Source organism: Tachypleus tridentatus, chromosome 7 (genome assembly GCF_004210375.1).
Source record: "Tachypleus tridentatus isolate NWPU-2018 chromosome 7, ASM421037v1, whole genome shotgun sequence".
Lineage (NCBI taxonomy): Eukaryota > Metazoa > Arthropoda > Merostomata > Xiphosura > Limulidae > Tachypleus > Tachypleus tridentatus.
Genome location: NC_134831.1, coordinates 19,211,736 through 19,355,914, shown reverse-complemented (window position 1 = coordinate 19,355,914; position 144,179 = coordinate 19,211,736). Strand labels below are relative to the sequence as shown.

The following is a 144,179-nucleotide window of genomic DNA, read 5'->3' as shown; positions in this document are numbered from 1 at the left end:
CAAATTTTGATTTCAATTTGTAAATACCTTATGAAGCTGTTTATTTAAAAAGAAACGATAATTTTTGTGTTTTTTAAGAACAATTAATGTGAGGATTATTTTATTTATTTTAAGCGGTCCAAATATAAACCCCAAATAAATGGTTAATGAATACACTTATGATAAAGTTTTGGAATTGAAAGTAATTTGTAATTATCAGAGTATTTTATATACATATACTACAAAATTTCTCTAATTTTAGGTACGAATAAATAATTGTAATGTTATTATCTATCATTATTACTTTATAAGTAAACGAAAATGCTGTTAAAATTTATATCAATCCTATGTTCGTCATCGAGTTTTGGTTACCACCTGAAAATAGTTTGAATGAAGAACTACATGATGCTTACCTGAAGCACAATTAGATACACCTTTTTAAACACGCATGCTCGATCACATGCGTCACATAATAAGTTTTAATATTTGCATTTATTGAAACTACGAATAGATAGACAATGTCTTGTCGATTTCTCTTGATGTGTGTTTATTGAATGTATATCTCTATTTTGAAACTAAAAGGCATATTTGAGACTTTTAATACATTTTGATATTTAATAATTAATAAAAACTAGGGTTTTTCCTGAAATTTATATAAAGTTTGCACGCAAGCTAAAACGAGCTCTTCAGCCGTTGTTTAAAAGGTAAAAATCGTAAGTGCCGTTGTATAGTCACTATTAGAGGTATATCTAACTGCACTTCAACCTGTTTAAAAAGAAAGAAACAAGTCAAAGTCATCAGAAGTCAAAGTATGATATAATGTTTTAATGTTTTAGATATGAGTCTGTGAAACTAGAAATGCGTAAATAAATACTATGAACAATGGCTTCCTTTCTTTTTTTAATCAATTGTTAATTTTGTTAGTTATCACCATTAGAATTCATCTTGGAACATAGGGCCGCAATCTCTTGCGGATTCTTCAACAAGAATTTAAGTGAGTAGATTGTCAGTCCACTGCCCCGAGCCGTCCTTAATTTACCAGTGTAAGACTAGAGGGAAGAGAGTTAGTCATCATCACCCACCGCTACTCTTTGGCTACTCTTGTAGTGGGATTGACCGTCATATTATAACGCCCCCACGGCTGGGAAGGCGAGAATGTTTTGCTCGACGCAGGCTCGAGCCCGCGACCCTCGGATTACGAGTCGCACGCCTTACGCGCTAGGCTATGCCAGGCCCGATTGTTAATAAGATAGATACAAATTCTTGAAACTGCAGTTGATATAGAGAATGTAAAACGAAGAGAAAAAGGAGTTAGACGGATACACCATACAAAAAACATGACTAGACAAGAAGATTAGGTAATAATATGGTTAAGCAGTTTAAAAGAACAGTTTAAAATATGCTTAAACAGAAAAAAAAATTTAATAGGTTGGGAAGAGAAGTGTGTACTACTCAGAAATAGAAGTCAATGAACACAATAAAACAGATATTAAACAGCTAACAAGTTGAAACAGTATAATCCAACAAAAATATGTCTTAAACAGAAAGCTATAGCAGCTAAACATGTTTAATTAGTTAAAACAGTATGGTCAGACAAATATAAAGTAAAGTAGGAAGATATAACAACAAAACATGTTTGTTTACATTCATAAGTTAGAGAAAATAATCAGTGGAATGCCATGAATAATGGAGAATAATTATAGGTACTCTGTGAAAGACCAAAATTTTCAGGTTGTACAGATTGGACAAGTAGATTTTAAATAGTCTGTAAAATCAGAGAAGACACGAAAAGGAGAAATAGATAAACGAACAATGAGGATCACACTAACATTGGTGGCCCGGAATGGCCAGGTGGTTAAGACATTCGACTCGTAATCTGAGAGTTGCGGACTCAAATCCCCGTCACACCAAACACGCTCACTCTTTCAGCCGTAGGAGCGTTAAAATGTAACCGTCAATCCCATTATTCATTGGTAAAGAAGCCCAAGAATTGACGATAGGTGGTCATGACTAGCTGCCTTCCCTCTAGTCTTACACTGCTAAATTAGTGACAGCTAGCCCAGTTAGCCCTCATGTCACTTTGCGCGAAATTCAAAACAACCCACAAAAAAAAAATGGTTTGTCCTTCTCGTACTGTAACCTTCGTAAAACCACACGACGTGATGTCGATAAGGTTACTGATATAATCCAGCGTAATTTCATCCTAACTTGTCACTAGAAAGTACAAAACTCGGCTATGATAGGGCGTTTAGGATCGTCGATCGTAATTTGTCGGTCCATTTTGGCCCAATGTTTCTAAATGAGATAAAACTCTGAAGCCTTTGCTGGCCATGATAATATTATAATATCCTCCTTATCGAAATAATCTTGTATAATATACACCATTATCAATGGCATTGATAATGTTTCTCAATGGGATAAAACTCTGAAGACTTTGCTGGCCATGATAATATTATAATATCCTCCTTATCGAAATAATTTTACATAATATACACACCATTATCATTGGTATTGTCTTCCTGGAAAACAAATTTAATGCCAAACCATTCCCTGGCATATGAAAAATATATTTTTTCCATGAGATACGAGTAGGAGGTGTCGTTGACGTTTCCTAGAAGATATGAAGAACACTTATAAATAGATAAATATTTGCCACCATGATAAATAGCTGCACGAAAATGTACTGCACCACCCCAGTGTGTTTCATGTGGGAGAAAATGTCTTTCCACATATGTTCTCCAAGCAAATGACGAACACAAATCCTACCACCGGCTTTAACAAGCCAGAGTCAGGATTCATCTGTAATGATGACATGTCACTAGTATACTAACTGCAAGTTGACCTGCTGCGTAAACCAATTTTCGCGGTGACAGAAATCAATTCTTGATAATATTAGTTTGCAAGTAATTCTTCTTGAAAAATAGCTTCGTTTGACAAGTTTCCTATTTACCGCTTTTCTGGATACCTGTCGTAGGATATTGCAAAAGTTATTTTGACTTTGACCTGTTAATCTGATCAAAACACGGTCGTCTCCTGCAGCAGTTTTGCAATGTTTACCAGCAGACTTTCCTGGAACAAAATTTCCTGTTGTATGATGACATTTCAGAATTATATATATAGTAAAATATAAGGTATCCTGGTGTTCTGACAACAATTTCTTGCTCAATGCTATTTCTGGACAGTCGAGCAGTTTAATACCCTATAACTCCTAACATGTGACGATGCATGATTTTACCTCAAGTGCAGATAACTGTCTCAGCAAAAGATTGATCTGGTTCGAGAAATATAAAACCAAGAGTACACTTTTATAAAAACAGGTGTATATATGCGTTTTAACGAACAAATGCTCAAATAACTTATAAATCCCATGTTTTAACAACTCTGACATATTTGTCCGATCATAAGATGCCTTCTCTGTCACTGTTTGGACATCTAACCAATAACTACTCCATGATTCTGGTAAATTATATAAATATAAAATAGTATGCAAACATTTTGTATATTTATACCATTAGCTCTATGAAGAGTCTGTAACTAATGATTTAGAGTGATAACTGAACTATGTTGGAATGGTGCATGGAGTGGATTTTGTAACCGATAGAGATTTATACTTACGATGCATGTTCACCAACATATACATTCCCACACAGGCAGATTTTCAGTTTTTTAAGTTGTAAAGCCGTATATACAGATGGCGATGTGTTTTATAAATGTATAAATTTTTTTCAATACAAATATTATACAATAGTGTGTCCAAATATAATATATACGTACAAGTAAACATTTTTAATATTCCTTATAGTTGTTATGTTTCCATTTATCCTACTTTTCTCCGCTGGCCACAGTAAGGACGATTACACGTTTGACGTAACTGGTCAAGTTTCCCCATAGCATGACACACTTTACACTCTACTACTTAAAAAACCCGTTAATTAACAATTATGAATTTGTTATACGAAAATCTTCACCCTTCCATTTCTAACGGGTTTGTGTTGTTACATTCTACGAGGCTCTTTTCTTGTGACGATTCTAAATTCAGTTTGGCTATCAGGTATCTCAAACTAAATATGTTCTAATTAATATTCGTAGCTACAAAATGTCTACTTCATTTCTTCCTAAAATCGCTATCATTATCGTCATCTCTTGTTTGCACAATTCTTGCAACTTTCTCAGAGTCGGCTTCAAGGATGGCTTCTCTTTCTGCAGTATCTATAAAACTCGTAACCATGCAGTGTTGACTATAATTCGACATTTACCATCGGCTAGCATTACCGAGGTTGTCTATCTAACGCTCGAAACTGAGCCTGGTGCTGCCTTTTAAACTATGGTTTAAAGATTTATGTTGTGAGAGACAGCCTAAACCTTTGTAGAAACATTTCATTGTTTTGGTAAGCTGTTAAATATTATTTTCTTCTTTGTCATGTGCCCCTCAGTGGCACAGTGGTATGTGTGTGGACTTACACGCTAAAAACCGGGTTTCGATACCCGTGGTGTGCAGAGTACAGATAGCCCATTGTGTAGCTTTGTGCTTAATTCAAAACAATCAATCTTCGTGTCGCCTTTACGCATTTCGTTGGGAAATGTTTCTTCAAGTGTATCGTCATTTAAATTTTCAAATTTAATTGTTTGTGTTACAAACTTGCGATATTTAATTATTTTGTTTATTTCTTTTTTCTTGCTGGAAATAAACTTTCGTTTCTGCTAATTTATATTTTGTTTTTTACTCGGAAAATTCCATTTAATTTAATATAATGTCGAGTCTCGGAGGTTACCCGTAAAACATCTATTTATCCTTTCAATACTTTCTATAAAACTGGACTAACATGACACATTATATATCTCTGTATCAAGGTTACAGAAAACATTCCACTTCATTTTACGTTTCAACTGTAAATCTGAAGGCTTATAATGCTGAAAATCTGGTTCTGATATCTGTGGTGGGCACATAAAATAGCCATTGCGTAGCCTTGCGCCTAAACAACAAAAAGAAAGTCGCCATAAACCTGGCAGCTTGCCTGAATGTTTATGCCATAGAAGAACAGGTTTTGGTTTAACATACTGTTGCGTAACTTATTCTGAACTACCGAAAACCTAAATGATTCACAAGTACATGTACGACTGAAAACTAACAATCTTTACTTTAAATAATTACATTCTTTTGTTATTATTAAGCACAGAGATGCACAATGGGCTATCTATCATCACGACTGTCAAATGCCGGTTTCTCGTAGGACAACTTCGCAGACATATCGCTGTCCATTTCTCCAAGATGTAACAAAAGCGAAATGAAAATGAAAATAAAAGATATAATCGAGTCTCTTTGAGCCACACATTAAAACAAAGCAAAATATTGTCAAAGTAGCTGTGCACTATATATATGAAAACGACTTTGTGTGCCGGGCTATCTGCTGCGACCACCGAGAAGAATCGAGCCATTGAGCTTAAGATTGTAAATCCGAAGACTTACTGCTGTTCAACCTATACAAAGAAAACTGTGCTAAGGTTGTTTGTTGTTGTTGTTGTTTTTTTACCGAGTTATATGAAGGAAACGCTGAAACTTTGTTCTGAGGTGATAGAAGGGAATCAGCTTGTCAACACCAACCATCGCCAACTCTTGGACTACTCTAATTGAATATTGGGACTTGGCTGTCACTTTTATAAAACACTCACGAATGGAATACGAATTCAGGTCTCTCGGATACAGAGTGCAGCAGGTTAAATCCTAGGCTAGGGACGGTTAGCGCAGATATCCCTGAAGTAGCTTTGCGTGAAATTGAAAACAAACAAACCATGCAAAGTACATAACTTTAACCCAAATCATAACAAACTGTAACCTTATTATGTATTTGTTCTCAAAGCAGAGGTTTTATTCATGTTATTGTGTTAATTATTTCTATTAATTTGAGTGCGACAGAAACTAGAATTTGTTTCTGTGTAAGAAAATTAAGAATTTCCAGAAAGGTTTTAAAAGATATCGTGAAGGTAACTGATGCTAATTAAACTCTTTAATTTAGTTACATTCTTCCACCTAAACCTATGATTTAAGCGAAGTTGACTGCGTAAGTTTATCTTCCATAGCACGATGCCCAGTCCTTTTATTGTTTTTGAAGATACGACGTTTAGCACGGTAGCATTAAATTCTGGTACTATATATAAATGCAACCTTTGATTGTCGTTATAGTCTAGTCAAGTGGACGAGTTCGCATATCGAACAAATATCTAAGTTTGTCCTAGTTTTATGCCTTATAAATTATTTGGCGCGACATGACCAGGTGGTTAAGGCACTCGACTCGTAATCTGAGGGTCGCAAGTTTGAATCCCCATCATACCAAACATGCTTACCCTTTCAGCCGTGCGGACGTTATAATGTGACGGTCAATCCAACAATTTCGACACTGTGTTGGTTTTATTCATTTTAGTAATATTTCAAAAACACTTTATTCCTACCTTTTACTAATATTTCAAAAAACACTTTATTTCTACCTATGCACACCACAAATATATGGCAACCCCAAACTTCATAAACCAGGTTGTTCACTATGACCAATAATCGTATGAATTGTTTAATTACAATCTTAGTAAATACAGAGCACAGGCATTCTCCAAATAAGTAATATCAGCCAGCTTATTCATCAAAGACTCTTTTAATTTCAAATTCAACCTTAATCAACTTAATCATAAAGCTTTAATGGCCAGTTTCGATGGCATGTCCTTCTTTACAGAAGTCCCAACCGCTGAAGCCTGCATGATAGCCCTAGAACTTTATATCCGAGACCCTAACCCATCAATAGACATTCCCAACAACCAATTAGCAACCCTGATATAATTCACCACGGTGAAGACAAACTTCATGTTCAACAACCACAACTATATACAAACAAATGGCCTAAGCATGAGCAATCCAGTGTCACAAGTTCCAGCCAATATTTTTGTGACACAAGTTGAATCACAAGCAATTAACACAGGTTTACATCCACCAATATACTGGTACAGATATGTAGACAACACGATTGCGGGATTCACATCTACAGAACACACTCTTAATTTTTTCAATCACATTAACTTTATGCATCCCAACATTAACTTCAAATGTGAACAGGAAGAAAGCAATCAAATATTATTTCTTAACGTCATAATTATAAGAACCGATACGCAATTTAAAACAGAAATCCACCGAAAGATAACTCATACTCAACATCAAAAAGATTCCTCCACAAACCGTAGAAAACACTATACACACATACCTAGACAAAAAGCAAAATCAACTAACAAAAGTAAATATATCAAACGAATTAAAAAAAAATCACTAAACCATATACTGCTGCAAACCATATATTCTTGACATCAGCAGAAAAATAACCAACATTTGGCAAAAACTAGTAACAAAATATGATATTCCAGTTAATACCAAATTTATTCAAAAACCAGACACAAAACTAAGGTCTACACCATGTAAAAATTACACTGACAAACACCAAGATTATTTATAAAATACAATGTGAAAACTGCCACGACTTCTATGTTAGAGAAGCAAGTAGAAAAATGAAAGCCAGATTTATAGAACACAAAAAGTCACCTTCACACGTTTTCGAACACTGCAAGTGAAATAAACACAACATAACCACAGAAAACACCCAAATACTAAATAAAGAAACAAACATAAACAAACGCAAAATTAAAGAAGCCTTACTTATACAATAACTCAAGCCCAAAATAAACCAACACAAAGCAACACCTTACTTATACAACAACTCAAGCCCAAATTAAACCAATACAAAGGAACACCTTTATAACTAACTGAATGAATACAATCAAACATCTAAGTACGCCCTCTACATTCCTAAACTGAATTACACAACCCCCTTCAAACATGTGGTCAGCTATCGGTCACTTACCTCTTTCTTTGTGAGCCTGACGATGACCGAAGAAGGTCGAAACGTTGTTTGCTCCTCTTTTGGAGTTTTCACCTCCATATCAGCCGTTTTTACATATATATTTTTCAAAACAAACCAATCTAAATCATTTACTATAACTAATTTCACACGAACACAAATCTTTATTTTTCAGTGCGTTCACTGATTATTTTTCTTTCCTAAGGCTTGTTAAACAAACAAACAAACGAGGATGTAAAATTTTAGCACTAACTTGTTTGATGTACTAGTTTTGGTTTAAACATTAATTACCTTTCAGACATCTCTAGAGTTAATCACGTGAAATCGAAATGCGCCTACTGATTCTATTATTTTGCTAACTAAAAGACAACATTTCAAATTTTGATTTCAATTTGTAAATACCTTATGAAGCTGTTTATTTAAAAGAAACGATAATTTTGTGTTTTTAAGAACAATTAATGTGAGGATTATTTTATTTATTTTAAGCGGTCCAAATATAAACCCCAAATAAATGGTTAATGAATACACTTATGATAAAGTTTTGGAATTGAAAGTAATTTGTAATTATCAGAGTGTTTTTATATACTTATACTACAAAATTTCTCTAATTTTAGGTAAGAATAAATAATTGTAATGTTATTATCTATCGTTATTACTTTATAAGTAAAGGAAAATGCTGTTAAAAGTTATGTGAATCTTATGTTCGTCATCGAGTTTTTTTTACCACCTGAAAATAGTTTGAATGAAGAACGACATGACACTTACCTAAAGCACAATTAGATACACCTTTTTAAACACGCATGATCGTTCACAAGTTTCACACAATAATAGTTTTAATATTTGCTTTTATTGTAACTACGAATAGATAGACAATGTCTTGTCGATTTGTCTTGATGTGTGTTTATTGAATGTATATCTGTATTTTGAAACAAAAAGGCATATTTGAGACTTTTAATACATTTTGATATTTAATAATTAATAAAAACTAGGGTTTTTCCTGCAATTTATATAAAGTTTGCACGCAAGCTAAAACGAGCTCTTCAGCCGTTGTTTAAAAGGTAAAAATCGTAAGTGCCGTTGTATAGTCACTATTAGAGGTATATCTAACTGCACTTCAACCTGTTTAAAAAGAAAGAAACAAGTCAAAGTCATCAGAAGTCAAAGTATGATATAATGTTTTAATGTTTTAGATATGAGTCTGTGAAACTAGAAATGCGTAAATAAATACTATGAACAATGGCTTCCTTTCTTTTTTTAATCAATTGTTAATTTTGTTAGCTATCACCATTAGAATTCATCTTGGAACATAGGGCCGCAATCTCTTGCGGATTCTTCAACAAGAATTTAAGTGAGTAGATTGTCAGTCCACTGCCCCGAGCCGTCCTTAATTTACCAGTGTAAGACTAGAGGGAAGAGAGTTAGTCATCATCACCCACCGCTACTCTTTGGCTACTCTTGTAGTGGGATTGACCGTCATATTATAACGCCCCCCACGGCTGGGAAGGCGAGAATGTTTTGCTCGACGCAGGCTCGAGCCCGCTACCCTCGGATTACGAGTCGCACGCCTTACGCGCTAGGCTATGCCAGGCCCGATTGTTAATAAGATAGATACAAATTCTTGAAACTGCAGTTGATATAGAGAATGTAAAACGAAGAGAAAAAGGAGTTAGACGGATACACCATACAAAAACATGACTAGACAAGAAGATTAGGTAATAATATGGTTAAGCAGTTTAAAAGAACAGTTTAAAATATGCTTAAACAGAAAAAAAAATTTAATAGGTTGGGAACAGAAGTGTGTACTACTCAGAAATAGAACTCAATGAAGACAATAAAACAGATATTAAACAGCTAACAAGTTGAAACAGTATAATCCAACAAAAATATGTGTTAAACAGAAAGCTATAGCAGCTAAACATGTTTAATTTGTTAAAACAGTATGGTCAAACAAATATAAAGTAAAGTAGGAAGATATAACAACAAAACATGTTTGTTTACATTGATAAGTTAGAGAAAATAATCAGTGGAATGCCATGAATAATGGAGAATAATTATAGGTACTCTGTGAAAGACCAAAATTTTCAGGTTGTACAGATTGGACAAGTAGATTTTAAATAGTCTGTAAAAATCAGAGAAGACACGAAAAGGAGAAATAGATAAACGAACAATGAGGATCACACTAACATTGGTGGCCCGGAATGGCCAGGTGGTTAAGACATTCGACTCGTAATCTGAGAGTTGCGGACTCAAATCCCCGTCACACCAAACACGCTCACTCTTTCAGCCGTAGGAGCGTTAAAATGTAACCGTCAATCCCATTATTCATTGGTAAAAGAGAAGCCCAAGAATTGACGATAGGTGGTCATGACTAGCTGCCTTCCCTCTAGTCTTACACTGCTAAATTAGTGACAGCTAGCCCAGTTAGCCCTCATGTCACTTTGCGCGAAATTCAAAACAACCCACAAAAATAAAAAAAAGAAGTTAGTAGGAAACTGAATATTTTTTGTTTTGTTCCTTAGCAATGCTACACAATAGGATATATGTTCTGTGCCTATGGCTTCACTGGCGCGGGATCAGACCAAAACTCATAGTGTTATAACTTTATAGCGACAACCACTCGGCTAAACTGGGGACAACATTTTTTAGACTATGACAGAGACACAACCGTGTATTGTATATGCAGGTATCCATAAACCAATTTTTTTATTTTTGTTAAATTTTCAGCTAATTTCCAGTACCAGATTTTAGATCCAGGGTCTTTCAACACCTTGGACATTCTTATATCAAAAATCGTATGGGTAAGGAGCAGTCCTCTTTGTGTCCACGGTAGGGATTCGAACACAGAACCTTTCTCTTATAAATCCACATCATAGCCTTTTGTCGAAACTAATATTTTGCACAGTACATGTAATACTTATCCCTATTATTCATCCTTATCAGTAGTAGTAGTTATTGTTTTGTATCAGACAATATACGGACAGCTGGTTTTCATCTGGCATACATTTTTTACTAGTAATTGTATTTAACTCTTTCTAAAAAGCCACTTTATGACTTTGGCTAGGTCTGCGAATCACTACAAAATGATATAGCAAACAATAACTTAAGTCTGTTATTGCAACTTTGTGTGTTATGCGACGTGTAACATGATTTTCAGGTTGTTATTCTTATAATTTCGTTCCTATTCACAGATTTTCAAAGATAAGAGGAAATCTTTTTCAATTTGTTTAATAGGTTTTAACAGTAATATTTGTTTACAGATGTGTGTTTGTTTTGAATTTCGCGCAAAGCTACTCGAGGGCTATCTGCGCTAGCCGTCCCTAATTTAGCAGAGTAAGACTAGAGGGAAGGCAGCTAGTCATCACCACCCAACGCTAACTCTTGGGCTACTCTTTTATCAACGAATACTTGGATTTACCGCCACATTATAACGTCCCCACAGCTGAAAGGGCGAGCATGTTTGGCGTGACCGGGATTCGACCCCGCGACCCTCGGATCACATTTGTGTCCGCATTTTCTTTCTGTGTATACTTGTGGCTCTTCCTTTTTTTTCACAAGAATTTGTTGGTAATTAAAAATTCCCCCAAAACAGTAATTCTTTGTAATTTTACCATCTGTTTAATATATTCTAGATATCATAAACTTTTTATCGGTACTAATATTTACGCGTAATCAATGCCTTGGCTTGCTATTTAATTAAACTTCTAATTTCCCCGAGAGAGGGTCAGATACCGCTTGAAGAGGTCACCTGTTTTACCCACTTGCTTTAGAATCAAATTACTAAATAGATCCAACGCTGTTTTCAGAGTAGTAGTACCATTATGAGAATTTATTGAACACTTAGGTCAACCCACCATGGAAATTCATTCCCAACAGTTGAACATTTACTTACCTTATATATGATGTTTCCTCCACCTGACGATTTGAATATAACATTACACCAACGGATAGTTTACTAATTCATATTAATCATTCACGATATTCCTTTGGCTTATGATTGTTTTTATTTATCGGCCATGTTCTTTCACCTTCTTCCCTTACTCACATTAATTTAGTTTTTTTCATGTATGCATATTCAGATAAAACATTGAAAAATGAAGACATATGGATCAACTTAGGGCCCCAGGACTTCTCAGAAAGAGACCTGCAACAAGTCATATTCCAGCTTTATTAAGCGCAGTGTGAGAATGCACGAACGCAAACATATGTGGCAAAACGCGTCGAAGTGCCTCAGACAATAGTACACGACATAATAAAAAAAGATTGTTGCTTGGGAAAAACAATGCAATCACTCGTGTATAAACTCCTTACTAAACATATTCATTCATTTGTGGCATACCTCAAGCAGCTGAAGAATAACACAAATATTCACGCTATTGCATACGAGGACATACCAGTCAGGATGCCATACTAATTGCTTATGAACTTCTTTTTTACCATACTGTTGACGCAGGCACTGGGAGACCATCGTCCTCGTATATTATATGACTTTGGAGTTTTCGTATGACGCAAATTTACGATGAAACCTTCAACTGAGAGTATGTTGCATGACAATTGCCACAATGTACGCTGGTTGGATAGAGCATGAACAGATGTAGCGACATGAATTGTAAAGAAGTTGTGAAACTCCAAAATTATTTCTATATATATATAATACTTTGATTGTCACGTTATATAAATTATGCTTTCAACTTCACGGAATGTTAATAGATATCAACTACTGCACTGAATGGTGTTAACTATCATATATTATTGTCAAATGATCAGATAAGGGATTAATTTTTCAATTTAAGACAACTGGTTTTTAGATATTAAACCATGCATTTTGTTTTATTTCATATTTTATTGTAAGTTCTCATATAATAGATTTCTTTTTCCTACTTATCATAAATTATTGTTAATTATCAAATCGTATATTTTGTTTTATTTAATATTTTTATCTCGTAAGATTATTTACCGGTAATAACGTATTTAATTGCGTTTATGTTTCTAATACGCTATTAAGTTCAACATAATTTAAAGTGTTTTGCTCCTGATTTTCGTTTGTATCCAATGTCCGGTGCATCCCGTTGCAATGTCCAATAGTAGTCAGCAAGCATTTACGGATTCGAGTTGCCCTGATATCGTTTGTGCATTGTAAGAATGTCCTGATGAAACTTTTCATCGTGTTCGTCACTGACAGCACCGAGATTTGCGGGAAAAAAGTCCAAGTGGGAGTGGAGGAAATGAATCTTGAGTGACATGCTGCACTTCATTGTTTTGTATGCTTTGAGAAGTTTGTCTACCAGCTGAATGTTTGTAAGGCTTTCTAATTGCCAAGAAAATTGTCGACAACGTCTTTGAACGCTTTCCAGGCAATCTTTTCCGACCCAACTAACATATCCTCGAGCTGCTTGTCACTCGTAACATGTCTGATCTGAGGGCCAACAAAAATGCCATCTTTGATCTTAGCCTCAGTTATTCTTGGGAGCATCTCTCTTAAATAAAGAAAACTTTCACTTTCTGTGTTCGTTGCTTTCACGAGATTCTTCATAAGTCCCAATTTTATGTGAAGAGAAGGCTAAAAAATATTTGCCGGGTCGACAAACGGTTCATGCTCCACATTTTTCTGTCCTGGAACTAACTTTTTACGGAGTGTCCAGCTCTGGCTAGAATTATATGACTCTTTGGCACGACTGTCCCATTCACAGATGAAACAACATTACGTTGTATAGTCAATCTGCAGTCCCAGTAACAGAGCAACGACTTTCAGATCTTTATGATATTCCAGTTGTACTTGCTGTACTGGATGTGCTTCAGCAACATTTCTATGTTCTCGTAGGTTTCTTTCATGTGTGATGTATAGCCAACAGGTATTGAAAGGTGAACATTGTCATTGTGTAACAGAACAGCTTTGAGTCTTAACATTGATGAATCAATGAAGAGATGCCATTCTTGCAGGTCATGGTCACAACCCAAAGCAAAGAACAATCCCTCAATGTCAACAAAAAAACAGAGACTGCCAACTTGTGCAAAGAATTTTGTTATATCATCTTGGCGGCTTCGAAAAAAAACAGAAATTTTCGTACCTGATGACAGCAAACGCCATTCCTGCAGTCTCGCACCCAGCAATTCGGCTTTTTTTTTGACAGACCCAAATCTCTGACCAGATCGTTTAATTCTGACTGTATTATGAGATGTGGATCGCCTGAGGGGCACGGTTCAAAATCCGGATCAATGTCACTTACAGTTCCCTGCATTGCAGTTTCTTTAACTGGTTCGTCTAAGGTCCATTCCTCTGGTGGTTTCGGAATTGGAAGACTGTCGTCATGTGGCATGAGTCTCATTGCTGAAAGCAGATCAGGGTATTCAACTGACTTCTCGTTTTTGGCAGAGAAACCAGACACATCAGTCAAACAGAAATAACAGTCCGTCACATGGTTTTTCTGTTCTCGCCATATCATCGGGACAGCAAACGGTATTGTCTTTCGAGTGCCTCTGAGCCTAGCTCTCAGACAGATAGCACATGTCGCACAACAAATGTGAGGTGCCCATTCCTGGTCTTGATCACCAATTTTAGAGCCGAAGTACAAATGATATGGTTTCTTCACAAGAGCAGTGATTGAGCGTCTCTGATGAACAAGCGTATACTCGCCACAAATATAGCAGAATGTATCGCGGCTGTGACGGCATTGACCGACACCAATCGTCCTGTAAAACGTTTATAACATCTAACTTACTGGTTGCAGTGCTACTGAGGCAATGGTATATTCTAAAACAATACGTACACACTATAAGGTCTATATTAACCCAATGAGCAGTATCTGTGAATGCAAGCCACTTTTTATAGCCTCCTGAGACAGTATGAAGCTGGCTCCGGGTGCCAAGGCAAGCCCGGGCTGCAGACTTCCACTGAACAGTTTCCAACCTGGCCTGATTTCATGTCTGCACATGCCCAGACTGCACAAAATATTGTTCATAGGTCTCTTACAGAGACGAAAATTGTTGGACACAAATATAAGAAAAAATATGACAAAACTGAAGATTTCGATGAAACGGTACGTGATGGGCAAATTTGGATGTGATTTTTGTGATCAACAGCCAAAAATTTATAAGAAACATCCTACAGTGTTCAAGAAGTGAAAACTTTGTTGTGCAGGGTAGTTCTCATTTGGCTTTGCGCGAATATTTAAAACAAAGAAATATATACGAATCCTAATAATCGACCGAGTGATTCAATTATTGTAAAATATCTTCACATTTAACAAAAAAAATCAAAATAAATAAATACTTCCTAATTGCCATAATAATAATAATAATGATAATAACACTTCTGATAATATGCTTATTTCCCTGCTGCTTCAAGTCTTGTATTCACAAATTATTGACTAGATTCTTAAGTATTCTCGAACCCTTGACCATAACGGTTACAGATGATAAAAAGAGAATATTGCTGCTGAATTTATTCCGGTGTCCTAGTCACTTAGAAAACAATTTCTTCCAAATTTTCAAGAGATTTATTGACAAAAAAAGATCATGTTTTCACAACGAAGTCTTAATCTGTCACATTAACGACAGATCATTACTGTTTCATTTAAAGTTTTCTTTATTATATATTTGTGTTGTTAATATTTTTCAAATATGTTACAAGTAGCTAATGGGCGCCACCTCTTGGACAAAAAACAGGCCACCAAATGTTTCGAAGGTGTGTTGCAAGTAACAACAGAAAGTGGTTGTACCTTATTTCCTGGCTGCTTTTATATTTTTTAGTTGTATTTAAAACCTGGAGAATCAGGTGGTATCTTGACCTCTTCCCTCAGTAGCTGTATCAAAGACCTGTACGAAGTCTCTATAAAATTATTGCTGCATTCCAGTGGTTTAATAATAAGTCAAAAGGCTTAAGCGACTAGATATGTGGTTTAAATACTCGCAGATGGAACAACACAGAGGGCCTATTCCTTAGTTTTATACTAAACACCAAACAAGGAGTCAGACTTTCGACCTATCGTTATTACTTTTTTGGAAACAAGTGATATCACGTGGTTCAAGTAACAAGAGTCAGATTTATAAAAAAGACAAAACATTCTAATGTGATAGAGTACTATTTTTAGTGTGTGTTTTTCTTATAGTAACTCCATCGAGCTATTCACTAAGCCCACAGTCGAGAATCGAACCGCTGATTTTAGCTGTACAAGCGGGGGGCTAATATTTTAAATTATTTGTGATGGTGTAAACATATAAATTGCGTGCTTTGTGAGTTGAACATTGATTATTTTGTAAATCTGCATGCACGTTTTTTCTGACCAGGATACACAGCTGGATCAACTTATTTCAACGTTAATTATATTGTAATTGTGCATGCACCTTTCTTCTGACTGAGGTACACAGGTAGATTGATTGATTTGAACGTTCATTATTTTCTAATTGTGCATGCGTGTTTGTTCTGACTGATATACACAGCTAGGTCGACTGATTTGAACGTTGATTATGATGTAATAGTGCATGCACGCTTGTCCTGACTAAGATACACAGCTAGGTCGATTGATTTGAACGTTGATTATTTTGTAATTGTGCATGTGCGTTTGTTATGACTGAGGTACCCAGCTACGTTGACTGATTTGAGCGTTGATTATTTTGTAGTTATGCATGCGCGCTTGTTCTGATTGAGACAGATGTTGATATTTACATTACCATGTGCACCTGCTACATCAACACAGGTTTTCTTAATTGCAAGGTACAGCCATATATTCCAAACCCTCTTAGATGTTTCCAATGTTAGCGGTTCGGTCACTAGAAGACATCATTCGTGGTTCTTTGACGAGTACTCATTGCAATAACAAGGACCTTGATGCCTGTGAGTGTGAAACAGATCCTCATTGTGTTAAATTTAACGGCTCTCATCCATCCTTATTTCGTTCTTGCCCTACGTGGTTGGAAGAAAAAGAGGTACAGCATTTGAAAATGATTAAAAACATTATTTATCCTGAGACTCAAAAGTTACTGTCCACCACTTCACCTAGGACTTATGCTGCTGCACTTCATTCCACTACTACTGTGGGAGTGCACACGGATCTTCTCGTGCCTTCGAAAGAATTGTTCTCAAACCATATGAAAAATCTTTGGATGTCTGTGATTAAGAAAGTTATATTTCAGAGATTCCAATTAGATCTCAGAGAATCATTAAACTTTGCTTCAATTTGTAATATGGAGGAGGAGGATCCTTCACTGGCTAAAATATGAATTTTTACATATTTGTCCTGTAGCATTTCAGTATCGTAGAACTATGAATGAATTTAACATATTACTAGTGAAATAATATAGCTGTATACTTGTAACATTTCACAGTTATTTAAGTGTTTGAATGTGCTGTGCTTTTATAGGAAGCAGTAAACAAGAACAGTTGGAGTTGGTCATGTTGAAGTATACAAGATTATCTGATTAGTTAGATATTATGCGTTTGTATGAAGCAAGAAACAAGAAAACAACAATAATAAATTATTGAATTTTACAAGATTGTGTGAGAGACCAATAGGATAAAGGCCTCTGATTTTTCTACGTTATATTCTGAAAACGAGAGGACAGAAGTTTAGATAAAGACAGGGTAGACTTAATGTGAATTAATTTCCTTTCAGGGAGATTGTTTTCTGGAAATAGTTGCCGTTGACAGTTGTGAAGGACAGTATTTTACAACAGTTGAAGAGGGAAATCTGTGATTTCGTGAAATACAAAAAACGTTTACATTTTTATTTTTCAGAAGAGTGATTTGCAAGAACAACCATACAGAAACGAATAATCACTTGTTGTTCATGAACTCTTATAAGCGATTAAACTAATCCATTAAAAACTAAGCTATTTGTAAATAGTCTGTCAGTGGTAGTACTCTTGAAGACAAATTACTAAGTATAAATAGCTCTTTGAAAATCTACGTGGGGTTTAACTCATTCCATGAGCCTTCTTGGTGTCAGATTCTAGACAAGTATAATGCCTTATATTATGGAATTCCGTACCTAGTTTAGTAGATGAGTCAGTTCTTTTTTTCTCTTACACCAAAGAGAAAGGGGACAATTTCAACTTTCTGTTGCTTTAACTCATTGAGATGCGGATAAGTCAGTAAACGTTAACTTGGATGTAATATTTTATTATTTCTTGTACTTTAACTCCTTCTATATTGATGTGTTTATAAGTGAAGAAGTAGGTAAAATTATGTATTATTTCCTCAGAGTTTTCAAAGCATTTAATAGATCACATCGTCTAAAGTTCCTCTTCGATTTTTCTTATTTCTGGTGTTGAGTTCCAGTAGATATCCGGTTGTATCCTATTTCCTCCTACTTGTGCTTTCATTATCAACATATATGATTTTCATATATTTTATTTCATACATATATACACTGCTGGCAAAATTCTTAAGGCCAATGAACATCAAGAAAATCTATGCATTTTGCGTTGTTAGACTCAACCATTTATTTGAGTGGAACTTCGAAAGTGGAAAATAAGAAAAGAGATAATAAAAATATTTTTTTTAGCATTTAATAGGGAAAATGTGAACACGATGAAATTAGTCTAAATACCAGCTGGTCAAAAGTTTAAGACCATACTGAAACGAAGCGTTAAAAAACAAGTACTATTAATGAGGATGACAAAGGAATAAAAAAAGTAAAATGAAATGACTTAATGACTTCCAATCTGAGCTGACATGAAACAACATGGAAGCTGAAGAACCATACCATACAGCGTCTTGAACATTGAACTGGTCCGATGGTCATAAAGAGATATTTTTCTAGCTTGGTTATATGTACACTGAATGAAACCAAAACATAAATGATTTTTTTATTTGCCTTTGTCGTCATATTGTGTGATTTTGATTATATATTTACTTTTATTACGATAATGTTGTAGCTTAACACTGTTATATTAAGCTAACTTTTCTTGCTTAATAAAGTAGATTCACTTCTCTAACCTAAACTACCGTTTGTTAAAACAAGCAGTTTTAGATAATGTTATAAAAGTTCCTACTTTCTTCGTTGGTTTTTAATTTTGCGCAAAGCTATAAAAAATATTTAATTTATCACTGAAAGACAAGAAAAAAAGGGCTCTCCCGTGGCACAGCGCTATGTCTACGAGCTCACAACGCTAGAAACCGATTTTCGATAATCGATAAACACGTAACGAAATAAAAACGTTTTTTATTTTTATTTTCCCTTTTCTTAGTTTCTTCTTTCGAAGCTCTATTCAAATAAGTGGTTGAGTCTAACAACGCAAAATATATGTATCGTCTTTATGTTCATTGGCCTTAAGATTTTGGCCAGCAGTGTATTGCAAGGTTTTTGTACACATCTCGTATCTTTTAAATATCTAAGCAACAACCAAATTGTCAGTTGTTTACGAGAATTCCAAGGCAAATTGGACTTTTTGTGATCTACACGAAGACAACAGTAGGGATCCCTTAGTTGCTTTTCTATTGCTATGTTAATAGAACTGATCAAGGTTATATAATGTCATACTGGGATTCCAAAACTCTGTCAGTAAATAGTAACATACATATAAACAGAGGCAGGGATCACTATTTACTTTATATAGGCTGTACCTATTAGAGATAGGGTTTTTAATTTTAACTATGCTTGTACCCCATCTTTAGTGGGGAATATTTCTTTTTAACTATTTTATTGACTTTTATTATTGAAATGATACTTTGTTTTATATTTGAGATGTCATGTGAACCCACGTTTGGTGAAACTTTCTAAATCCCACCTTTGTTTTATATTTGAGATGTCATGTGAACCCACGTTTGGTGAAACTTTCTAAATCCCACCTTTGTTTTATATTTGAGATGTCATGTGAACCCACGTTTGGTGAAACTTTCTAAATCCCACCTTTGTTTCACAAGATGAGTTGCATTTACCTGCAGCGACTAACACTACCACGTGACTGATCATTTTCATTCAAACATTGAAATATCACTCGTATTATAGGACACTGTTTCTGACATTATTTCGCAATATACGCAATATATGGTAAAAACAAGTACTATTAATGAGGATGACAAAGGAATAAAAAAGTAAAATGAAATGACTTAATGACTTCCAATCTGAGCTGAGATGAAACAACATGGAAGCTGAAGAACCACACCATACAGCGTCTTGAACATTGAACTGGTCCGATGGTCATAAAGAGATATTTTTCTAGCTTGGTTATATGTACACTGAATGAAACCAAAACATAAATGATTTTTTATTTGCCTTTGTCGTCATATTGTGTGATTTTGATTATATATTTACTTTTCTTACGATAATGTTGTAGCTTAACACTGTTATTTTAAGCTAACTTTTCTTGCTTGATAAAGTAGATTCACTTCTCTAACCTAAATTAGCGTTTGTTAAAACAAGCAGTTTTAGATAATGTTATAAAAGTTCCCACTTTCTTCGTTGGTTTTTAATTTTGCGCAAAGCTATAAAAAATCTTTAATTTATCACTGAAAGACAAGAAAAAAAGGGCTCTCCCGTGGCACAGCGCTATGTCTACGAGCTCACAACGCTAGAAACCGATTTTCGATATTCCTGGTGGTAAGAGCATCGATAGCCCCTTGTGCTTTACTTCAAACAAACAAACTTGAGAAATGTTAATTATTAATCATCACCTTTTTCTAATTCTTAGGACACTCTTTTACCAGCTTCATAATGGCTGAAAGGGTGAGCAAATTTGGTTCAATTGGATGTGAACCCACGACCCTCAGAATATGTGTCAAGTGTTCTAACTACCTGGACATGCCAGGAATATTTTTTTTTAAAGATAAATATTTAACAGTTCACCTGTTCACTAACTTTGGAAAATATCATGAAATTGCATCTGTAATCACTGTAAATAAATAAAACGTACTTCGCAAAGCATAAGTGTACAAGAATGACTGTAATCCATTCGGATGTTTACAACATAAGTTACCTATATGAATAAATGTTTGTTTGTTATATTTTGATATTATGCACAAGGGAATATCTGTGTTCTGCCCACCACGAGTATCGAAACCCAGTTTCTAGCAGTATAAGTTCACTAACCACTGTGCCACTATGGGTGGCTTTACGAATAAATATTCCATTCTTCGGGAATACAATAGAGGAAATCAATCAAACAACATTAAAATAAATAATTAACAAAAATTTTAATAATGATTATCGATCTTTGATTTTTTTGAAAAAATGCATCAATTAATTTTAAATGAGATTTGTCAGTCACATACAGTTTGAGATATGGGTATTTCGTATAATGTTGTAAACATAGAGATATCACTTCTCAATTTTTTCAACAGAAATAATTTATTTTACATAAAGTGGTATCTTTATCAGGCCACACGTTTGAAACGAAGTTGAACCACTGGACTCGGCATGTCTTGCTGAGTTATCTCATACGTCGAGTATTATGGTTCGCATTTGCTAATTGATTGTTTTGAATTAAACACAAAGTTACACAACTGGCTATCTGTGCTCTTCCCACCATGGGTGTTGAAACCCAATTTCTAGCGGTGTGAGTCCGCAGATATGCCGCGGTGCTACTGGGGCAGTTATGGTTTGCACTTGATTCAAAGATGCTGACAGAAGGTCCATTGTGGCCGCGGTGCTACTGGAGAGCAGTTATGGTTTGAACGTGATTCAAAGATGCTGACAGAAGGTCCATTGTGGCTCAAAAGTAGATCGTTTGACTTATAGCGATAAAAATCGGGTTTCAATAAGCGTAGTGCACACAACACAAATAGTCCATTTTCTAACTTTGTGCTCAACAGTAAACCCACCAAGCAGTGGCAGAAGATTATCACGGTAAATACTACGTTTTAACTCATTTTAAAAATGTAGACTTAGATTGACCAAAACATAGCTGTAATTATTGTCATGTTATTTTAACCAGTTCTGGATAGTACGGAGACGTTGAATCATCGTCTTACAAAAATCCTTGCTCATGAGCATGCGAACAAGACGTGATTAACAGAGGATCCAATCACTTCCAAAAGAATATTTCCGACACATTACACATCTCCAATACCCTATGTTTTTAGAATAGCACTGACAAATTGAAGCGTTCAGTGTAACTTTCTTCACGTTTCTATTCAATTTTCAGTCCAGAAAAAGGTGTAATATAACAATATAGCTAGCTGAAGATTTTAATAAAATGGCCAATTCGTGATGACGAGAATAGTTTGGTTTGTTTTAAATTTCGCGCAAAGCTACACGAGGGCTATCTGCGCTAGCCGTCCTTAATTTAGCAGTGTAAGATTAGAAGGAAGCCAGCTAGTCATCGCCACCCACTGCCAACAGTTTGGGCTACTCCTTTTCCAACGAATACTGAGATTATAAAGTTCCCACGGCTGAATTGTACGGGATGCTTGGTGTTTGGAGGATTCGAGAATGTTACCCTCAGATTGCGAGTCGAAGGCCCTAACTACCAGGCCATTCCGAGCGACGAATTAAGTTAAAATGAAATGGATAAAAAACATCAGATTCTGAAGCTGTAACTTTAAGCAAATACCAATTTTCTCGAAAGTCAAGGTCTACAACAAACCAAAATATGATAAAATAGTTTACTATAATTAAGTATCAAAGTAAAAAATAAATAAAGTTATAATTTATCAATTTTTCTTAAAAGCTCTCGAAATGGAGTCTAAAAGGTGTAAGAAATCTTCTAAACTCTTACGTTCTTGCAAAATATATTTAAATAAGGAAACACTGAGACAACGCTAAGTGTCACTTTCTAGATGTCTCGCTTGCATTCACTCAATAACCATGAAAACAATTGTCTCTCAAAACACTACAAGTTATCTTTCTTGTAAGAAAATATAAATTACACCATGCACATTAAAGAAGGGGAAGGTTGAATAGCTTTTAAGTACCACACTGTGTCCAGACTGAGAATGATGAAAATAATATGAAACGTTACCTGTTAACTAGGAAAATGAGGTAACTTTTACAACACCATCAAAGACTCATTGCAGAACTGTTCCATTCATAATTTAGTGAGTTATAGTTTACAAAAGCTAGTATATATCATTTTTAGTAGTAGTTGATGGGTCTTTAGTTTAAACACCCACAAAATATGTCTTCATAATTTGGTTATGCCTAATTGTTTAGAATTTTCCAGTACAAAACGTACAATAAATAATTGATAGTTTTATATAAAATTAAGTTTTTTGCTGTCGTTCTAGTTCCAGTTGCAGTGGAGAACCTAAATACGTTATTAAATGTAAGTTTCTAGAATGAAAAGTGTAATTCAATGTGTATGTTTTTGTCTTTCTTATGAGAATAAAAAAATCCAGGATTTAAGTAAGTTAGATAGTAAGTGAAGTTGAAGTGTTTGAAGTTCACTAATTAGAAAGTGTGTTTTGTTTATTGTATTTTCATTCAACTTAATTTGCAGAACATTGTTACTTCCTTCATGCTACTTTCGATTACAGGAAGGTTATTAGTTATTTAAACTGGAAAGAGTTTTTAAAATTTTTCTATAACCTCTCTCACTCAGTCACACTCACATATTTTGATTACTTACACTGCTATTTATTTCTCTGTACATTTTGATAGGTGTATAAAATAAATTTCACTTTTCGCGTACTGAAGGATATACAACTTTGGTGGTGACAAACTTCTGGCTACTATTATTTGGTCATTGCATAGGTTAGCAGATCCAGTAAAATCAACTTATGGTTCTGGGACTTTTACCACTTTTACAAAGGCTCCTTATGACGCCTACCACTCGCAAATGAAAAGAATGATGTCCGGTAGGTTGGTGGGGCCAACATATGAGCTGGAAATAATCACTGAGCACCTTGCAGTTGATTATAGTTTCTAAAACGGAATTGCTTTATCTGTGAGATGATTGGCGAGATGATGCAATAAATAAAGTATTAGTAGATCAAACATGAATTTATACATAGAGTGGTATTTATTCTAATTGAGAGTTGACAATATGGGCTGCCAACACTCATTAACTCTTCAATAAGTAAGATAGTAAAACCTAGGTAAAGTCGAGGAGAATCATTTAAGAAGTATGAATCATTTCTGAGAACAGAAGCACAGGGATGTCAAGCCACAAGCTAGTACTGGGAGGCCATTAACTAGCAACGATTGTCAGTGACTTCTAGATCTTCAACAGGCGACTCAGAAAACTTTCCCCATAGGTAACAGCCATTGGTGAAACAAATAAAAAATGTCTTCAAGTAAAAAGATGCAACTGATGACTAACTTCCAATTAAATAATCTTTATTGACGTCTGTTTCACAATGAGTGCCTCTCTTTTAGAAAATGAAAAACTATTACCAGGTGAAAGGATAACTAAGAGAAAAGGTACTGTGAGTGGATGAAATCAACCTTTGCAATCTGCTATACCATTTTGCAATCAGGAAATATATCCTCCATATGAAAATAAAGAGTGAAACTGATGAAATCATTTCTGAGAAAATATGCGAGTTTCCAAGGTTACTGATGACTGTAAAGTGGTCGGAAGATTTTAGCAAAACCTCCTGATGCGATGCTGTCCATGCATTACCGGTCAGAAACCTCTAGGTCCCTGAAAGTAAACCTCCCTAACAACAAAATCATAGTGTCCCTCACATACATACCAGGAAGCAATGTTTGAAACAACCTATTAGGCAACTCACAAGAGATCCGTTCAAACCAAGACCTTATGTCTACAAGATTGGCATTAAGCCATTTCTATTCTCATGTTGAAGAGAAAAATGAAAGAGAATCTGAATCTCTTTCACTGAATGTTTCAGTAAGTCATTTCATAGAACCGCTAGCCATAGGAAAGAGTAGTGGAATGCCGGTTACTTTGTCTGGATGTTCTGATACTCAGCGCTGGCAATAATCTACTGCAGAAATAGCAGGAATACTTGGATAGATACAGTTGTGAGCAAGTTGTGCCGATTCTAGAGGCATACTGAAGGTAGAAGGAGAGGCATATCACCAAGTATATCTAGACTTTGTGAACAGCGATTCATTTACATATATCTAACGAGAAGAACCATAGTATCCCAGAACATGCAAATGGTTTGAGTTGTTTACTGCAAACCCAATTGAGTAGCTTCTGAAGTAGTAAATGAGATCCGCCGTGTTCTGTCTTGCAAGGAGACATCTACAGTACAGGTGGTGATTTGCCTGCAATGAAATGATGTCCTTATATTACTTTACAATTATAGCCCTTCAGCAATTCAGCTTTACCCTGAAATAATCATTGGCATAGCAAGCAACGTAGAGGTATCCAACACTAGTTCTGATGCAAAAGTCACTTCTGTTACCTCATGTATTAAAAGGAATATTCTGAAGCTCACTTAAGATCGCTAGTTCACGAATATAGCAGCACTACGAATTTACCTCAACTCCAATGCTTTAGCGACACGTCGGCAAAAACCAAGAGAAGTAATTTATTTGTCCTTGTTGTCATTGATTACTTTCCAAAGTGAGCCAAAATGTATTTGTTGATCAATATGTTAGCAAAATCCATCAATAGGGTGTTCTCTTAATTATGAAAAGTAAAAATTTGTTGTGAGACTGCAAATTCGATTTTGTTGTTGATGTTATAGCTTTGTTTATCGTTCATTGATTATGTATTCTATCGTTTAATTTATTTATTAATTTTTAGTTACATCAAAATGCTAGTTCACCTTCTCACTAATCATTTATTATTTTCTTGTTTAAATATAAAATATTTATCTTTTTGAACCAGATTTATGTATCGTGGATGACACTCATTATATCATATAACTTCTTGACCCAAAAAATTTTGGTTATCTGAATCAAACGTTACGATTGTTTAGCAAAAGTAAATATATTTTTAGTAAGGACCCGGCCTGGCCAGGTGGGTTAAGGCGTTCGATTCGTAATCTGAGGATCGCGGGTTCGAATCCCAAAACATGCTCACCCCTTCACCATAGGTGCCTTATAATGTGACGTTGGGAAAAAAAAAAAAAGAGTAGCCCAAGAGTTGGTGGTGACGACTAACTGCCCTCCCTCTAGTCCTACACTGTTAAATTAGAGACGGTTAGCGCAGATAGCCCCTTGTGTAGCTTTGCGCAACGTTCAAAAATCAAACAAAACCTTTAGTCAGTTTGTTTAAAATTTCATACAAGTTCACTAAATATTTCCACTTTCAAAAGAAAAAGAAACACAAATGGGTATCTGACATTTCTCCTATTTCGAAAGTATTAATTAATCGGAAAAATATAAGCTTTCGAAAGCAATGATTTTAATATCATAGTTACGGTGATACGAAAATCGGCGCTGAAACATTCATTTTTAACCATAAACAACGAATTATAATGTAAATGAATCATATTATTTTTTACTATTAGTTACTTTGTTATGAAGTAGTCTTGTATTTCTCAATAAAGACATCATCATCATCTGCCCATCGATTCCTTAAGGAACATAGGGCCGCTATTAATGCGGTTTCCGAAACCGGTTTTTAAGTGAGTAGGTTGTTAGCCCACTGCACCTAGCTGTCCCTAATTTAGTTGTGTAAGACTAGAGGGAAGGCAGCTAAGCTAGTCATCACCATCCAGCGCCAACTCTTGGGCTCCTCTTTTACCAAAAAATAGTGGGATTGACCGAAACTTTATAACGCCCCCACGGCTAGGAGTACCAGCATGTTTGGCGCGACGCGGGCGCGAACACGCGACCCTTAGATTACGAGTCGCACACCTTAACGCACTTAGCCATGCCGAGTCCTCTCAATAAAGTAGTGCGTAGTAATCAGTCATTTGTGGGAATGACTGAAAGTTCCTGTCATTGCTTTAGGATTACAGATGTCCACCTAGTTTAACGATGAAGATGCGAATTACTACGACATAAAACGAAGGACCCATTGATTTCAAGTATTACATTTTCTAATAAATGAGAAGCTTTTAGAAAATAAAGTAAAACCACCGAACTGGTTGATAAAAATATTTTATTGTAAAACTTTATTTTGCAACGGAGTAGACGTTTTTTTAATCGAGTTAACATAAAAGACTGTTTCTAGTGTCCACAGGGGCAGCCGCAGCACTGATAGAAATCTTCACAGTAGAAGTTTTGAGTCTCCAAATCAAAAGACAGCAAACGAACAGGCTGCCTGTTTTGGGTACAAACATTTCCTCCCAATCCACATTCCTGTGGTCCATAACTTAAGGAAGAAAACAAAGTTTAAAATGTGACTTTCATAATGGCAAAGCTTACAACTTATTTTACGTCTTTTATCCACATTTTACGATAGTAAATAAGTATTAAAAAAACAACAACCTACAATTAGTTTCTTTCAGTGTCGATAAAACTTTAAATTTATATTATCTTAAACAAAAACAGTAAAAGTAATATAACACTCTTTGTTATAGCGATTGACAATCTCATTGAACGACGGTGCGTTTGTTTTCACATACGAAAACTCTATCGGGCGACGTGCTGTGCAAACAAAGAGGAGACGAGCCCCTGATTCTTTAGCGTTGAAATTCCGAAGATGTCCACCGTTGTCCCACCTGACGATTACTTAATTTGATATTGATTTAATTATTCTGCTGATAGGATATCTTGTTGATATCCTTCTCATAAAGAGTTAATATCAACGAATCACGCTAACACCTATATCGCTGAATAAGTTATGTGGTGTGCCATTTTCAGTCGTGTACTCAAATACATTTCTCAGGTATATTTCTTTGAATTTTTTTTTTTTACCATTTAAACCATCTTAACAATGAATTCTTCAATCTGTGGTCATATTTTTCTTGTGTAGAAGTGAATACTACCAGAATCTTATACTTCACGTGAAGTATAATAGGTTATTACACAAACTGAAATCTTAAAAGGAAATAGCCCATAGCTTATGAAGTGATTAAATGAATTCGATTTATAAATCCAATGTCCAGCTCTTTAGAATTTTTTCTATAACAAAAGAAAATTAAGAACGACAGAAAGGGAGTCATACATATTTTCTTCCCCAAATGAAGAATAAATTCAGATTTCCACTCGTGTTTTTAAGACGAATAAGAATAACATATGCATTTCATACATTGAAGCTAAAAACAATTCTTTTACCTTTTCATTTGCTTTAACTTTGTTTTCAGATTATATCAGTATTTTTGTCTATAGTATTGGTTTTGATTTTCATATCATACACTTATATAGAACATAATACCTTGCAATATAGTATATGTAAGCAAAACCTACCGACACTTGTATTGCCACAAACACTGAGTAAAACCTGCAATCGGAGCCTGAACAATAATTTTCAGATTTCCATGAGTATTATAAGCGAACCTTGGAGTACATTTTTTAACAGTCACGTCGCAGTCGTTTATGAACCTAGACATAAAAGTGCAAATTGAAAATAAGATTATTATATCTTCAGAAATTTAAAATTTAGCATTTCGAATGACCTACATTTTACAATCTAGGTTTTACCAATTAAAATATGCAAATAAATAGCTATAACAAATGAACAAATTCCTAAACTTTACTTTCAAACATTAAAATTTGTTTGACGTTTTTGTTTTCAAAAAAATCTCAGTTCCGATTTGTTTTAATTTCTGCACTTCTTTCCACTAACATTGCAAGAAATATTAGAGATCAAAAATATTATTTAAATGCATAAATAAAAGGTTAAATCTTGTCGTTCTGAAACACGTGCACCTGACTTACCACAAACATGTTTTGTAAGTGATATTACATGTTACAGTATCATCACGTACCTTTTTACGAATATCACATTTATAACTTGAAATTACTTTGAGAGTTCATTTTCAGTTGCTCAGTAAAGCTTTTCTATAATTCCATTTAAATTCAGAGAATTTAAATAGTATATTGAATAAAAACAGCCATATCATAGGAGTTATGATAATTATAATAATTGAAAAAAAAGATCTTTAATATATATCTACGTTTTGGTTTGAGAGTAATGACAATTTAAGTTAAGCATAGCACTATTAACAACTGTTTATTGCGAGTATAAAAAAAAGATATTAAAATATACAAAAACATTAATCTGTAAGTAATATAGGTTTTATTATTTTTAATATTGTATAAAACGAAGACTGAATAAGATAAATGTTTGATATGTTTTTAATCATCAAGTGTTGTAGTATAGTTAAAACTAAGATATGCTTACGGAGGTAAGTAGTCACAGCGATGGATGTTTGATCTGAAACGTAACAAAATCAGTTCATGAGCATCAGAATACTTTGTACAAATACCAGCATCTCTGTGCAAGATGTAACAATAAAAACCAAAATAACAGTTTGTTGTTCATTTACAAACAAATAAACATAGCTAACGTCAAATTAAAATACCTAAACATTCATTGGGTTTGAGATTATTCAATTAACAACACTAATCCGCGCCTATTGGAAACTTTTTACCCATTTATTTTTCAACTTCGTAACAGTTTTCTCAGATGGAGTTTTATTTTCAGACACCTCGTTAGTTTGAATCTTTTGGTTGTAACCATTTCTTGGTGTTCAGCGACTTTAAGTAGGATGTGAATATTTTAAAATGAATGTTGGTTTAAAAGATGTTTAATATTGTTTCCGTTAACAATCTTAAAAGCTGTTAGACATTTAGTGTTATTTCCTGTTTGTTCAGTTACAACAATTAACCATGTAAGTGTATTAATAAAGTAACTAGTGTACCAAATGATTAATATCTGCAGCGAGAACACGAAAATAAGTTTCTAACTCTCGCATATGACAAATAAATTGTCTACTCATAAAATTTACGAATTTCGGTGATAACTGTCGTTCTTGGTAATTTAATATTCACTATGTATTACGGGCAAAATATGATTAATGTGAAATACTTGATGTACAAAATGACTTATTATTAAGCATAGAAGCGCATAACTATTTGTATAAACCTTACCCGAATCGGCAGGTATGAGTGCCACAGGCATTCGAAAGTTGAAGTATACGCCACAGACGTGAATTTCCTCTTCCAGATATACTAGCTTCATCCTGTTCGGTGCCGTTCAACTTAAGTGCTTGTTCAAGGTCGTTTTCAATTTTGCTGCAAAATAAATGTATTTGATTAGCTTGTTATGATTTGCTTCTTAAATTTCGCGCAGATGCACTTTAGGGATCTATACAAGCCATTTCTAATTTAGAAGTGATATACTAGAGTGAAGGTAGCTAGCTAGTCATTACCATTCACAGTTAATTCTTGCGTTATCCTAAGGAAACACTGACTCAACGGGTGAAAAGGGTCGTATGTTCAATGATGCGACCTTAAGTAGGGAATCGAGAGCCCTATTCACCAAGTGCCAGATTTATTACAGCTTTTGACCCACCAGTTGCGAGACATTTCTCTTTATGACTAATACCCTTTTAGTTCTAAAGGTAATAATTAAAATTTTGGCTGTAAAAGTCATTATATGGTTACAACTTGTTTAATGAGACAATAGTAATTATGTATATTAACAAAGTCCAAGACGTACCATAAAATTAAGTTCAATACATAGAGAAATCCATTAACGTTCTTCCGAGTTTAAAAGTCTGTTTCTATTAATGGAAGGCTTAATATTTTTATAAAATAAAAAAAAACGATGTATTTATATACTCGCCGATTTGAGAATAACGAAAGAGTGCGAGATTTTACGACTACAATTTGATTATAAATTAATAAATTCTTTCAAGTGACTTAGTTTAGACCTAACTAAAATGTTTAACTTATGCTAATCCAATCTCTGGAATGTCTTCTATTAGTTTTAATGATAATAAAGTATGAACACATCCATTAAATTGGAAAAGCTTAAAAAGAAATTACATAACCTGAACATTTGTGTTAGAGCTTACACACGAAAGAATAATGTTTTTATAAAATACTTACGCTTGAACTTCCGATGAAACTTCCTGTTTTCTCCCAATAATTCCAATATTTTCCGGTTCATCGCATAGACATATCGGTGCATTAATATCACCGGATGAAGCAACCATCAGCATCCCAAAGAGGATAAAAATACAAATCTGGAGAAGGAAAAGGAATTGAAAGATGTGTGGTGGACCCATTTAATGAAATACGATATTTTAATATTGTTCACGGTCTATAAATGTGTCCTTCTATGTAAAGGATAGATGTCATAGGGTATGCAGTCTTTGTTCTACACATGCAGCATCTTATTTAAAAGAGAATTTGGAGTGAGAAATATCAAATACAAAATATTAATAACCGATTAATCAAAGTACACATAAACTTAATAAAAGGGTAAAATACATAAACAAACGATTACTTCTAGACATCTGTTTCATTGTGCTCCGCGACTTGAAAAAAATGTGCAAGGAATCTATAAATTAAGGGGAGGGTCTACGTTTTGGAAAGTGCTTGGTATGTCATTAGTGTATAACTACCATAATATTTTAGAAAACGCTGTTCCAGGTATTGTTGCTTAGTATAGCACGTTCATCGTTATTAAGCACAATGCTAGGCAAAGGGCTACGATTGCTCTGCCCGCCACGGGTATTAAAACCCGGTTTATAACATTATAAGTCCGCAGACATATCGCTCTGCCATGTGGAGAAGATATAGCATGTCACAAAAGTTATGGATTGAACACATGACTATACTTTATTAAATATCAACAATAAATATTTCCTCACCTTTTCCATGATATGATATTCAATTGCTCCTTTCTCTACAGCACTGTAAGCGCGTTTTACTTCAGAACTTGTTTGGTCCACCTATATATACATAGATACGTGAACATGTATGTGTGTGTGTGTGTGCGCGCGCGCGTAACTTGTTTGGACAATGAATAATGAATAATAATTTCCTTCGAAGAAAAACTTGTATCTAAGATTATAAGTTTATTCGCTCTTCTACTGAGACTTCTTGTCTTTGCTGTTCTCAGAAATTTATTCGTAACTAGCTGAACTTTCCTCTGGCGCTATGTTCCCCCCCCCCTCCGGGTTAGTTAAGATTGGGCATTCCCCAAGGTTTTCAAGTATCAGTGTCGAAACTTCTGAGAACGTGCTAGATCTTGTCATTTCAAATTTTAAAGGTATGTTTAGTGAAATATACTGCCGATTTCTAGTATAGTGACAAACACTACATATCTTGTTCCATTTTTATCTTCTGTGCAATTTATTTCTCAGTTTAATGACATATCAACTAAATTATATTTCTATTTAATGATTATCATGAATTTCTGAATAACTAATTCAGACTTCAGTTTATTTTAATTAGGTGGCGCAACAATACAATTAAGTATGATAACGAGATTGTCATGTGCATGAGCTTGGTGGGAATTCCCATGATGTTTATCTTATTAAAAATTACACTAAACAACTTTTTAGGAGCGTTATCATTAGTTACGTTTCAAAGTAGTTCATATGTTATAAGGTGAGTTATAAAACAAAAACTATTTACAAAGGTTAAATTTCATTGTTTCACCGAAACATTTTGTAATCAATTATGAATCATTTTTACGAGGTTTTAGTGAAATGAAACAAAATATACAATTCACAACGTTCGACGCCTAAATATATGTAGTAAATTCCCCACAATTTTTTATTATAGGAATAATATTGTTAGATTGCTTGTTTGTTATATAAATTTCACCCAAAGCTACACAAGGGCTATCTTTGCTAGCCGTCCCTATTTTAGGAGTGTAAGACTAGAGGGAAGGCAGGTAGTTATCACCAACCACCGCAAACTCTTGAACAACTCTTTTACGAACGAATAGTGGGATTGACCGTCACGTTATAACGCTCCCACGGCTGAAATGACGAGCATGTTTGGTATGAAAGGGACTCGAACCTGATAAACGTTAGAAATAACTCGTATTGCAGTTAAAGCTGTTGTTGTCGGAAAGCAACTCAATCGGCTATATACACTACTCTCTCTCTGGTACTGCGGTAGGTCTACGAATTTACAACACTGAAATAAGGGGTTTGATTCTCCTCGATGGACTCAGCAGATATCCTGATGTAACTTTGCTATAATAAAACACAAACAGTGCGGGAATTTGAACATTTTACGTTTGTTAACGTACCATTGACAAACTATTAAGAATTTCTATACGTTTATCAAGATATGATATTCTAAACCATCGTGTATTTATAGCATTTTGTGAATTCAAGTGTTAACCCTAATTTCTAGTTAAATTAAGGCACAAGTTACATAATATAAGGAGTTTTATACATTTGTAATAACAGATGGCAATCATCTGAGTGTATTGTTATTTTAGGGTTACTCTAATTGAATATTGGGACTTGGCTGTCACTTTTATAAAGCACTCATAAAGTGCCTTTCTGTAGCAATGGCACACGAATTCAGGATTCATGGATTCAAAGTGTAGCACCTAAACTATAGAATACACCCAACCCTTTTTCAAAATTAATTCAACATTTTTATAAGGTTATAGTCTTTCAAAATTGTTTCAGATTTTAATCTTGCATGTCAACACTGCGTCTTTAACCTTAAGATTGTTTGTTTAGATTTTGCGATCCCTGTTTTTTAAAGTAACAATTTTTAATAACCTTTTCTTTAGTTGTTATGTCCATAATGGACATAAATCCGAAAAAGTGCAGTGCTGTTCTATTTGAAACAGTTCAGTTCAGTGAAATACGTAGCTAATGTATGATGGTCTTTGAGACCTTTGAAAGGGTTTCATGGAAGCTGTATGAATATCACTTCCACAATGTTATCATTAATAGTGCTGCTGTATGTATGATGACTATGCTTCATGGTGATCAGTATACCACATATTATGTATATGTTTTAATATGTGTATAATTATTACAATATTGATCAAATATTCGCATTTCTTGTTATAAATAAGGTCATTATTAATAAGATATAATACAAATACAGTTAACGCTATCTAACAGAGATATGGATGTTTTATTAAACACCTGCATATATAGTTTGAATAACGAGACACGTTCTATGTACATCGTAAACAATTTATTAGACCAGTAAATAATTTTATCAGACACGTATAGAAAGATGTGTAATTAGTATTTCATCTATCACAACAAACATTTCCAAAACATACGTATTGACAAAGAATAACATTATATTATTATATATAGCGTCTGTGACCTTACATTAGTTACTATTAAATATTTAGTGCTTGTTTTGTCCTACTCGTACTGTAACCTTCGTAAAACCACACGGCGTGATGTCGATAAGGTTACTAATATAATCCAGCGTAATTTCATCCTAACTTGTCACTAGAAAGTGCTGAAACTCAGCTATGACAGGGCGTTTAGAATCGTCGTTAGTAATTTGTCGGTCCAGTTCGGTACAATGTTTCTCAATGGAATAAACCTCTGAACACTTTGCTGGCCATGATAATATTATAATATCCTCCTTATCGAAATAATCTTGTATGATATACACACCATTATCAATGGCATTGCTTTCCTGGAAAACAAAATTAATGCTAAACCTTTCCCTGGCATATGATACGAGTAGGAGGTGTCGTTGACGTTTCCCTGAAAGATGTGAAGAGCACTTTTTCCACCATGATAAATTGCTGCCCAAAAATGTACTGCACCACCCCCTGTGTGTTTCATGTGGGAGAGAATGTCTTTCCTCATCTGTTCTCCAAGTAAACGACGAACACAAATCCTACCACCAGCTTTAACAAGCCAGAGTCAGGATTCATCTGTAATGATGACATGTCACTAGTATACTAACTGCAAGTTGACCTGCTGCGTAAACCAATTATCGCGGTGACAGAAATCAATTCTTGATAATATTGGTTTGCAGGTAATTTTTCTAGAAAAATAGCTTTGTTTGGCCAGTTTCCTATTTACCGCTCTTCTGGATACCTGTCGTAAGATATTGCAATAGTTATTTTGACTTTGACCTGTTAATCTGATTAAAACACGGTCATCTCCTGCAGCAATTTTGCAATGATTACCAGCAGACTTTCCTGAAACAAAATTTCCTGTTGTATGATGACATTTCAGAATTATATATATAGTAAAATAAAAGGTATCCTGGTGTTCTGACAACAATTTCTTGCTCAATGCTATTTCTGGACAGTCGAGCAGTTTAATGCCCTATAACTCCGAACATGTGACGATGCATGATTTTACCTCAAGTGCACATAACTGTCTCAGCAAAAGATTGATCTGTTTCGAGAAATATTATACCAAGAGTACACCTTTATACAAAACAGGTGTATATATGTGTTTTAACGAAGAAATGCTCAAACAACTTATATATTCAATGTTTGTCCGATCAAAAGATGCCTTCTTTTTTGGACATCTAACCAATAACTACTCCATGGTTCTAGTAAATAACATAAATATTAAATAGTATGCAAACATTTTGTATATTTATACAATTACCTCTATGGAGAGTCTGTAACTAATGATTTGGAGTGATAACTGAATTATGTTGGAATGGTGCATGGAGTGGATTTTGTAACCGCATGAGATTTATACTAACCATGCATGTTCACCAAGATATACATACACATACAGGCAGCTTTTCAGTTTTTTAAGTTGTAAAGCCGTATATACAGATGGCGATATCTTTCATAAATGTATAAATATATATTCAATGCAAAAATTATACAATATTGTGTCAAAATATAATATATACGTACAAGTAAACATTTTTAATATTCCTTATAGTTGTTATGTTTCCGTTTATCCTACTCTTTTCCGCCGGGCCATAGTAAGGACGATTACACTTTTGACGTAGCTGGTAAGGTTTCCCCATAGCATGACACATTTTACACTCTACTACTTACAAAACCCGTTAATTAACAATTATGAATTTATTATACGAAAATCTTCACCCTTCCATTTCTAACGGAGTTTGTGTTGTTACATTCTTCGACCCTCTTTTCTTGTGACGATTCTAAAATCAGGTTGGCTATCACTTCTGCATAATGTATCTGAAACTAAATATGTTCTAGTTAATATTCGTAGCTACTAAAATTTTTACTTTATTTCTTCCTAAAATCGCTATCATTTTCGTCATCTCATGTTTGCACAATTCTTGCAACTTTCTCAGAGTCGGCTTCAAGGATGGCTTCTCTTTCTGCAGTATCTATAAAACTCGTAACCATGCAGTGTTGACTATAATTCGACATTTACCATCGGCTAGCATTACCGAGGTTGTCTATCTAACGCTCGAAACTGAGCCTGGTGCTACCTTTTAAACTATGGTTTAAAGATTTATGTTGTGAGAGACAGCCTAAACCTTTGTACAAACATTTAGTAGTAGAAAATATTCACATCTTGTCAGAAGCGTCGTTTGGGAAAGGGTAGAAACCCTATACAAAAACAAATGATACGTAGCATTTGTACTGTAACCCTATACATAAACAAATGATACGTAGTATCTGTACGGTAACCCTATACATAAACAAATGATACGTAGCATCTGTACGGTAACCCTTTACATAAATAAATAGTACGTGACATCAGCGCAGTTACAACAATAAGTTAATAACCGGTATCGTACATGTGACACTCCATATAAATATATATACATGTCCATGTAAATGTTAAATTGCATCCACAGCTTGAACACAGATAAAATATATATATATGGATGTATATGAGGCTCCATATTAACAACAGACTAAAACTATGGAGTATGAAAGGTTATACAACGTTGTTATTTTATAGGTAGTAAAATATGCTTTAGAACCGCCCTACCGTGGTTCATCGTATCTTATTTTGCTTAATTATAAAAGAAAGTGACACGGTATAAAAAGAAATACGAGAGATTCAAACTCATATAGAGATTCATGTAATGATGCAAAGCATTACTTCAACACATTTGCAATTCAGAAACGTTTGTTGCTATCACATAACAAATATTCTATTAGTTGCTGAAATGTGCATGTTCCAATGGTTAGTGGCCCGGAATGGCCAAGCCTGTTAAGGCGTTCGACTCGTAATCCGAGGGTCGTGGGCAGCATGTTAGGTAAACATGATAAAAATTTTGCTCGTCTGATCAGATGTGGAGGCGTTATAATGTTACGGTCAATCCCACTTTTTGTTGGTTACAATAAAAATGCATTTTTCATATATAATCGCATGGAATAAAACTCAGGTACTAATATCCTGAAACTGCTTTTTTTTTCTTTTTTGTAAAATACAAATTTTGTCTCTTTCTTCCAGTGGCGCTATAATTTTATTTTTGCTATGCATTATTTATAAACCAGTGATTAAAAATGCTGTTCACCATGAAATCCAGCTTATATTGTGTGTGTGTTCTTTTTTATAGGAAAACCACATCGGGCTATCTGCCGAGTCCACCGAGGGAATTGAGCCCCTGATTTTAGCCTTGTAAAACCGTAAACTTACTGCTCTACCAGCGGGGGATGCTTATATTGTTATTACTGACATGAAGAATTTCAGGGCAAGTCTACTGTTTTTGTGCCTGTAGATCAAGTCAGCTTATTTTAAGATTACTTGTGTAGCTCTGCTGTTATTTTAGGGTTTCAATAAATTCGTTCGGCTACATAATTTTATTTGTTTGCTATGTATCCTTTCGATATTTGGTTTTATTTATTTATCTTGGCACCATTTTCCGGTTCATATCTTCGGAGCTTTCGAAACAATCAGGAGTGCTCAGAAACTACTCAGTACTGCTTAAGAACCCATATTCTTGTTTCACTTGACTTCGCAACTTTGTCAGTGCTAAACTACTGCCCAATGCAAAAGCTTAGAAAAGGAGAAAACAAATCAACCCGTCGTCCGTAGTAAGAACAAGCCTTGTGCGTAATGTCTGTTCTATTAAATTCTCAGAAGATATTTAGTAATGAAAGTTACAACTGAACGTGTTACTTGTTCTTTGTAAACGATTAATTAGTTATTACCGATGTTGAGAGGCTCGGCATGGCCATGTGGTTAAGGCGTTCGACTCATAATCTTAGGGTCACGGGTTCGAATCCCCATCACACCAAACATGTTCGCCCTTTCAGCAGTAGGGGCGTTATAATGTTATGATCAATCCCTCTATTCGTTGGTAAAATAGTAGCTCAAGAGTTGAGGTGGGTGGTCATGACTAGCTGTCTTCCCTCTAGTCTTACACTGTTCAATTAGAAACGTCCAAAACATATAGCTTTTGTGTAGCTTTTTGCGAAATTCAAAACAAAGAAACAACACAAGATTAGTTTTACCTCTTCTTACCACAAGATCGACCACTAAGAAAACAAATAAACCTTTCAGAATTCTGATATTTTTCCGTTCACCGCTTCGACCGAATCAAAGAAACGAACCTCAGACTTTCATATGAGCTCTTTGTTTCATCTACAGTGTCACATTGTGGTCTTCATCTCTCAACAGGACTAGTTGTTTATGGCTTTTAATTAATGATGTCATTATTGGTCAGCGAACAAATATCACAACAACATAGTTTCAAAATTAAAATGAAGTTTATTTAGAGCTGGTTACTCTTGTTTAACCTGAACTTCATTTTGAAGGGTTAAAAGAATCTCTTTCATACATAATAGCATAAACCCGTTTTCAGTTTTACTAATTACTTTCAACGTACTGGAGGATGGAATCGCTTCACGTTCATTAAGTTGTTCGGTATGCATTATGTAAAAGAACTTCTTCAAAAACTATAAGACCTCAACCTTAAGAAAAGTAAAAATACCAAAAATATTCTTCATCTTCGACTAATATACCACTCATTGTTTAGGTTTGTTTGTTTTTCACGTATACAAAGGGTTTTCTGAAGTCCATGGCACTATGAGTTTAAAAAATTAAAAAGTCCAACATTCGCAGGCGATTCAAATGGTGTGAATTCGAACACCAGGAAAATCATGAAAACACACAAACAAATAACGAAAAAGTAAACTAAAACTCTTTATGTATTTGCTTGGGACCTACAATCTTTATGTCAAATCTCATGTTTGATGATTGACACATACATATAAATAATTAACGAAACACCCCAAATTGTGCTTTATTTGCTGAAAAATTGAGTAAAAAAAAAAACTTCCAAAATATATCTTTGTTTGAAACTTGTAAGAAAAATGTATTTGTACCAAATCCCATGTAAATTCATGGAAGTAGAGCAGATTAATTCTCATAAAAAACTAATGTCATGCTTTTTACGGCATCCTTACCAGTTTAATGACTAAAAAATAACTCTAATTGGACAAAATACGCCCTAGTAATTGACCAAAACACACAAAATTGTGCTTTTTTGTGAGCTCTGACCCCTCTATAAAAGAACTCAAATGCTTAAATCCAACTCTTTTTGTGTATGCCAAAGACTTGAGGGGCGTGGAGATTTATATTTGTGCCCAAAATATATATTTTGAGATTGTTTTACCGTTGTCTTAGTAAAATCCTTTTTTTGGCCTAAATTTAAAAAAAACAACCGTCTAGACATATTGAATCTGCCAAATTTCAAGTAGTGTTTGTTTGTTTTTGAATTTTGCACAAAGCTACACGAGGGCTATCTGCGCCAGCCGTCCCCAATTTAGCAGTGTAAGACTAAAGCCAAGGCAGCTAGTCATAATCGCCTATTGCCAACTTTTGGGCTACTCTTTTACTAACGAATAATTGGAATGACCGTAACTTGATAACGCTCTTACGGCTGAAAGGGCGAACGTGTTTTGGTGTGACGGGGATTCGAATCCGCGTCTCTCATATTACGAGTAGAGCGCTCTAACCACCTGGCGATGTCGGGCAGTTTCATTTGAATTCACTGAGAAATAAAGGAATGGAAGTCGATTAAAAAGTTGTTGTTTTTTTCGGAAAAAGAAGTAGAAAAAAGAGATAATGAAACAAATGATGAAAACGATTTACGTCAAATTATTCAACTTAGATAAAAATTATAACTGCTGGAGTTGTGTTAATTGTCATTTCTATGTACGGTTTCAGTCATTAAATATTGACACAAACTCCATTATAACCGCTTAATTAATAGTTTAAAATAGTATTGATCTGTCCGTAAGTTGTTTTTGCTAAGCTGTGAAATATTATTTTCTTGTTCGTTACATGCGCCCTAGTGGCACAGTGGTATGTCTGTGGACTTACACACTAAAAACCGTGTTTCGATACCCGTGGTGTGCAGAGTATAGATAGCCCATTGTGTAGCTTTGTGCTTAATTCAAAACAATCAATCTTCGTCTCGCCTTTACGCATTTTCAAATTTCCCATCTTACACATTATGTTGGGAAATGTTTCTTCTAGTGTATCGTCATTTAAATTTTCATTTTCAAATTTAATTGTTTGTGTTACAAACTTGCAATATTTAATTATTTTTGTTTATTTCTTTTTTCTTGCTGGAAATAAACTTTCGTTTCTGCTAATTTATATTTTGTTTTTTACTCGGAAAATTCCATTTAATTTAATATAATGTCGAGACTCGGGAGGTTACCTGTAAAAAGTTATATTTATCTTTTTAATACTTTCTATAAAACTGCACTCACACGACACATTATATATCTCTGTACCAAGGTTACAGAAAACACCCTACCCCATTTTTTGTCTCAGCTTTTAATCTGTAGGCGTATAATGCTGAGAATCTGGTTCTGATATCTGTGGTGGGCACATAAAAATAGCCATTGCGCATCTTTGCGCCTAAACAACAAAAAAAAGAAAGTCGTCATAAACCTGGCAGTTTGCCTAAATGTTTACGCCATACAAGAACAGGTTTTGGTTTGACCTACTGTTGCGTAACTTATTCTGAACTACCGAAAACCTAAATGATTCACAAGTACATGTACGACTGAAAACTAACGATCTTTACTTTAAAGAATGTAAGAGCTGTAAACGTTTTCTTGGTAAGTTAGCATAATTTTATGCAAAAGAAAAAACAAATAAAACACGAACATCTAAATACACGACAAATGTGTTTCAAAAATATTATTTCGCGTTTTATTGTATGCACAAAAGAAAACGAACTAAATGAACACAATGAAAATTACTTTCTTTTTGTTATTATTAAGCACAGAGATGCACAATGCGCTATCTATCATCACGACTATCAAATGCCGGTTTCTACTTTGCAGACACATCGCTGTGCATTTCTCCAAGATGCAACAAAAGCGAAATGAAAATGAAAATAAAAAGATATCTTCGAGCCACACATTAAGAAGAAAGTAAAAATATTGTCAAAGTAGCTGTGCAATATATATATGAAAACGACTTTGTGTTCCGGGCTATCTGCTGCGTCCACCGAGGAGAATCGAGCCCTTGAGCTTAAGATTGTTAATTCGAAGACTTACTGCTGTCCAACCTATACAAAGAAAACTGTGCTAAGGTTGTTTTTTGTTGTTCTTGTTATTTTACCGAGTTATATAAAGGAAACGCTGAAACTTTGTTCTGAGGTGATAGAAGGGAATCAGCTAGTCAACACCACCCAACGCCAACTCTTGGACAACTCTAATTGAATACTGGGACTTGGCTTTCACTTTTATAAAACACTCACGAATGAGGCACGATTTCAGGTCTGTCGGATTCAGTGTGCAGCAGGTTAAACCCCAGGCTACACCTGACCCTTGTTCAAAACAAATTTAACATTTGTCTTTCAAAATTGTTTAAGGTTTTCACTTTGCATCGATGTTTTCGTGAAGTCCGTATAAAGTTGTTGTTATTAAACACAAAACTACCTAATGGGCTAGTTCTTCTCTGCCCACCAAGACTATCGTAACCCAGTTTCTAGCAGCATAAGTTCGCAGATATACTGCTGTGCCTGCCACTGGGAAGTGGGGACGTATAAAATAATAGTGGATGCTGTTAACTAACTGCATTCCGTCCAGTCTTTTATTTAAGTTAGGGACGGTTAGCGCAGATAGCCCTGAAGTAGCTTTGCGTGAAATTGAAAACAAACAAACCATGCAAAGTACATAACTTTAACCCAAATCACAACAAACTGTAACCTTATTATGTATTTGTTCTCAAAGCAGAGGTTTTATTCATGTTATTGTGTTAATTATTTCTATTAATTTGAGTGTGACAAAATCTAGAATTTGTTTGTGTGTAAAAAAATTAAGAATCTCCTGAAAGGTTTTAAAAGATATCGTGAAGGTAACTGATGCTAATTAAACTCTTTAATTTAGTTACATTCTTCAACCTAAACCTATGATTTAAGCCAAGTTGACTGCGTTAGTTTATCTTCCATAGCACTATGCCCAGTCCTTTTATTGTTTTTGAAGATACGACGTTTAGCACGGTAGCATTAAATTCTGGTACTATATATAAATGCAACCTTTTGACTGTCGTTATAGTCTAGTGAAGTGGACGAGTTCGCATATCGAACAAATATCTAAGTTTGTCCTAGTTTTATGCCTTATAAATTATTTGGCCCGACATGACCAGGTGGTTGAGACATTCGACTCGTAATCTGAGGGTCGCAAGTTTGAATCCCCATCATACCAAACACGCTTACCCTTTCAGCCGTGGGGACGTTATAATGTGACCGTCAGACTGTACATTCTCTGGGACTCAGCACATGAAACAAAACAGAAACCCAACATACTAAGAAATCAAATAAACACAGCCATAAAACTATGCTCGCCATATAAAATTAACGATGAATTAAATAAAATAAAACAATACTTCATCAATATCAAAACGTTTCCTCCACAAACCGTAGAAAACATTATACACACATACCTAGACATAAAGCAAAATCAACTAACAAAAGTAAATATATCCCAGATTTAAAAAACACAAAAAGTCACCTTCACACATTTTCGACCACTATAAATGAAATAAACACAACATAACCAAAGAAAACACCCAAATACTAAATAAAGAAACAAACATAAACAAACGCAAAATTAAAGAAGCCTTATTTATACAACAACTGAAGCCCAAAATAAACCAATACAAAGGATCACCTTTATACGTATATTAATAAATATAATCAAACATCTAAGCACGCCCTCCACATTCCTAAACTGAATTACACAAACCCCTTCAAACATGTGGTCAGCTATCGGTCACTTACCTCTTTCTTTGTGAGCCTGACGATGACCGAAGAAGGTCGAAACGTTGTTTGCTCCTCTTTTGGAGTTTTCACCTCCATATCAGCCGTTTTTACATATATATTTTTCAAAACAAACCAATCTAAATCATTTACTATAACTAATTTCACACGAACACAAATCTTTATTTTTCAGTGCGTTCACTGATTATTTTTTCTTTCCTAAGGCTTGTTAAACAAACAAACAAACGAGGATGTAAAATTTTAGCACTAACTTGTTTGATGTACTAGTTTTGGTTTAAGCCTTAATTACTTTTCGAATATCTCTAGAGTTAATCACGTGAAAACGAAATGCGCCTACTGATTCTATTATTTTGCTAACTAAAAAGACAATATTTCAAATTTTATTTCACTTTGTAAATACCTTATGAAGCTGTTTATTTAAAGAGAAACGCGCTGGATAACTTTTGTGTTCTTAAGAACAATTAATGTGAGGATTATTTTATTTATTTTAAGCGGTCCAAATGTAAACCCCAAATAAATGGTTAATGAATACACTTATGGAATTGAAAGTTATTTGTGATTAACAGCGTGTTTTTATATACTTATACTACAAAAAGGGCGAGCATGTTTGGCGCGACTGGAATGCGAACACGCGACCCTCGGATTACGAGTCGCACGCCTTAACACGCTTCGCCATGCCGGACACGCTGGTTGGATGGAGCATGAACAGATGTAGCGACATGAACTGTAAAGAAGTTGTGAAACTCCAAAATTATTTATATATATATATATATATAATACTTTCATTGTCACGTTATATAAATCATTCTTTCAACTTTTCAACAAGTCATATTTCAGCTTTATTGAGCGGAGTGTGAGAATGTACGAACGCAAACATCAGTGGCAAAACTCGTCCAAGTGCCTCAGACAATAGTACACAACATAATAAAAAAGATTGTTGCCTGGGAAAAACAATGCCAATCACTCGTGTATAAACATCTTACCAAACATATTCATTCATTTATGGCATACCTCAAGCAGCTGAAGAATAACACAAATATTCACGCTATTGCATACGAGGACATACCAGTCAGGATGCCATACAAATTGCCTATGAACATCTTTTTGACCATACTGTTGATGCAGGCACTGGGAGACCATCGTCCTCGTATATTGTGTGACTTTGGAGTTTTCGTATGACGCAAATTTACGATGAAACCTTCAACTGAGAGTATGTTGCAGGACTATTGCCACAATGTACGCTGGTTGGATAGAGCATGAACAGATGTAGCGACATGAACTGTAAAGAAGTTGTGAAACTCCAAAATTATTTCTATATATATAATATTTTGATTTTCACGTTATATAAATTATTCTTTCAACTTAATGGGATGTTAATAGATATCAACTACTGCACGAAGTGGTGTTACCGCTTTTACAGCGGTATGTCTCCAGATTTACATCGCTAGAATCAGGGGTTCGATTCTCCTCGGTGGGCTGAGCAGATAGCCCTTTGTGACTTTGCTATAAGAAAAAAAAACACACACACACTACTGTACTGAATGGTGTTAACTATCATATTTTATTGTCAAATGATCAAATAAGGGATTTATTTTTCAACTTAAGACAACTGGTTTTTAGGTATTAAACCGTGCAGTTTGTTTCATTTCATATTTTATTGTAAGTTCTCATATAATAGATTTCTTTTTTTCTACTTATCATAAATTATTGTTAATTATCAAATCGTATATTTTGTTTTTTTTAATATTTTTATCTCGTAAGATAAAAAGTATTTTTTTTCAAAATATTAAAAGAAATTGTTGGATATCAAACAGACAGTTTTAATCTGATTAATATGATGTTTTCCGATTTATGAATCAATATAAAGATTATTCACCGCATTGTACATGTAAATATTGGATAACATTTTCAACTTGAGTACAAATTTATATTGGATATTATATTGTTTTTTGCTTTACATAACTAGAGCTTTCCTCACTAGTAGAGCAGTAACTCTATGGATTTACATCACTAAAATCAGGGGATCTATTCCCCTCGGTGGACTCAGCAGATAGCCCGATGTTAGCTTTGGTGTAAGAAAATACATACAAACATAACTAGATAAGTAAGTCATGAACCTTAATCTCTGAAATATTATGAGTTATAGCTTATTGTATATATTCATTTCTCTATATTCTTTCACATCACATTTAGTATTTACCATTTCAGCCAATAACAAATAAATGAACTTAAAATTGTTTAATTTCGAAATTCAAGGGAGGTCCAGTCCCATCTATACTTTGATCAACGAGTGTTCTTCTGTTATACTAGCTTCGGAGAATTCCACTCCTCCTCAGTAACCCTGAACACAAGTTAAACAAACAGGGATAAGTTGGCGTTATTAGTGGCCAATGAACCGTTTTTCTTCACTTCACCTATCCAGCGTATAGGTATCCTGATATTGGATACTAAGCACGTTCACACCACCAACATTTTTTATCTCAAACTGGCTATATAAAAAAATGACTGATGTTCCTAGAACTGTTGTTATTGAATATATAATAAAGGAGTCAAGTTGTTTATTTCAAATGTTTCTAATTATTTTTATTATGAAAAAATGCAGATGCTCCCCCAGTGGCACAGCGGAATGTCTGTGAATTTACACCGCTAGAAACTGGGTTTTGATACCCGCGGCGGGCAAAGCACAGATAGTCCCTTGTGTAGCTTTGTGCTATTCAAACCAATCAGTAAACCTAACGCATCTAACTGATTATGAAGTAGAAAAATGTAATAACCTTAACATGCATTCTGCAGGCGACAGTTTCTGTTAACCTGAAGATGATCTAGGAAGGTCGAAACGTTGTTCTGCACTTTATTTTAATAAAGTTTCAATCCCCATGCCACCCGTCTTGAGAACACATTTTTATTAATAAATATATCCAATATCTTAGCACGCCCTCTACATTCCTACACTCAATTACATAACCACCTTCAAACATGTGATCAGCTATCGTCATTAACCCTTTCTTACGATGACCGAAGAAAGTCGAAACGTTCTTCGCTCATCTACATAGTGCATTCATAACGCATGCCAGCCGTTTTTACACATATAATTTTCTATTGGGTTTTTCAGTCATCACAGAATGCATTTTTACTTTAACGAACTTTCTGGTTGTCAGAAATTTAACAATTTATTCGCATTTCATTTCAAACAGTGGATTAGCAATTTCAGGTACATGTGCTACTCCAAACAAACAAAACGTTTGTTATTTTGTTATCGTACTAACACGGGATTAGAGGCTGTATGACATCTTTTGAATATATTGTTGAAAACTTATTCACGAATTTTATCTTTCTCAAAAAGAGAGATATTTAATGTTTTATGTCATAAAATAACAATTAGCAACCTAATTCAAGTCTGAATTTCAGTGAATCTCTTTGAGGAGAAAGAGACAAGACCCTGGGTCAGGCATGACCAAGTGGTTACGGCGCATGACTCATAATCTGAGGATCACGTAGGAACTCTGAGAAATAGACAATTAACTGTTTGCCGGTAATAACGCATTTAATTGCGTTTATGTTTCTAACACGCTATTAAGTTTAACATAATTAAAAGTGTTTTGCTCCTGATTTTCGTTTGTATCCAATGTTTGGTGCATCCCGTTGCAGTGTCCAGTAGTAGTCATCAAGCATTGACGGATTCGAGTTGCCCTGACATCGTTTTTCCATTGTAACAATGTCCTGGTGAAACCTTTCACCGTGTTCGTCACTTTCAGCACAGAGATTTGTGGGGAAAAAGTCCAAATGTGAATGGAGGAAATGAATTTTGAGTGACATGTTGCACTTCATTGTTTTGTATGCTTTGAGATGTAATGTGGGGCTCTGTAATTGCCAAGAAAATTGTCAACAACGTCTCTGAAGGCTTTCCAGGCAATTTTTTCTGGCCCAACTAATAGATCTTCGAACCGCTTGTCACTCATAACATATCTGATCTGAAGGCCAACAAAAATGCCCTCTTTGATCTTGGCCTCAGATATTCTTGGGATCATCGTTCTTAAATAACAAAAACCTTCGTCGTCTTTGTTCATTGCTTTCACGAAATTCTTCATAAGTCCCAATTTTATGTGAAGAGAAGGCTAAACAATATTTGCCGGGTCGACAAACGGTTCATGTGCCATATTTTGTTTTACTGGAACTAACGTTTTACGGAGTGGCCAGCTCTGTCTTTGGCACGACTGTCCCATTCACAGATGAAACAACAGTACGTTGTATAGCCGAGCTGCAGTCCCAGTAACAGAGCAACGACTTTCAGATCTCTACAGATATTCCAGTTGTACTTGCTGTACTGGATGTGCTTCAGCAACATTTCCATGTTCTCGTAAGTTTCTTTCATGTGTGCTGCACAGCCAATAGGTATTAAAAGGTGCACGTTTTAATTGTGTAACAGAACAGCTTTGAGGCTTAACATTGATGAATCAATAAAGAGATGCCACTCTTGCAGGTCATGGTCACAACCCAAAGTAGAGAACAATCCTTCGATGTCAACACAGAAACAGAGACTGTCAACTTGTGCAAAGAATTTTGTTATATCATCTTGGCGGCTTCGAAAAAACAGAAATTTTCGTACCTAATGACAGCGAACGCCATTCCTGCAGTCTCGCACCCAACAATTCCGCTTTTCTTTTGACAGACCCAAATCTCTGATTAGATCGTTTAATTCTGACTGTGTTATGAGATGTGGATCGCCTGGGGAGAACGGTTCAAAATCTGGATCAATGTCACTGCCAGTTCCCTGCATTGCAGTTTCTTTATTTACTTCGTCTAAGGTCCATTCCTCTGGTTGTTTCGGAATTGAAAGACTGTTGTCATGTTGCATGAGTCTCATTGCTGTAAGCAGATCAGGGTATTCAACTGACTTCTTGTTTTTCGCAAAGAAACCAGACACATTAGTCAAACAGAAGTAACAGTCCGTCACATGGTCTTTCTGTTCTCGCCATATCATCTGGACAGCAAACGGAAAGATGAAACATGTTGCACAACAAATGGGAGGTGCCCATTCCTGGTCTTGAGCACCAATTTTAGAGCCGAAGTACAAATGATATGGTTTCTTCAAAGGAGCAGTGATTGAGCGTCTCTGATGAACAAGCGTATACTCGCCACAAATATAGCAGAATGTATCGCGGCTGTGACGACATTGACCGACACCAATCGTCCTGTAAAACGTTTATAACATCTAACTTACTTGTTACAGTGCTACTGAGGCAATGTTATATTCTGAAACAATACGTACACACTATAAGGTCTATATTAATCCAATGAGCAGTATCTGTGTATGCAAGCCACTTTTATAGCCTCCTGAGACAGTGTGAAGCTGGCTCCGGGTGCCAAGACATTCCCGAGCTGCATACTTTCACAGAATAGCTTCCAACCTGGCCTGATTTCATGCCTGGACATGCCCAGACTGCACAAAATATTGTTCATAGGTCTCTTACACAGACGAAAATTGTTGGACACAAATACAAGAAAAAATATGACAAAACTGAAGATTTTTGAAGAAACGGTACGTGATGGGCAAATTTTGATGTGATTTTCGTGATCAACAGCCAAAAATCTATAAGGAACACCCAACAGTGTTCAAGAAGCAAAAACTTTGTTGTGCAGTGTAGTTCTCATATAACTTTGCGCGAATATTTAAAACAAAGAAACATGTACGAAACCTAATAATAAATAGAAAAATATCTTCACATTTAACAAAAAAAATCAAAATAAATAAAGCTTTCCTAATTGCCATAATAATAATGATAACAACACTTCTGATAATTTATTTCCCTGCTGCTTCAGGTCTTGTGTTTACAAATTATTGACCAGATTTTTAAGTATTCTCGAACCCTTGACCATAACGATTACAGATGATAGAAAGAGAATATTGTTGCTGAATTTATTCCGGTGTTCTAATCACTCAAATAACATTTTATTCCAAATTGTCAACAGATTTTTTGACAAAAAAAGAACATGTTTTCACAACGTAGTCTTAATCTGTCACATTAACGACAGATCGTTACTGTTTCATTTAAAGTTTTCTATATTATATATTTGTGTTGTTAATATTTTTCAAATATGTTACAAGTAGATTATGGGGCGCCACCTCGCGGGACGATACTCGCCCTCCCAGCCGTGGGGTGTATAATGTGACGGTCAATCCCACTATTCGTTGGTAAAAGAGTAGCCCAAAACAGAGCGCCAAATGTTTCGAAGGTGTGTTGCAAGTAACAACAGAAAGTGGTTGTACCTTATTTCCTGGCTGCTTTTATATTTTTTAGTTGTATTTAAAACCTGGGAGAATCAGGTGCTATCTTGACCTCTTCCCTCAGTAGCTATATCGAAGTCCTGTACGAAGTTTCTATAAAATTAGTGCTGCATCCTAGTGGTTTAGTAATAAGTCAAAATACTTAAGCCACTAGATATGTGGTTTACATACTCGCAAATGAAACAGCAAAGAGAGCCTGTTGTTTAGTTTTAAATTAAACACTAAACAAGAAGTCAGACCTTCGACCTATTGTTATTACTTTTTTGGAAAGAAGTGATATCACATGGTTCTAGTAACAAGAGTCAGATTTATAAAAAAGACAAAACATTCTGATGTGATAGACTACTATTTTCAGTGTGTGTTTTTCTCATAGTAACTCCATCGAACTATTCACTAAGCCCACAGTCGAGAATCGAACCGCTGATTTTAGCGTTGAAAATCGGAAGACTTACGGCTGTACAAGCGGGGAACTAATATTTTAAATTATTTGTGATGGTGTAATCATATATATTGCGTGCCTTGTGAGTTGAGCATTGATTATTTTGTAATTGTGCATGCACGTTTCTTCTGACTGAGGTACACAGGTAGATTGACTGATTTGTACGTTCATTATTTTCTAATTGTGCATGCGTGTTTGTTCTGACTGATATACACAGCTAGGTCGACTGATTTGAACGTTGATTATGATGTAATTGTGCATGCACGCTTGTCCTGACTAAGATACACAGCTAGGTCGACTGATTTGAACGTTGGTTATTTTCTGTTTGTGCATGCGCGCTTCTTATGAATGAGACACACAACTTGATCTATGAAAATAAATCTTTTCTGTCGTCTTCGAACAAGAAATTGATGGGGCGTTCACAGGTACAGAAAAAAAACTTCTCAAGAGAACACTAAGGGCACATGAAATGTCAAAGAGATTTTGGATTTAGACATATACTACCATTGTTTTAAGAAGTGTTTTCTGATGTGAAAATGAGATGTTTGTCACATTCTTTAAAATCCAATAATGCTGGGGAAAATAGCATCTACATGCTGTTGAAGAGATTGATATAATCGGATATAATTATTCTTAAGAAATCGTTTTTCTTAACATTGTTGCTAGTTTACCATATTCTTTAGAAAAAGATATCTAAATCGCTCTTTCTCTCTTAGGTTTGGATATGATATGTACCCTTGAGGGTCAGGAGCTCTTTGACCTCTTTCTCCTTCCTTTACTTGTGTAGTTATGCAGTGCTTGATGGTGTTAGTTACTGTGTTTTGGGTCAGAGTGGGCTGAATCACTCCAACCCTTTTCGGGGCATATATAGATATTCTTTTTCCCTATCAGTTAGATGTCTAGTTTGTTGGTGTCCCTTATATATATATATATATATATATTTGTTTATTAATTTTTATTTGTTTTTCTATTATATATATATATATATATTTCATGAATTTATTTTATGTTTAAAATACAGCCATGTGAAAAAGTTAGGACACCCTATGAAAGCCTGAGTATTTTTGTAACATTTTCGGATATATAGATATTTAATCTCAATTTTAACAATACCGAGAGATTATAGGAACATAACTAAACAATTAAAACTGAAGAAAAGACTTTTCAAGATCTTCTGTAAATGTAATTCTACAAAAATGCATATTATAACTGAGAAAAAAGATAGGCCACTTCCACATTTATTCCCACTTAAAATGGCTCAACTCACATACAGGTGCATCACACCATGTGCACATGATTAGAAGATCGTTTCTCAGCATTTTGAATGAGGCTTGCCCTATTTAAACCTCAGACATTTAGTTTGGTGTGCTCCTGATTGTTGAATTAAAAGTGAACAGCATGGTGAGATCAAAAAAACTATCTGAGACCTTCAGAAAGAAAATTGTAGCAGCTTATGAGTCTGGTAAGGAATTTAAAAAGATCCCAAAAGATTTTGAAATCAGCCATTCTACTGTCCGGAAAATAGTCAACAAGTGGAGGGCTTTCAAAACAACTGCCAACATGCCTAGGCACTTTTCCAGACTGCCACATCATTAGCGCACTGTGAGGAGAATCCATGATTAGGATCCTTCAATAACATATTGTTTACATACATGATGAAGAGTATAGGGCTAATAACCCCTCCCTGAGGGACACCAGCTTGTGGAGTAAAGTACTCAGAAAACGTACCCTCTACATTTACTCTACATATTCTATTTTCCAAAAAGTTAGATAACCAGAGAATAATTCCACGTGGTAGTCCCATTTCATTCATACGGAACCTTAGACCATTGTACCATACAGTGTCAAATGTGTTTTTTAATGTCAAGAAAGCAGGCGGCAGTGCATTGTTTTTTGTTAAAGCTATCTATCATTTCTTCTAGTAGAGTGACTAATTGGTCAGTTGTTTGTATAAATTTCCTGAATCCATTTTGTTCTTCTGGTAATTTTGATGTTATCTGCAAGAATGTGAAGAGTCTCTTATTGATTATTCTCTCAAAAATTTTGCTTACACATCAGGTCAGCTATTGGTCAGTAGCTATAATGTTTATTTGCTGGCTTTTCTTCGTTATGAAATATTAATATATTAGCAAGCTTCCCAGAAGCTGGTATGTATCCTGAGGATAGAGATAAGTTAAAAAGTGCTTTTAGGTGGTCAAACACTTTCGGAGTGCCCTTTTTTAGAAAAATGGCCTGTATTTCATCTTCACCCGAAGATTTGTTTTGTGTTTTTTTATTGTTTCAAGAAGTTCATGTATGAATATTTCTTTCGTTAGGATCGTGTCTTCTTAGTTTGTGATGTGTCTTGTGTTTGTCTCAGATACACTTGTTGGGAAAATTGGTTCAAGTTGTTCTTTATTGTTTAGAATATAGTTTGTGACTTTGTTGTAAAAATAAGTATTCATATCTGGATCAGTATATGTTTTAAATGTATTCTGTAATTGGTCTTTGAAAGTTTCGGCTTTTCCTTTATTTGTGTGTGCTATTGTATTATTGTATATAAGTGCAGGATATTTCTTTATGGCTGAATTGTCGTTGGTGAGTCGTTTAAGGTGGGTCCAGAACTTTCTCGGGTCAGTTTTGAGCACAAATTATTCCATTTATCTTGTCTTCGTAATTTTTTATGCTCTGATATGATTTATTATCTTGTTTATTTGTGTTTTAGTTTTTCTGTCTCTTGTTATCATGAACTGTCTTATTAATTGGCTTCGTTTTTTTATTAGGGCTACTATTTGGGTATTTGGTTTCCATGCGTTATTTGTTGTTTTATGGTGTTGTTTTGGTATTGTTTTATTGGCAGCTTTTTGAAAGCACTCCGTTATTGTTTGACAGTAGTTATCCAATTCAATATGGTTTTTTTACTTCTTCTATAACGTTAGTAGGAAATTGATTGTCTAATTCCTGTTTATAGTTTTACCAATTTGTTTTACTATAATCAAAATTTTCTTTTCTGTAGGTTTTATATTTATTTGGGGACGAGATCGAAGACACAATATATTGGTAAATGGCCATTATCAACATCTTTTCCCACCTGAAATTTTATTAGCTTTTGGTTCATATTGTATGTGCTGAGACACAGATCTAGTATGTCACTGGTGTTAGTGGCATATGTTGTGTGTGTAGAGATGGCATCATTTAGTAGGGCTATACTGTTATCATCTATAAACTGTAAGAGACTTCTTCCATTGTTGTTTGTGTACTTGCTTCTAAAGTTAACATTTTTAATGTGTCAGATCTCTAATAACTACAGAGCTATGATTGTGGGAAGAGATGTTGTTGAGTAATGCTATGTCTAGTTGCTTATGTGGGAGCAGTATATTCCTGCTATTGTCACTTTTGTTTTATTTATATCCATTTTATATCATTTTTGTTTAATCTGTATTTCTTTATTGTTATGTAATTTGGTGTCTTAAATCTATTGTTGTTGTATATTAAAGTTTCGCTTACTATTATAATGTGGGGGTTAGTTTCTTATATAAGGTCTTCAATCCCATGTTTCTTGGAAGCTATTGCATCCTAAATGTTTATATATACCACTATGAACATTATGTTGTTAGCATGTATCCTCTGAGTGGTGTTATTATATGTGGTATATGAGGAGTAATGTGTTTTTTCAGGATGTTAACTGTGATATCAATACAGTTGGTTGTTTGATTTGGTTTGTGTATTCTAGTATAAATTATGTGATTATATTTTTGTTATGTTGGTCATTAGGCTTGTTTTATCAGGTGTGTTTGCTTTTGTTTTTGGGATTGTGGTTTTGTTTTCTTGTAATTTTTGTGTTTGAGTTGAAGTGTTATTTTCTTATGTAATATTATTTCGTTCTTGCTGTTTTTTGTGGTTTGTTATCTTTTAACATTTGTGCATCGTAGTTTTAGTTGTTTTGTTAACTTCTGTTATGTCTGTTTCTTGTTGCGTATTTGTATTAGGTTGTTCCTGTTCTGACGTTGTTGTTCTTATCTAATGTATACGTTGTTTTATTTGTTTGTATTTGTCACATCCTTTGTAATTTACTGTGTGAGTTTGTCTACAGTTGCAACAATTAGGTTTTCTTGTTTCTTTTTGCATTGAGAAATATGGTGTTCTTTGCCACCGCCGCAGCACCTCGGTGTTGCTAGACATGCCGCAGACATGTACACATATCTTTGACAAATGTAGCATTGGGTTACTACAATTACCGGAGTTTTTAACTGTTCCACTTGGTATCTGTAATACCAAAGCATTATTCCATTCTTAACAAGTTTTAATATGTTATAGGTATCATCATTGTCAGTTCGTATTAAGTTAGTAGGTGCTTGTGTATTTTTGGAAATTATCCATTGTATATTTGTATGTAATATATTTTGTTCGACTAATGCTTGCGTAATGGTGTCAAGGTTATAGTTTGATGTACCTTTCTTACGACTGTAGCTTTAGGCTCCGGCTTACTACCTGGCAGGTGGATTTTGACTTTACGAGGTTTAAACGCGTCGTCCGGCCACTCTTTCAATAGCCTATTTACGTCAGCAGCCTCTTGCCCTGAACAACGACACCGCCTCTGGGCAGACGCTTGATACTGGCAATAGAAGCTTAAGATTTCCATCGTTTGTCCTTTGTCGCAAGTAGGGGTTGATTGTAGTGACCTTGTATGCCTTCTATTATTACTCAATATAGTGATGGCTTAGATTTTTACGAAATATTACTACTTACTGTTTTACTATGATGACTTATGTTTATTCTTTTAGATGTAACTGTCGTAAAGTGTTCTTCTTTATCTGTTTCTGGCTCACTGTCCGTAGGATTTAGAGAAGCATTTTTTTAATGTTTTCAGTTGTATTATCAACATTGTTTCATGTTTCTGCTGTTACATTTATTTTATTATTCGAATGAGAAGCTTCTCTATACCCCAGTCTTAGTTGTAGGAGAAGCTTCCTCTACCGTACTATTAGTTGTAGGAGAAGCTTCCCTCTGCCCCAGTATTAGTTGTAGGAGAACCTTTCTCTACTATACTGTTAGTTGTAAGAGAAACTTCCTCTAAACAGTATTAGTTGTAGGAGAAGCTTTTTCTACTGCATTATAAATTGTAGGAGAAGCTTCTCTCTTCCGCAATATTAGTTTTAGGAGATGCTTCCTCTACCCCACTATTAGTTGTAGAAAAAGCTTTCTTTACCACACTATTAGTTGTAGGAGAAGCTTCCTCTACCGTACTATTAGTTTTAAGAGAAGCTACCTCTACCGCAGTATTAGTTGTAGGAGAAGCTTTTTCTACCGCATTATTAATTATAGGAGAAACTTTCTCTACCAAAGTCTTCGTTGTAGGAGAAGCTTCCTCTACCGCACTATTAATTGTAGGAGAGGCTTCCTCTACCACACTATTAGTTCTAGGAGAAGCTTCCTCTACCGCACTATTAGTTGCAGAAGAAGCTTTCTCTACCAAAGTCTTCGTTGTAGGAGAAGCTTCCTCTACCTCAGTATTATTTGTAGGAGAAGCTTCTTCTACCAAACTATTAGTTGTAGGAGAAGTTTTCTCTACCGCATTGTTAATTACTTTTCCTTCATTTTCCCCATTTTCATAATTTTCCGTCGAATTTGTGAGTTTTATTATTTTTATTCTGACTTTATGTCTTTTTCTTCCATTATTACCTTTATCTACTGTGTTTAATTCTTTCTTTGCTTCAGTGCATAGAGCTAGCAAAGGGGAGCTTTATCTTTGTTTAATATTTGGCTACCAACAAAACTAGACTTGTTTGTTGTGTTCCGTGATGATGAGAAAACCCACTTGTAGAGAAAAATATATGTGTAAAAACGGCTGGTATGGATAAAGAAAATTGTATGCAGAGGAGCGAACAACGTTTCGACCTTCTTCGGTCATCGTCAGGCTCACAAAGAAAGAAAGAGGTAACTGACCGATAGCTGACCACATATTTGAAGGGAGTCGTTTAATTTAGTGTAGGAATATAGAAGGCGTTTAGATGTTTGATTATATTTATTAATATAGCTTAATAATGTAGGCCTTTCAGTTTTCTGGTCACGCCGGGCCTGATTGCTCTGTTATAAACAAATAGTGAGCTCAACAGTACCATTATAAAGCCCTGACAGCTGAAAGGAGGAGCATGTATGGTGTGATGGGGATTTGATCCCGCGACCCTCATAATGATATGTAAGAGCTATGCTTTTCAGTGGTTGGCGTTTGTCTTCAACTACACACATATTTGTTTTTCAAGACATTATTTGACATTATCTTTCTTCAAGGTTTAGGTTTTCATTGGATTAATTTTTAAGTGACAGATTACTTAAAGACCTGGCCCGGCATATCCATGTCTATGGATAGTTTACAGTTAAATATTCAATTCTGTTGCGGAATGACAGGTTCCAGGGAATGAAAACCACGTGAAAAATCAGTTCGTCAGAACGGATACATATTTAAGTTTTATTCAAAGTAATTTGCTCCTTCAGATAACGTATAGCATATAAAATCTCCAGTGGAATGCAAATAACTCTTTTTTTTTTTAGGACCCCTACAGAATCTGCCTTATGGACGAGTCAGTATATATCTGTGATCGGAATTGTATCGACAAGTAACTGTCAATATAGATCTCGGATCATCTGTAGTACATCGGCGAAAGACTGCCAGCATATATCTTGAATAGATCTGTTTGTTTGTTTTGTTATTGAGCACCAAGAGCTATCTGTGTTCTGTCAACCACGGGTATCGAAACACGATTTTTAGCTGTATAAGTTCGCAGACAAACCTCTGTGGGGCTCAGGATAGGTTTTTGTTTGTTTTGAATTTCGCACAATTCTACACGAGGGCTATATGCGCTAGCCATCCCTAATTTAGCAGTGTAAGACTACAGAGAAGACAGCTAGTCATCATCACCACCCACCACCAACTGTTGGGCTACTCATTTACTAACGAATAGTTGCATTGACAGTGATATCATAATGTCCCCACGGCTGAAAGGTTGAGCATGCTTGGTTTGACAGAAATGCGAACACGCGGCCCTCAGATTACGAGTCGGGTGCCTTAACCACCTGGCCATGCCGGGTTCCTCAGAACAGGTATTACATCTGTAAGTTAATTTTTGTTTGGCAACATTAAATTTAAGTGCATCTTGTCAAAATAGCTAAAGAAGAATTTCAGGGAACGGATTGGAAAAATCTTAAAGGGCGCAGAAAGGGATTTAGTTTACCTTACTAAATCATTGTCTGTAGATATGTTGAAGAAACGAACGCAATGATATTCAGAAAATAATTTAAAAATATAAAAAGTAAAATATCAGGTTGAAATTACTTTATAGACAAAAACCGAATGAGGAATATCTGGAAACCATTTTTTAACATAACTCTTTTTCATTTTCAGGAAGCTTTTTTTCCTGTTTGGCCCCCTAGTGGCACAGCGGCATATCTGCGGACTTGCAACGCTAGAATCCAGGTTTACATACCCCTGATGGACAGAGCGCAGATAGCCCATTGTGTAGCTTTGTGCTTAACTACAAACAAACAATTTTTTCCTGTTCCAGTTATTCAGTATAAAAACATAAATATGCCATTACTCTGAACATATAGCAAGTAAATATTTTCTAAATATTAAACCAAAACTATTTAACCTAAACTTGTTCCTTGTTTTTGATATGACAGAAACTGTCAAAAAATCATGTTAGAATGTTATAAACTTGTAAAAGCTTTACGATTTTCAAAATATATCTGTCCCTACGCCCCAGATAAGTGCGTCCCAGTGACTGACATGCACTATGAAACTTTTGTGCGTTATAAAAGTAACGGTCAAATCCCACTATTCGAGGGAATTGAAATGTGTTGACTATCTGCCTTACCTTGGTCGTCATTCCAAAATAGCACGAAATTAAACAAACGCCAAATATTTTCTCTCCCCATCCGGTTCAGCGTTCAGAAAGTATGTGGGCATATATCGTTAAGATCGGGTATTGATAAAGGTGGCGGTAGTATAGATAATCCATTTGTAGTCAACAACACACAAATAAATATCTCTTTTTCTTAACATACGATTTATAAGGTTTTCTTTTTTTCTGATTTTAGAATACCTCATGTTTTATGAAACTTGTAATGTACTGAGTACAAATATCGGGCTATAAATTAACAGTTATATTGATATTATTTTATTTTTCATTGTGTTTTTTTTCTAAAATGTAGTCAATTAAGCCTTTTGAAATTATTATATGTGTGATTTATTTGTGTGAGGTGTTTTTTTAGGTGTTTCTTTTTACTGTTTTATTTTTGCAAGTAGCGAAAGTATCCGGTTTTGCACGGGTTATTAGGTTGATGTATTCTAGTTCACTGTGTCTGCGTCATAGTGTATTATGAACCACTTTTGACATAAAATTATAACCTATATACTTTTGTTGCTAAAACTCATTTTTAGAATGCATAACTACCTATATGCACTGGCTTTTCTGTACATTGGAAACTGTTATATTATTAACAACATTCTTTTCTATGTTGTTTCTCGTTACCTTGCGTTAAAAAGATGCGCATGCACGCACGCGAGTGGATAAGATAAGTAGTAATATCCAGGTGCACACCCTCAAGGTCCACTACGTATTTGTGCAAAATTTCAAAAATCTAAGTTCTTTCTTTTTGGAGCTATAGCAGACACACAAACGGTCTCATAGATTCATAGACACACCTTTTTCTCATTATAGATATAAACAGCTCAATAAATGTTTTGAAAAGCAAGATTTTAAAATTCAATTCAGTACAAAACATCTCATTTTAAAAACAACTTTCAAAATATTATCAAATCTAGAAATATTTTTAAAAAGTAAGCACGCCTTCCTTCTGAAGATGCTTTTAAGACGTGAGTGTATGTTCCATCTGGTGATCATTTTAAGAAGTAGGCATGCATTCCACATGGAGATCTTTTTTACGTGTTCAGGTTTGTTTCGAATTTCGCTCAATGTTACACGAGGGCTATCTGCGCTAGCCGTACTTAATTTTGCACCATCCACCGCCAACTATTCACTATTATTGCTACTCCTTTACCAACGAATAGTGAAATTGACCGTTACGTTATAACGCCCCCATTGCTGAAAGAGCGAGTATGTTCGGTGTGACGAAATTTCGAACCCACAACCCTCAGATTACGAGTTTACGTGTTCATACTCACTTTAAGGAGTGAATATGTGTTTCACTAAGGACACACGTATGGAAAGAAATAAATTATTGAAAAATCATGGCTGAAAATCCAACAACTTGTCGGCTATACATAATAATTTTATAATGTAATTTTTTTTAAAGGGCAAGAACTATAATTGAATTAATTTTCGAGCAGCAATTTTATATCGATAGGAAAGCTATACATAGAGTCGAAAAATATGTTTGATATCATAAGTTAAAATTTAATTAAATGATTTAACAATCAATGTGTTGGACCGCAGTAGCAGTTTTCATTTTCTTGATTCTGGTTAAGATACATGAACAGACCACGAGATACTGAAAACAAAAATTCTCATTCAGTTAAAATCTGGTATGTTTCAACAATGATACTTGCCAATAGATACTGTCCACTCCTTGCATAACTATTAGGAACTACAGCTTGTCTACTTTAGATAACCTTCTGTAAATTATAGCATGAAGGTTTCGTACCTGAATGATGCCGGAGCGAATATGGTTGGCCGTTCTTAGACCTATGTTGCTGCCATCTAGTAATCATATTATTTACTGTTATACTACAATTCCATGCAAGGATACAAGAACTATTGCGAAAAAGTAATATAGTGCTATTTTTATATTTCATTTATAATTGATCTTAAATTTTATAATAAAAATAGTTTAAGCTCCATATGAGGTGTAAACAAATATACCTAGAATTTTACTTGGACAAGAAGCCTCGAATCACAACGAGAAAGTTGCCCCAAGCTTTTTTTTCCTTTTTACTGAGCTTCTTGGGGAATTTTGTGCATTTCAGGATCTTCTTTATTTGTGGTCCAACGACTACAACAGCTTTGACCTTTGCCTCAGACAGCTTAGGGAAGAAGTCTTGAAGGTACTTGAAGACTGCAGACTCGTTATCAAGAGCTGTGACAAATTGTTTTATAAGACATAATTTTATGTGCAATGGTGGGAATAACACCTTCTGGAGGTTCACTCGTAGCTCGCACTTGACATTGTGCCTCCCCACAGAGAACTTTTTCAAGTGTGGTCAGTGATTCCTGTTGTAATGCACTGCGGTGTTCCTACTGTCCCAAAAGCAAAGATAACAGGGAAACTTGGTAAAGCCTACTTGTATAGGGCTATGTGTTCACTTAGGCAACTAGACCTAAACTGAAGTGATGAGTGGTGATCCCCTGTATACAATGCTGGCCAAAATCTTAAGTCTAATAAACATAAAGACAAAATATGCATTTTGCGTTGTTAGACTCAACCACTTATTTGAGTAGAGCTTCGAAAGATAAAAATAAGAAAATAAAAAATAAAAACCTTTTTTAGCATTTAATAGGGAAAATATGAAGACTGTGAAATTAGCCTAAATACTAGCTGGTCAAAAGTTTAAGACTTTACTGAAACGGAGGGTTAATCGGTAAATACGTAACGAAATTAAGTCATTTGTGTTCAAGCATTAGCGTTGTCAACATCTCCAACTGACATCTCCTGTGTTAAATTGGGTATAAACATGGCAAAGGCTGAAACGTTGACAGAGTTTCAACGTGGCAGAATTGTCGAGCTGCAAAAGCAAGGTCTCTCTCAACGTGCCATCGCTGGTAAGATTGGTCGTAGTAAAACTGCTGTTGCAAATTTTTTAGAAGACCCTGAGGGATATGGAACGAGAATTTCAAGTGGTCGGCCCAACAAAATTTCGCCGGCGTTGAGCAGGAGGATTTGACAGGTTGTCCGGCAAGACACCAGCCGATCGTCGAACCAGATTAAGATCCTTACGGTCGCAGAATGCAGCTCAAGATCAATAAGACGGCGTCTACAAGAGAAAGGCTTTAAAACCCGTAAACGTCTTCAAAAGTCACGCCTCCTTCCACATCACAAAACAGTTCGGTTATACTTTGCTGAGAAGCACAAAACATGAGACTTTGTTTCTCTGATGAGAAGCAATTTAACCTAGATGGTCCAGATTGCTTCCAACGTTACTGGCACGATAAAAATATCCCACCGGAGACATTCTCTACACGACACAGTGGAGGAGGTTCCATCATGATCTGGGGTGCTTTCTTCTTCCATGGAACAATGGAGCTTCAGGTTGTACAGGGGCGTCAAACAGCGACTGGCTGCATTCGCATGTTGAAGAGAGCATTTTAATTGGCTGAAGGCTCTTACTTGTGTGGAAATGACTGGATATTTCAGCAGAGAAACGCTGCCCGCGGACAAAGGAGTTTTTCATGGCGAATAACGTGTTCGCCCGAACGGAACCCCATTTAAATGGATGGATGGATGGATGGATGGATGGATGGATGGCAAGGGAAGTCTAAAGAAATGGACGTCAATTCCAAAAAGTACATGATCTTCGTGAAGTTATCTTTACCACTTGGAATAACATTCCAGCCAGCCTTCTGCAAACGCTTATATCGACCATACCAAAGCGAATGTTTGCAATTATTCTCAATGACGGCCGTGCAACTCACTGCTGAGACCTCTAGTTGGGCATTTCCTACCCTGTTTAGGACTTTTTTTGGTACCGTCTTAAACTTTTGACCAGCTAGTATTTAGTCTAATTTCATTATGTTTACATTTTCTCTATTAAATGCTAAAAAGTTTTTTATTTTTATTTTTCCTTTTTTTATTTTCATCTTTCAAAGCTCTACTCAAATAAGTGGTTGAGTCTAACAACGCAAAATGCATATTTTGTCTTTATATTCATTGGCCTTAAGATTTTGGCGAGAAGTGTATATATTGCTATAAAAAGTTCTAGAAAATTCTAAAAGGTTCTTGAAAATTATCGTAAGTTCTACAACATTCTACAAAGTTCTTGAAAATTCTTGTAAGTTCGAGAAAATTCTCCATCAGCGACTCAGCACTGAATCTACCTGGAATGTTCTGGAAAACGGGTAAATTTGAAAATTTCATTACCCAGGGCACAAAAGCAAAGTTTGAAGAGAATAATAGGTCTTTTCCATTTACTTTAGGCAAAAGCAATTGGGAAATAACACTTTCTTGCCCAGGAAAAAAAAAACGTAAAAAATTTGTTACATAGTGTTATCACACGTACTCACTATCCCAACGTACGGAGCACATTTTTTGTGGTATCTAGATACGCGAGAGCCCGGCATGGCCAAGTGGTTAAGACGCTCTACTCGTAATCCGAGGATCGCGGGTTCGAATCCCCGTCACACCAAATATTCTCGCTCTTGAGGGCGTTCTCATGTGTTGGTAAATCCCACTATTCATTGGTAAAAAAGTAGCCCAAGAGTTAGCGGTTGGTGGTGATGACTAGTTGCCTTCCATCTAGTCTTTGCTCGAAATTCAAAACAAACAAACTTATAGAGATATTGAAGTAAATGAATTATTGGAATGATAAAACACTTCTTTGATTTAACAACATTACTAAAGTACAGGTATCTACAACTCGGTCATAATTTTACACTTGATTAGCTGACACGAACCATGAAACATAAAATATGTTACTGAGCTTACACCACGTGATTCACAAACGTAAATAAACGCCTTAGTACACTAGTTACACTTATAAACAAACAGGGCAAATATCTATTCATTGCCCTAAGAAAGCAGAAAATGTAAACAAAGAATAAAGAGGTGAAGGGTAGGGGTCTGGAAACAAGAGCAACAATCAAGGAAACTGGTTTTGGATCCCATACTTTCCATAAGTTATTTAACAACGAAAGCAGGTTTGCCACATCTAACCCTAAAAGTTCATGGTGTGAAAATTGTAGGTAGGGTAGAAATTAGGTCAGATTATTTAGTAATAAACAGAAATATATGACATCAAATCACGAGAAATGATTTTACACTCCAATTAAAACTTAGAGTGAAGGTAACACGTGTCTTGCAGATAAAATGACTAACTATCGAGTGCTAGTAATGTTAGTGATAAATAGCATTATAGACCAATGTTTTGTCATCTTTATTGATCTGGCAGTATTCTATCTCAACAAATTAAACTATACCAAGCAAAATGCGCTTGAATTAAATATGTCATATGTTAGGCGTCACTCCAAGGCTGAATAGGTACTAATGGAAGGAAAATACTATGAACAGTGCTGAGAACATGTGTTGAAATATTCTGTTAGTTTTAACAATAATCCAGGCCTCACAGGTTTGTCTGAACATAGTATTGTAGTCCCTAACGAAAGGTTAGTGTTTGTTAATCTTTATCATTTAGTAAATTACAATATGATCAAATGGATGAAATGCTTCATGACTGGTTAACTGAGCCCTTTTCTTTTTCCTGAACTTCTTCAGTAGTTATTTTCAACAACATAACTAGTGATTTTAGGTTCTGTATTGACTACATGAAGTTAAATAAAGTCTCAGAATCAAACCACTATCTACTGTCTCATATTTAACTATTATGACATTTTAAGTGCTTTATCACGTGCGACCTGTATCAGTACGTTTGGCTCATCAAGTGGGCATTTGTAAATGCCTGTGAAAAATGGAAATTAGGCATCAATTTGTCTCTGTAATAGAGAGTTGACTTTATCAGTTTAAAGTGATAGCTTATGATTTCAAACCTTTCAAAGAGTCATGGATAAGGCTTATAACAGGAGCAACTTTCAAGAGGCATAATAATATTATAGTGTTTTCATCCACATGTGAACAGCACCTCAAAGATATGGAATTGGTTTTATACAGGCTGCGTACAACTAATTTTACTGATAAAACTTCGAAAAGTAAATTTTGCTACCCAAAAGTATCATATTTGGGGTTTAAATTCACTTGTGAGGGAGTAGACACAAACGACGACAAACTGAGAGCTACGAGAAATTTTCCAACTCCAAAGAAGTTAATCGCATTCTTGGATATTTGTGCATGTTCTAATCAACTCATTCTACAGTTTGACACAATTGCTGAACCTTTATATCAGTTATGAAGAAGGCGTATCAGATGGAGATGATACCACCCAAGTACTAAAACACATCTCTGAACATAAAACGAGTTTTATTTAAATCCCTTGTCCTACAACTTCCATAAAAATAGTGAACCTCAAATACTGGTTTTAGACCAGTTACGTGTCCAGCGGGATGTCGCAGTATATGTTAGTAAAACACTAAACTCAGCAGAAATAATCTATACTACTGCTGACTTGGAATGTCTATTCGTAGTTCAAGCTGTAGAAAAATTTACAGTTTAATCAACGACCATGCTGCTGTGTCGTGGTTACACGCACCTCAGAAATAGACCAGTTGACTGATGCATTGGTCATCAAAGTTACAGAATTTAACGTTTAAAATACTTCACAAAAAGGGAAAAGGAAAACAGTTACTTGATGTCATGTCTAGGTATCCTAGAAATCCCCCAGAAAAAAATACAGATTTGGATGTTGTTAAACTATTACATAAACCTTTTGTCATTGCTATTGTAATTGTAAGCACTCGAGAATATTTAGTTACTGATCAGTCAAAGATAATGAAGTACAAACTACTTTCTGGAATACAGGACAGTTGTTAAATGATTCTAACATAATTATAGAGACTATAAGTAATTACAAACATTACGTTTTTAATGACAGTGTTCAGGTTTCCAGAAATGGTGAGTATAGACCACTTATTCTCAAAACACTGAGACTGGCAATGTTAATAGAATCGCATGATCATCCAAAAGCAAATCAACTAGGTACTAGAAAATTAGGTGTACATAAATAAGCCACAATCAGGCAGAGTATCATGTTCAAATTTCAAGGCAATTGGTATCTTTTCCCTCATCCAATAAAACTGCAATCTTTTTCTCTCACTTCCACGGCCCCGGCATGGCCAGGTACTTAGAGCGCTCGACTCACAATCTAGAGATTGCAGGTTTGAATCCCCGTCGCACCAAACATGCTCCCCCTTTCGGCCGTGGGGGCGTTATAATGTGACGGTCAATCCCACTAGTCGTTGGTAAAAGAGTAGCCCAAGAGTTGGCGGTGGGTGGTGATGACTAGCTGCCTTCCGTCTACTCTTACACTGCTAAATTAGAGACGGCTAGCACAGATAGCCTTTGTGTAGCTTGGCGCGAAATTCCAAAACAAACAAACAAACTGACAGAATATGCTTCATCTGCTGATGATAATTTTAATGAAAAATCTTCTTTCAGTTATATTAAGATATTAAATGGTGTTTCACACAACTATTCACCATATTTAATCCTTGATTTGTGCGTCTTTTCTTAGAAATAAAGTCCACAACTTATTCAGCATTAATTGTTCAAAGTATGGTTCTTCTCAGCGTCTAATTATTTTAAATTAGTTTCTTTATATTGAATAACCACGCTAAACAGCCACATTTGGACTTAGACTTGAGAATCCTAACATCATATCGTATCTTAATAATTTAACATTAATTACTCAGAGTAATATGTGCAAACAATTTCCACGATATCTCGCAATTATTTTTTCTGTACGTCTGCATGAAATCACCTTTATCTTTTTGGATAGAGAAAGTGGTTTAAAACCTTATGTCCTTTTCAACTGTTCTTCAATGTAGATTATCATGGATTTTGGATCTCACTGACAGGACTGTCATATTCTCACTCCCTGTTTCGTGTGTTGTTGATCTCACTGACACGGCTGTAATATTCTTACTCTGTTTCATGTGTTGTTGATTTCACTGACAGGACTGTCATATTCTCACTCTCTGTTTCATGTGTTGTGTATCTTATTGACAGGACTTACATATTAACTGCTTTGGTGTCACAGGTTTAGTATAAGACAAATAATCAAATCTCACTATAAGATCACACAAAATAGGTCCAAGAGCTGGTGGTAGTAAATGTTTCCTTCCTTCTGGTTCCCTCAGTTTAAAATTAGAAATAACTACACAGATATTATTCTTGTGTAAGTTTATATAAAAGATATGAGACAAACGCAAATAAGATCTAAAATAATTTTTCCTTGTAGTATAACCACGCATCTAACAGGTGAATAAAAATTTCTTTGATATGTCATTATTTACAAAACAAAATCAAACTGGATTTTCTTTTACAACTTCTCAATTTCATCAAGCTCTTCTTTGGAGTCTCCCATGATAGTGAAACATAGTTTCAATACACCTATCTCACAGGAAGAACGTGTCCAATATCTAGATGTGATGAGAATGATGCAGATTGTGAGAAAGCATTATGTTTTCGTTGTCATATTTACCTGTTTTCTTTCTGCTAAAACATTTACTTTTCTATGCACCTAACCAGTAAAAGTTTTAAATATCACACAAGAGTTTGTATTTATTCACCTATTGAACCTAGAACCTTTCTATCCATAACAAAACGTATAGAGCTCTTTGTAATATGTGGTCATGTCATGCATTTTCTAGTTCCTTACTTTCTAGACAATTTTTCTAATGTTTGGTGTGTTTCGAGGTTTAGTTTTAGAATAAAACATAATTAATAAAGGAGACTATAAGTTTTTCTCGTTTTATTTATTCAAAGGACTCGATTCGATGAGTCACCTAGGATGTCACTTGTGTTTACCATCAGGAAGGGTTACTTAAACATGAGACACTCTATTGGTAGCAGCAGTGATCGTCTATTGTGCTAAACAGGGTCGTGTCCTAAAGGCTTGAAACTTCCTTGTTGACATCATCATGACCCTCAGTCACGTGGATGGTGGAGGAAAGAAAAACTGTATGTATTATGATATTTACGTTTGTTTGAGACAACATATATTAAATTATGAGATATTGGGTATTATGGGCCCGATGAATTAAAAAGCTGAAATTGATCTAAATTTTTAATAAAATGGTCATCAAAACAAATCAGATCTAATCTAATAGTGTTTATAGACGTGTATTTTTTATGAACTGGTACAAAACGATTTTATTTTATATAAAAGCAGAAAAATAATATGTGATTAATATGCCTAGATTTTTTTCTGAGATTAACCGCTGTTCCTAATCAAGGTAACATACAATAATCCCCAAGAAACAGTACATTTACGCCTAGAATTTTGATCAACCTTACGTTTAATCAATGAATTGGTAAAACTAAATGTTTTTTTCTAAACATTCCAGAGAAACTGGCAAAATTCAATTCATAACTGAACAGAATTGTCCCAGAAAATGAGAGATAAAAACTGTATGTCGGTGATTCTCTGTTTGGCTGGGTATGCAATTACGGAGTAGTTCACCTGAAAGGAAAGGACTTGTTAGTTCTCGTTAAGAAAACAAACGCATCAGAAATGTCGATGACAAGTCTGAAAGAAACATTAGATCAAATACAAAGAATTTGCTGTTGTTTTTATGGAATTGCACATTGTAAGTACAAATTGAGATTACATTGCACTAGTTAATGACCGAATTTGAGACACGGCTGAAACACTTTGGAAATATAACTATTTCGAGAAAGTTACTTACTTTTACAAAGCATTGTCAAGACTATAATATGGATGGTCAAAATTTCGAGTTTGTTCCACCACCCCGCTGATTTTATTTCCTAAATGTCAGCTTAAAGAGTAATTTCTCTTGAGTAAAATAAGGTATACTTGCGCTCTGTAAAACTGTTTTGTTTTGTTTTGTTTTTTTGCACGTTTTTCACTTATCAAAGCATGCACCTCTCATTTTGTAAAGATGCTCAATATTAAACTATTTGCTAATCACAGACACATAAAAGAAGACGGGATAAAGCGTAATTTATATTTAGCTGTATATGTACAGTGATATAAATATACGGGACCATCACATAATTAATCTAAGGCGATATTTGTGCAGAGATTTAGTTCATTACCTCCCATCCTTTCCCAGAAGAAAGAGTTTGTTTGTTTGTTTGTTTGTTTGGAAATTTCGCACAAAGCTACTCGAGGGCTATCTGTGCTAGCCGTCCCTAATTTAGCAGTGTAAGACTAGAGGGAAGGCAACTAGTCATCACCACCCACCGCCAACTCTTGGGCTACTCTTTACCAACGAATAGTGGGATTGACCGTCACATTATACACCCCCACGGCTGGGAGGGCGAGCATGTTTAGCGCGACGCGGGCGCGAACCCGCGACCCTCGGATTACGAGTCGCACACCTTACGCGCTAGGCCATGCCGGGCCCAGAAGAAAGAGAGTCGAGGGTGTTATATTTTGGTTTCATTTATATATATATATCTGCGTGCATATCTCTAGAAACAATGGACCTTATTAAACGAAATTTTCGCACAGTATGAGGGGTAGTCATGATAGAATCTTCTCCAAATTTAATCTCGTTCATTATTTCTATTTGAAATCTGGATCACATTGAGTGATTAATAAATATTGAAGATAAGATATATTTTCGGTTTTGCACAGAAACTCTGTCAAAATTAATCACACTTTGTTCACATTTTATCGACATATTATGAACGCGCTACCGTTCCTAATTTAGCAATGTAAGACTAGAAGGAAGGCAATTTGTCATTACCACCCACCGCCAAATCTTTGGCTACTCTTTTTACAAAAGAATAGTGGAATTGACCATCACGTCATACGCCCCGCAGCTGAAAGGGCTAGCATGTTTGGTGTGACGAGAATAGAACCCGCGACTCCCAGATTACTTTACAAAGTGAGGATAGTACATACCAATACAGTACAAATTGACATGTTAACTAAATGAGACAAAATAAACTACATACGCATAGTTTATCAACCATGAAGGGACCACGATGCTCCCACACTAAAGTATAAATTATACCCTAAAAGCATGGTAAATATAAAAAATTAAAGAATGTCCATTCAATACACTTAGAGTTGAACAACGACAAATTGATAATGAAAAGCAAGTCTATAAACTTGGAATCAAAATCTAACCTAATTTGGCCTAGTTCTATGTGATCGAATTAGCACACATGATATACCTTGTATGTAAACAGAAAAACATAAACAGATATTTACCGGAAAAATAAAATGAGAGCAAAAGTGTGTTGTTCCAGAAATGTCACTTATGCATGTTAAACGTTCTCAAAATAATGTTTCGTGACATGGAACCCGGAATTTTTGGGCGTCTATCTAAGGAATAGAAGTAAACTTATAGAATTAATAGAATGTCTTTTCTTACATAAAGCAGTGATGGAAAGGCCATTGAATAAGCATATATTTATCGGTATACTTAATATTACATTTAAAATTTCTTCGTGTTGTGTAGATATCTAGAATAAAAAATGTTTATAACGTTTATTACGATCATATAAATTCTCAATTCGTGTTCTATTCCTTTATAATCATTGCTCCTCAAACAGAAAATTATCGAGTGTGATGCCCAAATCACTGTAATTAAATTAAACATTTTGAGGCATAAACGATATAAATATCACTGTGGACTAATCGTGCATTAGTTCTTTTGTATTTACCACCTTACTTACATAACAAGGCCTGGCGTGACCAGGTGGTTATGGCGTTCGAATCGTAATCCGAAAGTCGCTGGTTCGAATCCCCGTCGCACCAAACTTGATTCCCCTTTCAGCCGTGGGGGCGTTATAATGTGACGGTAAATCCCACTATTCGTTGGCAAAAGAGTAGCTCAAGAGTTGGGGGTGGGTGGTGATGACTAGCTGCCTTCCTTATAGTCTTACTCGGCTAAATTAGGGACAGCTAGCGCAAATAGCCCTCGAGTTGCTTTGCGCGAAATTCAAAAACAAACAAACATACATAACAATATATTAACTATGCCTCACGCAGCTTATTTAATGTGAATTAAGGCGTTTGACTCGTAATCTGAGGTTCGCGGGCTTCAATCCCCATCACGTGAAACATGCTAGCCTATTCAGCCTTTAGGGCGTTATAATGTTACCGTCAATCCTATTATTCGTCTGTAAAAGAGTAGCCCAAGAGTTGGTGACAAGTGGTGATGACTAGCTGCCTTTCCTCTAGTCTTACATTGCTAAATTATGGACGGCTAGCGCAGATAACCCTCGTGTACTTTGCGCAAAATTCAAAACACAAGCAAATCTAGATACGCGTACCAAGATTCTCCTGATGGACATTTTAGGTCAAAATTTTGGCAGTGCGCAATGAACAATTTTATTTCAGTAGCTGTGGAGTGAAAACTGTTGAATAATTTATTGATTTAAAAGAAACGGTTTTATTCTTTCACACCAGACAAGAAACAGTACGATATGATAAATGTTTCGATTTTCGGAATTTTTAAAAATTTCAAATAGCAAAGTCGAAATCTAGCGATATTACATATATGGGGACAAATGAAACTAGGATACAAGAAAAAGACTTCCAGTGGTTTAGCATATTCTGTATGAAGAGGCGTGTCAAAATTAGTACTACCTTTTATCTCTTAGTAAGCCTAGCCTCATTTGTGGAATGAAATTGAATATTAAAAGTTGGAAACAGATACGAATTTCATATTTCAGAAATGGCTGCAAATTTTGGAGAAGCATTAATTTCACGGTTCAGGGATGATTAACAAATTTTGGAGAAATATTAGTTTCACAATTCAGGAATGGCTGCAAATTTTGGGAGAAGTAATACTTTCATATTTCAATGATGGCTATATCTTTTGAAACAGATATGAGTTTCACAGTTCAGAAATTTCTAGAGATTCTGAGCGGCTGTTATTATCCACAACATGTCGAATATTGAAGAATTCAGTGATTGGTGTTATTACAAACATACTTCATTTTTGTGGCTTAGAACGACGCGAAGATAATATGTGGGTGACTACAGAAAAGTTAGAAATTAACTGTTTAGAAATATACTCACAAACAAATAAGGAAAAATGAAATTTGTTTAATTTCTATGTTATCAATTGTTATCAAACGTAGAATCCTTATCGTGAAGAATTACACTAATCCTGCCTAGAATTTGTAAGTTTTATGCACTAATGATTCATTAACTAATGAGCCTTCATGAAAGATGATCCAATTTCTGCAAAGTAAAAATCTAAATTTGATTCACTTAGAAGTGTTTTTCTGATAAGATGATACTAGGTTTAGGGACGTTTTTGCTGGTATTAACGTTTTCACAGAGTATGCAACCTGTTAAAAACCATTTAACTGATATTGAAGTTTTCAGAGCCATCATGCTGCTTCAAAATGGCCGCACCCAGATTAAGGTGATACGTGTCCTGGGGTGTTACAATCTGTGATCATTAGATTGTGCTACGGAAACCAAACAACGAGAGAATAGACGAGGAGGCCAGAGAAGAAGGGCTACTATTACAGGAAGTGACTAATACCTGTGGAACTAAGCCCTCAAAAACTACACTAGCAGCGTTATGGACGCCAGGTATTAGCTTCGGCAACCCATTGAAGTGCTTGTATTATGCCCAATGGTTAAGAACAAGCTCAATTAGGCTAATCTCAGGACCAGAAAACCAATTACAATCCTTATACTAATCCCAAAGCACTGAATAACTCGATTGGAATTCGCTCAGAAGTATGTCACTTGAACCTCCAGCACCAGAATGTCTTCTCTGTTCAGAGAAGAGAGAACGTTCTGTGTATCTTCAAGTGATCGATATTTGAGGGTCTAGAAACGTGAAGTAAAGCGATATTGGACTTGTATCGTTATCTACTGTGGCGTGTTTGAAGGATGGCTTAGTAATCGTCTGGGTAGCATTCGCTTGCAGGGACGTAGAGACCTCTGTGTAGTGAATGGAAGATCCCTGAAAAGAAGACGTTACGTGGAAGAGATCCTGCTACCCATTACTTGCCATTTTGCTGATGCTGTCGGAGATGGATCCGTAAATAGTAGAATAATACCTGTCCTCATACCACCAGGGTCATACAAAAATGTGTTTAGGATGAAGGAATAGAAGTATAATACAGGCCTGCTACGTTACCAGACCTAAACACAATTGAGCATGTGTGGAACTTGAGATAGAAACTTCTGTTTTGTTAACGGTTGTGTTTATCATTCATTTATTATTTACTTAGATCATTTAGTTTATCTCCGCATTTTTAGTTGCATTAAAACGCTAACTCTCTGTTTATTTAATTATTTGTAGTTCGAGTAAATATGCATATATGATGAAACTAACACCGGCTTCCCTAGCGATGACTTACAGATTCTATTAATGTAGTAGAGATTATGTAAATTTGTTATCACATGAGATGTACTCTCGTCACCTACTCAGTGAATAAATAACCTATCAGAAGCTTCCCTAAGAAAACGATTCACGAGATAGTAAATGAATTATTGTTTGTCATTACTCGATATTGTTATTAATATTAAAAGGTATATTTATATCACTATATATGCTTGAAACAGGGTTGTGTTACTTTCTGGCACTTTCTCTTGAAACTAAAACTTCACCCACAAGAAAAATGGTCCCTTTGACGTCTCCACCCTCATACTTTAATGAATTCTCCTGTTGACTTGCTAATGTCTTCTTTTTTTTTTAAAAAAAAAAGGTCACCACATCTCAGAATTAGTTATCGTACTCAGCTGGTTCTCACAGTTTTAAACTTTCGGTAAGCCAAACCAGAACCGGAGATGCCATTATAAAAAGAAAGTTAGATCAAGGAGTGTGTGTTTTCTCATACAAAGCCACATCGACCTATCTGTTGAGTCCACCGAGGGGAATCGAACTCCTGATTTTAGCATCGTAAATCCGTAAACTTACCGCTGTTAGTTTAAGGATATGAAAATTAGGATATTTTATACGAAATGACTGTTTATTGTTTAAGGGGAGAAGGAGTGTAAGATAACTTTTATTTTTGTCAATGATTGTGTTTATTTTTCATTTATTATTTCTTTCTATCATTTAGTTTATCTATGAATCACTTGTATTTTGAGTAAATATGGATGTGGTTTGGTTTGTTATGAATTTCGCACAAAGCGACACGAGGACTATCTGCGCTAGCCGTTCCTAATATAACAGTCTAAGACTAGAGGAAAGGCAACTAGTCATCACCAGCCATAATCAATACTTGGGCTACTCTTTTATCGACGAATAATGAGATTGGCCGTAACATTATAATGCCCACACGGATGAAAGTGCGAGCATATTTGGTGTGACGGGGATTCGAACCCGCGACCTTTGGATTACGCCTCAAATGCCTCAACCAACTAGTCATGCCGAGCATAAATATGCATGTGTAAGATGAAATTGACACCAGCTTCCCTAGCGATGACGTACAAATGCTATTAATGAAGCAGAATATTATGTAAATATATTAAAACATGGAATGTTCTAACCTACTCATTGAATCAATACCCTGCCATAAACTTCACTAAAAGAAGAGGGAGTCCCGAAATAGAAAATGATACACTTAGTAAATTATTGTTGTTGTTTAACCCTGATTGTAGCGGCGTGTTTATTTTAGGCTGTTACATACTTGCTACAGTGAGTAGTTATAAACAGACAACTTGCTCCTACGACTGATTAAGGTGCTCAACTCATAAACCAAGGGTCACGGGTTTGAATCCCTGTCACACCAGACATGCTCGCCCTTTCAGCCGTGGGGAAGTTAAAAAGTTACGGCCAATCCCACTATTCGTTACTAAAAGAGTAGCCCAAGAGTTGGCGGTGGGTGGTGATGACTAGTTGCCTTACCTCTAATCTTGCACTGCTAAATTAGGCTTTGTAGCTTTGCGCGAGATTTAGAAACAAACAAACAAACAAATCTGCGAATGTACAGAGACTCGGAGCTACCTTCAACCAGGATTAGACTCTAATGCCCCGAAACGTCATTCACAATGTTATCAATAATACGGGGAATAGATACAAAGAACACAACAACAATAGAAGAGGTCCTACCAGATAATTGAACTCGCCTCAAGTTTGCTCATCTAAATAAGTTATATTTTTCTTTGATATCTGACTTTTTTCGTTAATTTTACTTTTCCATTGCTTGTGAGTTTTTCGACTTTCCTTGTTGTTGGTTGTCTAAAATATTTGTAATGAACAAGTTTCGTCAATAATAAAACTTTCAATATTTATTTTCTACAAATTAAAAAAATAGAGCTTACGAAATCATAATTATACTTTAATTTTTTGTGGGTAGTGTATCCATATACATTTCAGGTTCAGATTTTGATCGCGTTTAAAGGGTATAGAAATTTTTAAGTTATAGTTAACTAATATGTACTTTAACACAGCAGAAAGAACAGTTAGAAGGCTAAAGCACATTTTGTTTCTGTTTGTTTTTAATTTTGAGCAAAGCTACACGAGAGCTATTTCCGCTAGCCATCCATAATTTAGCAGTGTAAAACTAGAGGGAAGGCAGCTAGTCATCACCACTCACCGCCAGATCTTGAGCTACTCTTTTACCAACGAATAGTGGCATTGATCGTGACATTATAATGTTTACCCAGCTGAAAGGTCGAGCCTGTTTGGTGTGAAGGGGATTTAAACCCGTAACCCTTATACTGCGAGTCGAGTGCCCTAACCACCAGGGGGCCATGCCAGGCCTCGTGCACCTTTCGACAGAATGTTAATGCTGTTCAACTCTGTTGAGAGTTTGATTGCTCTTCGGCGGGTATAGAAACCGAATATTAACGTTATAGCTCCTCAGGCTCACCACTGAACCATCGAAAAAACAATTCAAGAGACAGTCCTTAAAGATTTTGTTTTTAATTTACTTATTTGAATGTGAAACCTGTGCGACTTCTATGTAGTCGATAAAGCTACATGCAATATCATGGTCTGTTTCTACTGGAATAAAACAGCCTGAACTGCGTATTTATATGATCCTCTTTTTATTTTGTATTTAAATTTATTAACTTGAAACACTCACTGGTCATTGGGTAAAAATACATTCAGAATAGTTAAAACATCATAACTTAAGACACTGTTACATGAAGTAGTTTAAACAACAGTAATTAAGATCCTAAGAACAGTGTAAGTCATTCATTTGTAAACTATAGAAGTGATAATTTTAGGGTGCGTGTATTGTTGAAATAATGCACCTTTATAAACAAGGTAAGTAAAACCGTGCATGGTGAAGGGTATTTATAACACTGTGATTCAAATAAATTATGCGACAAAATATTACAAGTTAACATGGTAAAATAATTCATAATTTTTCTACAAGCAAGGCACGTACATGAACCAAGAAATATCCCAGAATAACTATTAATTATACTAATATATACATTTTGTAGTTGATATCGACGAATCACCTAAGACAATACTAAGGATGTTTTGTAGATACTTTATTATTTCTGGGGTATGTTATGTAATTGTTTGTTTGTTTTGTTTTTTTGGAATTTCGCACAAAGCTACACGAGGGATATCTGTGCTAGCCCTCCCTAATTTAGCAGTGTAAGACTAGAGGGAAGGCAGCTAGTCTTCACCACCCACCGCCAACTCTTGGGCTACTCTTTTACCAACGAATAGTGGGATTGACCGTCACATTATACACCCCCACGGCTGGGAGGGCGAGCATGTTTAGCGCGACTCGGGCGCGAACCCGCGACCCTTGGATTACGAGTCGCACGCCTTACGTGCTTGGCCATGCCAGGCCCGATTGTTAATCTGATAGACACAAATTCTTGAAACTGCAGTTGATATAGAGAATGTAAAACGAAGAGAAAAAGGAGTTAGATGAATACACCATACAAAAACATGACTATACAAGAAAATTAGGTAATAATATGGTTAAGCAGTTTAAAAGAACAGTTTAAAATATGCTTAAACAGAAAAAAAAAATTAATAGGTTGGGAAGAGAAGTGTGTACTACTCAGAAATAGAAGTCAATGAACACAATAAAACAGATATTAAACAGCTAACAAGTTGAAACAGTATAATCCAACAAAAATATGTGTTAAACAGAAAGCTATAGCAGCTAAACATGTTTAATTTGTTAAAACAGTATGGTCAGACAAATATAAAGTAAAGTAGGAAGATATAACAACAAAACATGTTTGTTTACATTGATAAGTCAGAGAAAATAATCAGTGAAATGTCATGAATAAAGGAAAATAATTATAGGTACTCTGTGAAAGACCAAAATTTTCAGGTTGTACAGATTGGACAAGTAGTTTTTAAATAGTCTGTGGAAATCAGAGAAGACACGAAAAAGGAGAAATAGATAAACGAACAATAAGGATCACACTAACACTGGTGACCCGGAATGGCCAGGTGGTTAAGACATTCGACTCGTAATCTGTGGGACGCTGGCTCAAATCCCCGTCACACCAAACACGCTCACTCTTTCAGCCGTAGGGACGTTATAATGTGACCGTCAATCCCGTTATTCGTTGGTAAAAGAGTAGCCCAAGAATTGACGGTAGGTGGTGATGACTAGCTTCTTTCCCTCTAGTCTTACACTGCTAAATTAGAGACAGCTAGCCCAGTTAGCCCTCGTGTCACTTTGCGCAAAATTCAAAATAACCCACAAAATAAAAAAAGAAGTTAGTAGGAAACTGAATATTTTTTGTTTTGTTCCTCAGCAATGCTACACAATGGTATATTTTTTCTGTGCCTATGGCTTCACTGGCGCGAGATCAGACCAAAAGTCATAGTGTTATAACTTTATAACGACAACCACTCGGCTAAACCGGGGACAACATTTTTTAGACTATGACAGAGACACAACCGTGTATTGTATATGCAGGTATCCATAAACCAAATTTTTATTTTTGTTAAATTTTCATGTAATTTTCAGTCCCAGATTTTAGATCCAGGGTCTTTCAACACCTTGGACATTCTAATATCAAAACTCGTATGGGTAAGGAGCAGTCCTCTTTGTGTCCACGGTAGGGATTCGAACACAGAACCTATCTCTTATAAATCCACATCATAGCCTTTTCTCGAAACTAATATTTTGCACAATACAAGTAATACTTATCCCTATTATTCATCCTTTCAGTAGTAGTAGTTATTGTTTTGTATCAGACAATATACGTACAGCTGGTTTTTATCTGACATACATTTTTTACCAGTAATTGAATTTAACTCTTTGTAAAAAGCAACTTTATTACTTTGGCTAGGTCTACGAATCATTACAAAAATGATATAGCAAACAATAACTTAAGTCTGTTATTGCAACTTTGTGTGTTATGCGACGTGTAACATGATTTTCACGTTGTTATTCTTATAATTTCGTTCCTATTCACAGATTTTTGAAGATGAGAGGAAATCTTTTTCAAGTTGTTTAATAGGTTTTAACAGTAATATTTGTTTACAGATGTTTGTTTGTTTTGATTTTCGAGCAAAGCTACTCGAGGGTTATCTGCGCTAGCCGTCCCTAATTTCGCAATGTAAGACTAGAGGGAAGGCAGCTAATCATCACCACCCACCGCCAACTCTTGGGCTACTCTTTTACCAACGAATAGTGGGAGTTACCGTCACATTATAACGCTCCCACGTCTGAAAGGGCGAGCATGTTTGGCGCGACCGGGATTCAAACCCGCGACCCTCGAATCACAGGTCGAACTCCTTAACACGTTTGGCCATGCCGGACCATTTACAGATATAAACAGCTCAAGGTTGGAAAATATTCACAGAACTCCTAAAAGTATAGAAATGTGTCGGTTAAGTATAATGTAAAAGTAAGTTGCGTTGGCTGAAAACATTCACTGAAAACACAAGTTATTCTCAAGTCCAAATGTGCTTATAATGAAAAACAAAATCACGCAAATATTTCATGGCCTGAATTTCTTATTGATTGTGATAATTTTAGAGACATATCAAAGTCACTTTTTAGCGTTTAAGTCAATATGGATTGGGAGATGCTCTTAAAAATGACACATCAACCGTCATGGGACAATAACTCTTCATATATAAGTTTAATGAGCAATAATCACTACACAAGATCTCTATGCTGAGTCCAATAACTCTTTTTGCATGAGTTAAACGATCAATAGTCATTATAAAAGATCCCTATGGCATGATATTCCTTTATAAAAAATAAAAGTTTAACATACTTGGAATGCGTTTGTTGTTGTTATTGCTTTTCTTTGGTTGCTTCTGTGGCTTGGTATGGCCAAATGGTTAGTGAGCTCGACTCGTAACCTGATGGTCACGAATTCGAATCCCCGTCACACCAAACAGGCTCGCCCTTTTAACCGTGGAGACGTTATAAGAATACTTTGTCAGGTAATATGCGGTAATGATAAAACAATACTCTTATCTTATCAATCAATTTTCTTAGAAACTAAAACAAACAAAATTTGTAAAAATAATAAGATTTCAATGCTTTTATTTTTCAAAATACAATAACAAAATTTTAGGACAAAAGTTTATTTTATAGAAGAATACATTTATTATAACTGTCCATTGGTCTATGCGAACATCAGTTTTTGAAATATCTTGTAGTGAGGCGGTAGTGATCAGGTTAGGAAGGTTTTGCCTGCGATGTCAAGGAAACCCTCAAATTTGGAAGAGGATGCGGGAACACTCAGAAAGCTTTTGGGCAGTAGAAATAGGATAGGAATTTTTAATGGATTTTTCAATAACCTAGAGGATTGCTTTTATCAGGAATGCATGGACCATCGAGTTAGGTGTTGATCTCTTTGTCCTCCGAAGATGAGGTGGCTGGTTTTCTTGGAGGCAGCAAATAAACTAAAGATCTTAATCATTTTAATTTCTGAGTTACATTATGTTGTTGTTACCGACTGAAGTCTGACATCTTCCTCGAGAAAATCGCTTGCTTTTGTTTTCAAAGATAGGACACGGTTACAGATGCTTTGGAAATTATTTTCAACAGTGGTCTGGATTTCTTCCTGCCATCCATGACCACATACTGCAGCGTTTATGTTGTAAAAGCAGGGCTCATGTTCAGAAATAAATTTGGATGAAATGTCTGTTAATTTACATCAATCCAAAAGTTCATCTTCTGAGTCACTATCTGTAGATGAGCTATGATCTTCTCTCATACTTTGTGATTAGAACTCGCTACCCTCGGATTACGAATCGAACGCCTTAACACGCTTGGCCATGCCGGGCCTAAACTCCTATGTTCTGCAGAAAACACCCAGATATGAATCGGTCTTCGTTGAACTACACTAAACACGTACTGGAGTACGTGAAACAAATAGTCTTACATATATTTATTCTGCAAGAAACCTAACTGAATGTATATTCTAAAGCTGTCATTAAGAGAGAAAGTTATTGTTTAAATATCGATATTTATTATTGTACAATGAGTACTTTGTGTACACTCGTAACATGCAATACACTACATGATAATTTGATAATTTCAAATGCATGTATTTAGCATTGCAACAATATATACATAAATTAAAAAAAAAAACATTTCTTATCTAAGGGTTCCTGTGTATTTGTTCATAACTATAAAGTCAGTGACGGATACGATGTGTCGTGCTGCACATGTATATCCACCAGGTAGAGGATCTAATATTTCAAAAAATAAAAATTTTAGTAATTGGAATTATCAATGCTCATTTCTTAATATGTCTTCCATGGTTGTTGATTTAAAAATTTCATTTTAAATATGTAAATATCCATTATCAAAAATTTAATTTTGAATATTTGAATTCCCATTACGTTCACACCTGTAAACGCAGAACCTTTGTTCCTGTTTAATGCCCAAAGACTAAGGCTGTGTGTAATCTTATAACACTATATTTCGGGCCCGAATCCCTGATGACGACAGATAGTCTCTTCCTTTGTTGTGATTTCTTTTTTATTCGAATGACCATTACCTAGAATTTGGGTTATAGATATTCGAAAGTCCAATGTCCAAAATTTGAAGTTTTAGATATTTCAATGTCCAATGTTCAGTCTCTCACTAAATTCATGTTGTTAAACGATAATTTAAAGACCAGATAGGCTGACTAACCGCAATAAAAACTGTTCACTCTTTGAAGCTTGAAACCAGATTGTGAAAATATAACAAAATATAAAAACAAGCAAAGGGCCTTAGAACGAATAGGTGACATACTACAAAGTTCCCAGAACAAAACACATAAAAACTAGAATCAAAGCACGAAAGCAGTTGTGAAACATTTGCAATCATAAAAAAAAAGACAACAATACAGAGAAAAAGTTGAAAGCAGATTACACAAAAACTGGGATTAATATACGGGAAGAAAGAAATAACTGAAATTATATGGATATATGTATAATGACACAATATAAAAAAATAGAAAGAATTTTTGAAAACTAATGGAATCAATCTCTGATGATCGGTAAAAATAATTGGCATAATACAAGTAAACGAATAGATTAACAGGAAGTAAATAACAGAGTTCATAGAGAGAAAAAAGTATCGGATGAAAGTTTTGAAAGCAGAGAAAGAATTTAACAAATTCAGAAATATCAGAAAATACTGGATCAAGCAACATTGTACACTATATCTGTAACTCGATGGTTTTATTATCTGTTTCCTGGTAGAAGAACTGTATATTCACGAACTTACAAAACTAAAATCAGAAGTTCAATTTCCATCTTTGGACACAGCGGAAGGTTTTCTGATATGGTTTTGATATTAAAACAAAATAAGCAAACACGTCCGCTTGATGTGTATTGATAATATGTGAAATATTTTAAACTTATTGTATAAAGATAACCATATGTCGGGCTAACATTCATATTTAATTTAGTTTCTTTGTTTTGTAATTAAATATTCCTTTCATGGTTCATTACCATGAGGTAATGGTTAAAACGTTATATTTTTGTGTGATGTTAACAGAGAAAAGAATTTGGGACAACATGAGATTTTTTTTAACTGTTGTTACTGATGACGTTTTCAGCCTAAGCCACACGATGGACCATATGTTCTCTGTCTATAATTTCGCCTTTGTTTGATCATGTGTCCTGGGAGGGTCACACCCTGTATCGTAGAAGTGTAGGTACTTAAACTTACTCACTGAAAAATGTCTTCTGTTAAACGAGGAAATAAACTACTTATAGTTTTGTATTTTTTCTTAAATTAAACATAAAGATGAGTGTAAGTTGTTCAAACGAAAAAAATTCAATACAACAGCAACAGAAAAAAAAACTTTAGAACATTCCAAATAATATGAAGTGGTTTATACCAACAAACAGGGCGAAGGAAAAACCTGTGAGTTTACTGAAGCGATTCGCTTTCCTTTTCTTCTTAACTTACACATTTGTGTCCGCATTTTCTTTCTGCGTATGCTTGTGGCTCTTCATTTTTTTTACAAGAACTTGTTGGTAATTAAAAATTCCCCCAAAACAGTGATTCTCTGTAATTTTACAATCTGTTTAATATATTGTAGATATCATAAACGTTTTATCGGTACTAATATTTACGCGTAATCAATGCCTTTAATTTAATTAAACTTCTAATTTCCCCGAGAGAAGGTCAAATACCGCTTGAAGAGGTCACCTGTTTTACCCACTTGCTTTAGAACCAAATTACTATTCCGCCTGTTACTATTTATCTTAAGGGTCTTTGTACTAAATAGATCCAACGCTGTTTTCAGAGTAGTAGTACCATTATGAAAGATAATTGAACACCCAGGTCAATCCACCATGGAAATTCATTCCCAACAGTTGAACATTTACTTACCTTATATATGATGTTTCCTCCACCTGACGATTTGAATATAACATTACACCAACGATAGTTTACTAATTCATATCAATCAATCACGATATTCCCTTGGCTTATGATTGTTTTTATTTATCGGCCATATTCTTTCACCTTCTTTCCTTACTAACATTAATTTAGTTTTTTCATGTATGCATATTCAGATAATAACATTGAAAAATGAAAACATATGGATCAACTTAAGGTCCCAGGACTGCTCAGGAAGAGACCTGCAACAAGTCATATTCCAGCTTTATTAAGCGGAATGTGAGAATGCTCGAACGAAAACATCAGTGACAAAACTTGTCGAAGTGCCTCAGACAATAGTACACAACATAATAAAAAGGATTGTTGCCTGGGAAAAACAATGCCAATCACTCGTGTATAAACTCTTTACCAAACATATTCATTCATTTGTGGCATACCTCAAGCAGCTGAAGAATAAGACAAATATCCATCTATTGCATACGAGGACATACCAGTCGGGATGCCATACAAATTGCCTATGAACTTTTTTTTTACCATACTGTTGACGCAGGCACTTTGAGACCATCGTCTTCGTATATTATATGAATTTGGAGTTTTCGTATGACGCAAATTTATGATGAAACCTTCCTCAACTGAGAGTATGTTGCAGGTTTATTGCCACAATGTACGCTGGTTGGATAGAGCATTAACAGATGTAGCGACATAAACTGTAAAGAAGTTGTGAAACTCCAAAATTATTTCTATATATATAATATTTTGATTGTCACGTTATATAAATCATTCTTTCAACTTGATGAAATGTTAATAGATATTAACTACTGCACTAAATGGTGTTAACTATCATATTTTATTGTCAAATGATCAGATATGGGAATTATCTACTTGTTACAGAGCTACTGAGGCAATGTTATATTCTAAAACAATACGTACACACTAAAAGGTCTATATTAATCCAATGAGCAGTATTTGTGAATGCAAGCCACTTTTATAGCCTCCTGAGACAGTGTCAAGCTGGCTTCGGGTGCCAAGGCATGCCCGGGCTGCAGACTTCCACAGAACAGCTTCCAACCTGGCCTGATTTCATGTCTGCACATGCCCAGACTGCACAAAATATTGTTCATAGGTCTCTTACAGAGACGAAAATTGTTGGACACAAATATATAAAAAAAAATATGACAAAACTAAAGATTTCGATGAAACGGTACGTGATGGGCAAATTTGGATGTGATTTTTGTGATTAAAGACAAAAATCTATAAGGAACACTCAACAGTGTTCAACAAGTAAAAACTTTGTTGTGCAGTGTAGTTTTCATTTGGCTTTGCGCGAATATTTAAAACAAAGAAATATATACGAATCCTAATAATCGACCGAGTCATTCAATTATTGTAAAATATCTTCACATTTAACAAAAAATCAAAATAAATAAATCCTTCCTAATTGCCATAATAATAATAATAATGATAATAACACTTCTGATAATTTGTTTATTCCCCTGCTGCTTCATGTCTTGTATTTACAAATTATTGACTAGATTCTTAAGTATTCTCAAACCCTTGACCATAACCAATATTCTTTCAGAGAATATTGCTGCTGAATTTATCCCGGTGTTCTAGTCACTCAAAAAACAATTTCTTCCAAATTGTCAACAGATTTTTTGACAAAAAAAGAACATGTTTTCACAACGTAGTCTTAATCTGTCACATTAACGACAGATCGTTAACATTTCATTTAAAGTTTTCTTTATTATATATTTGTGTTGTTAATATTTTTCACATATGTTACAAGTAGCTAATGGGGCGCCTCCTCTTGGACATAAACAGGCCACCAAACGTTTCGAAGATGTGTTGCAAGTAACAACAGAAAGTGGTTGTACCTTATTTCCTGGCTGCTTTTATAGTTTTTAGTTGTATTTAAAACCTGGGAGAATCAGGTGCTATCTTTACCTCTTCCGTCAGTAGCTGTATGGAAGTCCTGTACGAAGTCTCTGTAAAATTAGTGCTGCACCCTAGTGGTTTAAGAATAAGTCAAGAGGCTTAAGCCACTAGATATGTGGTTTAAATACTCGCAAATGGAACAGCACAGAGAGCCTATTGTTTAGTTTTATATTAAACACCAAACAAGGAGTCAGATTTCGACCTATCGTTATTACTTTTTTGGAAACAAGTGATATCACATGGTTCAAGTAACAAGAGTCAGATTTATAAAAAAGACAAAACATTGTAATGTGATAGAGTACTATTTTTAGTGTGTGTTTTTCTTATATTAACGCCATCGGGCTATTCACTAAGCCTACAGTGGGGAATCGAACCGCTGATTGTAGAGTTGGAAATCGGAAGACTTACGGCTGTACTAGCGGGGGTCTAATACTTCAAATTATTTGTGATGATGTAACCATACACATTGCGTGCTTTGTGAGTTGAGCATTGATTATTTTGTAATTCTGCATGCACTTTTGTTCTGACTAGGATACACAGCTGGATCAATTTATTTGAATGTTAATTATTTTGTAATTGTGCATGTGCGTTTGTTCTGACTGAGATACCCAGCTACGTCGACTGATTTGAGCGTTGATTATTTTGTAGTTGTGCATGCGCGCTTGTTCTGATTGAGACAGATGTTAATATTTACATTACCTTGTGCACCTGCTACCATCAAGACAGGTTTTCTTAATTGCAAGGTACAGCCATATATTCCAAACCCTCTCAGATGTTTCCAATGTCAGCGGTTCGGTCACTAGAAGACATCATTCGTGGTTCCTTGCAATAACAAGGACCACGATGCCTGTGAGTGTGAGATCCTCATTGTGTTGAATGTAACGGCTCTCACCCATCCTACTTTCGTTCTTGCCCTACGTGGTTGGAAGAAAAAGAGGTACAGCATTTGAAAATGATTAAAAACATTATTTATCCTGAGACTCAAAAGTTACTGTCCACCACTTCACCTAGGACTTATGCTGCTGCACTTCATTCCACTACTACTGTGGGAGTGCACACGGATCTTCTCGTGCCTTCGAAAGAATTGTTCTCAAACCATATGAAAAATCTTTGGATGTCTGTGGTTAAGAAAGTTGATGAAACAACGTCAACATCCATCTCTGTTCCTAACACTCATTCCAGCAAACTCCCAAATCTACTTCCTTTAGTTCTAGGTGCAGGCATTTCCTCGGATGCATCTTCTTCAGTGACTGACTGTATTATACAGGCAGCAACTCAATGTATTCCTAAAACCTGGACACATTTTCCAAAGTATCCTTGTCCATGGTGGAATTCTACCTGTCACATGGTACAGAAGGCTCAAAAACGGGCCTGGGATACTTTCGTTGGTATCTCACACTCTCAAACCACAATGCTTTACAGTGGGCCCATGCACATACTTGGTAGGTAAGATGTAAAAGCCAGAAGGAATCTTGGATTAAATTCACAACGAATCTCTCCTATACCACCAGTTCCAAAGTCATGTGGGACAAGATTCGAAAGCTCAGTGCGCAGTATAATTCTGTCCCCTCTTTTGATCTTCCTCTCTTATGGTCAGGAAGTAGCTGATGTCCAGAGCATGACCGATACTCTCAGTGAAAGCTTTTGCCAGGTATCTAGCACTTCTGCTTCATCCTCCACCTTCTTAGCCATCAGGTCTCAGGCAGGGCAATCACCTCTTTCCTTTCAGGCTGATGGTTTCTATGACTATAATCGTGAACATGACGATGACCAAAGGAGGTCGAAACGTTGTTCTCCCCTCTACGTAAAATATTTTCTCAACTCAAACGAGCCATTTATATATATATATCAGTCGCACCTAATAATTTACACTACAAGATGCTACTCTTTCTATCTCCTGCTTCTCTTGCTATTCTCTTGATTGTTTTTAACCAGATACAGCTGGAGAATCTTTTTCTTGATGCATGGCTCTAGGCTATTGTCCTACCTTTCTCTAAGCCTGAGAAGAATTTCAAGATTCCTTAAAACTATTGTCCAGTTGCTTTGATGAGCTGCATCTTGAATTAAACAACCACCACTCACTCACTCAGTGTGGGTTCTGATGACAGTACTGCACTGTGGATCACCTGATTCAACATCAAACTTCAATCAGAGAAGCCTATCTCAAACAACAACATCTTGTATCAATATTCTTTGACCTTGAGAAGGCTTATGATACTATGTGGAGGTATGACATATTGTGAGACTTCCACTTATATGGGTTACATAGCCATTTGCCCTTTTTTATTAAAGAATTTTTAATGGACAGGTGATTTCAAGTTCATGTGGGTTCGACACTTTCCCATTCTTTCCTGCAGAGACTTGGAGTCCTTCAGGGTTGTGTTTTGAGTGTCACACTTTTCACTATAAAGATTACTGCCATCACTTAACAACTCCCTTTTACTGTTGCAAACATTCACATCTCATGTCACTTATCAAACATGAGGTTTATTGAGCATGAGCTACATATTGCCCTCAATCATTTACTGAAGTGGACCACAGCAAACAGTTTTAACTTCGCTCTGCATGCAGTTTTGGTTCCAACAAAGTATTCATCCCAATCCTGAACTCTATGTAGGTGACGTTGTGCTTCCCGTGATCCCTGAAACAAAGTTCTTGGGGCTTATCTTTGACTCTAAGCTGACCTTTATACTTCACATCAAGCAGCTATAAATCATATGTACAAGAGCACTGAACATCCTGCATGTCCTCTCTTCCACCACTTGGGTAGCAGATCGATGTTCCATGCTATAGATATGTGGTTCTGTTAATTGATCAAAATTAGACTATGGATCTCTAGTCTGTGGCTCTGCCAGGACCTCAGCCTTGAAAATTCTAGACCCCGTTCATCATCAGGGACTTTGGCTCCATACCAGAGCTTTCTGTACTTCCCTTGTCCGGAGCTTGTACACAGAAACTCATAAACCATTTTTTATTTGATGAGCATATTTCGAACTATCCCTCCATTTCCATTTATACGGATAGTTTGAAATTAGGTGACTCTGTGGGCTTTGTCATGGTTTGTTGCGGTTTGATGGTTGCACATAGAATCCCCTCTACAAACTGTATGCCATTTCTCTTGCCCTGTATCTTGTAGAAGCTACGCAGTACTCAAATTGTATTATTTTTACTGACTCACTTAGCGCTCTACTGGCCCTGGAATTGCTTGACGTTAGTTCTCACCCTGTTCTCACTGACATTCAAAACCAACTGGCCCATTTCTCTTTAACATCTTCTATCCAGTTCTTCTGGACGCCAGGTTATATTGGTATTCACAGGAACAAGCTTGCCGACACCACAGCTAACTCTCTCTGCTCTGTCACTGCTATGTCTGTTCCATATGTGGGTTATGGTCCTGTATTTATAGCTCGGCTCTGTGCCAGTTGGCAATTGACTTGGAATGAGCAATGTGAAAACACGTTTTTCCCACATAAAACCCTTTCTTGGACTTTGACCATCTTGTTTCTTTAAAGAGAAAGTTGTCCTAACTAGACTACACGTTGGTCATACTTTTCTAACTCATTTTCTTTTATCTGGGAATGATGCATCAATGTGTGGTCTGTGTGACACTCAGGTCACAATAGCCCACATTTCGCTGTCATGTCGTCGTTACGAATTTCAACAATGGCACCATTTTCAACATGTTTTGTCCCAAGGTTTATTTCTTACGTTGGATAGTGTTATTGGAGATGGTGTCACTGTCCACCTTAGAAATGCTTTTAGTTTTTTTAAAGGCCATTGGCCTTTCTAATGCTATTTAAGTTTTTAATTCGTAAATTAGACTTTGTTTTTTAACATGATTCCTTTTTTAAAAATTTAAGTAAAATTAGTTTCATACAAAATTTGAAAATTGCCACGATGTCAAGTAACTTGAAGCCAAGACTGGAAAGGCCAACTTCAGGTGACTGGCGTTTATGTTTCAACTTACCCATTAGTCATCCTGGCGACTTATAATAATTAAAATTATACTACAAAAGGTCTTTTGAAACTCGTATTACTTTACTTTCTCTTTCATGGCTGTAAAGTAGATTTACTGTAAATTGAATTTAATGTTATTTAAGTTTTTAATTAAGAAATTACACTTCATTTTGTGTTACCTCGATTTCTTTTAACAAATTTTAACAATTTTACTTTTACGTTTTTTTCCAGTAGTTTGGCACAGATAACCTAGTTGCTTTGCACTGTAAAATGCCAAACAACCAACCAACTTATTCTTTTTCTACTCCTTAATATATATTTACAGTTCTAGGACTGGTGACGCTGCCTGGTCTTAAACATCAAGGAATTCTTCAAAACTACATTCGTCAAATAGCACAGCAGCTGAAAAACATTGTTGGTCAGAAGCTAAAGAAGAAGTAAATTGAATATCATTGAAAACCTCAACCTTCTTGTAGTTGATAGTTGTATTACAACATGTTAGATATTATTGATTTGTCACCAGTGTAATATGCTGTCAGTTTCTTTGTGCCAAGTTTCTTATTGCTCAAAGCACTAGTCAATATTTATATTTGAATTAAGATTTAAAATTGAACGTTTATTGCAAGCTTCTGTCTTTCAACATTCACCTGTTATGTAACATAGAGGATACTTCGTACTTTTCAAAAGCTAATGCACTTTTTAAAGGCTTGAGAAATGTGATGAAATGTCATGTTGTACTGTAGATATTTTTTCTCATATTTGTTTTAGGTAAATGTTCTGTAGCATAGAGAATTATTTATTCTTTTTAAAAGCTTGAGAAATGTGATAAAATGTCATGTTAGACTGCAGGTATATTTCTCATGTTTTCTCATGTTAAATGTTTTATAGCATAGAGAATATTTCATACATTTGAAAGCTAATGCACCTTTAAAAGGCTTGAGAAATAAGTTCTAGACTAAATATGAATTTGTTTTATAGTCACACTATGTTTATCTTGATCTCTGTTTGTCTTTCACTGCAGCTTATCTGTTTTATCTTATGTGCTTTTGATATCGATAATTCTGTATAGAACCTCAAACTTGCTGAGAAAAATGATATAAGTTCTTCTAATTCAGTAACTTTATTTTTACCTCATACTTTTCTAAATACTGATGGTAAAAATTTCACACAAGTTACTGAAAGTCATAAATGTAACTTTAAAGTTATATGCAGGTTACACCCTTAACATTTCAGAAATTAAATAAAGGACTCTTGAAACATTAGTGGACAAAAATATATTGCAAAAATTTCTGGACTAATTGAAACAAATTTACATCATGCATTAATTTATTTTTTTTGTAAACTTCTAGAAAATAGTTTGGTAAAAAAACAGTTTGTGAATTTGTTATTGAAGCAGTCACAGGAGTTGGTGGTTCAGTAATAAAGTCATTTAGTTCTGTTCTCTTATTACTTTGGCACTGTATGGAGGCTGGATATTCTACAGTGATTCTCCATCAGCGTCAGAAAGAAATTATTTTCAAGCATATCACCTTAGTAGTTTGAATGGAGGTAAAAGGGGTGACATAATTAGGTAATACAGGAAACATTCTACATGTATGTACATTATTATTATTTTCTAGCAAACATTTTGAACTTTATTTAATGAGGTTGGGGAACTTGAAATAGGACAAAAATAAATGTAATGACATATAAGTGCAAAACATATTAGTAGCAAATATTGCATAGTTTTCTATAAGAAATCTTCAGGATAGCATTTCACAAAGTGTTAAAAGATAAATGGTGAAGCATTGTAGTTTTAGGCTTAGTAAGCTAATGTAAGGACTGCAAAGAATAAATAACAGACCTTTAGGTTCTTAAAAATTATTTACTTAATTGTTCTTAATGTCATTTTTAAGTCTTGTTTTGATTTGTTATTTAAAAGTTGTTATGTTAATGAGTTTTACAAAGAGTACCTCTTGCATATTTGTGAATTGTGAATATAAGTCTCACCTATTGTCCTTTTGTTTTATATACAGACCTTACTTCAAAACAATATGTCCTTGGTAAAGAATAATTCTCTTAAACTTATGTTGTGTCATATAAAAATCCCACTCAGACTATATAGTTCTTCAAAAAAGTGTCAATATTAATTCCTGAAAGTTTTAAATACAAACGTAAGTACTTCAGCCTTACGAAATTTGTTATTGTAAATTGAGACTAAAATTTCTATTTCCTACGAAAAATAATCATTTTAAAAATTTCATTAAAATAATTAATTGTAAAATATATTTTGGTTGATTTGTTAACTACACATGAAGTGATGGCTTACGTATTTCACATAGTAGTATAACTGATACTAACAGATCTACTATTACATATATTAACAAATTTCTGTATATGACAGTAGACTAGTATGTTCATTATTTTCTGTATTTTGACTTAAGCTTCCTCTTGATCATTGTGTTAGCTCATTACAATAAAAAAAATATGTATTTATAGATAAAACTTTTAGCATCCAGTTTATAAATAAACTATGCTACAGCAGTAAGTTTAATGACATTATGGTAGATTTCAATTACTGACATCAAAATATGCAAACTCGTTTTATGCAATGCAGAATGTTATGTTTTGATCCTTTTTGTTCATATTGAAAATTTCACTTGAACGTACTGCTCCTGCCTGTTTCTAGAGTAGAATATTTTGGCTTCTTTAATGAAGCCTTCTTTTGGTCAAAGTTCAAGTTGTTAACAATGTAAAGTTTGTTGTTTTTGTTAACTCACCTTGGGATAAGAGTTCCTTCCCTAGTGTTTGTTTCTCCAAGTAAGTAGGCGTACCTGAAAGTGTTGTGTGACATCATTGTTTGCTGTTAAATTCATGTTTTTTTAAAGTTGTTATTTATGCAGTATACAGCTTAATTATGTTTTAATCTTTTAAATTTTTATATCTTTACAAAACGCTTTTTGACCTATTAAAGAAACGTATTTTGAAACGAAAATTTGTAAAGTAGCATGACAATGTTATTCTATTTATGTTGACACAATCTTAAAAATTGCATCAAATATCTATACCAAGAAATTTAATGCAACTTTCTGCACTGCATTTTTTCTTCGTGTCATAATATTTCTTGCTTTTATTTTAACTGTGTACTGCTAGAGGATCGTATTCATATTTATACTGACATGTTGACCCCTGTGATGTTGTATAAAAGTGGATTGTAGTGTTTTTTGCTGAGAATGTTTAATCGGCGTTTTCACGCATTAAGATCGTATAATTGTTAGGTTATTACTGGGGCCATATCACACTGCATCTCTAAAAGTCTTATTCATATCAGTATTATTGTTTCACAATATTATTTAGGAAATGGTGAGGTAGTTAAGGCACTCGACTCGTAATCTGAGGGTCGCGGTTAGAATCCCTGTCACACCAAACATGCTCGCTCTTTTAGACGTTGGGGCGTTATAATGTTATGGTCAATCCCACTATTTTTAACCTTTTCAATCGCAGCCAGGTGGCGAGAAACAACTGCGCTAAAAACTTCTAAGTCTGCTACATGTACCCAAACTTTGGTTTGTGGGTAACTTTGCAATGTCTCTTAATCTTTTATCATTCACAATAGAGTGATGCCTTCCTCGGAGCTCATTCTCGAGGTTGATATTACCAAAACAAAATTTCTGAAACCAACTCTGAATAGTTCGTAAAGAAATAATTTATTGTCCAAACGCCAAATTGGTCTCATACAAAAAGGTCTCAATTATTTTGAAGACATCTTGTATAGGGTTCCAAAGAAACACTAAAACAATTATAATACAACTTGGCATCACAGACAAATGAAAAGTACAGCACTCTCGTCAATACTGAATAGCATACAGTCAAATTACTGTGTCCAACTTATTGTAATTGCAGTTACTTTTTAACTAACGAAAGTCGGCCATTTCAAATGAAAAGACCTAATATATTTTGTTGTGTTATTCATTGTAAGTAGAAAAGTTACGTTGCAATACACAAGCTTAATAAGTTGTTTGTATTGTTCTTGATTCACACCAAAAAGTACAAAAATTATGTAAATGTTACTTGGTCATTGTAAGGTGCATTGTCTTGTGTTTATGAACGAAGAAGGCCTGTAACCCCCTTGTTATTTTTATATAAGTGCAAGTAAGCCTAATGAGAAGATTAATATTTCGTAAAGCATCAAATATTTTTAATATTCATGCTTTTCTGTTTGATATGAAGTGTAATTCAAAATATTAATAGAGGTAGTAAATTTGCACAAATCAAATTTGATAATTTTAAATTAAAATTAATTAGCAAAAAATGCACTGTCGTTCACATTTGTGCGAAAATATGTTATAACTTACAATATTGTGAATAAGTATGAAAAACTATGGGTGATACAATAAACATAGGAGTGACAGAAAAAAATGAGTGCGTTCAATTAAATATTCCATTTGTCATCATTACGAGCAGCTCGAGACATGGCCAATCATGTCCATTCCATTTGTCATCATTACAAGCAGCTCGAGGCATGGCCACTCATGTTTCATCTTTCTTTTTCAACTTCTGTATATCACTTTGGTACTGGAAGATAAACTCTTGTCCAACAACTCTTACCCTTGAAGTATTGAATAAAAACATGTTTGTTAAAAGTCCAGGTGCCATCAGTTTCTTATAGAGTCCTAACACCTTTTGGTTGATGCAATTATTACTTCTGTTGGTGGTTTTCCAACAAGATTTGTTCAGATTTTGTAAAATCACTGTGAAACCTTTTTCCTGAAAGTATACCCTCTTTCAGCACTGCTTAACACAGTGTTTGGATTCTGGTGCCCATTTCTTCTCTTACATTAGTCACCTCTCCTGAACAGTTATTTATCCACTGGGTACATTTCGTGTGTCACATATACTGCTGTTCTGGAAGTAATATTAATACTTGTTGCCAGATCATTAGCGAAATCACTATTACATCTTCCTTTATTTCTTTTGAGCTTCAAATATCCATCTCATCCACTTCTATTCTCATTAGTATTAGCTTCACCTACTCTCTTCAGAGATTCCATATAGATCTCAGAGAAACATTAAACTTTGCTTCAATTTGTAATATGGGAAAGGAGGATCCTTCACTGGATAAAATATGATTTTTTACATATTTGTCCTGTAGCATTTCAGTATCGTAGAACTATGAATGAATTTAACATATTACTAGTGAAATAATATAGCTGTATACTTGTAACATTTCACAGTTATTTAAGTGTTTGGATGTGCTGTGCTTTTATAAGAAGCAATAAACAAGAACAGTAGGAGCTGGTCATGTTGAAGTATACAAGATTATCTGATTAGTTAGATATTATGCGTTTGTATGAAGCAAGAAACAAGAAAACAACAATAATAAATTATTGAATTTTACAAGATTGTGTGAGAGAGCAATAGGATAAAGGCCTCTGATTTTTCTACGTTATATTCTGAAAACGAGAGGGCAGAAGTTTAAATAAAGACAGGGTAGACTTAATGTGAATTGAATTATTTTCCTATCAGGGCGATTGTTTTCTGGAAATAGTTGCCGTTGACAGTTATGAAGGAAAGTGCTTTACAACAGTTTAAGAGGGAAATCTGTGATTTGGTGAAATATAAAAAGCGTTTACATTTTTATTTTTCAGAAGAGTGATTTGCAAGGACAACCATACAGAAACGAATAATCACTTGTTGTTCATGAGCTCTTATAAGCGATTATAATAATCCATTAAAAACTAAGCTATTTGTAAATAGTCTGTCAGTTGTTGTAGTAATCTTGAAGACAAACTACTAAGTGTAAATAGCTCTTTGAGGATCTACCTGGGATTTAACTCTTTCCATGAGCCTTCTTGGTGTCAGATTCTAGACAAGTATAATGCCTAATATTATGGTACCTTGTTTAGTAGATGAGTCAGTTCTTTCTTTTTCTTACACCAAAGAGAAAGGGGACAATTTCAACTTTTTGTTCCTTTAACTCATTAAGATGCGGATAAGACAGTAAACGTTAACTTGGATGTAATGTTTTATTATTTCTTGTACTTTAACTTCTACTATATTGATATGTTTATAAGTGCAGAAATAGGTATAAATTATGTATTATTTTCTCAGAGTTTTCAAAGCATTTAATAGATCACATCGTCTAAATTTCCTCTTCGATTTTTCTTATTTCTGGTGTTGAGTTCCAGTAGATATCCGGTTGTATCCTCTTTCCTCCTACTTGTGCTTTCATTATCAACATATATGATTTTCATATACTTTATTTCATACATATATACACTGCTGGCAAAATTCTTAAGGTCAATGAACATAAAGAAAAACTATGCTTTTTGCGTTGTTAGACTCGACCACTTATTTGAGTAGAACTTCGAAAGTGGAAAATAAGAAAAGAGAAAGTAAAATTTTTTTTCGCATTTAATAGTGAAAATGTGAACACGATGAAATTAGTCTAAATACTCGCTGGTCAAAACTTTAATACCATACTGAAACAAAGCATTAATCGGTAAACACGTAACGAAATAAAAACGTTTTTTAATTTTATTTTCCCTTTTCTTAGTTTCTTCTTTCGAAGCTCTATTCAAATAAGTGGTTGAGTCTAACAACGCAAAATATATATTTCGTCTTTATGTTCATTGGCCTTAAGATTTTGGCCAGCAGTGTATTGCAAGGTTTTTGTACGCATCTCGTATCTTTTAAATATCTAAGCAACAACCAAATTGTCAGTTGTTTACGAGAATTCCAAGGCAAATTGGACTTTTTGTGATCTACACGAAGACATCAGTAGGGATCCCTTAGTTGCTTTTCTATTGCTATGTTAATAGAACTGATCAAGGTTATGTAATGTCATACTGGGATTCCAAAACTCTGTCAGTAAATAGTAACATACATATAAACAGAGGCAGAGATCACTATTTACTTTATATAGGCTGTACCTATTAGAGATAGGGTTTTTAATTTTAACTATGCTTGTACCCCATCTTTAGTGGGGAATATTTCTTTTTAACTATTTTATTGACTTTTATTATTGAAATGATACTTTGTTTTATATTTGAGATGTCATGTGAACCCACGTTTGGTGAAACTTTCTAAATCCCACCTTTGTTTCACAAGATGAGTTGCATTTACCTGCAGCGACTAACACTACCACGTGACTGATCATTTTCATTCAAACATTGAAATATCACTCGTATTATAGGACACTGTTTCTGACATTATTTCGCAATATACGCAATATATGGTAAAAACAAGTACTATTAATGAGGATGACAAAGGAATAAAAAAAGTAAAATGAAATGACTTCCAATCTGAGCTGACATGAAACAACATGGAAGCTGAAGAACCACACCATACAGCGTCTTGAACATTGAACTGGTCCGATGGTCATAAAGAGATATTTTTCTAGCTTGGTTATATGTACACTGAATGAAACCAAAACATAAATGATTTTTTTATTTGCCTTTGTCGTCATATTGTGTGATTTTGATTATATATTTACTTTTATTACGATAATGTTGTAGCTTAACACTGTTATATTAAGCTAACTTTTCTTGCTTAATAAAGTAGATTCACTTCTCTAACCTAAATTACCGTTTGTTAAAACAAGCAGTTTTAGATAATGTTATAAAAGTTCCTACTTTCTTCGTTGGTTTTTAATTTTGCGCAAAGCTATAAAAAATCTTTAATTTATCACTGAAAGATAAGAAAAAAAGGTCTCTCCCGTGGCACAGCGCTATGTCTACGAGCTCACAACGCTAGAAACCGATTTTCGATATTCCTGGTGGTAAGAGCATCGATAGCCCCTTGTGCTTAACTTCAAACAAACAAACTTGGAAAAAGTTAATTATTAATCATCACCTTTTTCTAATTCTTAGGACACTCTTTTACCAACTTCATAATGGCTGAAAGGGTGAGCAAGTTTGATTGAATTGAATGTGAACCCACGACCCTCAGAATGTGTGTCAAGCGTTCTAACAACCTGGCCATGCCAGGAATGTTTGTTTTAAAAAGATAGATATTTAACAGTTCACCTGTTCACTAACTTTGGAAAATATCATGAAATTGCATCTGTAATCACTGTAAATAAATAAAACGTACTTCGCAAAGCATAAGTGTACAAGAATGACTATAATCCATTCGGATGTTTACAACATAAGTTACCTTTATGAATAAATGTTTGTTTGTTATATTTTGATATTATGCACAAAGGAATATCTGTGTTCTGCCCACCACGAGTATCGAAACCCAGTTTCTAGCAGTATAAGTTCACTAACCACTGTGCCACTGTGGGTGGCTTTACGAATAAATATTCCATTCTTCGGGAATACAATAGAGGAAATCAATCAAACAACATTAAAATAAATAATTAACAAAAAATTTAATAATGATTATCGATCTTTGATTTTTTTGAAAAAATGCATCAATTAATTTTAAATGAGATTTGTCAGTCACATACAGTTTGAGATATGGGTATTTGGCATAATTTTGTAAACATAGAGATATCACTTCTTAATTTTATCAACAGAAATAATTTATTTTACATAAAGTGGTATCTTTATCAGGCCACACGTTTGAAACGAAGTTGAACCTCTGGACTCGGCATGTCTTGCTGAGTTATCTCATACGTCGAGTATTATGGTTCGCATTTGCTAATTGATTGTTTTGAATTAAACACAAAGTTACACAACTGGCTATCTGTGCTCTTCCCACCATGGGTGTTGAAACCCAATTTCTAGCGGTGTGAGTCCACAGATATGCCGCTGTGCTACTGGAGGGCAGTTATGGTTTGCACTTGATTTAAAGATGCTGACAGAAGGCCCATTGTGGCTCAATAGTACATATTTTGACTTATAGCAATAAAAATCGGGTTTCAATAAGCGTAGTGGACACAACACAAATAGTCCATTTTCTAACTTTGTGCTCAACAGTAAACCCACCAAGCAGTGGCAGAAGATTATCACGGTAAATACTACGTTTTAACTCATTTTGAAAATGTAGACTTGGATTGACAAAAACATAGCTGTAATCATTCTCATGTTATTTTAACCAGTTCTGGATAGTACGGAGACGTTGGATCATCGTCTTACAAAAATCCTTGCTCATGAAAATGTGAACAAGACGTGATTAACAGAGGATCCAATCACTTCCAAAAGAATATTTCTGACACATTACACAACTCCAATACCCTATGTTTGTAGAATAGCACTGACAAATTGAAGCGTTCTGTGTAACTTTCTTCACGTTTCTATTCAATTTTCAATCCAGAAAAAGGTGTAATATAACTATATAGCTAGCTGAAGATTTTAATAAAATGGCCAATTCGTGATGACGAGAATAGTTTGGTTTGTTTTAAATTTCGCGCAAAGCTACACTAGGACTATCTGCGCTAGCCGTCCCTAATTTAGCAATGTAGGACTAGAGGGAAGCCAGCTAGTCATCGCCACCCACTGCCAACAGTTTGGGCTACTCCTTTTCCAACAAATACTGAGATTATAAAGTTCCCACGGCTGAATTGTACGGGATGCTTGGTGTTTGGAGGATTCGAGAATGTTACCCTCAGATTGCGAGTCGAAGGCCCTAACTACCAGGCCATTCCGAGCGACGAATTAAGTTAAAATGAAATGGATAAAAAACATCAGATTCTGAAGCTGTAACTTTAAGCAAATACTAATTTTTTCGTAAGTCAAGGTCTACTACAAACCAAAATATGATAAAATAGTTTACTATAATTAAGTATCAAAGTAATAAATAAATAAAGTTATAATTTATCAATTTTTCTTAAAAGCTCTCGAAATGGAGTCTAAAAGCTGTAAGAAATCTTCTAAACTCTTACGTTCTTGCAAAATATATTTAAATAAGGAAACACTGAGACAACGCTAAGTGTCACTTTCTAGATGTCTCGCTTGCATTCACTCAATAACCATGAAAACAACTTCTCTCACAACACTACAAGTTATCTTTCTTGTAAGAAAATATAAATTACACCATGCACACTAAAGAAGGGGAAGGTTGAATAGCTTTTAAGCACCACACTGTGTCCAGACTGAGAATGATGAAAATAATATGAAACGTTACCTGTTAATTAGGAAAATGAGGTAACTTTTACAACACCATCAAAGACTCATTGCAGAACAGTTCCATTCATAATTTAGTGAGTTATAGTTTACAAAAGCTAGTATATATCACTATTAGTAGTAGTTGATGGGTCTCTAGTTTAAACACCCACAAAATATCTCTTCATAATTTGGTTATGTCTAATTGTTTAGAATTTTCCAGTACAAAAACGTACTATAAATAATTGATAGTTTTATATAAAATTAAGTTTTTTGCTGTCGTTCTAGTTCCAGTTGCAGTGGAGAACCTAAATACGTTATTGAATGTAAGTTTCTAGAATAAAAAGCGTAATTCAATGTGTAAATTGTATGTTTTTGTTTTTCTTATGAGAATAACAAATCCAGAATTTAAGTAAGTTAGATAGTAAGTGAAGTTGAACAAGTTTTTTGGAGTTCACTAATTATAATTATATACGAGATCTGCCGTGTTCCGTCTTGCAAGGAGACATCTACAGTACAGGTGGTGATTTGCCTGCAATAAAATGATGTCCTTATATTACTTTACAATTATAGCCCATCAGCAATTCAGCTTTTCCCTGAAATAATCATTGGCATAGCAAGCAACGTAGAGGTATCCAACACTAGTTCTGATGCAAAAGTCACTTCTGTTACCTCATGAATTAAAAGGAATATTCTGAAGCCCACTTAAGATCGCTAGTTCACGAATATAGCAGCACTACGAATTTAACTCAACTCCAATGTTTTAGCGACACGTCGGCAAAAACCAAGAGAAGTAATTTATTTGTCCTTGTTGTCATTGATTACTTTCCAAAGTGAGCCAAAATGTATTTGTTGGTCAATATATTAGTAAAATTCATCAATAGGGTGTTGGTGGAATAGTGGACAGGATGTTTTGGTACATCTGAAGATATTCCTACATATCAATTAAATAATTTCAACAGTCTCGTGTTCTCTGAATTATGAAAAGTAAAAATTTGTTGCGAGACTGCAAATTCGATTTTGTTGTTTATCGTTCATCGATTATTTATTCTATCGTTTAATTTATCTATTAATTTTTAGTTACATCAAAATGCTAATTCACTTTCTCGCTATTGACGTTATTAATTATTTTCTTGTTTAAATATAGAATATTGATCTTTTTTGAACTAGGTTGACGTATTTTTCGTGGATAACATGACACTCATATTATATAAAACTTCATAACCAAAAATATTGGTTATCTGAATCAAACGATTAAATTGTTTAGTAAAAGTAAATATATTTTTAGTTGAAACCCGGCCTAGCCAGGTGGGTTAAAGCGTTCGATTCGTAATTTGAGGGTCGCGGGTTCGAATCCCCAAAACATGCTCACCCCTTCAGCCATAAGGGCCTTATAATATGACGTTCGTAAAAAGAGTAGCCCAAGAGTTGGCGGTGACGACTAACTGCCCTCCCTCTTGTCCTACACTGTTAAATTAGGGACGGCTAGCGCAGATAGCCGTCGAGCAGCTTTCCCGAAAGTTCAAAAATCAAACAAAACCTTTCGTAAGTTTGTTTAAAATTTCATTCAAGTTGACTACATATTTCCACTGTTAAAAGAAACACAAATGCGTATCTGACATTTCTTCGATTTTGGAAGTATTAATTAATCGGAAAAATAAGACCTTTCGAAAACAGTGATTTTAATAGCATAGTTAGGGTGATACAAAATCGGCGCTGAAACATTCATTTTTTAACCATAAACAACGAAGTATAATGTAAATGAATCACATTATTTGTTACTATTAGTTACTTTGTTATGAAGTAGTCTTGTATTTCTCAATAAAGTTGTGAGTAGTAATCAGTCATTTATGGGAATTGGAAGTTCCAGTCATTGTTTTAGGATTACAGATGTCCACCTAATTTAACGATGAAGATGCGAATTACTACGACATAAAACGAAGGACCCATTGATTTCAAGTATTACATTTTCTAATAAATGAGAAGCTTTTAGAAAATAAAATAAAACCACCGAACTAGTTGATAAAAATATTTTATTGTAAAATTTTATTTTGCAACGGAGTAGACGTTTTTTTTATCGACGTACCATAAAAGACCGTTTCTATCGTCCGCAAGAGCAGCCGCAGCACTGATAGAAATCTTCACAGTAGAAGTTTTGAGTCTCCAAATCAAAAGACAGCAAACGAACAGGCTGCCTGTTTTGGTTACAAAATTTCCTCAATCCACATTCCTGTGGTCCATAACTTAAAGAAGAAAAAGTTTAAAATGTGACTTTCATAATGGCAAAGCTTACAACTTATTTTACGTCTTTTACCAACATTATACGATAATTAATTAGTATTTTAAAAAATAAACCTACAATTAGTTTCTTTCAGTGTCGATTACACAAGTATAATAAAACTTTAAATTTATATTATCTTAAAGAAAAACAGTAAAACTCATATAACACTCTTTGTTAGCGATTAACAATCTCATTGAACGACTGTACGTTTGTTTTCACATACAAAAGCTCTATCGGGCTATGTGTTGTGCCAACAAAGAGGAATCGAGCCCCTGAGTTTTTTAGCGTTGAAAGTCCGAAGATATCCACCGTTGTCCCACCTAAGGATTACTTAATTTGATATTGATTTAATTATTCTGCTGATATGATATCTTGTTGATATCCTTTTCATAAAGAGTTAATATCAACGAATCACGCTAACACCTATATCGCTAAATAAGTTATGTGGTGTGCCATTTTCAGTCGTGTACTCAAATACATTTCTCAGGTATATTTCTTTGCATGTTTTTTTTTTTACCATCTAAACCATCTTAACAATGAATTCTTCAATCTGTTGGTTATATTTTTCTTGTGTAGAAGTGAACACTACCAGAATCTTATACTTCACGTGAAGTATAATAGGTTATTACACAAACTGAAATCTTAAAAGGAAATAACCCATAGCTTATGAAGTGATTAAATGAATTCGATTTATAAATCCAATGTCTAGCTCTTTAGAATTTTTTCTATAACGAAAAGAAAATTAATAACGGTAGAAAGGGGGGCATACATATTTTTCTTCCCCAAATGAAAAATAAATTCAGATTTTCACTCGTGTTTTTAAGACGAATAAGAATAACATATGCATTTCATACATTGAAGCTAAAAAGAACTTTCTTTTACCTTTTCATTTGCTTTAAATTTGTTTTACGATTATATCAGTATTTTTGTCTATAGTATTGGTTTTGATTTTCATATCATACACTTATACAAAACATAATACCTTGCAATATAGTATATGTAAGCAAAACCTACCGACACTTGTATTGCCACAAACACTGAGTAAAACCTGCAATCGGAGCCTGAACAACGATTTTCAGATTTCCATGAGTATTATAAGCGAACCTTGGAGTACATTTTTTAACAGTCACGTCGCAGTCGTTTATGAACCTAGACATAAGTTGCAAATTGAAAATAAGATTATTATATCTTCAGAAATTTCGTCTTTGGCATTTTGAATGACACATTTTACAATCTAGGTTTTACCAATTAAAATATGCAAATAAATAGCCATAACAAATGAAGAAATTCCCGAAACTTTTATTTCAAAAATTAAAATTTGTTTGAAGGTTTTGTTTTCAAAAATATAAATTTTTGATTTATTTTAATTTCTGCACTTGTATTCAACTAACATTACAAGAAATGTTAGAGATCAAAAATATTCCTTAAATGCATAAATAACAAGGTTAAATCTAGTTGTTCTGAAACACGTGCACCTGACTTATCACAAACATGTTTTGTAAGTGATATTACATGTTACAGTACCACCAAGTACCTTTTTACGAATATCACCTTTATAACTTGAAATTACTTTCAGAGTTTATTTTCAGTTGCTCAGTAGAGCTTTTCTATAATTCCATTTAAATTTAGAGAATTTAAATAGTATATTGAATAAAAACAGCCATATCATAGGAGTTATAATAATGATAATAATTAAAAAAATAGATGTTTAATATATATCTACGTTTTGATTTGAGATTAATGACAATTTTAGTTAAGCATAGCATTATTAACAACCGTTTATTTCGAGTATAAAAAAGATATTAAAATTTGTAAAAACATTAATCTCCAAGTATTATAGGTTTTATTATTGTATTATTTTTAATATTGTACAAAATGCAGACTGAATAAAATAAATGTTTTATACATTTTTAATCTTCAAGTGTTGTAGTATAGTTAAAACTAAGATATGCTTACTGAGGTAAGTAGTCACAGCGATAAATGTCTGATCTGAAACGTAAAACATCAGTTCAAGAGCATTAGAATACTTTGTACAAATACCAGCATCTTGTTGCAAGATGTAACAAAAAAAAACACTTTGTTGTTCATTTACAAACAAACAAACATAGCTAACGTTAAAGTAAAATACGTAAACATTCAGTGGGTTTGAGATTATTCAATTAACAACTATGATCCGCGTATATTGAAATATTTTTACCCATTTATTTTTCAACTTCGTAACAGTTTTCTCAAATGGAGTTTGGTTTTCAGACATCTTGTCAGTTGGAATCTTACTTTAGAAATCCTCTCATATGTTAGAGTTTGATTTCTGGACACCTTGTTAGTTCGAATCTTTTGGTTGTAACTATTTCTTGTTCTTCAGTGACTTTAAGTAGGATGTGAATCTTTTTAAATGAATGTTGGTTTAAAAGAGGTTTTTTAATTATGTTTCCGTTAACAATCTTAAAAGCTGTTAGACATTTAGTGTTATTTCCTGTTTGTTCAGTTACAACAATTAACCTGTTAATGTATTAAGAAAGTCACTAGTGTATCGAGTGATTAATATCTGCAGCGAGAACACGAAAATAAGTTTCTAACTCATGCATATGACAAATAAGTTGTCTCGTCATAAAATTTATGAATTTCGGCGATAACTGTCGTTCTTGGTAACTTAATATTCACTATATATTACGGGCAAAATATGATTAATGTGAAGCACTTAATCTACAAAATGACTTATTATTAAGCATAGAAGCGCATTACTATTTGTATAAACCTTACCCGAATCGGCAGGTATGAGTGCCACAGTCATTCGAAAGTTGTAGTATACGCCACAGACGTGAATTTCCTCTTCCAGAAATACTAGCTTCATCCTGTTTGGTGCCGTTCAACTTAAGTGCTTGTTCAAGGTCGTTTTCAATTTTGCTGCAAAATAAATGTATTTGATTAGCTTATGTTATGATTTGTTTCTTAAATTTCGCGCAGATGCACTTGAGGGATCTGTACAAGCCATTTCTAATATAGAAGTGATATACTAAAGTGAAGGTAGCTAGCTAGTCATTACCATTCACAGTTAATTCTTGCGTTATCCTAAGGAAACGCCGACTCAACGGGTGAAAACGATCGTATGTTCGGTGATGAGACCTTAAGTAGGGAATCGAAAGCCCTATTCACTGAGTGACAGATTTATTACAGCTTTTGACCCACCAGTTGCGAGACATTTCTCTTTATGACTAATACCCTTTTAGTTCTAAAGGTAATAATTAAAATTTTGGCTGTAAAAGTCATTACATGGTTACAACTTGTTTAATGAGACAATAGTAATTATGTATATTAACAAAGTCTAAGACATAGCATAAAATTAAGTTCAATTCATAGAGAAATCCATTAACGTTCTTCCGAGTTTAAAAGTCTGTTTCTAATAATGGAAGGCTTAACATTTTTATAAAATAAAAACACAACAATGAAATTCTGGAAAAAATGTTAACGAGATGTATTTATTTACTCGCCAATTTGAGATTAACGAAAGTGTGCGAGATTTTACTACTACAATTTGATTATAAATTAATAAATTCTTTCAAGTGACTTAGTTTAGACCTAACTAAAATGTTTAACTTATGCTAGTCCAATCTTTGGAATGTCTTCCATTAGTTTTAATGATAATAAAGTATGAACACATCCATTAAATTGGAACCGTTTTAAAAAAAATTACATAACCTGAACATTTGTGTTAAGAGCTTACACACGAATGTAGAGAGAAAGAATATTGTCCTTATAAAATACTTACGCTTGAACTTCCGATGAAACTCCCTGTCTTCTCCCAATAGTCCCAATATTTTCTGGTTCATCGCACAGACGTACAGGTGCATTAATATCACTAGTTGAAGCAACCATCAGCACCCCCAAGAGGGCAAAAATACAAATCTGAATCTAGAGACGGAAAAGGAATTGAAAGATGTGTGGTGGACCCATTTAATGAAATACGATATTTTAATATTGTTGACGGTCTATAAATGTGTCCTTCTATGTAAAGGATAGATGTCATAGGGTATGCAGTTAACTGAATCTATAGTTAAATAGGTTTTACGAAGGTTAATACAAATTGACGTAAAAGTTAGAGAGAAATTGAAATAAAATACCTTTTGTTTACCTAGGCCAGTAGTTCTCAAACGTTTTCCTTCTCGAACCCATTTGGCGGAGTTAAAGGGCCTTGTGAGCCACCTACCGGTCCTATCCGCATTAATTATATTATAAAATAAAGAGAAAAAAAAAAGCAGAAAAAAACATTCACCTTGCTTAAAACTAAGCCTTTGTTCTCAATGATCGTAGTTAAAATATTAATTTTCTCAGTTGCTCGTATATTTATTAGTGGCGTGGGAAACGGGGTACACCTTAACCCCCCTTTTCAATAGGTCCCAGTAAAAATCTGTTAAAGTTGGTAAAGTTCAATCAGGAAAAGCAGAAGGATGCATAAAATTATATCCAGAATCCAAGAGCTTCAAAAAATTCAAATTTTGAATTTCGCTCAAAGCTACTCGAGCGCTATCTTTGCTAGCCGTCCCTACTTTGGGAGTGTAAGACTAGAGGGAAGGCACCTAGTCATCACCAACCACCGCAAACTTTTGGATTACTCTTTCCACCAAAGAATAGTGGGATTTACCGTCACATTTTAACGCTCCCAATGCTGAAATGACGAGCATGTTTGGTATGAATGGGACTCGAACCTGATAAACGTTAGAATGAACTCGTATTGCAGTTAAAGCTGTTGTTGTCGGAAAGCAATTCAATCGGCTATATACACTCCTCTCTCGTTGGTACAGCGGGAGGTCTACGGATTTACAACACTAAAATAAGGGGTTCGATTCTCCTCGATGGACTCAGAAGATATCCTGATGTAACTTTGCTATAATAAAACTCGAACACTGCGGGAAGTTGAACATTTTACGTTTGTTAACGTACCATTGACCAACTATTAAGAATTTCTATACGTTTATCAAGATATGATATTCTAAACCATCGTGTATTTATAGCATTTTGTAAACTCAAGTGTTATCCCTAATTTCTAGTTAAATTCAGGCGCAAGTTACATAATATAAGGAGTTTTATACATTTGTAACAATAGTTGGCAATAATTTGAGTGTATTGTTATTTTAGGGTTACTCTAATTGAATATTGGGACTTGGCTGTCACTTTTATAAAGCACTCATAAAGTGCCTTTCTGTAGCAATGGCACACGAATTCAGGATTCATGTATTCAAAGTGTAGCCCCTAAACTATAGAATACACCCAACCCTTATTCAAAATTAATTCAACATTTTTATAAGGTTATAGTCTTTCAAAATTGTTTCAGATTTTAATCTTGCATGTCAACACTACGTCTTTAACCTTAAGTTCGTTTGTTTACATTTTGCAATCCCTGTTTCCCATTTTTTAAAGTAACAATTTTTAATTACATTGTTTCTTTAGTTTTTATGACCATAATGGACATAAATCTGTATAAGTGCAGTGCTGTTCTATTTGAAACAGTTCAGTTCAGTGAAATACGTAGTTAATGTATAATGGTCTTTGAGACCTTTGAAAGGGTTTCATGGAAGCTGTATGAATATTACTTCCACAATGTTATCATTAATGGTGCTGCTGTATGTATGATGACTATGCTTCATGGTGATCAGTATACCACATATTTTGTATATGTTTGTAACGTATGTATAACTATTACAATATTGATCAAACGTTCGCATTTCTTGTAATAAATGAGGTCATTATTACAAATACAGTTAACGCTATCTAACAGAGATATGCATGGTTTATTAAAAACCTGCATTTATAGTTTCAATATAGTTTCAGAATTATATGTATAGTAAACTGGAGGGTAACCTGGTGTTCTGACAACATTTCTTTTCTCAATACCATTTCTGGACAGTCGAGCAGTTTAATACCCTATAACTCCTAACATGTGACGATGCATGATTTTACCTCAGTGCAGATAACTGTCTGAGCAAAAGATTGATCTGTTTCGAGAAATATTATACCAAGAGTACACCTTTTATACAAAACAGGTTTATTTATGTGTTTTAACGAACAAATGCTCAAACAACTTATAAATTCCATGTTTGTCCGATCATAAGATGCCTTCTCTGGCACTATTTAGACATCTAACCAATAACTACTCCATGATTCTAGTAAATAACATAAATATAAAATAGTATGCAAACATTTTGTATATTTATACCATTAGCTCTATGGAGAGTCTGTAACTAATGATTTGGAGTGATAACTGAACTATGTTGGAATGGTGCATGGAGTGGATTTTGTAACCGCATGAGATTTATACTTACGATGCATGTTCACCAACATATACATACACATACAGGCAGCTTTTCAGTTTTTTAAGTTGTAAAGCCGTATATACAGACGGCTATATGGTTTATAAATGTATAAATATATATTCAATGCAAATATTATACAATATTGTGTCAAAATATAATATATACGTACAAGTAAACATTTTTAATATTCCTTATAGTTGTTATGTTTCCGTTTATCCTACACTTCTCAGCTGGCCATAGTTCGGACGATTACAATTTTGACGTAGCTGGTCAGGTTTCCCCATAGAATGACACATTTTACATTCTACTACTTAGAAAACCAGTTAATTAACAATTATGAATTTATTATACGAAAATCTTCACCCTTTCATTTCTAACGGAGTTTGTGTTGTGACATTCTTCGACCCTCTTTTCTTGTGACGATTCTAAATTCAGTTTGGCTATCACTTCTGCATAATGTATCTGAAACTAAATATGTTCTAGTTAATATTCGTAGCTACTAAAATTTCTACTTCATTTCTTCCTAAAATCGCTATCATTTTCGCCATCTCTTGTTTGCACAGTTCTTGCAACTTTCTCAGAGTCGGCTTCAAGGATGACTACTCTTTCTGCAGTATCTATAAAATTCGTAACCATGCAGTGTTGGCTATAATTCGACATTTACCATCGGCTAGCATTACCGAGGTTGTCTATCTAACGCTCAAAACTGAGCCTGGTGCTACCTTTTAAACTATGGTTTAAAGATTTATGTTGTGAGAGACAGCCTAAACCTTTGTACAAACATTTCAAATGTTTGTTTAACATGGCCAAAAATCAATCACGCAGTAGTAGAAAATATTCACATCCTGTCAGAAGCGTCGTTTCAGAAAGGGCAGGAACCCTATACACAAACAAATGATACGTAGCATCTGTACGGTAACCTTATACATAAACAAATTATACGTGACATCAGCGCAATTACAACAATAAATTAATAACCGGTATCGTACATGTGCCACTCCATATAAATATATATACATGACCATGTAAACGTTAAATTGCATCCACAGCCTGAACACAGATATAAATATATATATATGGATGTATATGAGGCTCCATATTAACAACAGACTAGATTAAAACTATGGAGTATGAAAGGTTATACAACGTTGTTATTTTATAGGTAGTAAAATATGCTTTAGAACCGCCCTACCGTGGTTCATCGTGTCTTATTTTGCTTAATTATAAAACGAAGTGACACAGTATAAAAAGAAATAGGAGAGATTCAAACTCATATAGAGATTCATGTAATGATGCAAACCATTACTTTAACACATTTGCTATTCAGAAACGTTTGTTGCTGTCACATAACAAACATCCTATTAGTTGCTGAAATGTGCGTGTTTTAATGGTTAGTGGCCCGGCATGGCCAAGTGTGTTAAGTCGTTCGACTCGTAATCCGAGAGTCGCAGGTTCGAATCCCGGTCGCACGAAAGATGCTCACCCTTTTAGCTGTGGGGGCGTTATAAAGTGACGGTCAATCCCACTACTCGTTGGTAAAAGAGTAGCCTAAGAGTTGGGGTGGGTGGTCATTCAAAACAAACAAACAAACAAAATAAACAAACCAATGGTAAGCGTTCCAGATTATGAATTCAAATGTTCTCAAGTTTGTGTCGCGCCACAAATAAATCGCGCTGAGTTATAAAAATGACGGTAAAATCCCAATATTTGCTCTGTTCAGTATTTTGCACAAAGCTACACGATGGTTATCTTCGCTAACCGTCCCTTTTTGAGCACTGAAAAACTAGAGGAAAGGTAGCTAGTCACCACTATCTACCGCCAACTCTTGAGCTACTCTTTTACCAACAAACAACGGGACTGACTGTAACATTATAATGCCCCCACGGCTTAAAGGGTGAGCATGTTTCTTGGGTGAGGATTCGAACCCGCGACCCTCAGATTACGAGTCAATACCCCAAATACCTGGCCATGCCGAGCCGAGTAGCCCAAAATTTGGTGGTAGGTAATCTATCATTTCAAATTTAAGGATGGTTTATGCAGGCAGTATTCGAATAGTTTTGTGCAAAATACAATAAAATAACAAGAACAGTTAATTAGTAACTCAGTAACATGCAGCCTTAATACTTTGCCTATAATCTATTTGCTATGTTATTAAGCGCAGAGCTACTCAACTGACTATCTACACTGTGCCCGCAACAGGGACCAAACTTTAACCAAATTTTGATATGACAAATCTTCAGGTTCACCACTTTGCTATAAATCCGTTAGAATTTATCCACATTTCTTCAGATACCATATGTGTAATGGATATGTAAAGTAGTATACAGGCCTGGTGGTTAGGGAGCTCGAATCATAATCCGAACTTCTCGGGTTCAAATCCCCTACCCCACCAAACATGCTAGTCTGATCAGCCGTGGAGACGTTATAATGTAACGGTCAATTCCACTTTTTGTTGGTTACAATAAAAATAGATTTTCCATATATAATCGCATGGAATAAAACTAAGGCACTAATATCCCGAAACTGTTTTTTTTTTACATTTTGTAAAATACAAATTTTTCTCTCTTTCTTTCAGTGGCGCTATAACTTTATTTTTGCTATGCATTATTTATAAACCAGTGATTGAAAATGCTGTTCACCATGAAATCCAGCTTATATTGTGTGTGTGTGTTTTCTTATAGCAAAACCACATTGGGCTATATGCTGAGTCCACCGAGGGAATTGAGCCCCTAATTTTAGCGTTGTAAAACCGTAAACATACTGCTCTACCAGCGGGGACGCTTATGTTGTTATTACTGATATCAAAAATTGCAGGGCAAATCTACTGTTTTTGTGCCTATAGATCAAGTCAGCTTATTTTAAGATTACTTGTGTAGCTCTGCTGTTATTTTAGGGTCTCAATAAATTCGTTCGGCTACATAATTTTATTTGTTTGCTATGTATCCTTTCGATATTTGTTTTTATTTATTTATTTTGGCACCATTTTCCGGTTCATATCTCCGGGGCTTGCGAAACAATAAGGAGTGTTCAGAAACTATTCAGTACTGCTTAAGAACCCATATTCTTGTTTCACTTGACTTCGCAACTTTGTTAGTGCTAAACTACTGCCCAATGGAAAACCTTAGAAAAGGAGAAAACAAAACAACAAGTCGTCCGTAGTAACAACAAGCCTTGTGCGTAAAGTCTGTTCTATTAAATTCTCAGACGATATTTAGTAATGAAAGTTACAACTGAACGTGTTACTTGTTCTTTGTAAACGATTACTTGGTAATTACCGATGTTGAGAGGCCCAGCATGGCCATGTGGTTAAGGCGTTCGACTCATGATATTAGGGTCACGGGTTCGAATCCCCATCACACCAAACATGTTCGCCCTTTCAGCAGTGGGGGCGTTATAATGTTATGGTCAATCCCGATATTCGTTGGTAAGAGAGTAGCCCAAGATTTGGGGTGGGTGGTCATGACTAGCTGTCTTCTCTCTAGTCTTACACTGCTCAATTAGAAACGTTTAAAACAGATAGCTTTCGTGTTACTTGTCATTTCTATGTACGGTTTCAGTCATTAAATATTGACAAAACCTGTATTATAATTGCTTAATTAATAGTTTAAAATAGTATTGATCTGTTCGTAAACTTGTTTTTGGTAAGCTGTGAAATATTATTTTTTTCCTTCGTCATGTGCCCACCAGTGGCACAGCGGTATGTCTGTGGACTTACACACTAAAAAACCGGGTTTCGATACTCGTAGTGCGTAGAGAACAGAGAGCCCATTGTGTAGCTTTGTGCTTAATTCAAAACAATCAATCGTCGTCTCGCTTTAAGCATTTTCAAATTTCCCATCTTACACATTTTGTTGGGAAATGTTTCTTCTAGTGTATCGTCATTTAAATTTTCATTTTCAAATTTAATTGTTTGTGTTACAAACTTGCGATATTCAATTATTTGTTTATTTCTTTTTTGTTGCTGGAAATAAACTTTCGTTTCTGCTAATTTAGATTTTGGTTTTTACTCGGAAAATTCCATTTAATTTAATATAATGTCGAGACTTGGGAGGTTACCCGTAAAACGTTCAATTTATTTTTGCAATACTTTCTATAAAACTGCACTCACACGACACATTATATATCTCTGTATCAAGGTTACAGAAAACATTCCACCTAATTTTACGTCTCAGCTGTAAATCTGAAGGCTTATAATGCTGAAAATCTAGTTCTGATATCTGTGGTGGGCACATAAAAAATAGCCATTGCGTAGCTTTGCGCCTAAACAACAAAAAAAGAAAGTCGCCATAAACCTGGCAGTTTGCCTGAATGTTTACGCCGTACAAGAACAGGTTTTGGTTTAACCTATTGTTGCGTAACTTATTCTGAACTACCGAAAACCTAAATGATTCACAAGTACATGTACGACTGGAAACTAACGATCTTTACTTTAAAGAATGTAAGAGCTGTAAACGTTTTCTTGGTAGATTAGCAAAAGACATTTTATGCAAAACAAACAAACAAATAAAACACGAACATCTAAATACACGACGAAGATGTTTCAAAAATATTCTTTCGCGTTTTATTCTATGCACAAAAGAAAACGAACAAAATGAACACAATGAAAATTACCTTCTTTTTGTTATTATTAAGCACAGAGATGCACAATGGGCTATCTATCATCACGACTATCAAATGCCGGTTTTTAGTAGGACAACTTTGCAGACACATCACTGTGCATTTCTCCAAGATGTAACAAAAGTGAAATGAAAATGAAAATAAAAAGATATCTTCGAGTCTCTTCGAGCCACACATTAAGAAGAAAGTAAAAATATTGTCAAAGTAGCTATGTACTATATATATGAAAACGACTTTGTGTGCCGGGCTATCTGCTGCGACTACTGAGGAGAATCGAGCCCTTGAGCTTAAGATTGTAAATCCGAAGACTTACTGCTGTCCAACCTATACAAAGAAAACTGTGCTAAGGTTGTTTTGTTGTTGTTTTTTTTGTTTTTTTACCGAGTTATATAAAGGAAACGCTGAAACTTTGTTCTGAGGTGATAGAAGGGAATCAGCTTGTCAACACCAACCAACGCCAACTCTTGAACTACTCTAATTGAATATTGGGACTTGGCTGTCACTTTTATAAAACACTCACGAATGGAACACGAATAAGTTCTCTCGGATACAGAGTGCAGCAGGTTAAACCCTAGGCTAGGGACGGTTAGCGCAGATATCCCTGAAGTAGCTTTGCGTGAAATTGAAAACAAACAAACCATGCAAAGTACATAACTTTAACCCAAATCACAACAAACTGTAATGTATTTGTTCTCAAAGCAGAGGTTTTATTCATGTTATTGTGTTAATTATTTCTATTAATTTGAGTGCGACAAAAACTAGAATTTGTTTGTGTGTAAGAAAATTAAGAATTTCCAGAAAGGTTTTAAAAGATATCGTGAAGGTAACTGATGCTGATTAAACTCTTTAATTTAGTTACATTCCTCCACCTAAACATATGATTTTAGGGTAGTTGACTGCGTTAGTTTATCTTCCATAACACGATGCCCAGTACTTTTAATGTTTTTGAAGAAACGACGTTTAGCACGGTGGCATTAAATTCTGGTACTTTATATAAATGCAACCTTCTGACTGTCGTTATAGTCTAGTAAAGTGGACGAGTTCGCATATCGAACAAATGTCTAAGTTTTTCCTAGTTTTATGCCTTATAAATTATTTGGCCCGACATGACCAGGTGGTTAAGGCACTCGACTCATAATCTGAGGGTCGCAAGTTTGAAACACCATCATACCAAACATGCTTACCCTTTCAGCCGTGCGGACGTTATAATCCGACGGTGAATCCCACAATTTCGACACTGTGTTGGTTTTTTTCATTTTTAGTAATATTTCAAAAACACTTTATTTCTACCTATGCACACCACAAATATATGGCAACCCCAAACCTCATAAACCAGATTGTCCACTATGACCAATAATCGTATGAATTGTTTAATTACAATCTTGGTAAATACATAGCACAGGCATTCTCCAAATAAGTAATACCAGCCAGGTTATTCATCAAAGACTCTTTTAATTTCAAATTCAAACTTAATCAACTTAATCATAAAGCTTTAATGGCCAGTTTCGATGGCATGTCCCTCTTCACAGAAGTCTTAACCGCTGAAGCCTGCAGGATAGCCCTAGAACTCAATATCCGAGACCCTAACCCATCAATAGACATTCCCAACAACCAATTAGCAACCCTCATGTAATTCACCACGATGAAGACAAACTTAATGTTCAACAACCACAACTATATACAAACAAATGGCCTGAGCATGAGCAATCCAGTATCACCAGTTCTAACCAATATTTTTATGACACAAGTTGAAACACAAGCAATTAACACAGCATTACATCCACCACTATTCTGGTAGACAACACGATTGCGGGATTCACATCTATAGAACACACTTAATTTTTTCAATCACATTAACTTTATGCATCCCAATATTAACTTCAAATGTGAACAGGAAGAAAGAAATCAAATATTATTTCTTAACCTCATAATTACAAGAACCGATACACAATTTAAAACAGAAATCCACCGACAAATCACTCATACTGGACTGTACATTCTTTGGGACTCAGCACATGAAAGAAAACAAAAACTCAACATTATAAAAAATCAAATAAACACAGCAATAAAACTATGCTCGTCAGATAAAATTAACGATGAATTAAACAAAATAAAACTTCATCAACATCTAAAAGTTTCCTCCACAAACCGTAAAAAACATTATACACACACACCTAGACGAAAAGCAAAATCAACAAACAAAAGTAAATATATCCCACGAATTAAAAAAATCACTAAACCATATACTGCTGCAAACCATATATTCCTGACATCAGCAGAAAAATAACCAACATTTGGCAAAAACTAGTAACAAATTATGACATTCCAGTAAATACCAAATGTATTCAAAAACCAGACACAAAACTAAGGTCTACACCATGTAAAACTTACACTGACAAACACAACACCAACATTATTTATAAAATACAATGAGATAACTGCCACGACTTCTATGTTAGAGAAACAAGTAAAAAATGAAAACCAGATTTATAGAACACAAAAAGTAACCTTCACACATTTTCGAACACTGCAAATGAAATAAACACAACATAACCGTAGAAAACACCCAAATACTACATAAAGAAACAAACATAAACAAACGCAAAATTAAAGAAGCCTTACTTATACGACAACTCAAGCCCAAAATAAACCAATACAAAGAAAAACCTTTATACCTATATGAATGAATACAATCAAACATCTAAGCACGCCCTCTACGTTACTAAACTGCATTACACACCCCCTTCAAACATGTGGTCAGCAATCGGTCAGTTACCTCTTTCTTTGTGAGCCTGACGATGACCGAAGAAGGTCGAAACGTTGTTTGCTCCTCTACATAAAGTTTTCTCCTGCATATCAGCCGTTTTAACATATATATTTTTCAAAACAAACCAATCTAAATCATTTACTATAACTAATTTCACACGAATACAAATCTTTATTTTTCAGTACGTTCACTGATTCTTTCTTCTTTTCTAAGACTTGTTAAATAAACAAACAAACGAGGATGTAAAATTTTAGCACTAACTTGTTTGATGTACTAGTTTTGTTTAAGCATTAATTACCTTTCGGACATCTCTAGAGTTAATCACGTGAAAGCGAAATGCGCCTACTGATTCTATTATTTTGCTAACTAAAAAGACAACATTTCAAATTTTGATTTCAATTTGTAAATACCTTATGAAGCTGTTTATTTAAAAAGAAACGCGCTGGATAATTCTTGTGTTTTTTAAGAACAATTAATGTGAGGATTATTTTATTTATTTTAAGCGGTCCAAATAAAACCCCCAAATAAGTGGTTAATGAATACACTTATGATAAAGTTATGGAATTGAAAGTTATTTGTAATTAACAGAGTGTTTTTATTTACTTATACTACAAAAATTCTGTAACTTTAGGTACGAATAAATAATTGTAATGTTATTATCTATCATTATTACTTTATAAGTAAACGAAAATGCTGGTAAAAATTATATGAATCCTATGTTCGTCATCGAGTTTTGGTTACCACCTGAAAATAGTTTGAATGAAGAACTACATGACGCTTACCTGAAGCACAATTAGATACACCTTTTAAACACGCATGTTCGTTCACACAATAATAGTTTTAATATTTGCATTTATTGAAACTACGAATAGATAGACAATGTCTTGTCGATTTGTTTTGATATATATTTATTGAATGTATATCTGTATTTTGAAACTAAAAGGCATATTTGAGAATTTTAATACATTTTGATATTTAATAATTAATAAAAACTAGTGTTTTTCTCTGCAATTTATATAAAGTTTGCACGCAAGCTAGAACGAACTCTTCAGCCGTTGTTCAAAAGGTAAAAATGGTAAGTGCCGTTGTATAGTCACTATTAGTGTATATCTAACTGGACTTGAACATGTTTAAAAAGAAAGAAACAAGTCAAAGTATGATATAATGTTTTGCTGTTTTAGATATGAGTCTGTGAACCTAGAAATGCGAAAATAAATACTGTGAATAATGGCTTCCTTTGTTTTTATAATCAGTTGTTAATATAGTTAGTTATTACCATTAGATTCCATCTAGGAACATAGGGCCGCAATCTCTTGCAGATTCTTCAACAAGGATTTAAGTGAGTAGGTTGTCAGTCCACTGCACCGAGCCGTCCCTAATTTACCAGTGTAAGACTAGAGGGAAGACAGCTAGTCATCATCACCCACCGCTACTCTTTGGCTACTCTTGTAGTGGGATTGACCGTCATATTATAACGCCCCTACGGCTGGGAAGTCGAGCATGTTTGGCGCTACGCGGACACGAACCCGCGATACTCGGATTACGAGTCTAACGCCTTACGCGCTAGGCCATGCCAGGCCCGATTGTTAATATGATAAATACAAATTTTTGAAATTGCAGTTGATATAAAGAATGTAAAACGAAGAGAAAAAGGAGTTAGATGGATACACCATACAAAAACATGACTAGACAAGAAGATTAGGTAATAATATGGTTAAGCAGTTTAAAAGAACAGTTTAAAATATGCTTAAACAGAAAAAAAAATTTAATAGGTTGGGAACAGAAGTGTGTACTACTCAGAAATAGAAGTCAATGAACACAATAAAATAGATTTTAAACAGCTAACAAGCTGAAACAGTATAATCCAACAAAAATATGTCTTAAACAGAAAGCTATAGCAGCTAAACATGTTTAATTAGTTAAAACAGTATGGTCAGACAAATATAAAGTAAAGTAGGAAGATATAACAACAAAACATGTTTGTTTACCTTGATAAGTTAGAGAAAATAATCAGTGGAATGCCATGAATAACGGAGAATAATTATAGTCACTCTGTGAAAGACCAAAATTTTCAGGTTGTACAGATTGGACAAGTAGATTTTAAATTGTCTGTGGAAATCAGAGAAGACACGAAAAGGGAGAAATAGATAAACGAACAATGAGAATCACACTAACACTGGTGGCCCGGCATGGCCAGGTAGTTAAAACACTCGACTCGTAATCTGAGGATCACGAATTCGAATCCCCGTAACACCAAAAATACTCGCCATTTTAACCGTGGAGACGTTATACGAATACTTTGTCAGATAACATGCGGTAATAATAAAACAATAGTCTTATTTTATGAATCAATTTTCTTAGAAACTAAATCAAACAAAATTTGTAAAAATAATAAGATTTCAATGCTTTTATTTTTCAAAATACAATAACAAAATTTTAGGACAAAAGTTTATTTTAGAGAAGAATACATTTGTTATAACTGTCCATTGGTCTATACGAACATCAGTCTTTGAAATATCTTGTAGTGAAGCGATAGTGATCAGGTTTTGAAGGTTTTGCCTGCGATGACAAGGAAACCCTCAATTTGGCAGAGGATGCGGGAACACTCAGAAAGCGTTTGGGCAGTAGAAATAGGAAACTTTTAATGGATTTTTCAATAACCTAGAGGATTGCTTTTATCAGGAATGCATGGACCATCGAGTTAGGTGTTGATCTCTTTATCCTCCGAAGATGAGGTGGGTGGTTTTTTGGAGGCAGCAAAGCAACTAAAGATCTTAATCATTTTAATTTCTGAGTTACATTATGTTGTTGTTACCGACTGAAGTCTGACATCTTCCTCGAGAAAATCGCTTGCTTTTGTTTTCAAAGATAGGACATGGTTGCTGATGCTTTGGAAATTATTTTCAATAGTGGTCTGGATTTCTTCCTGCCATCCATGACCACATACTGTAGCGTTTATGTTGTAAAAGCAGGGCTCATGTTCAGAAATAAATTTGGATGAAATGTCTGTTAATTTACATTAATCCAAAAGTTCATCTTCTGAGTCACTATCTGTAGATGAGCTATGATCTTCTCTCATACTTTGTGATTAGAACTCGCTACCCTCGGATTACGAATCGAACGCCAAAATACGCTTGGCCATGCCGGGCCTAAACTCCTATATTCTGCAGAAAACACTCAGATATGAATCGGTCTTCGCTGAACGACACTGGAGATCACAGTACGTGAAACAAATAATCTTACATATATTTATTCTGCAAGAAACCTAACTGAATGTATATTCTAAAGCTGTCATTAAGAGAGAAAGTTATTGTTTAAATATCGATATTTATTATTGTACAATGAGTACTTTGTGCACACTCGTAACATGCAATACACTACATGATAATTTGATAATTTCTACTGCACGTATTTAGCATTGCAACAATATAAACATAAATTAAAAAAAAAAAACATTTCTCATCAAAGGTTTCCTGTGTATTTGTTTATAATTATAAAGTCAGTGACGGATACGATGTGTCGTGCTGCACATGTATATCCACCAGGTAGAGGATCTAATATTTCAAAAAATAAAAATTTTAGTAATTGGAATTATCAAAGCTCATTTCTTAATATGTCTTCTATGGTCGTTGATTTGAAAATTTGATTTTAAATATGTAATTATCCATTATCAAAATTTTTAATTTTAAATATTTAAATTGCCATTACGTTCACACCTGTAAACGCAGAACCTTTGTTCCTGTTTAATGCCCAAAGACTAAGGCTGTGTGTAATCTTATAACACTATATTTCGGGCCCAAATCCCTGATAACGACAGATAGTCTCTTCCTTTGTTGTGGTTTTTTTTATTCGAATGACCATTATCTAGAATTTGGGTTCTAGATATTCGAAAGTACAATGTCCAAAATTTGAAGTTTTAGATATTTGGATGTCCAATGTCCAGTCTCTCGCTAAATTCGTGTTGTTAAACTATAATTTAAAGACCAAATAGGCTGACTAACCGAAATAAACACCGTTCACTCTTTCTAGGTTGAAACGAGATAAATAATACGGGAAGAAAGAAATAACTGAAATTATATGGATATATGTATAATGACACAATAGAAAAAAATAGGAAGAATTTTTGAAAACCAATGGAATCAATCTCTGATGATCGGTAAAAATAATTGGCGTAATACAAGTAAACGAATAGATTAAAAGGAAGTAAATAACAGAGTTCATAGAGAGAAAAAAGTATCAGATCAAAGTATTGAGATCAGAGAAAGAATTTATTAAGTACAGAAATATCAGAAAATACAGGATCAAGCAACATTGTACACTATATCTGTAACTCGATGGTTTTATTATCTGTTTCCTGGTAGAAGAACTGTATATTCACGAACTTACAAAACTAAAATCAGAAGTTCAATTTCCATCTTTGAACACAGCGGAAGGTTTACCGATATGGTTTTGACATTAAAACAAAATGAGCAAACACGTGCGCTTGATGTGTCTTGATAATATGTGAAATATTTTAAACCTATTGTATAAAGATAACCATATGTCGGGCTAGCATTCATATTTAATTTAGTTTCTTTGTTTTGTAATTAAATATTCCTATCATGGTTCATTACCATGAGGTAAAGGTTAAAACGTTATATTTTTGTGTGATGTTAACAGAGAAAAGAATTTGGGACAACATGAGATTTTTTTAACTGTTGTTACTGATGACGTTTTCAGCCTAAGCCACACGATGGACCATATGATCTCTGTCCATAATTGTCTCATTTCGCCGTTGTTTGATCATGTGACCTGGGAGGGTCAGACCCTGTATTGTAGAAGTGTTGGTACTTAAACTTACCCAATGAAAAATTTCTTGTCTAACGAGAAAATAAACTACTTATAGTTTTGTGTTATTTCTTCAATTAAACTTAAAGAGGAGTGTAAGCTGTTCAAACGAACAAATTGCCAATACAACAGCAACAAAAAAAAAACTTTTAGCACATTCCAAATAACATAAAGTGGCTTATACCAACAAACAAGGCGAAGGATAAACCTGTTAGTTTACTAAAGCGATTCGCCTTTATTTTCTCCTTAACTCACACATTTGTGTCCGCATTTTCTTTCTGTGTATACTTGTGGCTTTTCATTTTTTTTCACAAGAACTTGTTGGTAATTAAAATTTCCCCAAAACAGTGATTCTTTGTAATTTTACCATATGTTTAATATATTATAGATATCATAAACTTTTTATCGGTACTAATATTTACGCGTAATCAATGCCTTTAATTTAATTAAACTTCTAATTTCCCCGAGAGAGGGTCAAATACCGCTTGAAGAGGTCACCTGTTTTACCCACTTGCTTTAGAACCAAATTACTATTCCGCCTGTTACTATTTATCTTAAGGGTCTTTGTACTAAATAGATCCAACGCTGTTTTCAGAGTAGTAGTACCATTATGAGAGTTAATTGAACACCCAGGTCAATCCACCATGGAAATTCATTCCCAACAGTTGAACATTTACTTACCTTATATATGATGTTTCCTCCACCTGACGATTTGAATATAACATTACACCAACGATAGTTTACTAATTCATATCAATCAATCACGATATTCCTTTGGCTTATGATTGTTTTTATTTATCGGCCATGTTCTTTCACCTTCTTTCCTTACTCACATTAATTTAGTTTTTTTTTCATGTATGCATATTCAGATAATAACATTGAAAAATGAAGACATATGGATCAACTTAGGGTCCCAGGACTGCTCAGAAAGAGACCTGCAACAAGTCATATTCCAGCTTTATTAAGCGGAATGTGAGAATGCTCGAACGAAAACATCAGTGACAAAACTTGTCGAAGTGCCGCAGACAATAGTACACAACATAATAAAAAGGATTGTTGCCTGGGAAAAACAATGCCAATCACTCGTGTATAAACTCTTTACCAAACATATTCATTCATTTATGGCATACCTCAAACAGCTGAAGAATAACACAAATATCCACGCTATTACATACGAGAACATACCAGTCAGGATGTCATACAAATTGCCTATGAACTTCTTTTTGACCATGCTTTTGACGCAGGGACTGGGAGACCATCGTCCTCGTATATTATATGACTTTGGAGTTTTCGAATGACACAAATTTATGATGAAACCTTCCTCAACTGCGAGTATCTTGAAGGACTATTGCCACAATGTACGCTGGTTGGATAGAGCATGAACAGATGTAGCGACATGAACTGTAAAGAAATTGTGAATCTCCAAAATTATTTCTATATATATAGATATATAATACTTTGATGGTCACGTTATATAAATCATTCTTTCAACTTGATGGAATGTTAATAAATGTTAATAGATATCAACTATTGCACTAAATGGTGTTAACTATCATATATTATTGTCAAATGATCATTTTATTGTAAGTTCTCATATAATAGATTTCTTTTTCCTACTTATCATAAATTATTGTTAATTATCAAATCGTATATTTTGTTTTATTTAATATTTTTATCTCGTAAGATTATTTACCGGTAATAACGTATTTAATTGCGTTTAGGTTTCTAATACGCTATTAAGTTCAACATAATTAAAAGTGTTTTGCTCCTGATTTTCGTTTGTATCCAATGTCCGGTGCATCCCGTTGCAGTGTCCAATAGTAGTCAGCAAGCATTGACGGATTCGAGTTGCCTTGACATCGTTTCTCCATTGTAAGAATGTCCTGGTGAAACTTTTCACCGTGTTCGTCACTGACAGCATCGAGATTTGCGGGGAAAAAGTCCAAGTGTGAGTGGAGGAAATGAATCTTGAGTGACATGTTGCACTTCATTGTTTTGTATGCTTTGAGAAGTTTGTCTACCTGCTGAATGTTTGTGGGGCTTTCTAATTGCCAAGAAAATTGTCGACAACGTCTTTGAAGGCTTTCCAGGCAACCTTTTCCGACTCAACTAACATGTCTCCGAGCTGCTTGTCACTCGTAACATATCTGATCTGAGGGCCAACAAAAACGCCCCCTTTGATCTTGGCCTCAGTTATTCTTGGGATCATCTGTCATAAATAACAAAAAACTTCGTCTTCTTTGTTCGTTGCTTTCACGAGATTCTTCATAAGTCCCAATTTTATGTGAAGAGAAGGCTAAAAAATATTTGCCGGGTCGACAAACGATTCATGTGCCACATTTTTCTGCCCTGGAACTAAATTTTTACGGAGTGGCCAGCTCTGTATAGAATTATATGACTGTTTGGCACGACTGTCCCATTCACAGATGAAACAACATTACGTTGTATAGCCAAGCTGCAGTCCCAGTAACAGACTAACGACTTTCAAATCTTTATGATATTCCAGTTGTACTTGCTGTACTGGATGTGCTTCAGCAACATTTCCATGTTCTCGTAGGTTTCTTTCATGTGTGCTGCATAGCCAACAGGTATTGAAAGGTGAACGTTGTCTTGTGTAACAGAACAGCTTTGAGGCTTAACATTGATGAATCAATAAAGATATGCCACTCTTGCAGGTCAAACAAAGCAAATTTACAACCCAAAGCAGAGAACAATCTTTTGATGTCAACACAGAAACAGAGACTGCCAACTTGTGCAAAGAATTTTGTTATATCACCTTGGCGACTTCGAAAAAACAGAAATTTTCGTACATGATGACAGCAAACGCCATTCCTGCAGTCTCGCACCCAGCAATTCGGCTTTTGCTTTTGACAGACCCAAATTTCTGACCAGATCGTTTAATTCTGACTGTATTATGAGATGTGGATCGCCTGAGGAGCACGGTTCAAAATCCGGATCAATGTCACTGCCAGTTCCCTGCATTGCAGTTTATTTAACTGGTTCGTCTAAGGTCCATTCCTCTGGTGGTTTCGGAATTGGAAGACTGTCGTCATGTGGCATGAGTCTCATTGCTGAGAGCAGATCAGGGTATTCAACTGACTTCTTGTTTTTGGCAGAGAAACCAGACACATCACTCAAACAGAATTAACAGTCCGTCTCATGGTCTTTCTGTTCTCGCCATATCATCGGGACAGCAAACGGCATTCTTTTTCGAGTGCCTCTGAGCCAAGCTCTCATACAGACAGCACATGTCGCACAACAAATGTGAGGAGCCCATTGCTGGTCTTGATCACCAATTTTAGAGCCTGAGTACAAATGATATGGTTTCTTCACAAGAGCAGTCATTGAGCGTCTCTGATAAACAAGCGTATACTCGCCACAAATATAGCAGAATGTATCGCGGCTGTTACGACATTGACAGACACCAATCGTTCTGTAAAACGTTTATAACATCTAACTTACTTGTTACCATGCTATTGAGGCAATGTTATATTCTGAAACAATACGTAAACACTATAAGGTATATATTGATCCAATGAGCAGTACCTGTGTATGCAAGCCACTTTAATAGCCTGCTGAGACAGTGTCAAGCTGGCTCCGGGTGCCAAGGCATGCCCGGGCTGCAGACTTCCACTGAACAGTTTCCAACCTGGCCTGATTTCATGTCTGCACATGCCCAGACTGCACAAAATATTGTTCATAGGTCTCTTACACAGACGAAAATTGTTGGACACAAATATAAGAAAAAATATGACAAAACTGAAGATTTCGATGAAACGGTACGTGATGGGCAAATTTGGATGTGATTTTTGTGATCAACAGCCAAAAATCTATAAGGAACACCCAACAGTGTTCAAGAAGTAAAAACTTTGTTGTGCAGTGTAGTTCTCATTTGGCTTTGCGCGAATAGTTAAAACAAAGAAATATATACGAAACCGAATAATCGACCGAGTGATTCAATTATTGTAAAATATCTTCACATTTAACAAAAAAAAATCAAAATAAATAAATCCTTCCTAATTGCCATAATAATAATAATAATAACACTTCTGATAATTTGTTTATTCCCCTGCTGCTTCATGTCTTGTATTTACAAATTATTGACTAGATTCTTAAGTATTCTCAAACCCTTGACCATAATGGTTACAGATGATAGAAAGAGAATATTGCTGCTGAATTTATTCCGGTGTTCTAGTCAACAATTTCTTCCAAATTTTCAAGAGATTTTTTGACAAAAATAGAACATGTTTTCACAACGTAGTCTCAATCTATCACATTAACGACAGATCGTTACTGTTTCATTTAAAGTTTTCTTTATTATATATTTGTGTTGTTAATATTTTTCACATATGTTACAAGTAGATTATGGGGTGCCACCTCGTAGACAAAAACAGGCCACCAAATGTTTCGAAGGTGTGTTGCAAGTAACAACAGAAAGTGGTTGTACCTTATTTCCTGGCTGCTTTTATATTTTTTAGTTGTATTTAAAACCTGGAGAATCAGGTGCTATCTTTACCTCTTCCCTCAGTAGCTGTATCGAAGTCCTGTACGAAGTCTTTATAAAATTAGTGCTGCATCCTAGTGGTTTAGTACTAAGTCAAAAGGCTTAAGCCACTAGATATGTGGTTTAAATACACGCAGATGGAACAGCACAGAGAGCCTATTCATTAGTTTTATATTAAACACCAAACAAGGAGTCAGACGTTCGACCTATCGTTATTACTTTTTTGGAAACAAGTGATATCACATGGTTCAAGTAACAAGAGTCAGATTTATAAAAAAGACAAAACATTCTAATGTGATAGAGTACTATTTTTAGTGTGTGTTTTTTCTTATCGTAACTCCATCGGGCTATTCACTAAGCCTACAGTAGGGAATCGAACCGCTGATTTTAGCGTTGGAAATTGGAAGACTTACGTCTGTACTAGCGGGAGTCTAATCCTTTAACTTATTTGTGATGGTGTAAACATATATATTGCGTGCTTTGTGAGTTAAGCATTGATTATTTTGTAATTCTGCATGCACGTTTGTTCTCAATAGGATACACAGCTGGATCAACTTATTTGAACGTTAATTATTTTGTAATTGTGCATGCACCTTTCTTCTGACTAAGATACACAACTAGGTCGACTGATTTGAACGTTGATTATTTTGTAATTGTGCATGTGCGTTTGTTCTGACTGAGATACCTAGCTACGTCGACTGATTTGCGTGATCATTATTTTGTAGTTGTGCATGCACGCTTGTTCTGATTGAGACAGTTGTTGATATTTACATTACCATGTGCACCTGCTACCATCAAGACAGGTTTTCTTAATTACAATGTACAGCCATATATTCCAAACCTTCTCAGATGTTTCCAATGTCAGCGGTTCGGTCACTAGAAGACATCATTCGTGATTCCTTGACGAGTACTCATTGCAATAACAAGAACCACGATGGCTGTGAGCGTGAAACAGATCCTCATTGTGTTAAATGTAACGGCTTTCACCCATCCAACTTTCGTTCTTTCCCTAAGTGGTTGGAAGAAAAAGAGGTACAGCATTTGAAAATGATTAAAAACATTATTTATCCTGAGACTCAAAAGTTACTGTCCACCACTTCACCTAGGACTTATGCTGCTGCACTTCATTCCACTACTACTGTGGGAGTGCACACGGATCTTGCCGTGCCTTCGAATGAATTGTTCTCAAACTATATGAAAAATTTTTGAATGTCTGTGGTTAAGAAAGTTGATGAATCAACGTCAACATCCATCTCTCTTCCTAACACTCATTCCAGCAAACTCCCAAATCTACTTCCTTTAGTTCTAGGTGCAGGCATTTCCTCGGATGCATCTTCTTTAGTGACTGACTGTATTATACAGGCAGCAACTCAATGTATTCCTAAAACCTGGACACATTTTCCAAAGTATCCTTGTCCATGGTGGAATTCTACCTGTCACATGGTACAGAAGGCTCAAAAACGGGCCTGGGATACTTTCGTTGGTATCCCACACTCTCAAACCACAATGCTTTACAGTGGGCCCATGCACATACTTGGTAGGTAAGATGTAAAAGCCAGAAGGAATCTTGGATTAAATTCACAACGAATGTCTCCTATACCACCATGGTCAGGAAGTAGCTGATGTCCAGAGCATGACCGATACTCTCAGTGAAAGCTTTTGCCAGGTATCTAGCACTTCTGCTTCATCCTCCACCTTCTTAGCCATCAGGTCTCAGGCAGGGCAATCACCTCTTTCCTTTCAGGCTGATGGTTTCTATGACTATAATCGTGAACATGACGATGACCAAAGGAGGTCGAAACGTTGTTCTCCCCTCTACGTAAAATATTTTCTCAACTCAAACGAGCCATTTATATATATATATCAGTCGCACCTGATAATTTACACTACAAGATGCTACTCTTTCTATCTCCTGCTTCTCTTGCTATTCTCTTGATTGTTTTTAACCAGTTACAGCTGGAGAATCTTTTTCTTGATGCATGGCTCTAGGCTATTGTCCTACCTTTCTCTAAGCCTGAGAAGAATTCCAAGATTCCTTAAAACTATTGTCCAGTTGCTTTGATGAGCTGCATCTTGAATTAAACAACCACCCACTCACTCACTCAGTGTGGGTTCTGATGACAGTACTGCACTGTGGATCACCTGATTCAACATCAAACTTCAATCAGAGAAGCCTATCTCAAACAACAACATCTTGTATCAATATTCTTTGACCTTGAGAAGGCTTATGATACTATGTGGAGGTATGACATATTGTGAGACCTCCACTTATATGGGTTACATAGCCATTTGCCCTTTTTTATTAAAGAATTTTTAATGGACAGGTGATTTCAAGTTCATGTGGGTTCGACACTTTCCCATTCTTTCCTGCAAAGACTTGGAGTCCTTCAGGGTTGTGTTTTGAGTGTCACACTTTTCAGTATAAAAATTACTGCTATCACTTAACAACTCCCTCTTACTGTTGCAAACATTCACATCTCATGTCACTCATCAAACATGAGGTTTATTGAGCAGCAGCTACAGAATGCCCTCAATCATTTACTGAAGTTGTCCACAGCAAACAGTTTTAACTTCAATCTCAATCCTGAACTCTATGTAGGTGAAGTTTTGCTTCCCGATTTCCCTGAAACAAAGTTCTTGGGGCTTATCTTTGACTCTAAGCTGACCTTTATACTACACATCAAGCAGCTATAAGTCAAATGTACAAGAGCACTGAACATCCTCCATTTCCTCTCTTCCACCCATTGGGGAGTAGATCGATGTTCTGTGCTAAAAATATGTGGTTCTGTTAATTGATCAAAACTAGACTATGTATCTCTAGTCTGTGGCTCTGCCCGGACCTCAGCCTTGAAAATTCTAGACCCCATTCATCATCAGGGACTTTGGCTCTGTACCAGGGCTTTCTGTACTTCCCTTGTCCAGAGCTTGTACACAGAAACTCATAAACCATTTTTATTTGATGAGCATATTTCGAACCATCCTTCCATTTCCATTTATAGGGATGGTTTGAAATCAGGTGACTCTGTGGGCTCTGTCATGGTTTGTTGTGGTTTGATGGTTGCACATAGAATCCCCTCTACAGTGTCTGTATTCACTGCCAAACTGTATGCCATTTCTCTTGCCCTGTATCATGTAGAAGCTACGCAGCACTCAAATTGTATTATTTGTACTGACTCACTTAGTTCTCTACTAGCCCTGGAATTGCTTGACGTTAGTTCTCACCCTGTTCTCACTGACATTCAAAATCAACTGGCCCATTTCTCTTTAACATCTTTTATCCAGTTCTTCTGGATGCCAGGTTATGTTGGTATTCACAGGAACAAGATTTCTGACACCACAGCTAACTCTCTCTGCTCTGTCACTATCACTGCTATGTCTGTTCCATATGTGGGTTATGGTCCTGTATTCATGGCTCGACTCTGTGCCAGTTGGCAATTGACTTGGAATGAGCAATGTGAAAACACGTTTTTCCCACATAAAACCCTTTCTTGGACTTTGGCTATCTTGTTTCTTTAAAGAGAAAGTTGTCCTAACTAGACTACACGTTGGTCATACGTTTTTAACTCATTTTCTTTTATCTGGGAATGATGCATCAATGTGTGGTCTGTGTGACACCCAGGTCACAATAGCCCACATTTTGCTATCATGCCGTCGTTACGAATTTCAACAATGGCACCATTTTCAACATGTTTTGTTCCAAGGTATATTCCTTACGTTGGATAGTGTTATTGGAGATGGTGTCACTGTCCACCTTAGAAATGCTTTTAGTTTTTCTAAAGGCCATTGGCCTTATTAATGCTATTTAAGTTTTTAATTCGTAAATTAAACTTTGTTTTTTAACGTGATTCCTTTTTACAAATTTAAGTAAAATTAGTTTCATACAAAATTTGAAAATTGCCACGATGTCAAATAACTTGAAGCCAAGACTGGAAAGACCAATATCAGGTGACTGGTGTTTATGTTTGAACTTACCCATTAGTCATCCTGGCGACTTATAATAATTAAAATTATACTACAAAAGGTCTTTTGAAACTCGTATTACTTTACTTTCTCTTTCATGGCTGTAAACTAGATTTACTGTAAATTGAATTTAATGTTATTTTGTTTTTAATTAAAAAAATAAACTTCATTTTGTGTTACCTCGATTCCTTTTTACAAATTTTAATAATTTTGCTTTTAAGTTTTTTTCCAGTAGCTTGGCACAGATAACCTAGTTGCTTTGCACTGTAAAATGCCAAACAACCAACCAACTTATTCTTTTTTTACTCCTTAATATATATTTACAGTTCTCGGACTGGTGACGCTGCCTGGTCTAAAACATCAAGGAATTCTTCAAAACTACAGTCACCAAATAGCACAGCAGCTGAAAAACATTGTTGGTCAGAAGCTAAAGAAGAAGTAAATTGAATATCATTCAAAACCTCAACCTCCTTGTAGTTGATAGTTGTATTACAACATGTTAGATATTATTGATTTGTCACCAGTGTAATATGCTGTCAGTTTCTTTGTGCCAAGTTTCTTATTGCTCAAAGCACTAGTCAATATTTATATTTGAATTAAGATTTAAGATTGAACGTTTATTGCAAGCTTCTGTCTTTTAACATTCATCTGTTATGCAACATAGAGGATACTTCGTACGTTTCAAAAGCTAATGCACTTTTTTAAAGGCTTGAGAAATGTGATGAAATGTCATGTTGTACTGTAGATATTTTTTCTCATATTTGTTTTATGTAAATGTTCTGTAGTATAGAGAATTATTTACTCTTTTTAAAGTCCTGAGAAATGTGATAAAATGTCATGTTAGACTATAGGCATATTTCTCATGTTTTCTCATGTTAAATGTTTTATAGCATAGAGAATATTTCATACATTTGAAAGCTAATGCACCTTTAAAAGGCTTGAGAAATAAGTTCTAGACTAAATATGAATTTGTTTTATAGTCACACTCTGTTTATCTTGATCTCTGTTTGTCTTTCACTGCAGCTTACCTGTTTTTTCTTATGTGTTTTTAATATCGATAATTCTGTATAGAACCTCAAACTTGCTGAAAAAAATGATACAAATTCTTCTAATTCAGTAACTTTATTTTTATCATTGTTTGCTGTTAAATTCATGTTTTTTAAGGTTGTTATTTATGTAGTATACAGCTCAATTATGTTTTAAGCTCTTCAATTTTTATATCTTTACAAAACGCTTTTTGACTTATTAAAGAAACGTATTTTGAAACGAAAATTTGTAAAGTAGCATGACAATGTTATTCTATTTATGTTGACACAATCTTAAAAATTGCATCAAATATCTATACTAAGCAATTTAATGCTACTTGCTGCAGTGCAGATTTTCTTCTTGTCATAATATTTCTTGCTTTTATTTTAACTGTGTGCTGCTAGAGGATCGTATTCATATTTATACTGACATGTTGACCCCTGTGATGTTATATAAAAGTGGGTTGTTGTGTTTTTTGCCGAGAATGTTTAATCAGCGTTTTCACGCATTAAAATCATATAATTGTTAGGTTATTACTTGGGCCATATCACACTGCATCTCTAAAAGTCTTATTTATATCAGTATTATTGTTTCACAATATTATTTAGGAAATGGTGAGGTGGTTAAGGCACTCGACTCATAATCTGAGGGTCGCGGTTAGAATCCCTGTCACACCAAACATGCTCGCTCTTTCAGACGTTGGGGCGTTATAATGTGATGGTCAATACCACTATTTTAACCTTATCAATCGCAGCTAGGTGGCGAGAAACAACTGCGCTAAAAACTTCTAAGTCTGCTACATGTACCCAAACTTTCGTTTGTGGGTTAACTTCCGCAGTGTCTCTTAATCTTTTATCATTCACAATAGAGTGATGCCTTCCTCGGGGCTCATTCTCGAGGTTGAAATCACCAGAACAAAATTTCTGAAACCAACTCTGAATAGTTCGTAGAGAAATAATCTATTGTCCAAACGCCAAATTGATCTCATACAAAAAGGTCTCAATTATTTTGAAGACATCTTGTATAGGGTTCCAAAGAAACACAAAAACAATTATAATACAACTTGGCATCACAGACAAATGAAAAGTACAGCACTCTCGTCAATACTGAATAGCATACAGTCAAATTACTGTGTCCAACTTATTCTTATTGCAGTTTCTCTTCAACTAAGCGAAAGTCGGCCATTTCAAATGAAAAGACCTAATACATTTTGTTGTGTTATTCATTGTAAGTAGAAAAGTTATGTTGCAATACACAAGCTTAATAGGTTGTTTGTATTGTTCTTGATTCATACCAAAAAGTTTAAAAAATTATGTAAATGTTACTTGGTCATTGTAAGGTGCATTGTCTTGTGTTTACGAACGTAGAAGGCCTGAAACTTACTTGTTATTTTTATATGAGTGCAAATGTGTGTAATGAGAAGATTACTGTTTCGTAAAGCAGCAAATATTGTTAATATTCATGCTTTTCTGTTTGATATGAAGTGTAATTCAAATTATTAATAGAGATAGTAAATTTGCAGAAATCAAATTTGATCATTTATATTGAAATTAATTAGCAAAAAATGCACTGTCATTCACATTTGTCCGAAAATATTTGTTATAGCTTACAATATTGTGAATAAGTATGAAAAACTATGAGTGATACAATAAACATAGGAGTTACAGAAAAAAATGAGTGTGTTCAATTAAATATTCCATTTGTCATCATTACGAGCAGCTCGAGGCATAGTCACTCATGTTTCATTCCATTTGTCATCATTACGAGCAGCTCGAGGCATGGCCAATCATGTTTTATTCCATTTGTCATCATTACGAGCAGCTCGAGGCATGGCTACTCATGTTTTATTCCATTTGTCATCATTACGAGCAACTCGAGGCATGGCCACTGATGTCCATTCCATTTGTCATCATTACAAGCAGCTCGAGACATGGCCACTCATGTTTCATCTTTCTTTTTTAACTTCTGTTTATCCCTTTTGTACTGGAAGATAAACTCTTGTCCAACAACTCTTACCCTTGAAGTATTGAATAAAAACATGTTTATTAATAGTCCAGGTGCCATCAGTTTCTTATAGAGTCCTAACACCTTTTGGTTGATGCAATCATTACTTCTGTTGGTGGTTTTCCAACAAGATTTGTTCAGATTTTGTAAAATCACTGTGAAACCTTTTTCCTGAAAGCATACCCTCTTTCAGCACTGCTTAACACAGTGTTTGGATTCTGGTGCCCATTTCTTCTCTTACATTAGTCACCTCTCCTGAACAGTTATTTATCCACTGGGTACATTTCGTGTTTCACATATACTGCTGTTCTGGAAGTAATATTATTACTTGTTGCTGGATCATTAGCAAAATCACTATTACATCTTCCTCTATTTCTTTAGAGCTTGAAATATCCATCTCATCCACTTTTATTTTCATTAGTATTAGCTTCACCTACTCTCTTCAGAGATTCCAATTAGATCTCAGAGAATCATTAAACTTTGCTTCAATTTGTAATATGGAGGAGGAGGATCCTTCACTGGCTAAAATATGAATTTTTACATATTTGTCCTGTGTCATTTCAGTATCGTAGAACTATGAATGAATTTAACATATTACTAGTGAAATAATATAGCTGTATACTTGTAACATTTCGCAGTTATTTAAGTGTTTGAATGTGCTGTGCTTTTATAAGAAGCAGTAAACAAGAACTGTAGGAGCTGGTCATGTTGAAGTATACAAGATTATCTGATTAGTTAGATATCATGCGTTTGTATGAAGCAAGAAACAAGAAAACAACAATAATAAATTATTGAATTTTACAAGATTGTGTGAGAGAGCAATAGGATAAAGGCCTCTGATTTTTAGATAAAGACAGGGTAGACTTAATGTGAATTATTTTCCTATCAGGGCGATTGTTTTCTGGAAATAGTTGCCGTTGACAGTTGTGAAGGGAAATATTTTACAACAGTTGCAGAGGAAAATCTGTGATTTCGTGAAATATAAAAAGCGTTTACATTTTTATTTTTCAGAAGAGTGATTTGCAAGGACAACCATACAGAAACGAATAATCACTTGTTGTTCATGAGCTCTTATAAGCGATTATAATAATCCATTAAAAACTAAGGTATTTGTAAATAGTCTGTCAGTTGTTGTAGTAATCTTGAAGACAAACTACTAAGTGTAAATAGCTCTTTGAGGATCTACCTGGGGTTTAACTCATTCCATGAGCCTTCTTGGTGTCAGATTTGAGACAAGTATAATGCCTAATATTATGGTACCTTGTTTAGTAGATGAGTCAGTTCTTTTTTTTTCTTACGCCAAAGAGAAAGGGGACAATTTTAACTTTTTGTTGCTTTAACTCATTAAGATGCGGATAAGTCAGTAAACGTTAACTTGGATGTAATGTTTTATTATTTCTTGTACTTTAACTCCTACTATATTGATATGTTTATAAGTGCAGAAATAGGTATAAATTATGTATTATTTTCTCAGAGTTTTCAAAGCATTTAATAGATCACATCGTCTAAAGTTCCTCTTCGATTTTTCTTATTTCTGGTGTTGAGTTCCAGTAGATATCCGGTTGTATCCTCTTTCCTCCTACTTGTGCTTTCATTATCAACATATATGATTTTCATATACTTTATTTCATTCATATATACACTGCTGTCAAAAATCTTAAGGCCAATGAACATCAAGAAAAAATATGCATTTTGCGTTGTTAGACTCAACCACTTAGTTGAGTAGAACTTCGAAAGTGAAAAAAAAGAAAAGAGATAATAAAAAATTTTTTTTTAGCATTTAATAGGGAAAATGTGAACACGATGAAATTAGTCTAAATACCAGCTGGTCAAAAGTTTAAGACCACACTGAAACGAAGCGTTAAAAAACAAGTACTATTAATGAGAATGACAAAGGAATAAAAAAGTAAAATGAAATGACTTCCAATCTGAGCTGACATGAAACAACATGGAAGCTGAAGAACCACACCATACAGCGTCTTGAACATTGAACTGGTCCGATGGTCATGAAGAGATATTTTTCTAGCTTGGTTATATGTACACTGAATGAAACCAAAACATAAATGATTTTTTTATTTGCCTTTGTCGTCATATTGTGTGATTTTAATTATATATTTACTTTTCTTACGATAATGTTGTAGCTTAACACTGTTATTTTAAGCTAACTTTTCTTGCTTAATAAAGTAGATTCACTTCTCTAACCTAAATTACCGTTTGTTAAAACAAGCAGTTTTAGATAATGTTATAAAAGTTCCTACTTTCTTCGTTGGTTTTTTAATTTTGCGCAAAGCTATAAAAAATCTTTAATTTATCACTGAAAGACAAGAAAAAAGGGCTCTCCCGTGGCACAGCGCTATGTCTACGAGCTTGCAACGCTAGAAACCGATTTTCGATATTCGTGGTGGTAAGAGCATCTATAGCCCCTTGTGCTTAACTTCAAACAAACAACTTGAGAAATGTTAATTATTAATCATCACCTTTTTCTAATTCTTAGGACACTCTTTTACCAACTTCATAATGGCTGAAAGGGTGAGCAAATTCGGTTGAATTGAATGTGAACCCACGACCCTCAGAATATGTGTCAAGCGTTCTAACAACCTGGACATGCCAGGAATATTTTTTTTTTAAACATAAATATTTAACAGTTCACCTGTTCACTAACTTTGGAAAATATCATGAAATTGCATCTGTAATCACTGTAAATAAATAAAACGTACTTCGCAAAGCATAAGTGTACAATAATGACTGTAATCCATTCGGATGTTTACAACATAAGTTACCTTTATGAATAAATGTTTGTTTGTTATATTTTGATATTATGCACAAGGGGATATCTGTGTTCTGCCCACCACGAGTATCGAAACCCAGTTTCTAGCAGCATAAGTTCACTAACCACTGTGCCACTGTGGGTGGCTTTACGAATAAATATTCCATTCTTCGGGAATGCAATAGAGTAAATCAATCAAACAACATTAAAATAAATAATTAACAAAAATTTTAATAATGATTATCGATTTTTGAATTTTTTTGTTGAAAAAATGCATCAATTAATTGTTAAATGAGATTTGTCAGTCATATACAGTTTGAGATATGGGTATTTCCTATAATTTTGTAAACATAGAGATATCACTTCTTAATTTTATCAACAGAAATAATTTATTTTACATAAAGTGGTATCTTTATCAGACCACACGTTTGAAACGAAGTTGAACCACTGGACTCGGCATGTCTTGCTGAGTTATCTCATACGTCCAGTATTATGGTTCGCATTTGCTGATTGATTGTTTTGAATTAAACACAAAGTTGCACAATTGTTTATCTGTGCTCTTCCCACCATGGGTGTCGAAACCCAATTTCTAGCGTTCTGAGTCCGCAGATATGCCGCTGTGCTACTGGAGGGCAGTTATGGTTTGCACTTGATTCAAAGATGCTGACAGAAGGTCCATTTGGCTCAATAGTACATCGTTTGACTTATAGCAATAAAAATCGGGTTTCAATAAGCATAGTGGACACAACACAAATAGTCCATTTTCTAACTTTGTGCTCAACAGTAAACCCACCAAGCAGTGGCAGAAGATTATCACGGTAAATACTACGTTTTAACTCATTTTAAAAATGTAGACTTGGATTGATAAAAACATAGCTGTAATTATTGTCATGTTATTTTAACCAGTTCTGGATAGTACGGAGACGTTGAATCATCGTTTCACAAAAATCCTTGCTCATGAGAATGTGAACAAGACGTGATTAACAAAGGATCCAATCACTTCCAAAAGAATATTTCTGACACATTACACAACTCTAATACCCTATGTTTTTAGAATAGCACTCACAAATTGAAGCGTTCTGTGTAACTTTCTTCACGTTTCTATTCAATTTTCAATCCAAAAAATGTGTAATATAACTATATAGCTAGCTGACGATTTTAATAAAATGGCCAATTCGTGATGACAAGAAAGGTTTGGTTTGTTTTAAATTTCGCGCAAAGCTACACGAGGGCTATCTGCGCTAGCCGTCCTTAATTTAGCAGTGTAGGACTAGAGGGAAGCCAGCTAGTCATCGCCACCCACTGCCAACAGTTTGGGCTACTCCTTTTCCCACAAATACTGAGATTATAAATCTTCCACGGCTGAATTGTACGGGATGCTTGGTGTTTGGAGGATTCGAGAATGTTACCCTCAGATTGCGAGTCGAAGGCCCTAACTACCAGGCTTTCCGAGCGACGAATTAAGTTAAAATGAAATGGATAAAAAACATCAGATTCTGAAGCTGTAACTTTAAGCAAATACTAATTTTCTCGAAAGTCAAGGTCTACAACAAACCAAAATATGATAAAATAGTTTACTATAATTAAGTATCAAAGTAAAAAATAAATAAAGTTATAATTTATCAATTTTTCTTAAAAGCTCTCGAAATGGAGTCTAAAAGCTGTAAGAAATCTTCTAAACTCTTACGTTCTTGCAAAATATATTTAAATAAGGAAACACTGAGACAACGCTAAGTGTCACTTTCTAGATGTCTCGCTTGCATTCACTCAATAACCATGAAAACAACTGTCTCTCACAACACTACAAGTTATCTTTCTTGTAAGAAAATATAAATTACACCATGCACAGTAAAGAAGGGGAAGGTTAAATAGCTTTTAAGTACCACACTGTGTCCAGACTGAGAATGATGAAAATAATATGAAACGTTACCTGTTAACTAGGAAGAAGAGGTAACTTTTACAACACCATCAAAGACTCATTGCAGAACAGTTCCATTCATAATTTAGTGAGTTATAGTTTACAAAAGCTAGTTTATATCACTATTAGTAGTAGTTGATGGGTCTTTAGTTTAAACACCCACAAAATATCTCTTCATAATTTGGTTATGCCTAATTGTTTAGAATTTTCCAGTACAAAAACGTACTATAAATAATTGATAGTTTTATATAAAATTAAGTTTTTTGCTGTCGTTCTAGTTCCAGTGGAGAACCTAAATACGTTATTAAATGTAAGTTTCTAGAATAAAAGGATTTAAGTAAGTTAGATAGTAAGTGAAGTTGAACAAGTTTTTGGAGTTCACTAACTAGAAAGTGTGTTTTGTTTATTGTATTTTCATTCAACTTAATTCGCAGAACATTGTTAGTTCCTTCTTGCTACTTTCGATTACAGGAAGGTTATTAGTTATTCGAACTGGAAAGAGTTTTGAAAATTTTTCTATAACCTCTCTCACTCAGTCTCACTCACATATTTTGATTACTTACACTGCTATTTATTTCTCTGTGCATTTTGATAGGTGTATAAAAGAAATGTCACTTTTCGCATACTAGAGGATATACAACTTTGGTGGTGACAAACTGCTGGCTGAGATTATTTGGTCATTGCATAGGTTAGCAGATCCAGTGGAATCAGCTTATGGTTCTGGGACTTTTACCACTTCTACAAAGGGTCCTAATGACGCCTACCACTCGCAAATGAAAAGAATGATGTCCGTTAGTTTGGTGGGGCCAACATATGAGCTGGAGATAATCACTGAGCACCTGCAGTTGATTATAGTTTCTAAAACGGAATTGCTTTATCTCTGAGATGATGCAATAAATAAAGTATCAGTAGATCAAACATGAATTTATACATAGAGTGGTATCTAATCCTATTGAGAGTTGACAATATAGGCTGCCAACACGCATTAACTCTTCAATAAGTAAGATATTAAAACCTAGATAAACTCGAGGAGAATCATTTAAGAGGTATGAATCATTTTTTAGAACAGAAGCATAGGGATGTCAAGCCACAAGTTAGAAGTGGGAGGCCATTGAATAGCAACGATTGTCAGTGACTTCTAGATCGTCAACAGGCGACTCAGAAAACATTCCCCATAGGTAACAGCCACTGGTGAAACAAATAAAATATGTCTTCAAGTAAAAAAATGCAACTGATGACTAACTTCCACTTAAATAATCTTTATTGACGTCTGTTTCACAATGAGTGCCTCTCTTTTAGAAAATGAAAAACTATTACCAGGTGAAAGGATAACTAAGAGAAAAGGTACTGTGAGTGGATGAAATCAACCTTTGCAATCTGCTATACCATTTTGCAATCCGGAAATATATCCTCCATATGAGAATAAAGAGTGAAACTGATGAAATCCTTTCTGAGAAAATATACGAGTTTCCAAGATTACTGATGATTGTAAAGTGGTCAGAAGTTTTAACAAAACGTTCTGATGAGATGCTGTCCATGTATTACCGGTCAGAAATTTCTAGGTCCCTGAAAGTAAACCTTCCTAACAACAAAATCATAATGTCCCTCACATACATACCAGGAAGCAATGTTTGAAACAACCTATTAGGCAACTCACAAGAGATCCGTCCAAACCAAGACCTTATGTCTACAAGATTGGCATTAAGCAATTTCTATTCTCATGTTGAAGAGAAAAATGAAAGAGAATCTGAATCTCTTTCACTGAATGTTTCAGTAAGTCATTTCATAGAACCGCTAGCCATAGGAAAGAGTAGTGGAATGCCGGTTACTTTGTCTGGATGTTCTGATACTCAGCGCTGGCAATAATCTACTGTAGGAGTAGCTGGCATACTTGGATAGATACAGTTGTGAACAAGTTGTGCCGATTCTAAAGGCATACTGAAGGTAGAAGGAGAGGCATATCACCAAGTATCTCTAGACTTTGTGAACAGTGAGTCATTTACATACATGTAACGAGGAGAACCATAGTATCCCAGAACATGCAAATGGTTTGAGCTGTTTGCTGCAAACTCAATTGAGTAGCTTCTGAAGTAATATACGAGATCTGCCGTGTTCTGTCTTGCAAGGAGACATCTACAGTACAGGTGGCGATTTGCCTGCAATGAAATGATGTCCTTATATTACTTTACAATTATAGCTCATCAGCAATTCAGCTTTCCCCCGAAATAATAATTGGCATAGCAAGCAACGTAGAGGTATCCAACACTAGTTGTGATGCAAAGGTCACTTCTGTTACCTCATGTATTAAAAGGAATATTCTGAAGCCCGCTTAAGATCGCTAGTTCACGAATATAGCAGCACTACAAATTTAACTCAACTCCAATGTTTTAGTGACACGTCGGTAAAAACCAAGAGAAGTAATTTATTTGTCCTTGTTGTCATTGATTACTTTACAAAGTGAGCCAAAATGTATTTGTTGATCAATATGTTAGCAAAATCCATCAATAGGATGTTGGTGGAATAGTGGATAGGTCGTTTTGGTACATCTGAAGATATTCCTACAGATCAATTAAATAATTAACAGTCTCGCGTTCTCTGAATTATGAAAAGTAAAAATTTGTTATGAGACTGCAAATTCGATTTTGTTGTTGATGTTATAGCTTTGTTTATCGTTCGTTGATTATGTATTCTATCGTTTAATTTATCTATTAATTTTTAGTTACATCAAAATGCTAGTTCACCTTCTCGCTAATCATGTTATAAATTATTTTCTTGTTTAAATATAGAATATTGATCTTTTTGAACTAGGTTGACGTATTTATCGTGGATGACATGACACTCGTATTATATAACTTCTTAACCAAAAAATTTTGGTTATCTGAATCAAATGATACGATTGTTTAGCAAAAGTAAATATATTTTTAGTAAGGACCCGGCCTGGCCAGGTGGGTTAAGGCGTTCGATTCGTAATTTGAGGGTCGCGGGTTCGAATCCCCAAAACATGCTCACCCCTTCAGCCATAAGGGCCTTATAATGTGACGTTGGGAAAAAAAAAGAGTAGCCCAAGAGTTGGCGGTGACGACTAATTGCCCTCCCTCTTGTCCTACACTGTTAAATTAGGGACGGCTAGCGCAGATAACCGTCGAGCAGCTTTGCGAAAGTTCAAAAATCAAACAAAACCTTTAGTCAGTTTATTTAAAATTTCATACAAGTTCTCTAAATATTTCCACTGTTAAAACAAAAGAAACATAAATGGGTATCTGACATTTCTCCTATTACGAAAGTATTAATTAATCGGAAAAATAAGAGCTTTCGAAAACAGTGATTTTAATAGCATAGTTAGGGTGATACAAAAATCGGCGCTGAAACATTCATTTTTAACCATAAACAACGAATTATAATGTAAATGAATTACATTATTTGTTACTATTAGTTACTTTGTTATGAAGTAGTCTTGTATTTCTCAATAAAGTAGTGAGTAGTAATCAGTCATTTGTGGGAATGACTGAAAGTTCCTGTCATTGCTTTAGGATTACAGATGTCCACCTAGTTTAACGATGAAGATGCGAATTACTACGACATAAAACGAAGGACCCATTGATTTCAAGTATTACATTTTCTAATAAATGAGAAGCTTTTAGAAAATGAAGTAAAACCACCGAACTAGTTGATAAAAATATTTTATTGTAAAACTTTATTTTGCAACGGAGTAGACGTTTTTTTAATCGAGTTAACATAAAAGACTGTTTCTAGTGTCCACAGGGGCAGCCGCAGCACTGATAGAAATCTTCACAGTAGAAGTTTTGAGTCTCCAAATCAAAAGACAGCAAACGAACAGGCTGCCTGTTTTGGGTACAAACATTTCCTCCCAATCCACATTCCTGTGGTCCATAACTTAAAGAAGAAAACAAAGTTTAAAATGCGACTTTCATAATGGCAAAGCTTACAACTTATTTTACGTCTTTTATCCACATTATACGATAGTAAATAAGTATTTAAAAAAATATTAAACCTACAATTAGTTTCTTTTAGTGTCGATAAAATATTTAAAATTTATATTAACTTAAAGAAAAACAGTAAAAGTAACATAACACTCTTTGTCAGCGATTAACAATCTCATTGAAGGACTGTGCGTTTGTTTTCACATACGAAAACTCTATCGGGCAATGTGGTGTGCAAACAAAGAGGAGTCGAGCCCCCGATTTTTTAGCGTTGAAATTCCGAAGATTACCACCGTTGTCCCACCTGAGGACTACTTAATTTGATATGGATTTAATTATTCTGCTGTAAGAATATCTTGTTGATATCTTTCTCATAGAGAGGGAATATCAGCGAATCACGCTAACACCTATATCGCTAAATAAGTTATGTGGTGTGCTATTTTTAGTTGTGTACTCAAATACATTTCTCAGGTATATTTCTTTGCATGTTTTTTTTTTACCATCTAAACCATCTTAACAATGAATTCTTCAATCTGTTGGTCATATTTTTCTTGTGTAGAAGTGAATACTACCAGAATCTTATACTTCACGTGAAGTATAATAGGTTATTACACAAACTGAAATCTTAAAAGGAAATAACCCATAGCTTATAAAGTGATTAAATGAATTCGATTTATAAATACAATGTCCAGCTCTTTAGAATTTTTTCTATAACAAAAGAAAATTAAGAACGGCAGAAAGGGAGTCATACATATTTTTCTTCCCCAAATGAAGAATAAATTCGGATTTCCACTCATGTTTTTAAGACGAATAAGAATAACATTTGCATTTCATACATTGAAGCTAAAAAGAACTTTCTTTTACCTTTTCATTTGCTTTAACTTTGTTTTCAGATTATATCAGTACTTTTGTCTATAGTATTGGTTTTGATTTTCATATCATACACTTATATAGAACATAATACCTTGCAATATAGTATATGTAAGCAAAACCTACCGACACTTGTATTGCCACAAACACTGAGTAAAACCTGCAATCGAAGCCTGAACAACGATTTTCAGATTTCCATGAGTATTATAAGCGAACCTTGGAGTACATTTTTTAACAGTCACGTCGCAGTCGTTTATGAACCTAGACATAAAAGTGCAAATTGAAAATAAGATTATTATATCTTCTGCAATTTAACCTTTAGCATTTCGAATGACCTATTTTACAATCTAGGTTTTACCAATTAAAATATGCAAATAAATAGCTATAACAAATGAACAAATTCCCGAAACTTTTCTTTCAAACATTAAAATTTGTTTGAAGTTTTTCTTTTCAAAAATCTCAGTTCCGATTTATTTTAATTTCTGAACTTGTATTCAACTAACATTGCAAAAAATATTAGAGATCAAAAATATTACTTAAATGCATAAATAAAAAGGTTAAATCTTTTCGTTCTGAAACACGTGCACCTGACTTACCACAAACATGTTTTGCAAGTGATATTACATGTTACAGTACCATCACGTACTTTTTTACGAATATCACATTTATAACTTGAAATTACTTTGAGAGTTCATTTTCAGTTGCTCAGTAAAGCTTTCTATAATTCCATTTAAATTTAGAAAATTTAAATAGTATATTGAATAAAAACGGCCATATCATAGGTGTTATAATAAGGATAATAATTTAAAAAATATATATCTTTAATATATATATCTACGTTTTGGTTTGAGAGTAATGACAATTTAAGTTAAGCATAGCATTATTAACAACTGTTTATTGCGAGTATAAACAAAAGATATTAAAATATATAAAAACATTAATCTGCAAGTAATATAGGTTTTATTATTTTTAATATTGTATAAAACGCAGACTGAATAAAATAAATGTTTTGTACATTTTTAATCTTCAAGTGTTGTAGTATAGTTAAAACTAAAATATGCTTACGGAGGTAAGTAGTCACAGCGATGGATGTTTGATCTGAAACGTAAAATATCAGTTCATGAGCATTAGAATACTTTGTACAAATACCAGCATCTTGTTGCAAGATGTAACAAAAAATAACACTTTGTTGTTCATTTACAAACAAACAAACATAGCTAACGTTAAAGTAAAATACGTAAACATTCATTGGGTTTGAGATTATTCAATTACTAACACTGATCCGCGCGTATTGGAAACTTTTTACCCATTTATTTTTCAACTTCGTAATAGTTTTCTCAGATGGAGTTTGGTTTCCAGACATCTTGTCAGTTGGAATTTTACTTTAAAAATCCTGTCAAAAAGTTAGAGTTTTATTTTCAGACACCTCGTTAGTTTGAATCTTTTGGTTGTAACTATTTCTTGTTCTTCAGTGACTTTAAGTAGGATGTGAATCTTTTTAAATGAATGTTGGTTTAAAAGAGGTTTTTTAATTATGTTTCCGTTAACAATCTTAAAAGCTGTTAGACATTTAGTGTTATTTCCTGTTTGTTCAGTTACAACAATTAACCTGTTAATGTATTAAGAAAGTCACTAGTGTATCGAGTGATTAATATCTGCAGCGAGAACACGAAAATAAGTTTCTAACTCATGCATATGTCAAATAAGTTGTCTCGTCATAAAATTTACGAATTTCGGTGATAACTGTCGTTCTTGGTAACTTAATATTCACTATATATTACGGGCAAAATATGATTAATGTGAAGCACTTAATCTACAAAATGACTTATTATTAAGCATAGAAGCGCATTACTATTTGTATAAACCTTACCCGAATCGGCAGGTATGAGTGCCACACTCATTCGAAAGTTGTAGTATACGCCACAGACGTGAATTTCCTCTTCCAGAAATACTAGCTTCATCCTGTTTGGTGCCGTTCAACTTAAGTGCTTGTTCAAGGTCGTTTTCAATTTTGCTGCAAAATAAATGTATTTGATTAGCTTATGTTATGATTTGCTTCTTAAATTTCGCGCATATGCACTTGAGGGATCTCTACAAGCCATTTCTAATTTAGAAGTGATATACTAGAGTGAAGTTAGCTAGCTAGTCATTACCATTCACAGTTAATTCTTGTGTTATTCTTAGGAAACACTGACTCAACGGGTGAAAGGGGTCGAATGTTCGGTGATGCGACCTTAAGTAGAGAATCGAGAGCCCTATTCACCAAGTGCCAGATTTATTACAGCTTTTGACCCACCAGTTGCGAGACATTTCTCTTTATGACTAATATCCTTTTAGTTCTAAAGGTAATAATTAAAATTTTGGCTGTAAAAGTCATTACATGGTTACAACTTGTTTAATGAGACAATAGTAATTATGTATATTTACAAAGTCTAAGACAGCATAAAATTAAGTTCAATACATAGAGAAATCCATTAACGTTCTTCAGAGTTTAAAAGTCCGTTTCGAAAATGGAAGGTTTAATATTTTTTATAAAATAAAAACACAATAATGAAATTCTGGAAACAATGTTAACGAGATGTATTTATGCACTCGCCGATTTGAGATTAACGAAAGAGTGCGAGATTTTACGACTACAATTTGATTATAAAGTAATAAATTCTTTCAAGTGACTTAGTTTAGACCTAACTAAAATGTTTAACTTATGCTAATCCAATCTCTGGAATGTCTTCTATTAGTTTTAATGATAATAAAGTATGAACACATCCATTAAATTGGAAAAGCTTTACAAACAATTACATAACCTGAACGTTTGTGTTAGAGCTTCCACACGAAAGTAGAGAGAAAGAATAATGTTCTTATAAAATACTTACGCTTGAACTTCCGATGTAACTCCCTGATTTCTCCCAATAATCCCAATATTTTCCGGTTCATCGCATAGACATATCGGTGCATTAATATCACCGGATGAAGCAACCATCAGCATCCCAAAGAGGACAAAAATACAAATCTGAATCTAGAGAAGGAAAAGGAATTGAAAGATGTGTGGTGGACCCATTTAATGAAATACGATATTTTAATATTGTTGACGGTCTATAAATGTGTCCTTCTATGTAAAGGATAGATGTCACAGGGTATGCAGTCTTTGTTTTACACATGCAGCATCTTATTTAAAGAGAATTAGAAGTGAGAAATGTCAAATACAAAATATTAATAACCGATTAATCAAAGTACACATAAACTTAATAAAAGGGTAAAATACATAAACAAACGATTACTTCTAGACATCTGCTTCACTGTGCTCTGCGTCTTGAAAAAATGTGCAAGGAATCTATAAATTAAGGGAGGGTCTACGTTTTGGAAGGTGCTTGGTATGTCATTAGTGTATAACTACCATAATATTTTAGAAAACGCTGTTCCAGGCATTGCTGCTTAGTATAGCACGTTCATCGTTATTAAGCACAATTCTAGACAAAGGGCTATGAGTGCTCTGCCCACCACGGGTATTAAAACCCGGTTTATAGCATTATAAGTCCACAGACATATCGCTCTGCCATATGGAAAAGATATAGCATGCCACAAAAGTTATGGATTGAACACGTGACTATAGTTTATTAAATATCAACAATAAATATTTCCTTACCTTTTCCATGATATGATATTCAATTGCTCCTTTCTCTATAGCAGTTTAAGCACGTTTTACTTCAGACCTTGTTTGGTCCACCTATATATACATAGATACGTGAACATGTATGTGTGTGTGTGTGCGCGCGCGTAACTTGTTTGGACAATGAATAATGAATAATAATTTCCTTCGAAGAAAAACTTGTATCTAAGATTATAAGTTTATTCGCTCTTCTACTGAGACTTCTTGTCTTTGCTGTTCTCAGAAATTTATTCGTAACTAGCTGAACTTTCCTCTGGCGCTATGTTCTCCCCTTGCTCCAAGTTAGTTAAGATTGGGCATTCCCCAAGGTTTTCAAGTATCAGTGTCGAAACTTCTGAGAACGTGCTAGATCTTGTCATTTCAAATTTTAGAGGTATGTTTAGTGAAATATACTGCCGATTTCTAGTATAGTGACAAACACTACATATCTTGTTCCATTTTTATCTTCTGTGCAATTTATTTCTCAGTTTAATGACGTATGAACTAAATTATATTTCTATTTAATGATTGTCATGAATTTCTGAACAACCATTTCAAACTTCAGTTTATTTTAATTAGGTGGCGCAACAATACAATTAAGTATGATAACGAGATTGTCATGTGCATGAGCTTGGTGGGAATTCCCATGATGTTTATCTTATTAAAAATTACACTAAACAACTTTTTAGGAGCGTTATCATTAGTTACGTTTCAAAGTAGTTCATATGTTATAAGGTGAGTTATAAAACAAAAACTATTTACAAAGGTTAAATTTCATTGTTTCACCGAAACATTTTGTAATCAATTATGAATCATTTTTACGAGGTTTTAGTGAAATGAAACAAAATATACAATTCAGAACGTTTGACGCCTAAATATATTTAATAAATTCCCCACAATATTTTATTATAGGAATAATATTGTTAGATTGTTTGTTTGTTATATAAATTTCACCCAAAGCTACACAAGGGCTATCTTTGCTAGCCGTCCCTACTTCAGGAGTGTAAGACTAGAGGGAAGGCAGGTAGTTATCACCATTCACCGCCAACTCTTGAACTACTCTTTTACGAACGACTAGCGGGATTTACCGTCACATTTTAACGCTCCCAATGCTGAAATGACGAGCATGTTTGGTATGAATGGGACTCGAACCTGATAAACGTTAGAATGAACTCGTATTGCAGTTAAAGCTGTTGTTGTCGGAAAGCAATTCAATCGGCTATATACACTCCTCTCTCGTTGGTACAGCGGGAGGTCTACGAATTTACAACACTAAAATAAGGGGTTCGATTCTCCTCGATGGACTCAGCAGATATCCTGATGTAACTTTGCTATAATAAAACTCGAACAGTGCGGGAAGTTGAACATTTTACGTTTGTTAACGTACCATTGACAAACTATTAAGAATTTCTATACGTTTATCAAGATATGATATTCTAAACCATCGTGTATTTATAGCATTTTGTAAACTCAAGTGTTATCCCTAATTTCTAGTTAAATTCAGGCGCAAGTTACATAATATAAGGAGTTTTATACATTTGTAACAATAGTTGGCAATAATTTGAGTGTATTGTTATTTTAGGGTTACTCTAATTGAATATTGGGACTTGGCTGTCACTTTTATAAAGCACTCATAAAGTGCCTTTCTGTACCAATGGCACACGAATTCAGGATTCATGTATTCAAAGTGTAGCCCCTAAACTATAGAATACACCCAACCCTTATTCAAAATTAATTCAACATTTTTATAAGGTTATAGTCTTTCAAAATTGTTTCAGATTTTAATCTTGCATGTCAACACTGCGTCTTTAACCTTAAAATTGTTTGTTTAGATTTTGCGATCCCTGTTTTTTAAA

The 144,179-nt window shown here is 34.7% G+C and overlaps 3 protein-coding genes across 7 annotated transcripts; all 3 read right to left on the bottom strand.

The window, feature by feature from the left end:
- Positions 1-26,751: 26,751 nt before the first annotated feature.
- LOC143255242 (coagulogen-like) lies at positions 26,752-142,428 on the bottom strand. Of its 5 annotated transcripts, none has more exons than XM_076510589.1 (7): positions 142,330-142,428; positions 31,435-31,453; positions 30,668-30,804; positions 29,705-29,848; positions 28,956-28,988; positions 28,019-28,153; positions 26,752-26,981 (listed from the first exon to the last, which is right to left on the bottom strand). In XM_076510589.1, the coding sequence occupies exons 2-7, from the start codon at positions 31,441-31,443 to the stop codon at positions 26,837-26,839; spliced, it is 603 nt and encodes a 200-aa protein (XP_076366704.1). In that variant the 5' UTR covers positions 31,444-31,453; positions 142,330-142,428; the 3' UTR covers positions 26,752-26,836. The 5 variants fall into 5 exon arrangements, with proteins under 5 accessions (XP_076366704.1, XP_076366702.1, XP_076366706.1 ...); XM_076510587.1 differs by having other exon boundaries at positions 142,335-142,416; XM_076510591.1 differs by lacking the exon at positions 142,330-142,428 and adding an exon at positions 109,404-109,422.
- Positions 98,877-103,333, bottom strand: LOC143255244 (coagulogen-like). The gene is made up of 6 exons (XM_076510592.1): positions 103,287-103,333; positions 102,935-103,077; positions 101,929-102,072; positions 101,125-101,157; positions 100,183-100,317; positions 98,877-99,130 (listed from the first exon to the last, which is right to left on the bottom strand). The coding sequence occupies exons 2-6, from the start codon at positions 103,039-103,041 to the stop codon at positions 98,989-98,991; spliced, it is 561 nt and encodes a 186-aa protein (XP_076366707.1). The 5' UTR covers positions 103,042-103,077; positions 103,287-103,333; the 3' UTR covers positions 98,877-98,988.
- LOC143255241 (coagulogen-like) lies at positions 137,531-142,463 on the bottom strand. The gene is made up of 6 exons (XM_076510585.1): positions 142,321-142,463; positions 141,551-141,693; positions 140,548-140,691; positions 139,743-139,775; positions 138,804-138,938; positions 137,531-137,760 (listed from the first exon to the last, which is right to left on the bottom strand). The coding sequence occupies exons 1-6, from the start codon at positions 142,327-142,329 to the stop codon at positions 137,616-137,618; spliced, it is 609 nt and encodes a 202-aa protein (XP_076366700.1). The 5' UTR covers positions 142,330-142,463; the 3' UTR covers positions 137,531-137,615.
- Between the last annotated feature and the right edge of the window lie 1,716 nt (positions 142,464-144,179).

Coding starts and splice junctions, on each gene's coding strand:
- LOC143255242 (XM_076510589.1), bottom strand. Junction 29,849..30,667: donor GTTTCATCGGAAGTTCAAGC/GTAAGTATTTTA, acceptor TTTATTTTGCAG/CAAAATTGAAAACGACCTTG. Junction 26,982..28,018: donor TTGTGGCAATACAAGTGTCG/GTAGGTTTTGCT, acceptor TTCTTCCTTAAG/TTATGGACCACAGGAATGTG.
- LOC143255241 (XM_076510585.1), bottom strand. Junction 139,776..140,547: donor ACTCATACCTGCCGATTCGG/GTAAGGTTTATA, acceptor TTTACGTTTCAG/ATCAAACATCCATCGCTGTG. Junction 137,761..138,803: donor TTGTGGCAATACAAGTGTCG/GTAGGTTTTGCT, acceptor TTCTTCTTTAAG/TTATGGACCACAGGAATGTG.
- LOC143255244 (XM_076510592.1), bottom strand. CDS start 103,041: ATGGTTGCTTCAACTAGTGATATTAATGCACCTGTACGTCTGTGCGAT. Junction 102,073..102,934: donor GTTTCATCGGAAGTTCAAGC/GTAAGTATTTTA, acceptor TTTATTTTGCAG/CAAAATTGAAAACGACCTTG. Junction 100,318..101,124: donor CGCTGTGACTACTTACCTCA/GTAAGCATATCT, acceptor ACTTATGTCTAG/GTTCATAAACGACTGCGACG.